We start from the raw sequence: 126,349 nt of genomic DNA on the forward strand, positions 1-126,349 counted from the left end.
CGCCATGTCTTCTGTCTCTCCTCCTCCGCTCAGTTCATTCAGGTTATTTTCACAGTTTTCCTGGGTTTGGCCAGTATGAGGCTCATGTATAGACATTTGTCGCCTGCGTTCCGTGTCGTTCAGCATCGAGCACCAATATTTGAATCCTTTACATCTGCAGGACAGAAGTGGAATCACCACACAATATGAAGGCTTCCCCACCCCCAGGCAATAGCACCATGGGGATGGTTGAGAGGAAAAAGTTTTGTTCTGTTCCAAGCCACTTCCACCACAAAACCGCATGTGGAAAATCCTGAAAGATGCGAATGGAAAATGCACGATTAAGGGAAAATGATCAATTCTTCTTGTGCTGTGTCGGGAATGTCAGTCGTATTTACTTTGAAAGGCGACTCCACATCCGGAATGTGCGTCCAACACCCGCCGAGTGCGCTCCTGCCATCAGTGGCGGCCTCTGCGATCCCCCCAGAGATTCTCACCCAGTAGGAAGGTAAATGTGGATGTTGCTTTTTACCTGGACCCATTCCCTGTGCCACACGCTCTGCGCTGCGGCGAATGTAAAGGGCCAAGGCTATGAAATATGTTTTCCACTGAAGTTCTCTGGCCATGCTTCATATAGGAACCGCACAAACCCCTCAATTCCCGTGTTACCTGGAGTAGGACTCGGAACAGCAGAAGGCACTCAGGGCGAGCCTGCAGGTGCTGATAGAGGCATCTACTGGAGGAGGACGCTGCGGCCACCACTACAAGGCGCAGAACAGGGATGGATCCAGCGCAGTAGACAGAAATTGTTTGGAAGTTTATTGTAGCCCAATTGGATTGGGTCCATCAATGGTGTCCCCAGCGTCATCTTCCTGTGGACAGTTAAAGGGGTGCTCTCATTTCAGCAAATGGCATTTGTCATGTAGAGAAAGTTAATACAGGGCACTTCCTAATGTATTATTAACCATATTGCCTCCTTTGGTGGCTGGATTCATTTTTCCATAACATTATACACTGTTTCCTTGGTTACGACTAGGGATGAGCGAATCGACTACGGATGAAACATCCGAATTCGATTTGCATAAAACTTTGTTTCAATACTGTACGGAGCGAGCGCTCTATACAGTATTAGAATGTCTTGGCTCCAACGAGTCAAAGTTATTACTATGCGAAGCCTCGCGAGACTTAGCATAATAATTTCAGAATTAATTTAAACTGTAAAAAAAAAAAGACATTTCCCGAACTCTGGTTCAGTTCCAAGTGGTACATGTTTTTTTACAGTAGAAATCAATTTAGCGAGACTTCGCATAGTAATAACTTCGGCTCATTGGAGCCAAGACATTTACAGTATTGAAAAGTCGATTCGCTCATCCCTAGTTACGACCACCCTGCAATCCAGCAGTGCTGGTCGTGCTTGCACACTCTAGAAAGTTCTTGAGTTCCCGCGGTCCCAGCCAGCAGAGGCCGGCACTTTTATGCTATGATATGCCTGCCCCCCCCCCACCTATTTTTATAACAGAGCAAGCAAGGACGCACCGCGCATGCGCAGTTATCCTCCATTTGCATCTGTGGGACTGGCGAAAATAACGGAGCAATCGTTCGGCTATTTCCGACAGCCCCATAGAAGTTAGTGGAGCTGTAGCTGCGCATGTGCGATGCGCTCTTCATCTATTTCAGTGAGACTATTGCTCGGCTATTTTCATCGCTCCCATATGAAGGGGGGGGGGGGGAATCCTGGTGTGGCCAGCTTCATAAATATCAGTCAGATGCCGTACCAATGGACAGCCTGCTACCAGAATACCCCTGTAATGGGGAAATGTGTGGCCCTTGTGGAGTCTCGTGTTGTATAGAATTGCTCCAGGAGTAGTCTCCTTTCTGGAGATCTCGGTCCCCGCTTCATGGGTTACAGGCTGCTGCGGCAGAAGTCTTTATTCCGCATGGAAGTTTAAGTTGCTGCAGATCTGATGTTTGGAAATGCCAATACTGTGTACAGTGACTACCGGAAGAACACCACCCCCAATATGATGGCAGAAAATCAGGGGGACCGCTCCTCAAGCTAGGGTCTTCCAGGCACCATGTTGGCTGCACCTTTTGACTTGGTTTTGTTTGTTCTGTATAGTGACACCTTGCACGGCGCTGGCCGGGGTATGGCAAGGTGATTTGAGTTTGGTATGTCACCCTATATTATTGGATGGTGTCCAGAATTGCTTATATAAAACCGCACAAAGGATTCATCTGTGTGCACAGGAGACCCCCTGCAGCGCGGACACAGTGCACGGAAGCTGGGATTGTGAATCGGCTCATAGGGCTGAGCTGATAGGCGTAATGCAGGGCAAAGCTGGGGCCAGGTTATCGGATCCTTGAACCCCATGGTACCAAGAGATAATCCCGAGATCACAGCAGCTCCCAGGAGATGGGTCAGCCGGGGCTCTGGTTACAGGGAATCTCTGGCCCCCATTTGGCCTGTGCTGTCGTGCAGTCAGACTTGGTTTGACTATGTTTATTTTATATGCAGATTAGGGTGCAAAGTGCCCAGCAGGGGGAGCCCCAGCCCACCCATTCACAGAGCCCAGTACCTCCTAGGTGCCCGCAACGTCACCAACGCCCTCTGCTGGCGACGTCGCCTCTCCGCTGTCTGCCTTGGCCGGCTCCTCGCAGTATATAGGAAGGCCATCAGCCTCACTACTTACTGCGCATGCTAAAAGTCCACAAAGGAAAACCAAAGGTGTGCTTTAAACCAAGTCTGACTGTACTTCAGCATGGTAGCCCTACGTATACAGGGCAAATGGTGGCGAGAGAGTCCCTAGATGTAATGTTAGGTTCGGACCTTAGGTGAGCGTTACTGAGGCAGGGGGGCTGCCGGAAAAGGACTGCAAACTGAAACCTGCCCAAATAATTCTACTCTATTTCATTGATGGAGGTGATGAGCAGCAGCCGTGTCCGTGTGTCGGAAATAACAGGCGAGGAAACGAACATCCACACGCCAACATAAGAGTGTAAGCTCTTATGGTCAGTGGGGTCCTCTCTCTCTCCTGTAGAGTGTAAGCTCTTATGGTCAGTGGGGTCCTCTCTCTCCTGTAGAGTGTAAGCTCTTATGGTCAGCGGGGTCCTCTCTCTCTCTCTCTCTCTCTCTCTCTCCCACAGAGAGGTCACTTGGCTCTCTCTCTCTTTGTAGAGTGTAAGCTCTTGTGGTTGGCAAGGTCCTCGCTCCTGTAGAGTGTAAGCTCTCAGCAAGGTCCAGGCACAATACTCTTTCACATAGAGCAGTGGACGGTCATTTCTGCTCCATTATTTTACAACCGCATCAGCAGCCAGAGTAATCAAGCCTCTGTGGAGGCAGAGCGAGCGCGGCCTCGCACCCGGTCTGCCCTCTGCCGTACCTCCCTTTGGACTCTTTACATTTTGTTTCTCTGCCAGTGAAGCGGACATGGCAGCGTCCGTGGTGCCTGATGGGTGGATTTGTGGCGTTCAGTACGTGATATGACGGCTCCTGGACGTCTGATTTCCCTACAGCTCGATCTGGTGTTGTGTTTTTCGGATCATGTGCGGAGAGTACACCGCTAATGGCGACTCATTCCAGCATAGCGTATACCGAATAATGTGACCCATTCTTATAAATGATTTATTGAGGCAAAAACATAATTTACAGCAAAGTGAATTTATGAGCTCAGATTACATTTCATATTAGCAGCATTTCATGTCAAGTCTGTAAGTCCATAAACACGTGATTCCTGGTGAGAGGTAAGTGGTAATGCCGTCCGGGCACTCCGCAATGACCTGTAGGTAGGTTTCTTGTGTGAGGCAAGGTGCTGTGTCCGTTCTTCAGGACTGGAAGCCTCCCAGATTCTGTATCCTAACCAGGCTGGAGCCGGCGGGCAGCCATGACGGATGGGCTGTCCTTTCAGGAGGCGGCTCCGCTCAGTGCAATGCCCAAGGTGTGATCCTTCATATTCTCCAGGCTCGGGGGGGCCCCTCTTTTTAAAGGCGCTGAAACAAGAAAAAGCAATGGTGATCCATCAATGTAGAAGCTTGCAGAACATCTCGGATTTATCAAAGGCTTAAAGGGGTTACCCCATGACTAATGGAAAAATGAAAATCAGACATATTGTATGTGACAAACTCTAACAAAGTCAGAACCAGCCCTGGACCTCGCATGGATCCGGAGATCTCCCCATTCATTACTCTGCTAGATTTATATCAAGCTGACAGCTCAGGGGGCGTGTCCATACTGCTGCAGCTGGGGGGGGGCGTGTCCCTACTGCTGCAGCTCTCACCCTATTATATAGAATGCAGTTGAATGACTAAACTGAGCATTTACAACCCCTTTAATCTACAGTATTTGTAGGTGTGGTTAGTCGGGAGGGGCGGGCCCTTCTACAGCACTTCCAATATCATTTAGGCGCGCTATCTCCGCACATGCTCCGACCTGCTGCTCTATTCTTTGGGGGAGTGGGACCCCTACAATCAGATTCTTCTCCCTTTTTTTGCAGATAAGGGGATACATCTGTATTATGGGGAAATCCCCCTTAAAGGAAGATTTCATTAGTAAATTACCTACTTCTTAACATTAAAACATAAAAAAATAAACACCAAATGTTTTCTTTAAATTGCAATTTTTATTTTCCATGTCAATATCTATTAAAGAAAAATGCAGCCGTTTCTGCGCTGTCCATGTCATCTCCTTATTACAGGCATGACTAGAATGACAGATATCACCTATATATAGATAACACTGGATCCACCAGTCTCATTACCGCTGCACAGGGCACAGAGCCTACCCCTCCTTTCCATTGTGTCTGCTCTGAAGCAGTTCTCTAGAACAGTCTGGCAAGATGGCCGCCCCCATAGCCAAGTTCAGGGAATAGATTAACTAAAAATAATCTACAACCATAAAACAGATTAGGAAAACGTATGTGTGTTGCCATCTGGTTCTAACTGGTTGAAAACCACATTCCCTTTAAGACCTTCCTGCATTTTATCGCTGAGCCCTCCGGCCTGGCCGCAAGGTGGGGTCATTGTGAAGAGGGTTCACTTTGTTAATGATAAATAGATTTGCGCTATCGTCAACTCAGTTTACTGCCTGAAAAGAAAAACGCTTAAAAAAAAACCATTTTATTAAATATATTCACTTAAAAATGTGGCTAGAGATACTTAAATCAGGCTGAGTGCAGGGGGTGGTTATTAGTTTGCTCGGCCTTTTCCTCGCCTCCTCCTGTCCCCCTCAGATACTGATGTCCCAGGTGGGGGATATGCGGAGAGAGAAAAAACTATTAGTGTATTTTGAAAATACGTATGTATCGCCACATCTCATTGACCATACGTGGAGCTGTCTTGGAGATGGTGCTATTATCTCTGTGTCTCTCTCCACTTGTATCGCCAGCACCTCCAGACAGACCCTCATTCACCGTCACATGTATAGCTTGTAACTATTGCGTCTGCTTGACGCGTTTCTATGCCCCTGAGCGGGCATGTCATCAGGAGCAGAAGACAAAGTACAAGAGATCCATAGATGCTGCACGTCCATAAACCTGGCGGTAAGCAGCGCTCAGAGACGGAAACTAATGGTGTGTAAGCCTGTGGCGCTGTAGGGGCTCCTTTTATAGGCAGAGCCACGCCCACTGGGTGGAGCTCTAGCAGCGGGGAACCAGCGGAATGGTGCGGAGTATTAAGGCCTCCGATTCCCGTGTCTTCTGAATATCCCGGTATGCCTCAGTGGGACATTGCTAACACAGTCCAGGAAATGATTAGGCAGCATTTTATATCACACACATGTAGAGAAACCTGCAGAAGGTGCACCACACTGACAACACTGGCTAATCCCTCAGGTTAAAAACTGAGACTTTAGCCAATGTATTCCAGCCAGGAACACAACGGAGCCCTATTGCACCACCGTCAAGCTATCTCGGTGCGGCATGGGTCCTACCACTAGACTACCTATGGTGTGCAAACACGGTCTGAATGGTGCCAAGCTCCCACATACCACCATAGTGAGATCACTCATGCAGTGGGAGAAGGGATAGGGCTGCGAGCCCCACTTATAACAGGCCATGTGACGCAGGATACTAGAGCACTACAATGTTACCGACATATACATATAAAGAAAAATCACTAAAATAAAGTGGCCTAAATGGGAGGAAATGCTCAAAACCCTAAACACTGTAGCGTGTTTATAACCGGGGGAGTGATTCCTCCGCATGTGATCTATTGCTAGCGACAATCCCCAGCAAAAAGTGCATACAATGGAGGAAGTGGACCACATGCACCACACCAATTTGCAGCCATTATGGATTATTAACCCCTTATGGCCCGGGCTCATTTTCACCTTAAGGACCAGGCCATTTTTTTACAAATCTGACCAGTGTCACTTTGTGTGAATAACTTTAAAACGCTTTTACTTATCCAGGCCGTTCTGAGACTGTTTTTTCAAAATGCAATTTTATTATTATTAAATACCAAATTTACCTAAAAATTAGCAAATTTCCAAGTTTATATTTCTCTACTTAAATAATGTGAATACCTCAAAAAATAATTAATTTCCATTCCCCATATGTCTACCTTATGTTTGGATGATTTGGGGAATGCCATTTTATTTTTTGGGGACGTTACATGGCTTAGAAGTTTAGAAGCAAATCTTCCAAAACTTTTCCAAAAGGACCAGTTCAGGTCTGAAGTCACTTTGTGAGGCTTACATAATAGAAACCACCCAAAATGACCCCATTTTGGAAACTACACCCCTCAAAGTATTCAAAACAGATTTTACAAACTTTGTTAACCCTTTAGGTGTTCCACAAGAGTTAATGGCAAATGGAGACGAAATTTCAGAATTTAAATTTTTTCGCAAATTTTCATTTTTAATCAATTTTTTCCAGTAACAAAGCAAGGGTTAACAGCCAAACAAAACTCAATATTTATTGGCCTGATTATGTAGTTTATAGAAACACCCCATATGTGGTTGTAAACTACTGTACGGGCACACGGCAGGGTGTAGAAGGAAAGGAACTGGTTTTTAGACACCATGTCCCATTTGAAGCCCCCATGATCAGTGCGCCAGACAATTGGCTCCTAAACTAAAAAATTTAGGCACCAAATTTAATTTTTTAGTCGCCAAATATAAAATGCATATAATTTGAAAAAAAGGACTTTGAGAAGATGAGAGGCAGGTCACAGTAGTGGGGGCGCACTGCATCACCAATTAATCTTAATTAAAAAGGACCTTTCGTGGGTCCAAAGAATATGAACTTAGTAGCAGGCTGCATAGAGCGGCGCCCAGGGATCTGAGTGCACTTACTATTATTCCTGGGCGCCGCTCCGTTCACCCGCTGTGGCCCCCCGGTATTTTCAACATTCAGAGCAAGGAGGAGGAGACGCCAGTGTCTCTCCGTCTCCCTGACAGCAGCGCTGTCCAATCACAGCACAAAGCTCAGAGCTAGGGAGAAAAAAAAAAGAACTCCCTTGCTCTGTGCTGTGATTGGACAGCGCTGCTGTCAGGGAGACGGAGAGACACTGGCGTCTCCTCCTCCTTGCTCTGAATGTTGAAAATACCGGGGGGCCACAGCGGGTGAACGGAGCGGCGCCCAGGAATAATAGTAAGTGCACTTAGATCCCTGGGCGCCGCTCTATGCAGCCTGCTACTAAGTTCATATTCTTTGGACCCATAAAAGGTCCTCTTTAACTCCTTTATACAATTGTCTGCAGCGGTATCACATACCCAGCACACGGCCTCAATAACAGGGCATGCGATCTGTGGCACCTGAGGGGTTAATTGCCGCGTATCGCATGCCCTGTTATTGAGGCCGGGTCTGTGATACCGCTGCCTATACTTATGTTTTACATTCATTGGTGGCGCAGTGGCGACAGCTCCCCCCCTCCTATCTCCCCATTGGTGGTAGTGGCGGACGCGTCACAGTGGAGAGGGAGAGACTCCTTCCTTCTCCACTGTGCTACTGAAGAGAACTTAGGCTGCGCAGGATCACTGCGGTACAGTCGCAAGTGGCGACAAGACTAAAAAGTCTTGTCACCATCTGCTAATTTTAAGGCGCATTGGTGACCGTTTTGGTCGCCATCTAGAGCCCTGATGATGCACCCCTAGAGTAGAAACTCCAAAAAAGTGACTCAATTTTGGAAACTACGGGATAAGGTGGCAGTTTTGTACTATTTTAGGGTACATATGATTTTTGGTTGCTCTATATTACACTTTTTGTGAGGCAAATTAACAAAAAAATATAGAAATTCTGAAATTTCTTCTCCATTTGCCATTAACTCTTGTGGAACACCTAAAGGGTTAACAAAGTTTGTAGAAATCAGTTTTAAATACCTTGAGGGGTGTAGTTTCTTAAATGGGGTCACTTTTTGGAGTTTCTACTCTAGGGGTGCATCGGGGGGGGGCTTCAAATGGGACATGGTGTCAAAAAACTAGTCCAGCAAAAACTGCCTTCCAAAAACCATATGGCATTCCTTTCCTTCTGCGCCCTGCCGTGTGCCCATACAGCAGTTTGTGACCACATATGGGGCATTTATGTAAACTACAGAATCAGAGTAATAAATAGAGTTTTGTTTGGCTGTTAACCCTTGCTTTGTTAAAGGAAAAAATTTATTAAAATTTGCCAAAAAATAGCTGTTTTGGCACAGTTTTTTCTTTTTATTATTTACAATGTTCATCTGACAGGTTAGATCGTGTGCCATTTTTATAGAACAGGTTCTTACGGACGCGGCAATACCTAATATGTATACTTTATTTATTTAGGTTTTACACAATAATATTATTTTAGAAAAAAATAAATTCATGTTTTAGTGTCTCCATAGTCTGCGAGCCATAGTTTTTTCAGTTTTTAGGCGATTGTCTCAGGTTGGGTATCATTTTTGCGGGATGAGATGACTGTTAGATTGGCACCATATGACATTTTGATCGCTTGCCATTATACTTTTTGTGATGTAAGGTAACTGTAAAAAAAAAATTGAATATAAAAACGGTGTCAAAAAAGCCATTTTTTCACACCATTTTTATATAAAACATTTTTTTTTTTACAGTGTTTACCTGAGCGGTTAGGTCATGTGGTATTTTTATAGAGTAGGTTCTTATGGACGTGGTATACCTTTTTTTTATTATTATTTATTTAGGTTTTACACAATAATATAATTTAAACAAACAAACATGTTTTAGGGTCCCAATAGTCCGAGAGCCATATTTTTTTATTTTTTTGGGGCGATTGTCTTATGTAGGGTATCATTTTTTGCGGGATGAGGCGACTGTTAGATTGGCACCATTGTGGGGGGCATACGCCTTTTTGATCGCTTGGTGTTGCACTTTTAGTGACGTAATGTGACAAAACAAATGGGTTTAGCTGTTTTTATTTTATTTTTTTGACAGTGTTCACCTGAGGGGTTATGTCATATGATATATTTTTTAGAGCCGGTCGTTGTGGACGTGGCGGTACCTACTTTCACACCTGCGTTAGGCGCAGATCCGTCTGGTATCTGCACAGACAGATCCGCACCTATAAATGCAAACGCTGGTATCCGTTCAGTACGGATCCGTCTGCACAACTTTGACTTAGACTTTTTTTTTTTACTATGTATAAGGGATCCGTCCTGACCTGCATTGAAAGTCAAGGGGGACGGATCCATTTACAATTGCACCATATTTGTGTCAATGTAAACGGATCCGTCCCCATTGACTTACATTGTAAGTCAGGACGGATCCGTTTGGCTCTGCACCGCCAGGCGGACACCAAAATGCTGCAGGCGGCCTCCAGAGTGGAATGGAGGCAGAACGGAGCCAAACTGATGCATTCTGAACAGATCCGCATCCATTCAGAATGCATTGGGGCTAAACTGATCCGTTTGGGGCCGCTTGTGAGAGCCTTGAAACTGATCTCACAGGCGGACCCAGAAACAGCAGTTTGAGGGCTTAGTGAGAACGCAGAGTGCACCTGTCTTTGTTTTATAATATGTATACTTTCTTACATTTTTTTAAGTTGAACAAAATATCATTTTTGAAACCAATAAAAATAAAATCATGTTAGTGTCTCCATAGTCAGTCATAGTTTTTTGGGCGATTGTCTTAGGCTACTTTCACACTAGCGTTCGATCGGATCCGTTCTGAACGGATCCGATCATAATAATGCAGACGGAGGCTCCGTTCAGAACGGATCCGTCTGCATTATTTTGGCATATAAAAGCTAAGTGTGAAAATAGCCTCGGACGGATCCGTCCAGACTTTCAATGTAAAGTCAATGGGGGACGGATCCGCTTGAAGATTGAGCCATATTGTGGCATCTTCAAACGGATCCGTCCCCATTGACTTACATTGTAAGTCTGGACGGATCCGCACGGCCAGGCGGACACCCGAACGCTGCAAGCAGCGTTCAGCTGTCCGCCTGTCCGTGCGGAGGCTGAACGCCGCCAGACTGATGCAGTCTGAGCGGATCCGCATCCATTCAGACTGCATCAGGGCTGGACGGAAGCGTTCGGGTCCGCTCGTGAGCCCCTTCAAACGGAGCTCACGAGCGGACAGCCGAACGCTAGTGTGAAAGTAGCCTTAGGTAGGGTATCATTTTTTGGGGATGAGATGACTGTTAGATTGGCACAATTTTGGGGGGGCATACAACTTTTTCATCGCTTGCTATTACACTTTTTGTGATGTAAGGTGACAAAAAATGTTTTGGACACAGTTTTTATTATTTCTTTACGGTGTTCGCCTCAGGGTTGAGGTCATGTGGTATTTTTATAGAGCAGGTTCTTATGGACGCGGCGATACCTAATATGTCTACTTTTTTATGTTTAACGTAAAAAAGCATTTTTGAAAAAAAAAAAAATCATGAGAGCCATAGTTCTTTTTGTTTTGTTTTTTTCGTTTTTTTTGGGGGGGCCATTGCCTCATGTAGGGACTCATTTTTTGCGTGATAAGGTGACTGGTACTATTTTGGCATACATACGACTTTTTTGATCGCTTATTACCTTTTTTGGGAAGTAAGGTGGGCAAAATTTCAATTTTACCTTTTTTTTTTTTTTTTTTTGTTTATGGCGTTCACCGTGCGGGGAAAGTAACATTACTGTTTTATAGATCAGGTCATTACAGACTCAGTGATATCAAACATGTAGGGAATTGCACATTTATCACAGATTAAAAAAATGTGTTTTGTTTTGTTCCTTTTTACCCAGACCCACTTGGTTATTGAAGATCCAGTGGGTCTAATGTCTGTATAATACAATACAGTACACTATCTACTGTACTTAGTCTGATCAGCACCATGGACTGCCGGAAGCCTGGGAAGGCGTCCGGTTGTCATGGTAACCAGAGCAGCGGGTGATGGGGAGGGAGGGGGCCCCCTCCCTCTGTGATCCTGTCAAGAATTGGGGGCTGAAAAGGCACAGCAGCCCCCGGAGAGAGGGAGGGAGCTTCCCTCCCTGTTAACCTCTTCCCTACAGCGGTCCCTACAGACTGCGGCATGGAAGGGATTAAACGGCTGACATCTGTGATGATGTCAGCCGTTTCAAGCAATGTGCTGACACTCTGCTTGCTAACCCCTCGGCCATCCTGAAAATGAGGGAGGGCGGGCGGGCGGGCGGATCATGGCATGCGCCTAAGGACCCCCCGCGGCATTGACCCAGGGTGCCTGCTGATTGATCTCGCCGCGCAGCAGTGATCGGAACTGCACAGGATGTACCTGTATGCCCTGTGTCCTTAAGTACCAGAACATCAGGGCGTACAGGTACACCCTGTGTCCCCAACAGGTTAAAGTTGCAACACAAAGCAACAAATGAGGAAATAAAGACGGCAAAAGAAGTCGCTCGTCCAGTAGTCGATCAGATACCACGGATACCATAGGTCACTAGTTGTTGAATTAATTACAGCAATAAAAGTGACTAACATCACTGATTGGGTATTACACATACAAAGCAGAGGGACTATTAGCAAATCTCTCTTTTTTATACATACAATTTCTTTTGGAAACCCAGTCCACACATCCACCCAATAATGTATCCCACTGCATGGTAGTATAGTGGTCTGTGGGCTCATTAACATGCTGATGTCAGGTCTCCTATTCACCAAACACTACACAGACGCAGAGGCGAGGGCTAAACACGCATAAGATAGAAAGTCATTGAGCCCAACACATCCATTGTGCAATAACAGGACATCAATATCTCCCCCTCTCGGCGAACCTCTCACATGCTCCATTCCCAGGAATTTGATACAATCCTTCATTCCAGGATGGAATTCCAATACATGTGGCGCCATGCGGGGTATCGTCCTGCTTGCCAATACTTTGTAAGTGTTCTCCTATGCGTCTCCTACACTCTTTGTCCCACATCTTGCTTGCGACACAGACATGTGGCCACATGAACCACCCCTACCGTTCTACAGTTATGAATTTCCGTCCAGTGGTCGTGCTTGTAACTGTTTCCTTTTTCAATTGCCTTACAGGCAACACAATTGTCACATTTAAACGTGCCTGATGGTTTTGTTTGTCAACCAGGTTGATTTGACTGGAGAACTTTACACACTATGTACTAGTCTATCCTTTAGGTTATTCCCTCTTCTGTACGTGATCAGAGGATGACCCCCCACTAAGTGTCCCACAGTGGTCCTCCAAGATTCTACGGACTTCCCTATGTGCAAGATTATTTGGGTCCGCAAATCCGGAGATGCGTAGTGGTGCGGAACGGAAGCACTACGGAGTGCTTCCGTGGGGTTTAGTCCCGTTCCGCAAAAAAGATAGAACATGTCTTGTCTTATCTTATCTTTTTGTGGAACGGCCGGATCGCGGACCCATTCAAGTGAATGGGTCTGCAATCTGCAGCGGCTGCCCCACGGACTGTGCTCATGTATTGCGGCCCATATTTTGCCTTACAACTGCATGTTGGTAGGAGTTTTTGAGACAAGTATCAGGGTATCCCCTCGGAAGCAATCTTTTCCGCAAGTCATTTGCTGCCCGTTTGAAATCTACCCACTCCGAACAATTATGGCGGACCCTTAAATACTGACCCTTTGCTATTCAACTAATAGTCCCTCTGCTTTGTATGTGTAATACCCAATCAGTGATTATTGCTGTAATTAATTCAACAACTAGTGACCTATGGTATCCGTGGTATCTGATGGACGAGCGACTTCTTTTGCCGTCTTTATGTCGTCATTTGGTGCAACTTTAATAATCCATAACGGCTACAAGTTGGTCTGGCCAGATTTGGGCTACATTGATTTGTGGCACAATGATTGTACCAAATTGTTACGTACATTTTTTCCAGGTTTCTCTACATGTGTGTGATATAAAATGCTGCCTAATCATTTCCTGGACTGTGTTAGCAATGTCCCACTGAGGCATACCGGGATATTCAGAAGACACTGGAATCGGAGGCCTTAATACTCCGCACCATTCCGCTGGTTCCCCGCTGCTAGAGCTCCACCCAGTGGGCGTGGCTCTGCCTATAAAAGGAGCCCCTACAGCGCCACAGGCTTACACACCATTAGTTTCCGTCTCTGAGCGCTGCTTACCGCCAGGTTTATGGACGTGCAGCATCTATGAATCTCTTGTACTTTGTCTTCTGCTCCGGAGGACATGCCCGTAACTGCTCAGGGGCCATAGAAACGCGTCGAGCAGACGCAATAGTTACAAGCTATACATGTGAATGAGGGTCTGTCTGGAGGTGCCGGGGATACAAGTGGAGAGAGACACAGAGATAATAGCACCATCTCCAAGACAGCTCCACATATGGTCAATGAGATGTGGCGATACATACGTATTTTCAACATAGACTAATAGTTTTTTCTCTCTCCGCATATCCCCACCTGGGACATCAGTATCTGAGGGGGACAGGAGGAGGCGAGGAGAAGGCCGAGCAAACTAATAACCACCCCCTGCACTCAGCCTGATTTAAGTATCTCTAACCACATTTTTAAGTGAATATATTTAAGGCTACTTTCACACTTGCGGCAGGACGGATCCGACAGGCGGTTCACCCTGTCGGATCCATCCTTCTGCTGTTTCGCCGTGCCACCACTCCGTCCCCATTGACTATAATGGGGACGGAGGTGGCGCTCAGGCACAGTATGGCGAAAGGCCGCCAGACTAAAAGTCCTACATGTCCGACTTTTTAGTCTGGCGGCCTCTGACCGCGAACTGCCGAACTGTGCTGAAGCGCCGCCCCGTCCCCATTATAGTCAATGGGGGCGGAGCGGTGGCACGGCGAAACAGCAGAAGGACGGATCCGACAGGGTGAACAGCCTGTCGGATCCGTCCTGCCACAAGTGTTAAAGTACCCTAAGAAAATGTTTTTTTAAGCGTTTTTCTCTTCAGGCAGTAAACTTCAATGTGAGGAGCTGTGCCCACTATGGGGTCAGATGTATCCATATACGACGCCGATCACTGTGTATACTTCCCTCCTCACATTACCCGATTCAGCACCTTGGCGCCATTCTCAAAGTATGGAGGCCCCGGGGGCAGTACATTACGACTGCAGGTCCATCTACCCCCCTCCTCAGTAATATTCTGAGCAGCCGAGGGGGTTTGGACAGTGTCCATATATTGGCCGATGTTCACAACACGTTTTCGGCTATCAGAGTATATACTGCGTGGTATATGTTTTTATTAGTATATACCTTTCCGTGGACAGGTCACGCTTACATCTGCCATATATGATGGGAAATGCAGACCCTTCGCTCTTTTCTGTGGTATCGTACCCTGTGAGCGCGTACACACTGACTGATATCGTATATGGGTGCGCATAGTGACATCTGTCTCCATGATGGACATTGGGACACATTACCCACCATTATAGGTGGAGCTGTAAATACCAGCTGTCACCAGGGACAATACACACCATCAGATAGCACTACTGCCCCCACCATCCACCTATATTTCTCTATGATCTTTTCTCCATTGACCAATCACTGAGCCTCAGTACGGCCAGAATCCCCCGACACCCCCAGTACCCACTGCTAACCTCAGGTCTTCTTAAAGGAAATTAAACCCGACTTGGTATATTTGCTCTGCCAAACAGAATCTGACAGGATATAAAATAAGGAATGTCCTATCTGTGTACAGTACGCCGAGACCTCAGCATCACGGGCTGGGGAGAGCCAAGGCATACAGCCCACCTAGAGAGACGCCCCCACCCCAGTACACACAATACTACTACTGGGACGAGATCCAGGAATGTGGCCTGATCTGTACTCAGATGAATGTGCTTCCCTGGCTAGAATGAGCACTTCACTAAGAAACCAGGGTCAGAAAGACCTTTTCACTCGGTCACCGCACTGCTGGGAGTAAAAGGGAAGTGGTTGTGTCTGCACCGCACTCACACCGGGCGCTGGAAACAATGGCAAGAGATGGAGTTTACCCACAACCCATTAACTCATCACAGCCGGCACCACCGCCCATCTAATACAGTGATGCACAAGGCACCTGAACCCAGCCTCTATTATACTCCAGAGCTGCACTCACTATTCTGCTGGTGCAGTCACTGTGTACATACATTACTTATCCTGTACAGATCCTGAGTTACATCCTGCATTGTACTCCAGAGCTGCACTCACTATTCTGCTGGTGCAGTCACTGTGTACATACATTACTTCTCCTGTACTGATCCTGAGTTACATCCTGTATTATACTCCAGAGCTGCACTCACTATTCTGCTGGTGCAGTCACTGTGTACATACATTGCTTATCCTGTACTAATCCTGAGTTACATCCTGTAATATACTCCAGAGCTGCACTCACTATTCTGCTGGTGCAGTCACTGTGTACATACATTACTTATCCTGTACTAATCCTGAGTCACATCCTGTATTATACTCCAGAGCTAAAATCTGAGCGGTTCCTGCTTGTTCAGTGTCTGCAGTTATTGCTCTGGTGATTTGCATTCTAGGCTCTGTACAGTCTGAGGTATTAAAAATGAACTGCCCCCCTGAATTTTAGGGGCTTGGAAAAGCTGTTAGAGGGGTGTCGAGTACAGCTCTGCAGCAGACTACAAGCTGTTATTAGATAATCCACAACTTGATCCTATTGGATAAGCTCACTGTCGGCACTACTGGCAGAGCAGAGCTCCCTATACACGTCAGACGGCCGATCCCACCCAAAAATTTAACCACTTCATTACTGGAGTGTTCATCCCCCTTCCTTACCAGACCAGCTGTAGCAATGGTCTAATTGCAAATAATGGGTTAATTTATGGAGCATGAAATATGTGGGAGTGCGTTACACCTGTCTGGTATCCGAACGGGTGGCCTTCACTCCCATGTATTGTCACTTTTTATTTAGTAGTTTTGTGTGTTTTTTTGGTTCATGATTTTTCTCCTGTTTGTAGTTTTTACAATTTTTGGGGTATTTATATATATTTTTTTTTATCTTTCACTTTGTGATGTCGGAGTACACGTCCCTTTGTGCGCTATAGATGGCAATATGGTCTTCATTTATCACTTGTTGCAGGTTCACGGTTTGTATGTGCACTGCTTTATATGGGGTCACATATTATATGAATTATATCTACATTTTATTGCTCTTATTGAGTTTCTACATATACTAAAATATGGTTTTTTTCATCACATTTGCTAAATCATGGAGTTCATATTGACTGATGTCGTTTTTATACGATTATTGGGTAGATCTGTATTAATTACAGGCCTTCGTGTTGTAGGATGTGCCTAATTTATATACCAGCTATTAGATTTATCTTATTTATATACAACAGCTATTTTAGATTATTCCGGTGTGGGGAATGCGCTCCGTTGCCGATTTACATCAAAACGCGGCCCGATGCATGCTCTGGATGACCTCATCTGGATGCGCTCCATCGCACCCCTGCGCAGGCGTAGTGGTAGCATGGGGATGCGCTGAAAGATGATGTTCATCATTCATGACGGAGCCGTGCCACACATGAGGTTGGTCAGGTGAGTTCTCCAATTAGTGCCCGCCTCCTTTCCCTTTATATACCCCCTTTTTTAATTGTATACTCCCCTCCTGACGAAGCCTGAGGGGTAAAACACGCGTCGAGGTGTTTGTGCGTGGGCTGATACCTCAGTATATCGCACATCATGTCTGTGGGTCGGTTGCTATAGCTGCAGATGGGCTGTTCCCTTGAGTAGTTTATCTTACTGTATGTACTCCGCATGGCCCCAGTGCTACTGCTCCGGTGAAGCCTAGGACTTTTCATGTATTCAGCAAATATAGATCTAGCTAGAAGTGTAGTATCTGCAGCTCTGGGCAATACGCATGTACTCGGCTTCAGGTATTACAAAGCCTTGATATGGATTCAGCTGGGAGCCAAGTGGAGCATTTATAACTTTGTGCAATATCTATGCTCCCAGCCCTGGGCATCATGAAGTCCCTATATGTCCTCCGCCTTATAGTTTTACTCTAATCTACTACCTTGGGCTTCCATCTGTTGTCCTGTGGAGAGCCTGAATTATCTAGCTTGATCAACAAAAACATTTTTAGGGGGTGTATTTTTTCACCCCCACTGGTGGAGTACAACTGTTAGGACTCTATGGTATCTTTTTGGTTTTACTAAGTAGCGAGATAAGAGTTTGGGGTTTGCTTCCCATTATTACATCTGTGAGAAGTGCTGTGTCTGATCCATGTACCCTCATTATTGTATTAGTCAAAAACAATATATCATTTAAAGATTATTATACATTTTATAGTCAGTCCCATTCAGAGGCAGACTGACCGGTCGGGCACTTTGGATGTGGTCTGAGGATCGGGATCGGGGCCCGTGCAGATAACATAATGTGCACCCGGCGGCTGGCGCAGCATCGCGATATTACCTATAGTATTCCCAGCGCAGGCGGGTGCAATAACATCACACGCCTGTGTCGGGACGCAGCACGGTGACGTGCGCCGCGCGCCTGCCTGTCTGCAAGTGAGCTCCAGGAGTCTAGGACACAGGTAAGTATTTTTTTTGGGTGCCAAGCCAACTTTGGGGGACACAGAAGGTGAGGATACATATTACTGAAGGGACAATGGGGGCAAATTACTACTAGGGGACAGTGTGGGGGACAATTAGGGCTGGGGGGCAGTGTGGGGGATGTGGCTATTGGGTAGGAAGTATAGGGGCATTTCTATTACAAGGACCTACTAGGGGACATGTCACTGGATGTAAGAGGCATGTGGTGCTGTATTCTCCTATATGGAAAGTGAGAGCCGCGCGCTCCATGTTCTCCGATACTAGGCGGTGCAGTATCTGTAAAAGGCAAATCCCGGTATCAAATAGATATTGGTGCAAAAGTATTGATTGGGTATCGTTAATTCGATACCCAGTGAAACCCTAATATATCTCATATATATATATATATATATATATATATATATATATATATATATATATATATATATATATATATATATATATATATATAAAAATGAGTTTCTGTCTGTTCTTTATTCGCGATTTTCACCAAAGCGGGCACACGGGCACATCAGGTGTCCGAGGAGGTTTTAGACCGGGTCTCGGCTCTCAAGCACAAACCGTTCCTGAGATATTCCCAAAATATGACCTGCATTAGCCAATACAAGCCTGCAAGTCTCTCTCTTCATATCCCAACTGCCATACCCACGGTCACATGACCCTTATCAGCCAATAGAAGCTTAGTCTCCACATACACACACAGAACTCCTTCTCGGATTCATTTTTTGCGAGTGTCGCAGTGCGACACCATAGCCTATCATTATAAAAGTTGTTGCGTGACACGTCATCGTGTAGCCCTAGCCTTAAAGGGGCAGGGAACAGTGGAGGTCACAGATAAGGGGACAGTCCCCTATGATGGTCAGTTTTAAGGGTCAGGTGCTGTATAGGTCACTGTTAATGGAGTAGGGTGCTTCTAAACTCATTGTTAAAGGGGCAGACTGCTGCGAAGGTCAAAGTTAAAGGGACGAGCGGCTGTGGAGATCCCATTTCAAGGAGGTGGGGCACTGCGGGGGGTCAGTGTTAAGGGGTGGGGGCTGTGGAGTTTACTGTGAAGGGGTGGGGTGCTGAAGAGGTCACTGTTATGGGGGATACTGTCTATAGCTTTTAATGACACACAAACATTAGATGAAGTATAACGGTGCAAAGCCGCGTCCTAGAATATATATATATATATATCTCTCTATAAGTGACTCCACTGACACTACAGGATAAGTAATGTATGTACACAGTGACTGCACCAGCAGAATAGTGAGTGCAGCTCTGGGGTATAATACAGGATGTAACTCAGGATCAGTACAGGATAAGTAATGTATGTACACAGTGACTGCACCAGCAGAATAGTGAGTGCAGCTCTGGGGTATAATACAGGATGTAACTCAGGATCAGTACAGGATAAGTAATGTATGTACACAGTGACTGCACCAGCAGAATAGTGAGTGCAGCTCTGGGGTATAATACAGGATGTAACTCAGGATCAGTACAGGATAAGTAATGTATGTACACAGTGACTGTACCAGCAGAATAGTGAGTGCAGCTCTGGAGTATAATACAGGATGTAACTCAGGATCAGTACAGGATAAGTAATGTATGTACACAGTGACTGCACCAGCAGAATAGTGAGTGCAGCTCTGGAGTATAATACAGGATGTAACTCAGGGTCAGTACAGGATAAGTAATGTATGTACACAGTGACTGCACCAGCAGAATAGTGAGTGCAGCTCTGGAGTATAATACAGGATGTAACTCAGGATCAGTACAGGATAAGTAATGTATGTACACAGTGACTGCACCAGCAGAATAGTGAGTGCAGCTCTGGAGTATAATACAGGATGTAACTCGGGATCAGTACAGGATAAGTAATGTATGTACACAGTGACCGCACCAGCAGAATAGTGAATGCAGCTCTGGAGTATAATACAGGATGTAACTCAGGATCAGTACAGGATAAGTAATGTATGTACACAGTGACTCCACCAGCAGAATAGTGAGTGCAGTTCTGGAGTATAATACAGGATGTAACTCAGGATCAGTACAGGATAAGTAATGTATGTACACAGTGACTTCACCAGCAGAATAGTGAGTGCAGCTCTGGAGTATAATACAGGATGTAACTCAGGATCAGTACAGGATAAGTAAGGCTACTTTCACACTTGCGTTCGGAGCGGAACCGTCTGCATTATATTTCACTAAAAAAGTCTAAGTACAATTTGTATTCAGACGGATCCGTCCAGACTTTATATTGAAAGTCAATGGGGGACGGATCCATTTGAAAACTGCACCATATTGTGTCACCTTCGAACGGATCCGCCCCCATGGACTTCCATTGTAACTCTGGACGGATCCGTTTGCCTCCGCACGGCCAGGCGGACACCCGAACGCTGCAAGCAGTCTTCAGGTGTCTGCCTGCGGAGCGGAGGACAGACTGTGCCAGACTGATGCATTCTGGACGAATCCGTTCGGGCCGCTTGTGAGAGCCTTCAAACGGAGCTCACAAGAGGAGCCCCGAACGCTAACAAGACCCTCATACACATTATTATTGTCTCCTTGGTGTTGGGCAGACACCTGCATACGGGGGGGCCCTTGGAACTCATGAGGGGGCCCCTGTTATCTCAGGGATGACTTACAGTTGGTGTCGGAGCGAAGAGAGCTGGACAAGAAGCTGCTGTTCCCCCTAATGGAGGCGGACAATGCGGACAGCCGGGCACTCTGGACATCTGCCTTTAATTTCTCCTCCTGACATAGAAATAAGAAGAAATGTTATTACTTACAGGAGCCACGCCAGGGTCTGCCGAACATGTAAAACTGGTGTCAGCCAGCTCTTATAGGAAGAGACGTGGCTCTACAAGGCTGCTGCCCTCTGTACCCAGCGGACTGATCGGAGCGGCACAGTCTGACCGCTTTAGGTTAATTAGATCAAGGCGATCCGGTCCCCGGAGCTGAGAGTTTCACCTTGGAACACACTTCATGTAATTATTTCACAGCAGCCACAAGCAATACCTAGGTGTGCTGCTGACAGTGTACACACGTGACGGTACAGCCCCGTGTCAGCGTTAGTAACCCGTTATGTGGGTGAGAACCACGGCTGCCTGTCTGAGGTGTAACACAAAGATAAAGCAGTGAGGGCCTTTACTGAGCCATTCTGTGCAGTCAGGGACTACAAGACGGCGGCACCATGTCCGGCTGAACTGGGGTGCTCTCTATATACATACAAGATGCCGGGCTCAGAAAAGCGACTTGTGATGGCTCTGTAGTTGTACCCATTGTTCCTGGTAAGCAGCCTGTGCAAGAGGGATGACTGGGGTGGGGCGGTGCAGTCTGTATGAGAGGGGTGATCATGGTGGGGGGGGGGGGGGGGGCAGTCTGTATGAGAGGGGTGATCATGGTGGGGGGGCAGTCTGTATGAGAGGGGTGATCATGGTGGGGGGGGGGGCAGTCTGTATGAGAGGGGTGATCATGGTGGGGGGGGGGGCAGTCTGTATGAGAGGGGTGATCATGGTGGGGGGGGGCAGTCTGTATGAGAGGGGTGATCATGGTGGGGGGGGGGGCAGTCTGTATGAGAGGGGTGATCATGGTGGGGGGGGGGCAGTCTGTATGAGAGGGGTGATCATGGTGGGGGGGGGGCAGTCTGTATGAGAGGGGTGATCATGGTGGGGGGGGGCAGTCTGTATGAGAGGGGTGATCATGGTGGGGGGGGCAGTCTGTATGAGAGGGGTGATCATGGTGGGGGGGGGCAGTCTGTATGAGAGGGGTGATCATGGGGGGGGGGGGCAGTCTGTATGAGAGGGGTGATTATAGGGAGGTGCAGTCTGGTACTCCAAGAAGATTGACTCAGGGCACAGCCGGGATAGCACCAGATGCCCACCGGACCCCGCTGACTAGAATGGGATGCTGCGAGGATCCAAGCATTCTTCAGCATATCAACAAGGGTTTGGCTGGGAAAAAAATTGCCGCACCCAGTGGTGGCACCCCATTATAGTCAATAGGGTCCAGCAAGTAGCGACACTGTCCGGCTATGTTGGCTCTAGAAGACTCCGGCTGCTCAGATCTCCGTGACCCATGTGTGCCCTTCCTACATTACCATAAGCAGAGGTGGACGTGCATTCACAGCATCGATCCACATACGTATATATCTCGCTGTTTGAACCTTGCTGTCACTTTTCTGCGCCTGCGGAGGGCACCGCTCAGTATTAAACTCAGCGCGCTTTGTGATGTCCCTAAAATGAGTGTCAAAAAAGCTCCAACACATTTTGGATAATGGTTATCCTTCGCCAGGGATATAGACTGGCTCCCCTAGTATGCTTTATATAGGATTCTCCTCCCCTCCCATTATTAACCCTTAGTTCTCTCTCTCGTCATTCTGATGCTTGTCTCCTTCATTCAAATGCAAATAGTTCAAGCTCTGAATTTAACCCTATTGGTGCTAATGTGTTCATGTTAAAAATCCAACGCCTCTCCACTTTATTTTTTATAAAGTCTCCACTTTTATCTCCCTTTACTATTTCTATTCCACTAAATTGAGTTCCACACTTAAACCCCCATGTTTTTCCTTATAATGTCAGGATAATGGATGGCCATCATAGATTATATGGATATTATAAATACGTTCCCGCACTCTCTTACGTCCTATGTATATCTTCTTCCATGGACAGGTAAATGAATGAATGACACCTCGACCATTACATGTGATATAATCTCCTATATCATGTACAAGTCAGCCACCTGTATCTTTTGTATAGTTCTTCCAGATTTCTTAGTAATTTTTAATCGTTTACATACCTCGCATATCCCACACGGAAAAAAACCTTTTAATGGTTGCATTATTTTTCCCCGATTGTCCACCCGTGTATTTATACATGTATTTGTTGGTGCCACCATCTTCCCGCCTTCCTATATATAAATTTGGGGGCCTTGGGGATATAATCACCTATTTTGTCATCTTTCAAAATATCCCAATGTTTTTTTTTATAATGTTTTTAAACATTTTAGTTTGACAATTATATTGTGTAATAATAGGCGGTATTTCCGATTGTTCCCATCATTCTTCTCTCCATTTCCAGGTCCCTTGTTCTTAATTAAATCCTCTCTTTCAGATCCAGCTCTTGGTGTTTTTCTTCTATTAACCCATCACTACTGTAACCTTTGGATTCAAATTTATGTTGTAATTCCTCTGCCTCTTCCTCAATAATTTTTATTTAATTCATAAAAAAATTGCACCAATTCCCTTCCCCCCCCCCCCCCCAAAAATAATAATAAATAAAAACCACATCTATGAAAAGTTTCCAGAGGACGAGAGTCGCCCGGAGCTCGCCATTGGGGTGGATCACGTCATGTTCCTATCGCCCCACATATAGATTTGTGAATCTCGTCCCCATAGCAGGACCTCACTGAAGATATAAAGTATCCTCAAGGATAAAATAATTTTCTTTAGGATAAATACACTCCCCTATGAAATCTAGTTGATCTCTAGGCAGTTCTCTTTTTTTTTCTAAGAGTTATTTTGCAGCTTCACATCCGTTCTCATTTTCTATTATAGTATAACGTGATTTACATCAAGCGCGCCAATAATGTAGTGCGATCTCCATCTGTAAAATATGTTTGGTGTCTCAAATGAGTTGGCAACATCTGGGCACAAGGCAGTCAGTGGTAATCCACATATCCCGATAAATTGCTGGTTAGACATTCAGTGCCCGATACAACCGCTCTACCAGGCGGTTCCATTGTGCTTTTAGGATTATGGTAGAAGGTCGCAATTCTCGGGTGTCTAATCTCTACAAATTCCGCCTCCTTTTTTTATTCAATATACCTTGTTGTTTTTTTTACCCCTTTGAATTAATCTTTTTAATTCTTTTTTTATATAGTTCTGTGGGGTCTTTCTTCAATATTCTAGATGTTTTTTTGGCCCCCCCAATAATTTGTAAGCCTCCTTACAATAATTTTCTTTATCCCCAATTACGATGCCTCCACCTTTGTCCGCTGGACATATAATGATATTATTCGCCGTCACAGCTTCCCTCTCCACTCCTGATATATTACTCATAGATACTTCCCGTATTTCTTTTACTACTCCTGTATGGGGCGATATCTAATCAGTATGTTTGTAATCCTTATGAATATCATCTTTATGAGGGATGAGCGAATCTACTTTGGATGAAACATGCAAAGTCTATTCACATAAAACGTCGTTCTAATACTGCACGGAGCTCCTTGGAACCGAACTCCAGTTCGGGAAATGAAATTATGAAACAAATCACAGAAAAAAAAGATACAGAACATCCTGCACGATATGATAGTAACTATGCGGAGGAGCATGGCTCCATTTATAAAAAGTCACAGAAAATAATGCACTATAGTAATAGAAGCAAGCGTCACGGCATAGGTAGGTTTGGCATAGGACCTGCCTGAACGGAGACCACCTTGGCACTGGGTAGGTGGGCACAGTGTTTTGATCAAAATGTATTGGGTAAGAGTCTCAGATTTGATCATTACAGTGAGGGCTTAGTCCACATGTTACGCTTGCATCTATTACTATAGTGCGTTATTCTCTGTGACTTTATAGAAGTTATTATGAAGCAATAACTTCGGCTCATCTGAGCCAATACATTCTAATACTGTACGCTGCTCCTGCTCCGTACAGTATTAGAACAAAGTTTTATGCGAATCAACTTTGGATGTTTCAGCCAAAGTCTATGCGCTGATTCCTAGGCGTCATTGCGGCGGCTCTCCCAGGCTACGCTAACGCCAATAGGCGTCATCTCGCGTGAGCCGAGATTTCCTGTGAACGTGCACTCACAGGAACGGGAGGTAAGCGAGTGGATCTCCAGCCTGCCAGCGGCGATCGCTCACTGGCAGGCTGGAGATGTGATTTTTTTTTTAACCCCTAACAGGTATATTAGACGCTGTTTTGATAACAGCGTCTAATATACCTGCTACCTGGTCCTCTGGTGGTCCCTTTTGTTTGGATCGACCACCAGAGGACACAGGCAGCTCAGTAAAGTAGCACCAACCACCACTACACTACACCCCCCCCCCCCCCTGTTACTTATTAACCCTTTATGAACCATTGATCACCCCCCTGTAAGGCTCCATTCAGAGGTCCGTATGATTTTTTCGGATCTGCAAAACGCATACGGACGTCTGAATGGAGCCTTACAGGGGGGTGATCAATGACAGAGGAGTGATCACCCATATAGACTCCATGATCACCTCCATCATTGATCACCCCCCTGTAAGGCTCCATTCAGACGTCCGTATGATTATTACGGATCCACGCATCTATGGATCGGATCCGCAGAACACATACGGACATCTGAATGGAGTCTTACAGGGGGGTGATCAATGACAAGGGAGTGATCACGCATATAGACTTCCTGATCACCCCCCTGTCATTGATCACCCCCCTGTAAGGCTCCATTCAGACGCCCGTATGTGTTTTACGGATCCACGCATCGGATCCGTAAAACGCATACGGACGTCTGAATGGAGCCTTACAGGGGGGTGATCAGGGAGTCTATATGGGATGATCACCCCCTGTAAGGCTCCATTCAGACGTCTGCATGTGTTTTACGGATCCACGCATCCATGGATCGGATCCGCAAATGCATACGGACGTCTGAATGGAGCCTTACAGGGGGGTGATCACCCCATATACACTCCTTGATCACCCCCATGTAAGGCTCCATTCAGATGTCCGTATGTGTTTTGCGGTTCCGATCTATGTATCCGTGGATCTGTAAAAAACATATGGACGTCTGAATGGAGCCTTTCAGAGGGGTGATCACCCCATATACACTCCCTGATCACCCCCCTGTAAGGCTCCATTCAGAATTTTTTTGGGCCCAAGTTAGCGGAAATATATATATATATTTTTTTTTTCTTACAAAGTCTCATATTCTACTAACTTGTGTCAAAAAATAAAATCTCACATGAACTCGCCATACCCCTCACGGAATCCAAATGCGTAACATTTTTTAGACATTTATATTCCAGACTTCTTCTCACTCTTTAGGGCCTCTAAAATGCCAGGGCAGTATAAATACCCCACATGTGACCCCATTTCGGAAAGAAGACACCCCAAGGTATTCCGTGAGGGGCATATTGAGTCCATGAAAGATTGACATTTTTGTCCCAAGTTAGCGGAAAGGGAGACTTTGAGAGGAAAAAAAATATATATAAATTTCCACTAACTTGTGCCCAAAAAAAAAAATTCTATGAACTCGCCATGCCCCTCATTGATTACCTTGGGGTGTCTTCTTTCCAAAATGGGGTCACATGTGGGGTATTTATACTGCCCTGGCATTTTATGGGCCCGAAACCGTGAGAAGAAGTCTGGGATCCAAATGTCTAAAAATGCCCTCCTAAAAGGAATTTGGGCCCCTTTGCGCATCTAGGCTGCAAAAAAGTGTGACACATCTGGTATCGCCGTACTCAGGAGAAGTTGGGCAATGTGTTTTGGGGTGTCATTTTACATATACCCATGCTGGGTGAGAGAAATATCTTGGTCAAATGCCAACTTTGTATAAAAAAAAAAAAAAGGGAAAAGTTGTCTTTTGCAGAGATATTTCTCTCACCCAGCATGGGTATATGTAAAATGACACCCCAAAACACATTCCCCAACTTCTCCTGAGTACGGCGATACCAGATGTCACTTTTTTGCCGCCTAGGTGGGCAAAGGGGCACACATTCCAAAGAGCACCTTTCGGATTTCACAGGTCCTTTTTTACACATTTTGATTTCAAACTACTTACCACTCATTAGGGCCCCTAGAATGCCAGGGCAGTATAACTACCCCACAAGTGACCCCATTTTGGAAAGAAGACACCCCAAGGTATTCCGTGAGGGGCATGGCGAGTTCCTAGAATTTTTTATTTTTTGTCACAAGTTAGCGGAAAATGATGATTTTTTTATTTTTTATTTTTTCTTACAAAGTCTCTTATTATACTAACTTGTGACAAAAAATAAAAAATTCCAGGAACTCGCCATGCCCCTCACTGAATACCTTGGGGTGTCTTCTTTCCAAAATGGGGTCACTTGTGGGGTAATTATACTGCCCTGGCAATTTAGGGGCCCTAATGTGTGGTTAGTAGTTTGAAATCAAAATCTGTAAAAAATGGCCGGTGAAATCCTAAAGGTGCTCTTTGGAATGTGGGCCCCTTTGCCCACCTAGGCTGCAAAAAAGTGTCACACATGTGGTATCGCCGTACTCAGGAGAAGTTGGGCAATGTGTTTTGGGGTGTCATTTTACATATACCCATGCTGGGTGAGATAAATATCTTGGTCAAATGCCAACTTTGTATAAAAAAATGGGAAAAGTTGTCTTTTGCTAAGATATTTCTCTCACCCAGCATGGGTATATGTAAAATGACACCCCAAAACACATTCCCCAACTTCTCCTGAGTACGGCGATACCAGATGTGTGTCACTTTTTTGCCGCCTAGGTGGGCAAAGGGGCCCACATTCCAAAGAGCACCTTTAGTATTTCACAGGCCATTTTTTACACATTTTGATTTCAAACTACTAACCACACATTAGGGGCCCTAGAATGCCAGGGCAGTATAACTACCCCACAAGTGACCCCATTTTGGAAAGAAGACACCCCAAGGTATTCCGTGATGGGCATAGTGAGTTCATGGAAGTTTTTATTTGTTGTCACAAGTTAGTGGAATATGAGACTTTGTAAGAAAACAAATAAAATAAAATAAAATCATCATCTTCCGCTAACTTGTGACAAAAAATAAAAAGTTCTATGAACTCACTATGCCCATCAGTGAATACCTTAGGGTGTCTACTTTCCGAAATGGGGTCATTTGTGGGGTGTTTCTACTGTCTGGGCATTGTAGAACCTCAGGAAACATGACAGGTGCTCAGAAAATCAGAGCTGCTTCAAAAAGCGGAAATTCACATTTTTGTACCATAGTTTGTAAACGCTATAACTTTTACCCAAACCATTTTTTTTTTTTTTTGCCCAAACATTTTTTTTTAATCAAAGACATGTAGAACAATAAATTTAGCGAAAAATTTATATATGGATGTCGGTTTTTTTGCAAAATTTTACAACTGAAAGTGAAAAATTACATTTTTTTGCAAAAAAAATCGTTACATTTCGATTAATAACAAAAAAAGTAAAAATGTCAGCAGCAATGAAAACCGAAACTGCCTTTTTGCCCAAATACTTTTAAAATACTTTTTTTTTTATGATATTTATAACAGTGCCATCCACCCCATAACAGTGCCATCCACAGACTGACGTCACATGCCTGCGCCGCCTCCTTCATTCAGAAAGTAGGCCGGGCACATGACGTCAGTCGTGACGCTGCCGCTCGTCTGCCCGGCCGGCCAGCATTAAGATAACAGCCCTGTGAGTAGGATGTGGCTGTATTGAATGTTCTACTGCAGAGGGGGCCTCATGAATAGAATCCGTATTAATTGCACACATTTTATAACTACTGGAGCTGGGGGCCGGAGCACAGTGAACGTACCGGCCCCCAGCTCCTCCTCCCAGTCCCTCCCCGCTATTTTCTGCTGATATGTACCAATATCGGCCGAAATGGATTAGGCCCATTTTCGGCCGCCGGAATTTCGGTGCACCCCTACTTCTAACGAATACTAACATTGAAAAGAATGGCTGCAGAAACGTTTTAATTACTAGAAGGGTCCATTCACACGTCCGTTGTTTCTTTCCTGATCTGTTCCGTTTTTTGCGGAACAGATCTGGACCAGATCTGGACCCATTCATTTTCAATGGGTCCTGAAAAAAAGTCAGACATTGTGCTGTCCGATTTTTTTCAGGACCCATTGAAAATGAATGGGTCCAGATCTGTTCCGCAAAAAACGGAACAGATCAGGAAAGAAACAACGGACGTGTGAATGGACCCGAATTCTGTTAGGATGATGCGGAAGTATTGCCTTTTATGAATAACCAATCAAATCATTAGTTTCACTTTCCACCCCTTTGGCGGTGGCCAGCTTTGTCTGTGCTGATCTGTAGTGTTATAAAGATGTCCGCTTGTGTGGAATAAAGGAGAGAACCTGATTCAGCAGTGTGTCTGTGTCAGATCTCCGAAAACTTCAACTAGGACCCCGACAATCATCGAGGTGGGGGTTTTGCCCCAACAAAACTAAAGGACACTTCATAGATCTCCCGACAACTTGGATAATTCTGACCTGGACAGACAGATATAAAAGACTATCTTACATCATATCTGTGCCTCTCTGACCGGTGGTCTGGTTCGAGGGATTGTTGACTTTAGGGGGGTGAATAGTTATGCACATCGACTTTTTATGTTATTTTTTCCTATTTGTTGTTTGCTTCACAATAAAAAAATTTAAAAATCTTCACATTTCTGGCTATGTTCTGTAAATTACATGATACAAATCCACAAACCATCCATGTTAATTCCAGGTTGAGAGGCACCAAAATACGAAAAAAGTCATGGGGGGGGTGAATACTTTTGAAAGGCACTGTATATACATATATTTGGATTGATGCTGTGAAGGCACGTTTACCTCTGCTTATGGTATTGTAAGAAGTGTGGGGAATTGTCGCACAAAACCATATTATAGATATTAGTTTTGCCGTTTTTTGCAGTAGTGGCGGTACCGCAGCGTCAGGATAAAAGCGCCAGTGTAATATTTTTTAGCATGTATGAAACTAGTCTTATAGAACAGAGTGTGTATACATAGATGGCTGTACACGCGGAGGTGTTATCAGTGATGGTATTCTCTGTGTAAGGCCTCTTGCACACGACCGTATGTCCCGTAGCGGCATTGATAGTGCGCACAGCATCATAGATTACCATGATGCTGTGCACGTCGGGCCGCCCGCAGGACTATTGTCCCGCACTCATAAGATCATAAGGCAATTTTTGGGAATTCTGACTTGTCACTTGATGTGGTTATACATTTGGACCGTTATCCAGGCCGTTCTGAGATTGTACTTCATTCCAGTGGTAAATTTGAGTCGATACATTTAATCTTTACGTATATAATAACATTTTAAAAAATTCAAAATGTACCACTTTCAAAATATCACTTTCTCTGCTTTTCAATGGAGATGAAATTTCTAAATTTCACTTTTTTTGGGCAGATTTTCAATTTTAAATCAATTTATTTTTCTGTATTACCCTGATTCTGCAGTTTATAAAAACACCCCATATGTGGTCGTAGACTGCTGTATGGGCACACGGCGTAGGAGGGAAGATTCTGCTGGACTGGTTTTTAGGCACCAAGTCATATTTAAAGGGACCCTGATACACCCCTACAGTAGAAACTCCCCAAAAGTGACCCCATTTTGGAAACTACGGGATAAGTTCAGTTTTGTAATACCATCACTGATGACACCTCCCCGTGTACTAGTGACTGACAGCTGACTCTTTCCCACAAAACGTTTCATATTCATCTGCTCAGCTCCTCCTGTTCTATAAGACACATGCTAGAAAACGATATTACACTGGCACTTTTATCCTCTGTGAACCCATAGCTGATGCTGCGGTACCTCAGTAGTACCCCCACTACAGGCGGTACTGACCGGTATCTCTGTATACACACTTACAGCTGTATACATTATCTTTTCATAATATACATGAATCTGCTCAGGTCCTCATCCATATAAAATGAAAACCGTTTGTGTCAAGAACTGGATCTCTGTCTGGAAAGTGTGAGGGAACGGGCAAAACTGCTTGACATGTCATCAACATGGTGGCCATCTTAACCTCTTCAGGACACAGGGCCTTATGTACGCCCTGTGTATTTCTGATCACCACCGCGCAGCGGGCGGTGATCGGAAGCCGGTGCCTGCTCAAATCATTGCTCAAAAACTGTGCTAAATAAACCATTTTTTGTCACCTTACATCACAAAAAGTGTAATAGCAAGCGATCAAAAAGTCATACACACCCCAAAATAGTTCCAATCAAACAGTCATCTCATCCCGCAAAAATCATACCCTACCCAAGGTAATCACCCAAAAACTGAAAAAAACTATGGCTCTCAGACTATGGAAACACTAAAACATGATTTTTTTTTTTGCTTCAAAAATGAAATCATTGTGTAAAACTTATCTATACTTTTTTAAATTGATGTAATAGGTATCGCCGCGTCTGTAATAACATGCTCTTTAAAAATATCACATGACCTAACCCCTCATGTAAATACCGTAATTTAAGAAAACTGTAAAAAAAAAAAAAGCAATTTTTTGTCATCTTACATCACAAAAAGTGTAATATAGAGCAATCCAAAATCATATGTACTCTAAACTAGTACCAACAAAACTTCCACACTATCCCGTAGTTTCTAAAATGGGGTCACTTTTATGGAGTTTCTACCCTAGGGGGGCATCAGGGGGGCTTCAAATGGGACATGGTGTAAAAAAACAGTCCAGAAAAATCTGCCTTCCAAAAACGGTATGGCGTTCCTTTCCTTCTACGCCCTGCAGTGTGCCCGTACAGCAGTTTATGACCACATATGGGGTGTTTCTGTATCAGGGCCATAAATATTGAGTTTGGTTAAAAGTAAAAAAAATATATATATATTCAAATGGAAAATCTGGCCAAAAAATGTTAAATTCTTGTGGAACACCTAAAGGGTTAACAAAGTTTGTAAAAATCAGTTTTGAATACCTTGAGGGGTGTAGTTTATAGAATGGGGTCATTTTCGGGTGGTTTCTATTATGTAAGCCTCACAAAGTGACTTCAGACCTGAACTGGTCTCTAAAAATTGGGTTTTTTGAACATTTCTGAAAAATTACAAGATTTGCTTCTAAACTTCTAAGCCTTGTAACGTCCCCAAAAAATAAAATATCATTCCCAAAATGATCCAAACATGAAGTAGACATGGGGAATTTAAAGTAATAACTATTTATTATAGAATTAGAGAAATTTAAACTTGGAAATTTTTATTTTTTTACTCCATTTTACCAGTGTCATGAAGTACAATATGTGACGAAACAATCTCAGAACGGCCTGGAGAAGTCGGAGCGTTTTAAAGTTATCAGCACTTAAAGTGACACTGGTCAGATTTGCAAAAAAATGGCCTGGTCCTTAAGGTGAAATATGGCCGAGTCCTTAAAGGGACACTGACGGGGCCAATAGCCATAATTAGGCTGCTTTCACACTAGCGTTCGGGTGTCCGCTCGTGAGCTCCGTTTGAAGGGGCTCACGAGCGGACCCGAACGCAGCCGTCCAGCCCTGATGCAGTCTGAATGGAGCATCAGGGCTGCTTGCAGCGTTCGGGTGTCCGCCTGGCCGTGCGGATCCGTCCAGACTTACAATGTAAGTCAATGGGGACGGATCCGTTTGAAGATGCCACAATATGGCTCAATCTTCAAGCGGATCCGTCCCCCATTGACTTTACATTGAAAGTCTGGACGGATCCGCACTAGGCTGTTTTCACACTTAGCTTTTTTTTTGCCATTTTAATGCAGACGGATCCGTACTGAACAGAGCCTCCGTCTGCATTAATATGATCGTATCCGTTCAGAACGGATCCGATCGAACGCTAGTGTGAAAGTAGCCTTAGCTGTACATATCCCTGCACAGGTCTTCTAATGTGCATTATAAACATATAAGTATCCCCCCCCCCCCCCCCTTATGAATACAGTAAACTCACGTTTTATAACCTGAAGTAATCGCTGTTCTTTCTGCCCAAGGGGCAGGTTTCAGCTCCACTTGCGCCCGGCCAGCATCAGCCCAACCGCCGTTTTTGAAGCGCCGCCCAGCTCATCAATATTCACTTCGCTGGGCGGCTTCTGCAGTCCCCGACCTTCCGAGATCCGGTGCATGCCCAATAGAAAGCTATGGGTGCCGGGCGCATGCGCAGAAGCTGAAAGCGAGTCCGATGCCCATAGCTTTCTTATTGGGCATGCACCGGATCTCGGAAGGTCGGGGACTGCAGAAGCCGCCCAGCGAAGTGAATATTGATGAGCTGGGCGGCGCTTCAAAAACGGCGGTTGGGCTGATGCTGGCCGGGCGCAAGTGGAGCTGAAACCTGCCCCTTGGGCAGAAAGAACAGCGATTACTTCAGGTTATAAAACGTGAGTTTACTGTATTCATAAGGGGGGGGGGGGAGATACTTATATGTTTATAATGCACATTAGACGACCTGTGCAGGGATATGTACAGCTAATTATGGCTATTGGAACTGTCAGTGTCCCTTTAAGGAGTTAAAGACCACCATCTTGAATTCAGCACAAGTTTTTCCGATTGGAAGGAGTGTGACACATTAAACAGGTAGAAAACATCACCAAAAATACAATGGCGTGCTTCATTTCAACGTAACTTTGGTCTCACCCTAAACAGTTATTTTTTTCCCTACAGGCGCGGTGAAGGGTGGCGCGGAGACGGATGGCGCGGGCCCAAGCAGAACCAATTGAGATCGTCCTGATTTTCAGTGAATGAAGCACAGAAAGTTTTTACCAACGCCGCCCGTTACCCACAGCGCAGCTACCAAACTTCTCAGCAGGACAGGTGCACTGAGAGTAAAGGGGGACCTGATGAAGTGGAGTTAGTGCCCCACAGCTCATGTCTACAATTGTTATGGCCGTATCCTTTCGTGAGGCACCCTGTATTTCTAATTGAGTTTTATTAGAAAGTTGGTTCTCGTCGTTCACACTACGCGATGATCTCTTAGGCTATATTCACATGGGATGGATTTGCCCACAGCGTTCCACAGTACTAGCAAAGTGGACAAGATTTTAATGCATCACATCCACATGCAGCATGAATCGCCATAGGGCGAGAGCCGCAGCAGATAATGAGCTAGGTGCGGCCGGACACGTAAGCTGATTTATGACCAAATTAAAGTTGGATTGAAGTTCCTGAAAAGTGTGTTCATCGTGTCAACCAATATGGCCGCTGCAGGTACATCATAAAATGTATTAACTATAACAATACACTGGCACAGCGGCTGCAGCACCCACTTACCCTGTACTCCTGGATCCTGCGCTTGGAATCTTCCAGCTGTTGCTGCAGGGAGCCCACGATCTCTCGGTACTGAGCGTACCGCTCCTCCATCACTTCCCTCTGCAGGTGAGAGTCCTGTGTAAACAACAAGACACGAGATAAGATGTCGGCCAGGATAAGCGCTACCCCTACAGCGTCTGCCAATGACCTTAAAGGGACCCTGGCAGGAGCTTCATGCTGCCCAGCCACCAACCTATCAGTGGGTGAACGTGGCGGCACATGCAGAATGAAGCCCCTCGGCTGAGTGACATTCAACTCACTATTCATGGAATGTCAGAAATGTTTTTTTTCTAAACCAGATGGGACCTTTACGGGGTCTATTAATGACCTACCCTCAGGATGGGTCATCAGCATCTGATTGGTGGAGGTTCGGCTCCAGCTGTTTAAAGAGGACCAGTCGCCTCTCCTGACAGGTCTGTTCTAGTAACTACTTGCATCCCCCATGTAATGGTCTGACATTATCCAATCCGTGCTGCCATTGTCAGACTATGGAGGGACACGCACCAAACCGGTGCCACCTGGATGGACCTTCAATGCCAACTACTAGCAATTCATTCATACCTTCTAGTGGGAATAACAGAGTAATGGCACATCATAGAGTCAATAGATGCCTCAGAGTGTGAGGTTACAGGTCCTGTATTGGAGCTGCGGCCTCTTCACAGTAGGAACTGGAATTTTAGCTGAATCCCATCCACTGACATGGAACAGGCTTACAAGGGCCCAATGGACATGACATCAGAGGCCGTGGCTCTCATCTAAGGGCCTCAGCCTCTTAACAGCTGCTTGGCAGGGGCGCTGGGAGTCAGACCCACCACCCGTCAGATATTGATGGCCGACCCTGAAGACCCCTTTTAAGCACACTTGTAGAAATGTTCCCTGTCCAAGTGATAGAGGATATACTAGACTGGTAGGGGTTCAGCTCCTGGGACCCCACAAAATGCACAGGGTGGGTGGACAGGCTCGTGGCGTGTCACTCCATTCTCCATGGGACTGCCGGAGACTTGTATTTTTCTGGCAGTCCAATAGAGCAACCAAAAGCATGCGCAACCTGCTGCTCCATTCATTTCAGGAGGTCCTGTGGGGTATGGGGTCCCAGTGGTTGGACCTAATATGATCCCATAGTTCTCCTCTACCCCGACACATTTGAAGGGGTTAGCGCCTTTTCTTGTGCCCACCACTTTCCTCCCCCGTCTGCAGTACACAAGTGGGCATCACTGGTCCCCGGAGCAGATGAGGAGACCGAGCTGAAACATCAAACACAGGGGGAACCTCATGGAGGCCCATTACTGCATCCCCTCCCCCCAGAATTCGTCCATGTGGCCAAGTGAAAGATGAGAATTTATTGGAGGAATGTTCCCATCCTCGGGCACGGGGCAGACAGGGGTGATGTATGGCGCTGGCATGAAGCATCTTGGGATTCTTTGTCCTCAGATCTGATTCTTTGTGTTTTGGCCCCAATTCCCGTACAGTTAGAAGCAGGAGTGCGAGCTCGCTGTGGTAAAGCCGGCCCCGTCTTCTGTGATACACACAGCGTAACCATGACGGCACACCTGTTTCCTATTTCCATCACTCTGCGCACACACCACCATATGGGACAGCGTCCCCCCCCCGTAAGTGCACCGATAAAACGAATCCTTGTAAAGTGAAAAGCACAAGAGCTGCAAGGGAGGCCTCGCCATCGATCCCTCACCCAGGAGCCAATACTAAGCCCTGGTTAATGACCCTCCCCCACCGCCTGCGATTGTCTTCTCCGTAGTAAGGTCCACTACACAAATAGGAAAGAAACGTCAAAATGCGGCCGGTCTGGGAGGCAGCTAATCCCAGGGCCGGAGCGCGGGGCGGCTGAATGGAACAATGCACTTCTCAGAGCCGTGTCGCACGTTCCCATCACTATTCTCCCTCCACAGGACCCAATTGTGGCAGAAGGTCTGAGCGGCACTATAGCCCAGAGCTGACACTGCAGCCCAGAGAATGGCGCTCATTCATGCCAGCCCCATTCAGATCATTTTCTCAAGGTCGCTCCGTACAGTATTCCCTCCTTTGTTCCCTCACACCGGAATATTTCCTCAGATCAGTGAATACCAATGGCCTAGGGGTCTATTCATTACAACCGCACATTGTGCAGACTCTGCCGCTTCTCAGCTCTCGGGGTCTGGAGATTAAAGGTAACAGCCTCGTGTCCCCGTGGTCCACATTGGTTAGCACACACTAAAGCGCCAGGCCTGGTGACACACAATAATGGCCGCCTAGAACTGGGGAATGGTGCAATGTTTACACAAGGTGCATAGTACTAAGAAATCCTCCTGCAGTGTAAAGAAAGGAGGTTGTCATCTAAGTCCACTCTAGCCTATGCTGGATGCAGTATAGTGGACTTTTATATGTAATAAATCAAGTATTAATGAAACTATAGAAAAATGTTAGCCATGGCAATAATAAACCCCTCCCCATTCTTTACACTGCTGGCTACATCCACAAGAGGAGAAACTGAAATACAAATTGATAATTTAAAGGGGTTGTCTCATTTCAGCACGTGGGATTTATCCTGTAGATGCAGTTAATACCAGGCTCTGACTAATGTATTGTGATTCTCCATATTGCCTCCTTTGCTGGCCGGAGTTATTTTTCCATCACATTATACACTGCTCGTTTCCATGGTTACGACCATCCTGCACTCCATAAGTGGTGGTCATGCTTGCACATTATAGGAAAAAGTGGCAGCCTCTCTGGTGGCCGGGACTAGGAGCGCACATAAAACGGTGCTTTTTTTTTTCCTAGTGTGCAAGCACGACCACAGCTGTTGGATTACAGGGTGGTCGTAACTAGGGATGAGCGAATCGACTTCGGATGGAACATGCAAAGTCATTTCACATAATAATTCATTTGACTACTGTACGGAGCGAGCGCTGCGAACAGTATTAGAATGTATTGGCTCCTATGAGCCGGTTATTACTTCACAAAGTCTCTCGACACTTTGGGTAATAACTTCAAAAATGTATTCCTACTGTAAAAAAAAAACATTTCCCGAACTCTGGTTTCGGTTCCAGAGTACTACTTAAAACCGAACCAGAGTTCGGGAAATGTTTTTCGCTCCGTACGGTATACAAATGAATTATTACGCAAATCGACTTTGGATGGATCATCCGAAGTCTATTCACAACCATGGAACTGAGACGAGTATAATGTGATGGAAAAAGGAATCCAGCCAGCAAAGGAGGCAGCATGGAATCGCCATACATTAGTCAGGGCCTGGTATTAACTTTCTCTACATAATAAATGCATTTGCTGAAGTTAGGGGACCACTTTAAGGTAAATTCTACATCTAAAGCCATTAGAAAACAGGGGAAGGGTCACTTTAGAGGAGAACATAAAGGAATCGGACACAAGCGACCCCCCGCACTGTGAATACAGACATGTGCTGCCGATACCGGTGAGAACCCGTCCCACGGACATCATACGGTGCAAACCAAATCGTTTCCACTCACATTGAGATCCTTCATGTCGTCCAGGAGACTGAGCTTTTCTGGAACAGATTCCAGGTGATCCAGGGCCATGCGAGTACTCTGCAAGACGAAACACAAGAATTAGCAGGTGAGACTTCACAACCACTAGTGCCCCCAGTGTCTGCAGCGCCCCCTCTAGGACCTTGGTAGTAATTACTAGTAATGGATCCATCATGACCACAGCCGTCTGCACAACTGGGAAGTGATATCAAAGGGTAAAATTAAACTTCACTCATATGAGGATGACCCGGGGGGCACTGCAGATCTCATCGCTACACAGAACCTGCTCCATCCACCGACTATCAGGAGCCAAACAGATGCTGGCAAATGCAAACGGCCTGTAGGTGCAGCAATTCAATGAAAATCCAATTTGCCAGGATATGATTCAATTAAAGTGGCTTCTCTATAGAATGTAAAACAAACGCTCAGATGAAACGGAGTCAAGCGGCTTCATTTTATAGTGGAAACAAGACACACGTGAAATAAAATGTGCTATAAAGTTGTAAGGTGCTGCAGAGTCCCAGGCTCTCCTCCTCGTCAGTGAGGGGGAAGCGCCGCGGGGGCCCCACTGACTGGAAAACGGACTGGTTTTGGTGGCAATTACAGTCTAATACCAACTTGACTGCCAGTTCAGAGTTAGGACCACACTGCTCATAGCCTTACGCTGGACAGAATCTTCCCCGTTTAGTGTCTTGACACATGGAGAAGCAATGGCAGCATGGTGGCTCAGAGCTCAGCCCTGGTGCCTTGCAGCGCTGGGGTCCTAGATTCAAGTCTGACCAAGGACAACATCTGCACAGAGTTTGTATGTTCTCCCCGAGTTTGCGTGGTTTTCCTCCCACACTTCAAAGACATACTGACAGGGAACTTAGATTGCAAGCCCCATGAGAATGTCTGTACAGCACTGTGGAATATGTCAGTGATATAGAAGTGATGAGAATGTCTGTACAGCGCTGTGGAATATGTCAGTGATGAGAATGTCTGTACAGCGCTGCGGAATATGTCAGTGATGAGAATGTCTGTACAGCACTGTGGAATATGTCAGTGATATAGAAGTGATGAGAATGTCTGGACAGCGCTGTGGAATATGTCAGTGATATAGAAGGGATGAGAATGTCTGTACAGCACTGTGGAATATGTCAGTGATATAGAAGTGATGAGAATGTCTGTACAGCGCTGTGGAATATGTCAGTGATATATAAGTGATGAGAATGTCTGTACAGCGCTGCGGAATATGTCAGTGATATATAAGTGATGAGAATGTCTGGACAGCGCTGTGGAATATGTCAGTGATATAGAAGGGATGAGAATGTCTGTACAGCGCTGCGGATTATGTCAGCGATATAGAAGTGATGAGAATGTCTGTACAGCGCTGCGGAATATGTCAGTGATATATAAGTGATGAGAATGTCTGGACAGCGCTGTGGATTATGTCAGTGATATATAAGGGATGAGAATGTCTGTACAGCGCTGTGGATTATGTCAGCGATATAGAAGTGATGAGAATGTCTGTACAGCGCTGTGGATTATGTCAGCGATATAGAAGTGATGAGAATGTCTGTACAGCGCTGTGGATTATGTCAGCGATATAGAAGTGATGAGAATGTCTGTACAGCGCTGCGGAATATGTCAGTGATATATAAGTGATGAGAATGTCTGGACAGCGCTGTGGAATATGTCAGTGATATAGAAGGGATGAGAATGTCTGTACAGCGCTGTGGATTATGTCAGCGATATAGAAGTGCATAAAATAGAAGATCCTCATTTGAGATGACTGCACCAAGAGGAGGCAGTAAAGCTTTCATCGCCATCTTTACACTGTTCACCGCACATTATGTTGAGTATATGAAGTGGGGCGTAGGGGATGGAGCCGGTGGAAGCAGCCACTCCATGGTCCATCATCTCCACTCCTGCACAGGGGACTTGTAATGAGAAAGAACGTGCAAATGCCTCATTACTCTGCGTCCTGGAGCCTCGGCGTGTGACCCACATTACAGCAATCATAATCCACCGCCTTCTGCCACTTACAGCGTTATTATCCGAACAGTTATAGCCACAGCGAGAAAGGTCCAAACCGTGACAAATAATCACTCCGGGATAGTCTCAAAAGCTGCAGCAAGGTAGGACCCTACACAGATCCCAATCACTGCCGAGCAGCACGGGTCCCGTGAAGTGGGATTATACCCCACCGCTATTACCATGGGTTTGTATCCATGACACCTACTATTGCCTTCTACTCCTTTTCGGCTAAAAATATTTTTTTCAGTTGAGTTATAAGGAGCTGAAAGGGAAGGTTGACATCAGCAGCAGGTAAATCCGATCCAGTCTGTTCCAGCAGTTACTGTATCCAGCATTACGGATCCACATCCTCTGTAATGGTTTCCTGCCTAAATGTCACATTCTGTCACACAAATAACACAGCTGCATGTGGCGGTCTTCTAGCAGCAGAAGGCTGGCATTTACGCCGGAAACCCGCTAGATCCCATTATAGTGAATGGGGATCCGGCTAGCCCAGATACGATGGATTTACCTGCCGCAGATGTGAACCAATGTAAAAAAAAATATTTTTTTACCGAAAATGGGTAGAATGCAATAGTGTGAAAAGTTGCCCCAATGGTGTCCCTAGCCTTTATGGGGTCTGTCACCACATTTTGACACATTAAAGACTTCCTGGTGCCCTGTAGGGGACAAGCACAATATCACGGATATACTTTTTGGGTCCGTTTGTTCATTTTTATTGCTCCAGTAAAATGACTTTTGAGCCATGTGCATATTAGCTGAAAACAGCCCAAGGGTGGGGCCCCCAGGCCTTCCCACCTACATGGAGCCCCGCTCCTCTCTTTGGCATGTTCTCTTCACCTCCTCCAGCTTTCTACATTAAGTCCCTCACTGAAATCCTGTGCAAGCACCCTGCTCAGCACAAGCTAATTGCACACGTACAGTGCCGCTGCCCACAAGGTTATACTGAGTGGGCAGGGGCACTGCTGCTCACGCCAATGGACACGGTACCCCTCTGTGGGCACCAGCATCAATCAGAGCTCAGAGAGGATAGTCCAGACTGATGTACTGTGACAAACCCTCCATTCACTGACACTAAGCAGAGATCTTGAAAATGATAAACCGAAACAGAACTACTTATCATGAAATGTGAGCTTTATGTACCGGAATTCTTTTCACTCTACTGCATATATGGAGAAGACCGAAGAACTAAAGACTCTGGACAAACGTCACCAGGGGTCCAGTCAATGTTCTAACAATCCGTCAATGAGACAAAGCAGGTGACGTACAAAACTAAACAATCCTGCATCTCTGTAAAGCTGCACAGGAGTCTATGCTCAATCCATTGTTGTAATGGAAGCTTCCCTACAGCACTTCCAGGACCTTTCATATATAGAGATATCACACAATTATATCTGGGGAACATAGGGTTAAGTCAAGGACACTGACAGTACCCTCTTCAGAATTAGGGGGCAGGAGAAGTCTGCAAACAAATCAGCAGCTCTGGGAAGGTTCAGGTGTGGGGGCTATGATTTCATTGCTGGATTGAAAGGTTAAAATGAGGATTAATACCATTGGGTATATTTGCATCAGGGTCTCCTGTAGCCTCAAACCCACACCAAGCAGGTGGCACCATATGGAGCCTTGCCGTTTCCATTGCCCCTTAGTCCCTGCAGTCGTTTGCTGGATAAAGCTCCGGAGAGGTTGCACTCTCTCTTTGTTTTGTTAGGATTGCTTGCTTAATGAATTTTGCCGAAGGGGAGCTTAACTGGATTGCAGAATTCTTCTTCATAAACAAGTTGGATTGCGATCCTACACAACGCAGAGTGCCGTGTTCCTTCTTGGCAATTAAGATACCCCCAATTCAATTATTTCTCCCAAATTCTGTGATCTTGGAGACCGAAGCTCATCATCTCCCAAACTTATGTACAGATCTATGTGACCCTCTGTCTACAAATACAGGGGGGACCAGGATCCGACAGCTCTGATCTACCACCAATCTTGGGGTCAATAGCATTCACACCCAAGAAGCTTCACCTAGTCATTCCTCAATCACCTCGCTCTTCTCCATATCCTGGCAGCTGGGAAGTTCTCCACAGCTTTGGGAGCCGACGATGCGTCAGAGGGAGGAATAAGATGGAAACAGAACCCATGAGACGCCTTCTTCAGTGTCCACAAGTCCAATCCTTAGAGAGGAGATGGGAGATAAAGCATCCAATCACCAGGCTGTCACCGGTAACCGTGGAGGCTTTAATGATTCCCAGCCGCCACCACCGTCCTTTCTGCAGATTTTTGTCAAGCAGTTTGTTACTTCAGTTACAAAGTGTCAAAGTAACTTAACACTTAATCTGTCAGCTGCTTCCCGTCTGCCAATAAACCAGGAACAAAGAAATAAGAAATTGTACCCAGAAGGATGAGATTCCATTACAAGTGCTCAGGTGCCACCACCGTCCTCCCAGCCGGGGTCTCCAAGCCTCAGTCCAGAATGTACGTAGCTGGCTGTGCAGGGTCACCCAAGCGAGAGCATCTACACTATACAATGAAGGTTATAGGAAGAGGTAGATCTGGAGATGCAACCGGTGGAACATGGGCTCCAGAGAGGAACCTACTCAAATTAGAGCGCCTTCACACGCTGCAATTGCAGAAACCCATGCGCTTGCTCCCCATTCAAATGAATGGAACAGATTTTTAGACATGGAATTTTCCGCTATAAAATCTGGCTGGTGTGAAGGCGCCCTCAGTTGTGGCGCGGTCAGACAGTATTCTCAGCAATGCTCCGTCCGCAGTATGCAGCCCCTGCAAAGTGTAGCTCTGGAGGCTCAGACCCCTCAACGGTGCGAGATCTGACCATACTGTCAAAGGACGAACCATGCCCGAGGTCTGCACGACCCATAACGTGTCCTCAGCTTCCAGAACATCAGATATAAAGTACTAGTGCCGAATAGGACGCGTCCCATGAACACAAGCAGATTGTGAAAATATGAACGAATCTTATTTCTATGGAAATGAATTCACGCCACTAACATATAATTGCGGTGCGATCACAGTAACTGGCACAGATGGCAATGTGTGCTGGGTCTCACAGGAATGTGGGCACCAGGACTGGCAGAAGCTCACCAGACGGGTTACACCTTCAGCTTTCATCTTTCTCACATGTACAAACCGTTTTGTCTTGTTAAATCTGAATAAGGCCTCAAATCTGTGCCGAGTAATCACTAATCAATGAGGTTACGCTATTCTAAAGAGCCGTAAAAACAAAAAGCACAAGTCTGTACCAGTGACTGGGACCTGACAAGTGCTGGACTATCAAATATTCTGGATTAGCAGATTTTTCCTGGAGTAAAGAAGTTACATGGAGCCTGAAGCCGGCACAGGGCGCCGTGGACCGCGCAGATGTGTAATCCCGGAGAACGGCCTGGCCTCCTCCTCCTGACATTTACATCCATTAATGCAGGTTTGTACATTAGTCAAATTGAAGAATATCTGATAGCAAATCACCGGGGGGAAGCCGACAGAAAGACGAGACCTCAAAACTGCAGGAAAAAGGTAATAAAGACAAGAATAAGGGATGATCACTGACCCAGTAATGCTGGCCGACTAATCAAGAAAGACGCCAAAAATATCACAAGGAGCTTGGGCTCCACTATGGTGAAGGCGCGTCTTGTGTGACACTTTATTGGAATCCACTACTTGCATGACCTAAGAAATAATACAGAATGCCGCCATCTGCAAGATGATAATGCAGAATATACAGAATGCCGCCATCTGCAAGATGATAATGCAGAATATACAGAATGCCGCCATCCGCGGGGATGATCACGCAGAATATACAGAATGCCGCCATCCACAGGGATGATGATGCAGAATATACAGAATGCCGCCATCCACAGGGATGATAATGCAGAATATACAGAATGCCGCCATCCACGGGGATGATAATGCAGAATATACAGAATGCCGCCATCCACAGGGATGATAATGCAGAATATACAGAATGCCGCCATCCACAGGGATGATGATGCAGAATATACAGAATGCCGCCATCCACAGGGATGATGATGCAGAATATACAGAATGCCGTAATCTACTGGGATGATCATGCAGAATGCCGCCATATGCAGGGATGATAATGCAGAATATACAGAATGCCACCATATGCGGGGATGATAATACAGCATGTGGTGTCTGTTCTAACTGCTCTTCAACATTGCATTTCCCAGCATCAAATATTTTGAGACATTTCAGAGGATTTTCATACAACTCACCCGCTCCAGATCCACAACCCGATCCTGGGGGGGGGAAATAAAAATGTATTAGGAAATGTCACCCCGCCATCCGTCACCCATCTCATCACTGCTTTTACTTAAAGGGAATGTGTCAATAGAAGATGACCCATTGTTCAAATCAGTTTTTCATGTCAAACATATTTAAGAATTTTTGGTGATTCTTTACATTTTCCATGTCACTATCTATATTTAACCCCTTCAGGACTGCCGCTGTACATGTATGGTGGACGTAAGGGGTTTAAAAAAAAAATAATATAAAAAATTAAGCCCGCGATCGAGGCGGGAGCCATAGCTGCCAAGTTCCTGCCGTTTTAAACAGCGGACTCCTGGAGCTAATGTCTGCGATAACACAACTGACCGCGGCATCTGAGGCGGCTTTGAGCCAAAACGGCTTCCCCGTGCGGAGATCAGGGAACCCATTCATTCTCAGTAATAGCCTGGCTCTCTCCAGAGCTACAATTCATTGCAGTGTGAGGGTGAAGCGATCTTAAGATTGCATATTCAAGTTCCTTAAGGTGAAGGTTAAGAGTTTTAAAAAATATTTTTTTTTAAAAAACATAAAAAGTGAAATCTTCACCATAATAAAAATAAAGAACACAGTTGTCGCCAGGTCCCAAAACACCCGCACTATTGAAATAAACCTATTTATCCCATACAGTGAAAAATTAAGTCACACCCACCCAAAAATGGTATCAATAAAAAGTACAGATCGCACCGCAAAAAATGAGGCCTCACACAGACGGAAATATATAAAAAAAAAAAAAGCTTCCATGGCCAAAATATGGAGATGCAAAGGAGGTGATGTCACAGCTTATCTGCAACCTCTGCATAGGTCACAGATCAGGCCTAAAAGACTCTCCCATAGAAGTCAATGGGATCTCCTCAGACTACGGTGTCTGGGGCCCATGGGCTGCTCTCAAAAGACAGGAAGTCTTCACGTAGTTTAGGCCTAGTGGTCAGTGGGGAAACTGCAGGATGTCAGGGGGCTTTTCTAAATAGAGTGAGACAGAATATTAAAAACAAAAAAAATCTAGGATACACATAGACACACACCTAAAAGGGATTGTCCCACGAAAAATATTCTACAGTTTTCAAACCAGCACCTGGATCTGAACACTTTTTTAATTGCATATAATTAAACATTTTGTATGGCCACTGAGTTATTCAATAAAATGTATTTGTATAGAACCGCTTATTTTCTTATTGCTTTGTCCCGCTCACTGAGATGGCCGCACGTGCTCAGTTTCATCCTTCAACTGCCTCCTGAGCTGTGATAGGGAGAGTATGGACACGCCCCCTGAGCTGCAGCAGTATGGACACTCCCCCTGAGCTGCAGCGGTAAGGGCACGCCCCCTGAGCTGCAGCAGTAAGGACACGCCCGCATGGGTTTACTTCAGGGAGATCATGTCAAACTAATCTTATTGATTTTTTTGATTGGGTGACTAAAACAATAGATGGCGGAGGTGCAGTAGACATCGCTTATCTGGACTTCAGTAAGGCTTTTGATACTGTCCCACATAGAAGGCTTATCAATAAAGTGCAGTCATTGGGCTTGGACTCCCATATTGTTGAATGGATTAGGCAGTGGCTGAGGGACAGACAACAGAGGGTTGGAGTCAATGGAGTATATTCAGACCAAGGTCTTGTTACCAGTGGGGACCTCAGGGATCTGTTCTGGGACCCATGTTGTGTAATATCTTTATCAGCGACGTTGCAGAAGGCCTCGATGGTAAGGTGGGTCTTTTTGCTGATGACACAAAGATTTGTAACAGGGTTGATGTTCCTGGAGGGATTCACCAAATGGAAAAGGACTTAGGAAAACTAGAGGAATGGTCAAAAATCTGGCAACTAAAATGTAATAAGTGCGAGATAATGCACCTGGGGCGTAAAAACCCAAGAGCAGAATATACAACCAGTGATACAGTCCTAACCTCAGTGTCTGAGGAAAGGGGTTTAGGGGCCATTATTTCAGAAGACTTAAAGGTAGGCAGACCATGTCATAGAGCAGCAGGAGATGCTAGCAGAATGCTGGGTGTATAGGGAGAGGCATTACCAGTAGACAGGGGGGGGCGCTCATGCCGCTCTACAGAGCACTAGTGAGACCTCATCTGGAGTATTGTGCTCAGTACTGGAGACCATATCTCCAGAAGGATATAGATACTCTGGAGAGGGTTCAGAGAAGAGCTACTAAACTGGTCCATGGATTGCAGGATAAAACTTACCAGGAAAGATGAAAGGCCCTTAACATGTAGAGCTTGGAAGAAAGACGAGACAGAGGGGAGATGAGAGAAACTGCTAAATACATAAAGGGAATCAACAAGGGAAAAGAGGAGAGAAGATTTACAAGAAGAAAAACTGCTACAAGAGGACATCGTGTTACATTAGAGGGGCAAAGGGTTAACAGTAATATCAGGAAGTATTCCTTTACTGAGAGAGTAGTGGATGCAGGGAATAGCCTTCCTGCAGAAGTGGCAGCTGCAAATACAGTGGAGGAGGTTAAGCATGCATGGGATAGGCATAAGGCCATCCTCCATATAAGATAGGGCCGGGGCTATCCATAGTATTCAGTATATTGGGCAGACTAGATGGGCCACATGGGTCTTATCTGCCGACACATTCCAGGCTTCTATGAGCTGCAGCAGTAAGGACACGCCCCCCCCCTTGAGCTGCAGCAGTAAGGACACGCCCCCCCCCCCCCCCCTTGAGCTGCAGCAGTAAGGACACGCCCCCTGAACTGTCAGCTTGATATAAATCTAACAGAGCAACTCCGGATCCATGCGGGGTCCAGTGTCACATATAATATGATGTTTGATCTACGTTATACTTTTTACAGTATTCATGGCATAACCCCTTTCACATAAAAAGCTGCTTTAACCAGTAGTCATTTTCTGATGACACATTCCCTTTAACGCTTGTGGTACAATCAGCTACCTTTATCAGTCTCACATTAGACAAGGATTTCGTACACCCCTCCTCAACAGACACAGCCTATGAGGGGCGCAGTCAGCCCAGAGGGTGCAATGAGCTGCAGGGCAAACAGATCATCTTGGGGCTGGACGTCATTGTATCAGGAAGCAATAAGGCACCGAGTCTGCAGGTCAGGAGGACCATGAAGGCTGAGCGAAGGCAATGCTTCCAAAATCTCCCATGTATCTCATCTGAATTAAAGGGAACCTGTCACCGGGATTGTGTGTATAGAGCTGAGGACATGGGCTGCTCGATGGCCGCCAGCACAACCACAATACCCAGTCCCCATAGCTCTTACCCTGAGAGGAGTCCTGTGTGTGAGAGGAGTCAGGGACAGGACTCTTTCAGGTTAATTTGCATATGTATCAAATCATTTTTTTCTTACACAATAAAAGCACACAGAGCTATGGGGACTGGGTATTGCGGATGTGCTAGCGGCCATCTAGCAGCCCATGTCCTCAGCTCTATACTCAAAATACCGGTGACAGGTTCCCTTTAAGTTAAAATTGCTATTCAGAGCTGGAGTCCAGCACCCTGTAAATGACGCTCCAACACTGCAACAGTTTCATATCTTCGTTTTCAATTCTCCACTATGCTCAAGATCTCTGCTTGCTGTCAGTCGCATCACAAGACTAAAAACCCATCCTGTCCTAGTCCTGGCAAAGCTGAGAACTTCTTAGAGTGAAGGAAATCGTCTCAGCTAAGCTCAGCTTAGACTGAAGGCATTATCCTAGATGCCTCTAGTGGAGAATGCACTGACACATTGTAACAAACCCTCAGCTGTTTGAGAGTTATCCCGAGTGAAGACGTCGACAGCGCTGGCGTCATACAGAGGTACGTGGCCATCACTCACCTGCAGCATCCACATCTCCTCGTCTCGTCTGTGGGTCTTGTCCAGCAACTCTGTAAAACAACACAGCATAGTCAGCGCAGCACAGCTCTGCTACATCTATCTATGGACACAATTCTGGCCAAATACTGCCGGTCCTCAAAACTAAACCTTTGACATTAGATGACGCCTCATAACGAGGCTCACAGGGACCGGGCTTAGGGCCACAACCACCGTGTAATGGTCGGAGGCTGCAGCTGTCCATGTGCCAGCGCATCACCTCCATCTTCCTCTTCTCAGCCATAGACCTACCAAGCCATCTACAGGGGTCAGGTATCCTACAAACATCCAGGGGAAGGGGCTGGAAACCTGTGGGTGTTGCTGGGAGCTTCAAGAAATGAGCATTGTGCAGGCTGCCCGGGGACAGGACCCTTGGACTGTGACCTAGAAGGGAGGACATCATGGACTTCTTCACCTGTCCAGGGATCATCTAGAATAGAGATGCCCAACCTGTTTTCCTCTAGCTGTTGCAAAACTACAACTCCCAGCATTCATGGACAGCCTACTGCTATCCGCAGGGCATGGTGGGAGTTGTAGTTTTACAACAGCTGGAGGGCCGCAGGTTGAGCATGGCTGATCTAGAAGATGGCAGAGGAATGGTTGGAGGCTAATTATTCACACACCTTCCTGCCCCTGGGCTGATTAGACAGGGGCATTATCATAGGAGCAGGCAGAGGATGTTGGGGGTCGTTGTATTATACATTGAGCTTTGGAAGGGTCAGGATCTGCTGCTGAGGTCAGAACCTGGTGGCAGAGTAGAGGCTGGCGCTCGTCGGCCGCCCACCAATGGCTGAGGGGAACTGTTGTGGGTCGATTTGCTGGCGTCAGAGTAGCAGGTGACGGACGCCCCCAGATTGGTTTGGATTAAGCTCAGCCATTTTCTGTGGAGTCGTTTCCAGGCAATTAAGTTTGCTGGATTCGTGTCCCATCGTCCGCAGGCCACGCTCAGCAGTGGGACGAGTCGGCCACGTAAAGGCTGAGGCTTTGATGGCAGTAAACAGGCCGGGGGCGCACGCAGATATCACAGGGCCCCTCAGTGAGATTCGGAATATCCTGACCACGGATCCTGGAGGATAAATCTGGAGCCTCTTTACATTGTCTACGTTAACTTCACACCACCTATTTATTGGCGTTTTAACCCCTTAGTGACCCAAAATGTTTTTTGTTTTTTTTACATGTATGTTCCATTTTAAGCGTTTCGTATACGGAACCATTCATTTCAATGGGTCCACACAAAAAACTGAATGCCCTCCAAATGCATTTCGGTTTCTGATTTTCCGCTCAAAGATAGAACATGTCCTAGTATTGTCCCCATAACGGACAAGGATAGGACTGTTCTATCAGGGGCCAGCTGTTTCGTTGCGCAAAAAACTGAATGCACGTGGACGTCATCCGTATTTTTTGCAGACCGGTCAATACTGAAAAAGCCATAAGATTGTGTGCAAGAGGCCTAACCCGGCAAGGACCAGGCATTAGTGCCAGGATTCGGCTGGACATAACGTTTTGGCAGACGTACCGTACGTGAAAGTTGTGTTGAGTGCTCAGCAGATCTGCAAATTGTAATAAGCCTCGCGCTATTTGCCAAGTAATGTTTGTAGGGGGGCTCCGATTGTGTACGTACAGCCCCCGCCTCACCTTATAGACTGTGAGCTCTTGCTTCTATGTCAAGAAGTCTGGACATAATAAATGTGGCCCCTCACCTGACGGGGGCTCTGGAGGAACGCCCCTGAAGCTGGCTCCCATTAATGTGCAATATGCTGCAGGCGGCACAGGGTGGAAGGAGCATTGAGAAGAATTTACAGATTCGTTTCCTTGCAGGTTTAAGTCAAACAACAAAGCTCCATGTGTCGTTCCCCCCCCCCCCCCGGTCCGCCGCGGTTCCTGCTGCGATTTCCCCGTCCAGACCTAATCGGGGACGTTCTCCTTCCTATTCTGCTGTTCCCTGAGATTTATCTGCATTAAATTGGCTCCAGTAAAATGAGTTTGAGCAGCTTCTGCCGGCAGCGCAGGAAGCGGCGAGATATGGAACGGCTGTCAGGGAAATAATAAGCCCACAAACTGCAAGGCCCGGCACAAGTGTCCCAGCAAGATACGGGCACTGGGAGGCTTATCTGCGAGGAAGGCCGCGAGCAGGAGAGCGAAGAGCCCTTTACTTGTGGCAGGAAAGACGTTCCGACCATCACCATACAACCAATCAACCAGACAAAACGAGGAGCTACACGACATTAGTGCGAAGGCCGGCGCAGGCTTTATCTGTACGAGCAGTCTGGTACTCGGGGTGCTAAGAGGGTGGGGGGTCATAGATCCCAAATTACTCATTAATCTGCATCGAGGGGCACACTGTACAGTCAGAACCGGTCCAGTCAGTACATACAAGCCAACAAGGTGCTGACAGCTGGTACCAATCTCTTGGGGAGGACAGGGGTCACCATGGGTAACCCGACCGCTCTGTGGGTACGCACCGCCGTGCGTTCTGACACTTTTCCGTCATAGACAGCTGTAATGTAAGTAGCTTTTACATGGAGTTGGAGCAGATGGGCGCGCCCTCACCCCACACACCTCTCCTCGTTATTCCTTGGACTAGGACACCAGGAACAACTCCCAAGAGCCGTTATTTAGGAGGAGATGTTCTGACGCGGTATTCAGCCCCCATCAGTCTCCAGATCCTTGTGCTCACTTTTGACTCCAAGAACTGACTGTTCACTTGCCGCTTAATGTATGCCAACCGCTGACAGACACCAGTGGCCCTTATGGCGGACGGGTGTGCCCCTCTTCGGGAAACCTTATTTGATTCTGAAGCCATGAGGCTTCTCCAGTGTGAATATGGTTGATGCTACAAAACTAATGGTGCAGAAGATTTACCCAGGAGTTCTGCAAGTGCTCGCCGGTGCCGTGTCGTTACAGTGTGGCAGAAGAATTCGGGAAGGGTTTGGTAGAAGAGAGTGGAGGACGTACAGGATCAGAAGTGTCTGTAATGGTGGAGAACGTGGCTACGAGTCTTTTATAATAATGACCTGTAGATTATGGACCGGTCCAGATCTCTCAGGCCGGCAGCCATAGCGCCCTGTAGAAGGCTGCGAGGTGGAGACGCTCCCTCTGTCTGGGAATCCGACTACTTTTTCCACATGTGACCGCGCTCCAATATCATTCTCACACGGCTCTGTTCCCGCTGGCAGCCAAGGAAATGTAAATCCTGCCTTTGCTGCCGAGGCCCCTTCAGATGGAGGAAGCTGAACTTCAAGGGGAACGTTGGAAATCTTTTGGATTAACCGCGGGAAAGTTTATACAGGTGGTGAGAGAGTAGCAGGAAATTAAAGCAAAGCGCGGCTTCTGTTTGGTTTTGGCATCTTTGCCAGCGCTCACCTCCCTGCACAGACCCCAAATTCACACTAAAAAGAATCCAAATGGTTGTATTGTCAGCACAATATCTGCCCACTGAGGCCACTGGGACGGAATTAATGTGTTTGGGTTGGAAAGGTCAGTTTTTGTGGGGCCATTATTTATTGCCCTTGCAACCATTAAATTGCCCTTTGTGCGCCATGATTTATTCCATAGGAGGCCGTGGTTGTTCTTCTCGGTGGGCACACTATGTGCATGCCAAGTGGAGAGGCCATTATAAGACTGGGAGCGGTGGAGGACCTTGCCCGCTGCCATGTTCTTGGTGGCACAATGCACAGATATTACTTGAACTATGTTACCCCATTACCTGCCCCTCGCGCTACACGTCCTACATCGTCTTGGCACTGCACTTTCCAGGGTCATAGTCGTGTTTCATCAAGTGCATATTACACCCTGCCCGCTCGGGATTATATTCACAAGCCACTTTGAGGGCACAGAGGCCATAAACCGAAGACAGTGCAGGACAAGATGGCGTCCATTCAGTCTATGGTAGCCATGTCCTGGAGTCGATGTGAGCCATTCATTAGAACAGTTTTTTAAGTGCTGAAAGCGGTGAAAAAAGCTAAACTTTTTGATATACGTCACAAAACATTGCATACATGCAGCGATAAATTCCCCCTTGTGTGTTTCAGATGATCACCTGTTTCAAAGTCTCTGCTTGCTGCCAGTGAATAGGAACTGAGTGGAAAGTTGACGAGCTGTACAGAGATAGTCCTGCTAACACCCGACGTATCCAGTCTCTCGTGAACTAAAAACAGAAGCACAACTCAATCTCCTACCTGGAAACAAGAACATCCCCATTCACCGACAGCAAGCAGAGATGTTGAAAGTGGAGAAGAATTGGAAACAGGAGACTACATTTATGAACAGTTGTAAGAACACCACTTTCCAAAGCAAAAATGCACATTTCTCAGGACCGTCACATCTGCATCTCCCGAGAGCCCACGCGCAGGATCACGGCACAACATGTCCGACAGGAAACCATCAAACTGCACAGAGCAGCGGCGGTGGCTTCTCAGGTCACACTGACACATCAGATATTAGAGTAAGAGACAGAAAATAACAGAAAGAAAGCGCTTTCTAAAAGTTCTGTCTACTCAGCACGGAGAGAGACAAATCAGACCTGAAATCCAGCGGATATTTCCCGACACCATGAAATAACAGCAGGTTCCTGCCAAGTGACACTCACTACCGCCACATGGTGCGGGAAGACATCAGGTCCAGAGCGGCCGTACCGGGAGCAACTGGGCCACCGGTTTAATCTCTTCATGTCTCGCTACTGAATTCTGTACCAGTCACAGCAGAGCCCATAAGAAGAGAAGGTGGCACCAGTCCAGGGATGAGGACTGACTCATCAGCCACACAGAGAACTGCAGGTCAGGAGCTCGTAAAGCTGCACGTGTCAAGTCTCCTTCACCGCGCCGGCCGCCCATCACTCCTATTTATAGCATCTCTTCCCAGCACGCAAATTAGGGATAAAAAAAGGTCACAATTTTACCGTGACAAAACAAAAGACACAAGCCACGGCCACAGCGGTACTGGACTTACACCAGCCCAAGAGCTCAGATAACATCACACGTTCAGCCATAGGACTGCAGTGCCGCAGTCACTTCTAGAATACAGGGACATTCAGCCTCTAAGGCAGGACAAGCATCACAAAAATATGACAACCCCACACCCAACAGGGATCCCAAGAGGCCACCAATCCGGCCCATTCTCTAGTGCCGATCGCTGACTTTGCTTTATCTGCTCTTTGCTCCTCACTTCTTCGTGGACACAGTGTCAGGGCACCACGTGGGCACAAGTCTGCTACCTGTGTGGTTCAGAGGATTATTTCACCAGTGGCCCTGCATTAATAAGGGCTGATTATTGGAGTAATGGACTAGATCTAAAAAGAAATTGCTGTGGTCTCCAAGACATCAACATTCATGGAAGATGGTGAAACAAAGCAGCTACAATCACAAAACAAAACTCTGTATATTCCAAAGCCAACTCCCGAACAGCCTGCATCCTCCGTACATAGAGTGTCTGGAGAAGGATGGTGACGTCAGAAATCATACGCTCATGTCCTACAGCCCTAGGGAATAAAATATCCACCCTGGAGAGGAGCCATGAGTCAGGAGGCCGATAACCATCAGACATGGAGCCATGTTCTCTCCTTCCCCCAGAACTGAGGACATTGATTCAGTACAGAACAAGGAGCGGCGCCCGTCCCTCCATCAGGCAGGTACACCGGGGCCGTGTCAGCTGGAGAACATCCAATATTTGCACAATAGCATTACAGGGGTTTGGCACACAATGTTCGCAACACACGGATTTCACCTGAAGGAAATGTAAGCGCTGCTCATCACCGTAAAGTTCATGGAAAAGGAGGAAGGTGAAACCGGGCAGAACTGATCACGCAACTCGGACGAACGCAGGGAATCTGTGCTCAGCGCTGACCGCAGTAAACCGTCCGGTCCGGGCCATGTTACACCGATGACCGCTGTGACCTGTCCAGTCCGGACCATGTTACACCGATGACCGCTGTGACCTGTCCAGTCCGGACCATGTTACACCGATGACCGCTGTGACCTGTCCAGTCCGGACCATGTTACACCGATGACCGCTGTGACCTGTCCAGTCCGGACCATGTTACACCGATGACCGCTGTGACCCGTCCAGTCCGGGCCATGTTACACCGATGACCGCTGTGACCTGTCCAGTCCGGACCATGTTACACCGATGACCGCAGTAAACCGTCCAGTCCGGACCATGTTACACCGATGACCGCAGTAAACCGTCCAGTCCGGGCCATGTTACACCGATGACCGCAGTAAACCGTCCAGTCCGGGCCATGTTACACCGATGACCGCTGTGACCTGTCCAGTCCGGACCATGTTACACCGATGACCGCTGTGACCTGTCCAGTCCGGACCATGTTACACCGATGACCGCTGTGACCTGTCCAGTCCGGACCATGTTACACCGATGACCGCTGTGACCTGTCCAGTCCGGACCATGTTACACCGATGACCGCTGTGACCCGTCCAGTCCGGGCCATGTTACACCGATGACCTCTGTGACCTGTCCAGTCCGGACCATGTTACACCGATGACCGCTGTGACCTGTCCAGTCCGGACCATGTTACACCGATGACCGCAGTAAACCGTCCAGTCCGGACCATGTTACACCGATGACCGCAGTAAACCGTCCGGTCCGGGCCATGCTACACCGATGACCGCTGTGACCTGTCCAGTCCGGACCATGTTACACCGATGACCGCTGTGACCTGTCCAGTCCGGACCATGTTACACCGATGACCGCTGTGACCTGTCCAGTCCGGACCATGTTACACCGATGACCGCTGTGACCTGTCCAGTCCGGACCATGTTACACCGATGACCGCAGTGACCTGTCCAGTCCGGACCATGTTACACCGATGACCGCTGTGACCCGTCCAGTCCGGGCCATGTTACACCGATGACCTCTGTGACCTGTCCAGTCCGGACCATGTTACACCGATGACCGCTGTGACCTGTCCAGTCCGGACCATGTTACACCGATGACCGCAGTAAACCGTCCAGTCCGGACCATGTTACACCGATGACCGCAGTAAACCGTCCAGTCCGGGCCATGTTACACCGATGACCGCAGTAAACCGTCCAGTCCGGGCCATGTTACACCGATGACCGCTGTGACCTGTCCAGTCCGGGCCATGCTACACCGATGACCGCTGTGACCTGTCCAGTCCGGGCCATGTTACACCGATGACCTCAGTGACCTGTCCAGTCCGGACCATGTTACACCGATGACCGCTGTGACCTGTCCAGTCAGGGCCATGCTACACCGATGACCGCTGTGACCTGTCCAGTCCGGGCCATGCTACACCGATGACCGCTGTGACCTGTCCAGTCCGGGCCATGCTACACCGATGACCTCAGTGACCTGTCCAGTCCGGACCATGTTACACCGATGACCGCTGTGACCTGTCCAGGACGGACCATGTTACACCGATGACCGCAGTAAACCGTCCAGTCCGGGCCATGTTACACCGATGACCGCTGTGACCTGTCCAGGACGGACCATGTTACACCGATGACCGCAGTAAACCGTCCAGTCCGGGCCATGTTATACCGATGACCGCTGTGACCTGTCCAGTCCGGACCATGTTACACCGATGACCGCAGTAAACCGTCCAGTCCGGGCCATGTTATACCGATGACCGCTGTGACCTGTCCAGTCAGGGCCATGTTACACCGATGACCGCTGTGACCTGTCCAGTCCGGGCCATGTTACACCGATGACCACAGTGACCTGTCCAGTCAGGGCCATGCTACACCGATGACCGCAGTAAACCGTCCAGTCCGGGCCATGTTATACCGATGACCGCTGTGACCTGTCCAGTCCGGACCATGCTACACCGATGACCGCTGTGACCTGTCCAGTCCGGACCATGTTACACCGATGACCGCTGTGACCTGTCCAGTCCGGACCATGCTACACCGATGACCGCTGTGACCTGTCCAGTCCGGGCCATGTTACACCGATGACCGCTGTGACCTGTCCAGTCCGGACCATGTTACACCGATGACCGCTGTGACCTGTCCAGTCCGGACCATGTTACACCGATGACCGCTGTGACCCGTCCAGTCCGGGCCATGTTACACCGATGACCGCTGTGACCTGTCCAGTCCGGACCATGTTACACCGATGACCGCAGTAAACCGTCCAGTCCGGACCATGTTACACCGATGACCGCAGTAAACCGTCCAGTCCGGGCCATGTTACACCGATGACCGCAGTAAACCGTCCAGTCCGGGCCATGTTACACCGATGACCGCTGTGACCTGTCCAGTCCGGACCATGTTACACCGATGACCGCTGTGACCTGTCCAGTCCGGACCATGTTACACCGATGACCGCTGTGACCTGTCCAGTCCGGACCATGTTACACCGATGACCGCTGTGACCTGTCCAGTCCGGACCATGTTACACCGATGACCGCTGTGACCCGTCCAGTCCGGGCCATGTTACACCGATGACCTCTGTGACCTGTCCAGTCCGGACCATGTTACACCGATGACCGCTGTGACCTGTCCAGTCCGGACCATGTTACACCGATGACCGCAGTAAACCGTCCAGTCCGGACCATGTTACACCGATGACCGCAGTAAACCGTCCGGTCCGGGCCATGCTACACCGATGACCGCTGTGACCTGTCCAGTCCGGACCATGTTACACCGATGACCGCTGTGACCTGTCCAGTCCGGACCATGTTACACCGATGACCGCTGTGACCTGTCCAGTCCGGACCATGTTACACCGATGACCGCTGTGACCTGTCCAGTCCGGACCATGTTACACCGATGACCGCAGTGACCTGTCCAGTCCGGACCATGTTACACCGATGACCGCTGTGACCCGTCCAGTCCGGGCCATGTTACACCGATGACCTCTGTGACCTGTCCAGTCCGGACCATGTTACACCGATGACCGCTGTGACCTGTCCAGTCCGGACCATGTTACACCGATGACCGCAGTAAACCGTCCAGTCCGGACCATGTTACACCGATGACCGCAGTAAACCGTCCAGTCCGGGCCATGTTACACCGATGACCGCAGTAAACCGTCCAGTCCGGGCCATGTTACACCGATGACCGCTGTGACCTGTCCAGTCCGGGCCATGCTACACCGATGACCGCTGTGACCTGTCCAGTCCGGGCCATGTTACACCGATGACCTCAGTGACCTGTCCAGTCCGGACCATGTTACACCGATGACCGCTGTGACCTGTCCAGTCAGGGCCATGCTACACCGATGACCGCTGTGACCTGTCCAGTCCGGGCCATGCTACACCGATGACCGCTGTGACCTGTCCAGTCCGGGCCATGCTACACCGATGACCTCAGTGACCTGTCCAGTCCGGACCATGTTACACCGATGACCGCTGTGACCTGTCCAGGACGGACCATGTTACACCGATGACCGCAGTAAACCGTCCAGTCCGGGCCATGTTACACCGATGACCGCTGTGACCTGTCCAGGACGGACCATGTTACACCGATGACCGCAGTAAACCGTCCAGTCCGGGCCATGTTATACCGATGACCGCTGTGACCTGTCCAGTCCGGACCATGTTACACCGATGACCGCAGTAAACCGTCCAGTCCGGGCCATGTTATACCGATGACCGCTGTGACCTGTCCAGTCAGGGCCATGTTACACCGATGACCGCTGTGACCTGTCCAGTCCGGGCCATGTTACACCGATGACCACAGTGACCTGTCCAGTCAGGGCCATGCTACACCGATGACCGCAGTAAACCGTCCAGTCCGGGCCATGTTATACCGATGACCGCTGTGACCTGTCCAGTCCGGACCATGCTACACCGATGACCGCTGTGACCTGTCCAGTCCGGACCATGTTACACCGATGACCGCTGTGACCTGTCCAGTCCGGACCATGCTACACCGATGACCGCTGTGACCTGTCCAGTCCGGGCCATGTTACACCGATGACCGCTGTGACCTGTCCAGTCCGGACCATGTTACACCGATGACCGCTGTGACCTGTCCAGTCAGGACCATGCTACACCGATGACCGCTGTGACCTGTCCAGTCCGGGCCATGCTACACCGATGACCGCAGTAAACCGTCCGGTCCGGGCCATGTTACACCGATGACCGCCCCATGGCAGACCGGTGATGTCGGAGCAGAATCACGGAAGAGGCGATGACTACCACAGGGAGACACGGCCGCCGTCTCTGGTTTGTATTCTGCTGGCGTGTAAAACCCTTTATTTGACTTTCCTAAGGGCTCCTGATTGATTCCGTTCCCGCTGTAACATCCCTCCGGGGAGCAGTAAATCATTCTTACACCTTTATTCTCCTGCAGTAAATACGTTTCTACCTCCGGAGACTGAAATCTCATCACAGACACCGAGTGTCACAGAGTCGCTGCGGCTCCTGTCGTCACCACCTCATCCAGGGGCGTCCAGCTGCCAGGACGAGGATGGAGCCCACCAGAATCTTTTCTGCCCCCAAGACGTCCTCCACCAGCAGATTCTTTAAAGCCGAGAGACATGCTGTCCTATGGTGGCAGACACCCAGCTTCCCAGTGTCCAGCGGTAACAAACCCCCAAATTCTCCCAGTCTTCTAATAATCTGTCTCTACAGGCCACAACCATGCTCTTTATGGGAGCCGTCATCCATCTTTCTGCAGGCTCTGAACGGACATAAATAAATGCATAGTTATGCCGTTCCATAGCCCACCCGGCTCCTCTCTTACTGTGCATGAAACAGGTGGCTCAGGATGAGCAGCGCTCAGACAGGAGTGCTGCGGAGCACAGACAGTGCTCCCCGGTTCCAGGGCAGGTCACGCCTCTGCCAGGTTCTCGGTTACATCCTGCTGGTCTCAGTAACACCTTAGAGCTATGATTTATAGAACGGGGGAGTCTGGAGCCCGGATAATCTGGATCCCGAGACAGGACTTGAACGGCTGCCCATCACTACAGTTGGCAGCGCCTGGCATTAACTGGGAGTTCCCTGGAGCTAAACAAGCACAAGATAACAAATGAAGATCTGGCTCAAGATCCGACTTGTGGGATTAGTCACAGCAGAGGCTGGCAGGGCTGCTATATGTGGAGGTTAACCCTTCAGTGGCCATGCCAGGTGTACATTGCAGATTCATTATCTATATGGCTTCCCCTTTAATAATGTATATTCATGTCCCTCCATCGGCCATGAAGTACAGGGGAACACGTGTGGCCTGGCTGTAAGGTGATTATCGGGTGACAATGTCCAGACATGAGTCCACGTGACAGACTTGACCGAGGCCGTCGGGACCAATGAGAGCGGGTGACAGACTGACCGATGAGAGCGGGTGACAGACGGTCTCATCACCATTGAGCAGGAGATTGACCCAATCTATACAGAGGGGCTCCTTCCGCAGGGATCAGTCAGTAAATAAGGGACCACCATCTTGCTACGGAGACAATCTGTATATCAGAGTGTACAGAACCGCCGCAGCCACCTGCACGGACCGTATACAGATCCGCCGCAGCCACCTGCACGGACCGTATACAGATCCGCCGCAGCCACCTGCACGGACCGTATACAGATCCGCCGCAGCCACCTGCACGGACCGTATACAGATCCGCCGCAGCCACCTGTATGGACCGTATACAGATCCGCCGCAGCCACCTGTACGGACCGTATACAGATTAGCGGCAGTCATCTGTGTATGGACTGCTGTCACCGCTGTTAACCCCTCAATGACCGTCCAGGCTTGTTTTCCAGCATTCCATCTTGAATGGCTATACTCCGGACCTGACAGATCGCTGGGGATCTGCGACATTCACTTGGTTTTGTTCGCTGTCCGTCTCCTGTAAGTGAAGCCAAAGCAATGTATAATGAAGACGATAACTTCCCGCTCTCCAACCCTCCTGAAAATCCTAACTAATACTTTTCACAGCTGAGGAGTTGGTTTATTGTTTCCAGTCCGGCAGAAGCACAAACCTCCGCATCAGTCCGTCTGTCCTCAGAGTTTATACTAAGATTACAGAACCCGACGGACGACGTCGCAGCCACAATAATAACTACTCCCTGGTAGACGGTAACCTGATAATAGTCTGGCCGCCTCACCTCTATTTACTCACATTTTATTCAGCAATCCTATCCATACATAAATACATATAAAAATTGCAATAAAATCCAAGACATGAACTGACGGACCCCGATCCCTCATGCGGACCGCACGCATGTACAAACAACAAAAGAACAATGGCTGAAATCTGTAGACAGGGATTTACAGACGCAGCATCGGTTCAATAGTGGCTGTAAATCAATTATATTTCAATATCATAGGAGATCAGCCAATAGTTCTATCGTTATGTAGACGCCCAAAGCCTATGTTGTCTCCCACAGGTCCATGGGAGAGGTGCAGGACGGCCCAACACCCAGGACCAGGTCCATGGGAGAGGTGCAGGACAGCCCAACACCCAGGACCAGGTACATGGGAGAGGTGGAGGACGGCCCCAACACCCAGGACCAGGTACATGGGAGAGGTGGAGGACGGCCCCAACACCCAGGACCAGGTACATGGGAGAGGTGGAGGACGGCCCCAACACCCAGGACCAGGTACATGGGAGAGGTGCAGGACTGCCCCAACACCCAGGACCAGGTACATGGGAGAGGTGCAGGACGGCCCCAACACCCAGGACCAGGTACATGGGAGAGGTGGAGGACGGCCCCAACACCCAGGACCAGGTACATGGGAGAGGTGCAGGACTGCCCCAACACCCAGGACCAGGTACATGGGAGAGGTGCAGGACTGCCCCAACACCCAGGACCAGGTACATGGGAGAGGTGCAGGACGGCCCCAACACCCAGGACCAGGTACATGGGAGAGGTGCAGGACGGCCCCAACACCCAGGACCAGGTACATGGGAGAGGTGGAGGACGGCCCCAACACCCAGGACCTGTCCTCTGCTCACAGGTCCATGGGAGAGGTGCAGGACGGCCCCAACACCCAGGACCTGTCCTCTGCCCACAGGTACATGGAGAGGTGGAGGACAGCCCCAGTCAGCGCTGGTTCACTGTGCAGTTTATCTGGGATTTCACCGCCTGTCCTCAGACCGATCACAGCTCAGCGACACACGGGGGGCGGGTGATGTACGGGATGGGGCTGCAGTGTGCCAGTGTATCAGAAAACATTAAAAGGGGCTCTCTATCCTACTCCTATGGCACTGGTCTGGCGTGATCATTACCAGGCAGCTGCTCTCACAGTCATAAACTAGGCACACAAAGAATTAAAGGATTTCTCCACTTGGCATAACCCATTTTCATTAGACAAGGAACAGACAGAAAGAGCAATGAATTGTTTGCATCTGAAACCCGATGGCTGATCTCACAGAAACGTATAAGGTTCTGGTTCTCTGCAGAGATCGGGCTGGAGTCTCACCGGCGATGCTTCCTGGGGGAAACTGGCACACATCCAGAAAAAGAAAGCGGTCTCTCTAGTGCCATCTATAGGCAGATAGCTGCTACTCCTGCGGCCGGGGACCACATGAAGCTCCTGAGATCATTGTGTGCGGTCCCCAACCATCTATGTCCTGTGGCTGCTCCTGTGCATTTTCCATGTATTCCCCCATTAGATGGGATCCTGGAGGTGTAACCAGTCGTTCGTGGTGTATACTGCATGTACGCCTTTAGGAGGCCGTCAGTGCTCCTTCATCCAGCTCGGGGACAGAATTGTGGAGCAGACGGTCCCCTGGTAATGGGCGCTCCGCTTTCCTCTCCCACCCCGGGGACTGCTGGTCGCACACATTTGTCCTTGCACGTGTCACGTCCCTAACCAAGGTCCACAGGGCGGCTGCGGATCCAGAGGTCTCTGACATTTGTAGAATTGGTGCCGCCGGTAATGCCATTTCCTGGGATTACCGGCTCCTGATCTGCTTGTTTACAGAGTCAACATCAGTGACGGCCAAATCACTGGCTGAATACGAGGAGCGGCGAGAGCAGCGAACTGACAGCCGAGAGATAACCCTGTGAGACGGCAGAGGCCGAGCTCAGGGCCCGGACACACATCACGGCCATGCACCCCCATCATCTCCTTGGCCCAGGATCCTGTACACCAGTATATGGCCATGAGGCTCAGAGCAGTCATATAGAGCGGAGGCGTGGATCCTGCCATAGCGCTCATCACTTCAAGATGCTTTCTATCAGATCGGGGCCCGTGTCACAGGACGAGTCCTATCTGACAGTCTGGATGCAAGGGGTGTCCGGCCTAGTAACCAGTCTAGAAAGGGAACCCGTCACCATGAAAATCCAAAATAATCTGCAGGCAGCGCGTTCTAGAGCAGGAGGAGCTGAGCAGATTATATATAAAGAACCCGTCACCATGTAATCTGCAGGCAGCGAGTTATAGAGCAGGAGGAGCTGAGCAGATTATATATACAGAGAACCTGTCACCGTGTAATCTGCAGGCAGCGTGTTATAGAGCAGGAGGAGCTGAGCAGATTATATATACAGAGCACCTGTCACTGTGTAATCTGCAGGCAGTGTGTTATAGAGCAGGAGGAGCTGAGCAGATTATATATACAGAGAGCCTGTCACCGTGTAATCTGCAGGCAGTGTGTTATAGAGCAGGAGGAGCGGAGCAGATTATATATACAGAGAACCTGTCACCATGTAATCTGCAGGCAGCGTGTTATAGAGCAGGAGGAGCTGAGCAGATTTATATCTGATTATTTGTGAAAAGATTCAGCATAAATTATATTTGATTTATTTAAATTCCTGCTCATTCTGGGCTCTAAAGTCCAGGAGGCGGTCCTATCAGTGATTGACAGCTATCTCTGTATGACTGTGTATAATCTGCTCAGCTCCTCCTGCTCTATAACACACTGCCTGCAGATTACATGGTGACAGGTTCTCTGTATATATAATCTGCTCAGCTCCTCCTGCTCTATAACACACTGCCTGCAGATTACACAGTGACAGGTTCTCTGTATATATAATCTGCTCAGCTCCTCCTGCTCTATAACACGCTGCCTGCAGATTACATGGTGACAGGTTCTCTGTATATATAATCTGCTCAGCTCCTCCTGCTCTATAACACGCTGCCTGCAGATTACACGGTGACAGGTTCTCTGTATATATAATCTGCTCAGCTCCTCCTGCTCTATAACACGCTGCCTGCAGATTACACGGTGACAGGTTCTCTGTATATATAATCTGCTCAGCTCCTCCTGCTCTATAACACGCTGCCTGCAGATTACACGGTGACAGGATCTCTGTATATATAATCTGCTCAGCTCCTCCTGCTCTATAACACGCTGCCTGCAGATTACATGGTGACAGGTTCTCTGTATATATAATCTGCTCAGCTCCTCCTGCTCTATAACACGCTGCCTGCAGATTACATGGTGACAGGTTCTCTGTATATATAACCTGCTCAGCTCCTCCTGCTCTATAACACGCTGCCTGCAGATTACACGGTGACAGGTTCTCTGTATATATAATGTGCTCAGCTCCTCCTGCTCTATAACACGCTGCCTGCAGATTACATGGTGACAGGTTCTCTGTATATATAATCTGCTCAGCTCCTCCTGCTCTATAACACGCTGCCTGCAGATTACACGGTGACAGGTTCTCTGTATATATAATCTGCTCAGCTCCTCCTGCTCTATAACACGCTGCCTGCAGATTACACGGTGACAGGTTCTCTGTATATATAATCTGCTCAGCTCCTCCTGCTCTATAACACGCTGCCTGCAGATTACATGGTGACAGGTTCTCTGTATATATAATCTGCTCAGCTCCTCCTGCTCTATAACACGCTGCCTGCAGATTACACGGTGATGGGTTATCTTTATATATACTCTGCTCAGCTCCTCCTGCTGCCTACAGCTCAGACACCATGCTTATTGTGACAGGTCCCCTTTAAGAGCAGTACATTCTCAGCCAGCACCCACGGGTCAGGGGCTGACAGGGTGGAGAAATCTTTCGGTGTTTAGTCCGGTCTTTATCTCTGGACGACCAGTGCGGTGCGAGGGACAGAAGTGCGGGTCTTGCAGCAGCTCATTTAAGTCTGGGAAAGCTGGATGCAATAGCGGCCATCGTGGATGATATAATAGCCGAACAGAACAACTTTCCAGATGACCAGGCTGATATTTACTGGGGGCTTTGTCTGGTTTTCTCCTATGTTGGGAAGGGGTCTAGAGCATCTGCTCCTCAATTACCCCGTTCTCCGCCATCAGAAAGGGTCACAGGCAGCAGCTTAGGAGCCGTGGCCAAAGCCTTCAGCTCCCATGACCGCACAGCCGGGCAGAAACTGATGAGAAAACACAACATTTTTTTTTCTTATTTGACTTGATCAAAGGCTTTGTATGGTTTGGAAGGCGAGATAAAAAGAAATAATAAAAGCATGCATAAGATTGTGCCGAGAGCACAGAGGCGCTGCCAGTTGTAGCAGGAGCCACGGGACACATTCCATGACTTGCACGGTCACACACCACGCCAAGTAACCCAATTGGAACCTGCAGTGTTTGATGTCGGCTGGTACAGTTCTGCGCCAGAGCGACTGACTCATCAGAAAGGGGATTATCAGCCCAGTGAGCAAACACAAGGCCTGATCTTTGACTCTGGGTCCCGATCCTGCCTTGTGTGTGGGGCTGCTTCTTGGCGTTACACGTCTGCCCCCTGCAGAACTGGCACATGTATGAAGATGGGTTTACACACATGTGCTGAGCGCCTATCGCCAACACCATCAGGAACTCTGCAATGTTTTTATGTTCTCGCTCTGACTTGGACTCTAGTCACATCTGGAGCTGCATCTATGAAGCGGCTGTTCACCATGCCAACCATGATACAACTCTCACAGTTGAGGATCCACGAGAAGAGAGATGTGTATAGAATGAGAATAACAATACCATCCTGAACAATGGAGAGCGCACTGTATGCACCGAACCTGCAGGGGGCGGCAGCGAGACGTGAGGCAACTTAGGAAAATACAAGATCGTGAAAAGCATAAAACCGGACACCAATAATGACGGGTGATTACGCCGATCAGACGCCGAGAGTGAGAAGTGTGAAAGGGAATGAACACCTAAAGCAAGACGAGGGAGGGCAATAAATGAGTGGACTTTACATCTACACTGCAGCGATATCGGGGCCGTGCCTCATTTACAGGGTGTTCCCCGAATCGCAGACCGATCGCCTTGAATCGCGCTGGGTGGTCCAGGCAGATGCACTTGTCCGGAGAGTTATGTAATAACGCTGAGCTGTGCACCTGGCGCGTCAGATTTACAGGGCCTTGGAAAAGTTTTCACACCCCTTGAAATGTTCCACATTTTTTCCTGTTGCATCCACAAACGTTAATGTATTTGATTGGGATTTTATGTGATCGACCGACACAAAGCACAAGTCTCTCTGACGTCCGAAGAAGAGGACATTTTTAATGAATAAGAAACTGCATTTATTTTCGGCCCCTGAGTCAATACCTTGTAGGACATGTTTGCCCATTCTTCTTTGCTAAAGAGCTCGCGCTCAGTCAGGTTGGATGGAGAGCGTCTGAGCAGCAGTTTTCTTGCCCCAGATTCTCAATGGGGTTTATGTCTGGACGGTGACTGGGCCGTTCTAACACATTGTAGCTCTGGCTGGATGTTGAGGGTCGTAGTCCTCTCTCAGGTTTTCCTCCAGGATTGCCCTCCATCCATCTTTCCATCACCTCTCACCAGCTTCCTTGTCCTTGCTGAAGAAAAGCCTCCCCCAGCATGATGCTGCCACCGCCATGTCTGACGGTGAGGACGGTCTGTTCAGGGGGATGTGCAGGGTTAGTTTTCTACCACACATAGCGTTCTGCATTTAGGCCATAAAGTTCCTCCTTGGTCTCCTCTGACCAGAGCACCTCTTTCCACATGTTTGCTGTGTCCTCTACATGGCTGGCGGCAAACTGCAGACAGGACTTCTTATGGCTGCTTTCAGACATGGCTCTCTTCTTGCCTCTCTTCCATAACTCCACGACTAATAGTTGTCCTGTGGACAGATTCTCCCACCTGAGCTGTGGATCTCTGCAGCTCCTCCATGAGCCTCTTGGCCGCTTCTCTAATTACTGCTCTCCTCTCCTGGGCTGTCAGTTTAGGTGGACGGCCAGGTCTTGGCAGGTTTGCAGTTATGCCATAGTCCTTCCATTTCCGGATGATGGATTGAACAGTGCTCCATGATGTTCAGAGCTTATTTATTTATTTATTTTTATAACCTAACCCTACTTTACACTTCTCCACATCTTTCTCCCTGACCTGTCTGTTGTGTTCTGTGGTTTTCATGATGCTGTTTGATCACAAATGTTCTCTAACAAACCTCTGAGGCCTTCACAGAAGAGCTGGAGTTATACTAAGACATTACACACAGGTGGACTCTCTGTACTAATGAGGTGACTTCTGGAGGCAATTGGTCACTCTGGATTTTATTTAAGGGTATCAGTACGGGGGCTGAATACAAATGCACCTCACATTTTATAGATTTTATTAAGCATTGTGAAAAACCATGTATCATTTTCTTCACAGACTTGTACTTTGTGTTGGTCTATCACATAAAATCCCAATAAAATAAATGTAAGTTTGTGACTTGCTCTAAGCTGGTCCAAGAACTTATGAGATGAGGCTGGAATCCGCTGCACGGCGAATGTGCCTGTCCGGGCTGACCGATGCCGAGTAAAACCAGGTGCAGAAGACTTGTGCCCTGCAGTTATATTCCCCCAATACAATGTGGACAGGGCTCTACATGATGGGGGGTGGGGTCCTCACTATCTGCACCCGAACCTCATGTAAGCCCTCATGGAACCAACTCAGGGTGACGATAATTGCTGAGAGACATATATGCAACGTTTTCCATGACATAACAGAACAACGTATGTCAAAGAGCTAAGCAAAAAAAGGGCCCCAGGGATTATAGGCAGGAGGCGATAGCTAGTGATGTACTGCTGCTGGAATATGGGAGACCCATGTGGTCAGGTCTACAGCAGTCATTTACCCCGGGCCTGACCCTCAGCCCTGGGAGTACGAGGCACAGCGCAGCACTCAGTCTTGATGGCGGTATCTGCAGACTAAGCTCTCGGGACCAGCTTCAGATTTACATGTGTAAAGAGCAGCAGATGCGTTTTCAGCCACACGCAGAGCCAGTCACCTCCAAACCACAAGTCACCCCCCAGACTTTAGCAGTGCTGTCTTTCCTTGACCTTCACATCATGTTAGATTTGATGCTGCCGGTTACAACATCTTGAACGCCCAGCTTTGTGAGGCTCCCGACACTACAGCATTTATCCGGGGGCTGCGCTAAGCACGACCAAGGAATAGACCCTCAGCGAAATCCGCTGCCCCGTAATCTGCAGAGAGCAGCCACCATGATGAGAGCACACATCCATTTCACCTGAAGGGCGGTTTGTTACAGTGCGAGCAGATACACCGAAATTCTCCTACCTCATTCCCGGCCAAGATTCCCTCAGCCATAAAGTGCAGGTGATTGATTAGCCGAGGTGTCCTCTGTGCTTTATTGTTCACAAACCACTGGGCCCCTTATTGCATTATCTATACTGCGATCGGAACGCCTGGCCGTGCAGAAGAAATGCAGAAAATGATCCTCACATATCAAAAGTGACAGGTAGTGCAGATTGTGCATCCTCCCTGAGCCGGCGCACACCTCACCCCCATCCTGTGATATACGCCACATAAAGACAGACCTTGAGGAACAGGAATACCGGATCCATAAATCACTGACACCAGCTCCATATATATCTGCCAACATGTTAATTACAACATACCCGCCACCTAAGCACAACTTTACAGCATTAACTCTTCGTGCCCACAGTGCGCCAGACTGGCATAGTCATTCACCATCAGCTCACATAGCTCTGCCAACCAGCTGCAGGGCATGCGACGGCTCCAGCGGGTTATATCCCCCAAAACCTAAAGGGGTGTAAAGCAAAGTGGAGATTATGACCTCAGGAGCAGAATTTCTCTTTGCTTAAATTCTGATATGAAAAGCGTGGGATGAAAACATTGGGTCGCGCTTCAGAGCTGAACTTCACATAACGCACTTATCAAATATCAGACTTGTCTCATGTTAAGCAAGCATCGGCAGCTCAGTCATGTCAACAATGAACGCTCCTATTCTCTGAAAGCAAGCAGAGATTAAAAATAACAAGTACTTTAAACGTCTCCACAACTGGGACAAAGGGTAATCAAGTAAATCTCTTTGTGGTGCCCAGTGTACCCAGTTCCCTGTCTGAGTTGCCATACTACAGGGGTTAAAGACCCCCCACTCTCCAGATGTGATGCACATTCATGTGAAGAATACCCTCCACACCAGCGTCTTTCAGCATCACTTCGGGGTTCGGCGTCCCCGACATTTTTGTTGTAGCCGCGGACAAGGTGGAGATTCTGTGAAGGGCGAACATTGAAATCCAAGAAACAAGGGAAACCCAGACTTTCTGAAAAGCGTAGGGACCCAAACTGGGTGGAGAAGTTCCTCTCTCTGCCTTCTTTCCCCAAGAAAATGATCTCAAAACTGCGTGAGAACCTTCTACGGGATCACTCCGAGGCTAAACCTATATACCTTTTGGCATGGGAAAAAGAACTGGATCTCTCCTCCCAGAGAAGGTATTGACCGTGTATTATAAAGTGCATTCGGTTTTTCCAGCTGCGTTTGCTTACAGGAGAATTCTATAAACCTCTTAGAAAGAACGCCCCGACTGAGATGGGCTTGCTGGGGTCAGACCAGCGCTGGCGGTGTGGAGAGCGCGGCTTCCTAGAAGCACATTTGGTGGGATTGCCGTAAAACACTACTTTGTTGGCAAATAATCAATTCTGCCATTAATAAAGTGTGTTTTACGAATCTTCAACTGATTCCTGATGATCTCTTCCTTTGGCTTCCTAATGGAGGGTTCCCAGGCGCTAAGGATTTGCTCACCCACCTCCTTGCAGCAGCTGAACTCTTAATGCAGTTTAGTGGAGGAGCCTGGACCTTCCCACCTTCGGCACGTGGACAGAGTGCGGCAGATTTGTAGAATGGAAGAACTAGCGGGGTGGGAGAACCAAACTAGGGCTGCCTCCCCGCGAATCTGGTCTTCCTGGCCGTCATCCGAGTGTCGAACACAACCCCCGACAGTGGAGTGTCACTGATTACACTGATTGTCACCCTTTCCCTCCAAGTCTTAGGGTGAATCTTCTAGTGTGCACGGCGTCCTGTGTTTTCTCTCTTATTGTTGCCTTTTGGCCTATTCCGGTAATGAATGGAGCAGATATGAGCGGGGGTTACGCCGGGCTGCACTGGCGCCAGACTTGCTGTTGACAATCTGTTCTAGTTCTTCTTGCTTTTCAATAAAAACAGTGTTAAGTAAATGAAGTCCAAGAAACTACAGGGAAAAAGAGAGATCAGAAACAGGTCACTAACAGAGAAGCCAGAGGAGCTGGCCGTGGCCGACAGCGAGGGGAGAAGCCACTGCTGCAGAGACCACGGGAGAATTTAGTGACATCGCTTATAGCCACCACTACAGCCCGACGCAGTTCAGTGCCAGAGGTCCGAGTCACTGCTTAAACTGACCAATAATCCAATTCACTCCCAATCTTGTTTCTGCAAATGATATTCAAGATTTTCATGTTTGGGTTTTACCCGTCTATGTCCCTAAGAACGTCCCTCTGACCTCAGGCGGTTACAGCTGCCATACTGGTGTGTCCACAGGGGGCGCTCCTCCACTGGAGATAAACTGCACATGTGGGGACGTCTACACAGAGAGCCCTCATATAGGATCGGGTGCTGTGCCCCGGCCACTATTCGGATGGGCGCAGCATCGCTGTATAAGAAGCCATGTCTGAGTGGATAGACTGAGCAGCTAGATTAACCCTTCTGTCACCTCCCCACACGCACAATGCAGGGACGCAGCGGCAGAGATCACAGGAGGACACATAGGGAACATCAGGTCAGACGCTCCAGGACTCCCCCAAGTTTACAAACTCCGAGCACGTCCCGTCCCCAGCTTTCATACATGGGACACTGCTGGTGGATTTGGTTCACTGAGTCATTTCAGAAACCACAGCCCTCTCCAGAACGCCGTTAACCTCTTCCTCACCAGAAACTCGGCGATCAGCTCCAGCAGCGTGCAGCGGGCCCCTCTAGGCACTCAATGGGTTCAGCTAAACAGCCCTACAAGATTACAGGGATCAGATGTACTTATAGTGTTTAATGCAAGACAGACATGCCCTGGCATTGAGGTCTTCCAGGCCGTGCCCTTCCAAAACTCTGCACACCCCAGCAGCTGTGTCCAAAAACTCCTCATTATTGCAGTGGAAAACAGAACAGGAGGGTGCAGCGAGGGAGAAAGCCCGAGAACGCACATTGTTAATGAGTTTAAGAATTTCCAATGTAACCAGCTGGGAAACGGAGAGACGGCAAATTGTAGTTTGTCATGAACAGATTTCAGAACGCCCCAGGGCAAGATTTCAAATCATTGGATTCTATATACCCACAGAACCTCGCGCCTCTTAAAATTCTGGAGCCGCAAACCTCATCCTGTTGGGTTAACAGTTTGATGGCATGAAAAGCAAATGAGTGAGGTGTGGAAGTTTAGACACGGCTCGCACCTCAGGTGCAGGGGACAGTAAAGCACGTGAGCGTACACGGCCGGGCCGCTGCGGTGTCCTATAGAGGGGACAAGATCAAAGCAGTGAATTACACACAGACCCGCAGGCCTCTCCTGGGAAACAACCGTCAGGTGACGGCGGCCGTGGTGGATGACCAGATGACTGGAGGAACAAATCCTCTTTGGAATTTCACAAACCAGAGTCCACGCAGTGCTGGGAATGGAGCCGGCATTGTTCAGATCTGTAGGAATACGACGCAGTCAGAGAGGCACCGAATAAAGAAGGCAGAGCATATACTGGTAATTCAGGGGCAGGCTGTGCACGCGAGACTGCTGTTGACAGATCCCACCATCTCTGATGTTTGCAGACAAACCTGTCCACATGATAAGCAGCACTTAAATGGAAGACATCTTACAAGTCGCTGGTCATTCAGAGATCTGATAAAGCTGACGTCTAGGGACATATCAGAGGGCGATACTATAGCGCGGCAGGGACATCTGGAGACGTTTTACTGCATGTTATTCAGTGCCCCAATAGTCTCCCTGTTGTCAGCCATTTGCAGCTGGCGAGATGCGGACCGTACTGCTCTACGGATATCGCTCAGCTGGTCCAGCCATATGACCTCAGCAGAGACAGAAGCCAACGGCTCTGTACTGTTCACATATCTACAGAGATCATGATGAGAGGGCTGTGCGATGGTGAATATACAGGGGTGGTCACGCTGCACCTACGATGGGCAGATGTCCTCGCAGTCCCTTGGTCCCCCGCTGACGGCCGCAGATGGAACCAGGGAATCTGGTGTGGGCTGTGGAACTAACTGTGTGACGGCCATCCTGGAATTCTCCATATTCATTTGCTCATCATAAAAGTTCCAGGAACTTTCCCACACTATGAAAGAAGCCAGAGACAAACAATGGGACTTCTTCAGGGCATGATCACTCGGACTCTCCCAGCTGCCATGACATAAGAGGAGTCTTGCTTTCATCCACAAGATGGAGCAGTCACATGGTGTCCTGGAATCCGGCCGCCGGGGCCTTTGTGAGACGCTCCACACCTCCGTCAGAGCTGACCTCAAACTCCCCGATCAGCATTGAGCCGCCACACACCCCACCGAGCAGCAGCGCACAACACATGTGAGGTCACCTCCCAAACCGCGGGGGACCCCCGACTGCCGAGCTGCCGAAACTGAGACCGTCACGTGGAGAAAAAGACTCCAGAGGCATCTGACACCCCCTCGCTGAAGGGGGCATGTTGGCGACAACACAGTTGTCACCCAGCTTTCCTGAAACTCTGAAGAATGGATGAATATGAATCTATACTATATCAGGCTGACCAAAGATGTGGTATTCCATTCATGAACCAGGCAGCTCAGGATGGGCAGAAGTCAAGGTAATTATACAGGATACCACTCATTAACAGTGCTGTGACTGGGAAAAATGAAGTGTCACTCAAGAAAGAGGTGAGAAATAATCCACTAAGGCCCAATTCCTACAAAGCGAGGAGGTGACGCCATCACAGGGCAGAGAGAGCGGCAACCCATGCAGCTTCCGTCACCGTCTCCCGAGAATCGGCTTCTCGCTCCTTCATTAGCCCCATTATCTTTTCAGCTTTCCTTTATTTGGCCAGTAGGCTTTTTCAACAGACTGAGGAAACAATGGCCGGATAATCCTTAGAACTACTGGAGCGGACGGGTCTTACAGCTACTGCCGGCAGCGGCCCCCGATCACCCACAGAGACCATCACAACGCACTGATCGCCGCAGCATCAGACGTGACGACACAATTGTCTGCAAGAGGCACCAAGCACAGGCCTGAAGAACGCCTTCCAAAACCCACCTCACCTGCACCGAGAATGCCACCCATCCCTTCACTAGAGATCAGCGGTGACATCACTGAGAATGCCGCCTGTCCATTCACTAGAGATCAGCGGTGACATCACCGAGAATGCCGCCTGTCCCTTCACTAGAGATCAGCGGTGACATCACCGAGAATGCCGTCTATCCCTTCACTAGAGATCAGCGGTGACATCACTGAGAATGACGCCTATCCCTTCACTAGAGATCAGCGGTGCCATCACTAAGAACGCCGCCTATCCACGCTCTGGAGATTACATTCGCACCCCACCCCATTCTCTTAGCAATAAGGGTAAAATTCATTTACAGGTTTTCTGAAAGCCGCACATCACAAATGTAACAAGGGCAATGAAGCGTTGTTCTTGTGCTCACTACGCCATATGCGGAGGTTGGAGTCCGACGTCACCTCTCAGCACTATGAGGGGACACACAGGATGACTGCCAGCTTCCAGGCCAGCACCTTACATGACCCACAGAAAAGGGTTAGGAGCAGGACAGTCATGTGCATTGTATAAAGTACGACAGATCCTCACCCCAAGACTAAGCCCCCAGCAGAGCGCCCCCTACCTTTCTTGTCCCGGTGAGCCTCCTCCAGCTGTTGCTCCAGCTTGCTGATCTGTCGCCGCTGCTCCTCTTTCTCAGATTCTTTTTTCAGCTTAAGTTCCTTCAGCTGCTCTCGACACTGCTGCATCTGACTGCGGAGCTTGTCCTCCCGGTCTTCTCCGTCCTTTATCTCTTCACACAGCCAATGGAGTTTTGTCTAATGAAAATGAGACCCAGAATAATGATCCCGATACATCTCCACATGATGAGAGTCAAGGCCCCTGATCACCTCCAATCACCATTGTATAGATTATATACAGACTCGTTCTGCATTACTTATCCAAAGTTACATCCTGTATTATACTCCAGAGCTGCACTCACTATTCTGCTGGTGCAGTCACTGTGTACATACATTACTTATCCTGTACTGATCCTGAGTTACATCCTGTATATACTCCAGAGCTGCACTCACTATTCTGCTGGTGCAGTCACTGTGTACATACATTTCTTATCCTGTACTGATCCTGAGTTACATCCTGTATTATACTCCAGAGCTGCACTCACTATTCTGCTGGTGCAGTCACTGTGTACATACATTACTTATCCTGTATGATCCTGAGTTACATCCTGTATTATACTCCAGAGCTGCACTCACTATTCTGCTGGTGCAGTCACTGTGTACATACATTACTTATCCGGTACTGATCCTGAGTTACATCCTGTATATACTCCAGAGCTGCACTCACTATTCTGCTGGTGCAGTCACTGTGTACATACATTACTTATCCTGTATGATCCTGAGTTACATCCTGTATTATACTCCAGAGCTGCACTCACTATTCTGCTGGTGCAGTCACTGTGTACATACATTACTTATCCTGTACTGATCCTGAGTTACATCCTGTATTATACTCCAGAGCTGCATTCACCATTTTGTTAGCGACCACAGCTCTGGAGTATAATACAGGATGTAACTCAGGATCAGTACAGGATAAGAAATGTATGTACACAGTGACTGCACCAGCAGAATAGTGAGTGCAGCTCTGGAGTATAATACAGGATGTAACTCAGGATCAGTACAGGATAAGTAATGTATGTACACAGTGACTGCACCAGCAGAATAGTGAGTGCAGCTCTGGAGTATATACAGGATGTAACTCAGGATCAGTACAGGATAAGAAATGTATGTACACAGTGACTGTACCAGCAGAATAGTGAGTGCAGCTCTGGAGTATAATACAGGATGTAACTCAGGATCAGTACAGGATAAGTAATGTATGTACACAGTGACTCCACCAGCAGAATAGTGAGTGCAGCTCTGGAGTATAATACAGGATGTAACTCAGGATCAGTACAGGATAAGTAATGTATGTACACAGTGACTCCTCCAGCAGAATAGTGAGTGCAGCTCTGGAGTATAATACAGGATGTACCTCAGGATCAGTACAGGATAAGTAATGTATGTACACAGTGACTGCACCAGCAGAATAGTGAGCGCAGCTCTGGAGTATAATACAGGATGTAACTCAGGATCAGTACAGGGTAAGTAATGTATGTACACAGTGATTGCACCAGCAGAATAGTGAGTGCAGCTCTGGAGTATAATACAGGATGTACCTCAGGATCAGTACAGGATAAGTAATGTATGTACACAGTGACTGCACCAGCAGAATAGTGAGTGCAGCTCTGGAGTATAATACAGGATGTACCTCAGGATCAGTACAGGATAAGTAATGTATGTACACAGTGACTGCGCCAGCAGAATAGTGAGTGCAGCTCTGGAGTATAATACAGGATGTAACTCAGGATCAGTACAGGATAAGTAATGTGTGTACACAGTGACTGCACCAGCAGAATAGTGAGTGCAGCTCTGGAGTATAATACAGGATGTACCTCAGGATCAGTACAGGATAAGTAATGTATGTACACAGTGTATATACATCCTATATATAGTACACATACAGTACATAAAAGGTGTAAATGGCGATTAGAGGGGCCTCTTATGGTAATGCCAGTAAAAAGGTGGACAGCATTATTCATGTTGATGGAATTGTGGATCTTTTGTGTCCTACACTTGCAGTCGTCCACACATGACTTTATATATGTATTACTACTAACACACTGCACTCCAGCACCATCAGCGCTATAGTCATCTCACATCTCTGGTCATTCTCTGCCCGCTGCCCTGAGCCCAGACGGACTGGTCCGCACACTCCTGTGGTTTGCCCCTCTGACAGGTCAGCCGCATCATTTTCCATGACTAAGTACCACCCTGCCAGACACAATACAGCGGTGAAACTCAGCACATTACTGGCAGCCGCATGGAGCGTCTGCTGCACAAATTATTCTATTTTCCCTTCTCCCTGCAAAATCCTGATGTCTGGAAGGACTCGTGAGAACAGTGCACGGAGCTGCGGCTGCCAGGTGACCACGTTCCAGCATTAGTAATGGGGAAGGGGATATTTTCCTGCAGGTGTCCCTGGCCCTGCATAGCACAGACACATCTGCATTCCTGGCAATGGCCACTTGGCCCCATGTAGCACAATTATTTCTAATATTCAGGCACAGAGGCCACAGAGACTGCCAAGAGCACAGTACTCCTTCATACAGTACCGTGTCTGCATATTAGAAACTGGGGGAATTGGTGCATGCACCTTGAGGTCATGGGAGGTCACAACATGTCCTCAGTACCTCTATTCTAGAAGGGGATAGACCACTGTACTTATGCCCGTGTATTAGGAGGGGGCACAGGTCCAGGCGCTGACGTCTGTGTATTAGGAGGGGGCACAGGTCCGGGCGCTGACGTCTGTGTATTAGGAGGGGGCACAGGTCCGGGCGCTGACGTCTGTGTATTAGGAGGGGGCACAGGTCCGGGCGCTGACGTCTGTGTATTAGGAGGGGGCACAGGTCCGGGCGCTGACGTCTGTGTATTAGGAGGGGGCACAGGTCCGGGCGCTGACGTCTGTGTATTAGGAGGGGGTCTGATGTCCGGGCGCTGATGTCTGTGTATTAGAAGGGGTCTGATGTCCGGGCAGAGGTCCAGGCGCTGATGTCTGTGTATTAGGAGGGGTCTGATGTTCGGGCAGAGGTCCGGGCGCTGATGTCTGTATTAGGAGGGGGCAGAGGTCCGGGCAGAGGTCCAGGCGCTGATGTCTGTGTATTAGGAGGGGTCTGATGTCCGGGCGCTGATGTCTGTGTATTATGTGGACGGTTGGCAGTCATCAGTACAGGGGGGCTCAGCGCAGTGGGAATCTTGCCGGAGATTAGGCGTGTGCACAGTACTACATAAGAGTGTACGTTCTGTGTAAAGAACAATAATGGCAAGTCCACCCTGATAAATCCTAGGAAGCAGCGAGAGCCGGGATGGAGGAGGAGGGCAGAGCAGAGATTGTGTGATCCTGTCCAGCTGCTGCAGTCTGTGTGGCCGACCCTGTGCACAGCTGCTGGCTCCAGGCAGATGCGGCTCCGAGCAGGGACATTTCCCCATCATATCCAGAGGCCCAGAGAGACTTTATTAAACCGAGGAGACATTCCAGGGCAGCTCGTGCTGCCAGCATGCACACATTTCTATTCTGGTCTATTATTCAGGGAGCACAGGTGGTGAACGCACTGCAGACAGAAGCCACAAAGCCTTACCTTGGTCTCTGCTAGCCAGTAGTGGGGGTCACCCATCAGGTGGGCAGCGCTGGACATCGCCTGGAATAGAGGACACAGCTTTAGTGGGTGAGGAGTGCTAGGATCACACAGTCTCTCCCCAATAATTCATCCCCTCACATTTCTTATATTACAGGCGGACATAACCTATTACACACAGGACAATTCTATTACTGCACAAATAAATCTTTCCCCGCGCGGTCACTGCGGGAATCTGGTGGCTGAGGATACATCAGGCTATGGTGACGGCAGTGGTGCAGATCCTGCAGATGTCTGACCACTGTCTGTCCATACAACCCTCCATTATAATCCAGTCCAGTTCGTGTCATTGTTACAGGTTGGAAATACGGACAGAACATGATGCAGGAGGCGATGACCCGTCAGTAGCGAGTCCTGTTCTCTTCAGCCACACGCTGCTCAATTAGATGCTGGCCCTAAATCACAGAATCGATAGGCGACCCTCACCCTCCTAATAGGAGTAGCTGAGAGGTTGGGCATGCCAGATGAACTCTTCCCTGGCCATCACCCAAGGCACCTGGCAGCCGCTTACCCTCCTGCCAATGGCAATAAACCTGCATGACTCAGATGAGCAAACTGATCTGACGAATCATTTTTTCTCATTCGCCAGAGGGGCACTCGCACAGGTGAAGAAGCGCCCACCTTCTGTATGATTGGCAGAGTCGGGCGGGATGTCCAGCCCTGTCAATCTCCTCCCTGCACCGCTGCTGAAGCTAAAATTCTGATTCGGAAGCAGCTACTGCACATGGCGGCCCCCCACAGGTGAAGGCACCTGGATAATGAAGTGAATAGATTTGCTCATCTGATCTCAGCAATCATGTTTCTGGGGAGGCTGGGAAGACGGTTAGTGCAGAATATGGTCGGACGGAGGAAATGTTACACAGCGGCAGGGGCCCTCAGTGCAGATAATATGAAAGGCTTTATAGTTAATCACTATACTATGAAAAGTTCTGAAACTTTTTACACAGACTTTGTATTATTTTGACATCACCCTTTGAAAATCTGCTTGCGGTCAGTGAATGTATCCAAAGGTTGCCCTAGTCCTGCTTACAGACCTGCGCTGCTCATTTCAGCACTTTGACGCATCTACCTTAAAGGGGTAGTTTGGCTGTAACAAGTTATCTTCTAGCCACAGTGTAGGGACGGCCAACCGACTCGTATCGACTCATGTCGCTATTAGGATGAAAACTACAGGTCTATGGCTGAGTGAGATGATATAGGTTTAATGGAAAACTTTATAACAGCCAGACTGTCCCACTAAAGAACCGCACACCTGCGACAGGTAACCAGACGGATTTAGATCAGAACAATTATTCCATTTACTGACAGCATGCAGAGATCTTGAAAATGAAGAAGAACTGAAAAATGAAAGTTGCAGAACTGTTCACTATATAGGGATGAAGCTTTATGTACTGTAGACTGGACGCCAAACCTTTAAAGCGAGGGTCTGGTACCAGGTGGCATCCTGAACTGAGCAGAGAGAACAAGTGCTAATGACAAGGGTTTACTTTAAATTTCTCCATGGAGTTTCTGGACAAGGTCTGACAGGCAGAGTTGATTTCAGTCTCTATGGCACTCAGGATTGTTTCTTGCTCGGTCTCGACAGAATTCAGCTTCTCTTTCAGGTTTTGCATGACGTCCTCCACTTTCTTCAGTTGCCGATCCTGTAAGGGGAGACCGGGCCATTAGAACGGACAGTAAACATCTGTCCAGCAAACATCCAGCCAAGCGTACAACTGCTCCGCATCGAGCATCACACATCTCATCAATATCTGGTGCAAATCTGCAGCTCAGTGTAAAAGGTGAAGCGCCCCCTCCATACAGCGCATTGGATCATACAGCAGGACACAGAACGGACCAGAGCAGGAAATTAGCTGTCCTAGAGGCAGCGGCCATATACAGGCTGCTTTGTTCAAGGTATCATCAGCAGACAGCATGGCACCCTGTCTGCTATGTGTGTTATTACCCCCAAGCGTCTCCCTCTGCTAGGATCACAGACAAGAGGACAGAACGGAGCTTCTTGGGCACAGGCCAGTTCTTTCTTTACCCCCTGCCGAGCTCTCTGCCATTACTGCTGAGGCATCCCCAGCACACATGTCAGGCAGAGAGTCTCAGTGTTACAGACAGATGCTGTGATAAGGGAGTACCTGATCAAAGCAAAAATCTGCTCGTTGCACATGCTCCTCATATGTATGCAGACATGCCCAGAAAATTCCTGGCCCTGTCTCGGTTACACAACATTGCCTGGATGATCCTGCACATGCCGCACGGTGCACGTGAAAGTACCCAGGTAAAACGCAGCAGCAATGTTTACTATCATGTCACAGATACCCAGAAACTTTTGTAAATGGAGCAATAAACGCTCACCTCTGCAATGCCCTGCACTCCATCGCCATAGACGAGAGACAGTTTAAATAATGCAGAGGCGCCTCCAAGTGGTGACTGTAGGAACTGCAAACTGCTGTCTGCATGCCTCTGGATCAACTTGCAGGATGACAGGCCGAACTGGATGGACAAATGTCTTTTTTCGGCCTTATGTACTATGTTATTATGTTACAAAGTAATGCCAAATATCGTTCTCCATTATTAGCATTTCTACCATCATGGGGGATCGGATAGGCTTTATTATCATCATGACTCATCTACTGCCTAAAGCCTTTGCCAACCTGCCGGAGAATACATTACAGGGTGCTCAGGAAAGTGCTCTACAGACTGGTGAGACTGAAGGGGGCACAGTGTTACCCTCTGTCACAAGAAATAGTGCGACTCCATGGAGTCCGAGGGGCAGCCGGTGACCACCTACAGGCTGAGAAGCAGCAGTTATGGCAGTAGCATTACAGGCGCTCTTCAGTTTTACAGAAAATATTCTTATTGTTAATGAACGGTTCTGCAGATTTCTATTAAACTTAGTGTTACAGGCTGTTCACCTCAGCAGACGTGTCCGGTGAGCCCCATGCAGTCACTAACTTTGGGCACCTCTGGGTGACCTTAGCTTTACAAGCCCATATAGAATGCTTAACTGCCACTCATACACTGTCCGCACACCGGAGGGGAAGCTGGGACCCCCTGGATGTCCAACAACCGCTACCGCCAAGAGCGCCCGTTCGAAGGGAACATGGTCCTGCAGACTAAGAACCCAGCAACTTCCACCTGATTGAAATCACTGATCCCTCTCCTGACTCTTGTTTCTTGATGTTGCACTGGGCGGCGAGACGAGGACTACAATTACCCACCTTGCTCTGAAGCTGCCGCTCATTCTGATTCCTACGCACCGCCTCCTGCCGGTTGGCTGCCTAACCCTTTAATGAGTGTCTTTTGAATTGGACAAAGGAATTCCTCTTGTCACAGTCCCTTTGCGAATCAGCAGGTATTACTATTTCTGTGGTTTGGTTCCCTTGTCCACAATGGCACCAGTATAGACTGGAAGAGGAGGAGGGCGGTATTATAGGTTTTTACTGCACTATTTCTTACACCAGCGACTGTTATGTGTTGCACACTTTCACATAACGTGGGGGGGCTTTAATTCCCCTTGTGTAAATGTGGAAAACCTTTTTTTGATTTCATGAAGCACACGTCTGACATCACATGCCTACAGGAGGCCCACTCCTCACCTGTCCACACCTAAATACTTCCACCAATATTATCCTACCTTTTATATGGCCACCTACGATACTAAGACCACAGGAGCAATTGCTCTCATTCCATATTCCTGAATCTGTGACCAAAGGGTCGAGATCTCACACTTCTTGGTACAATCCACGACCTCAGGTTATGCAGAGTCAATTCCATCCCAGACCATTTGTTCACACCCTTGCTTCCCTTATGGACCCCTTGGACTACCAATACTTCATGTGGCGATTTAAATTTTGTAGTGAACATCACTTTAGATAAGTCTCATTCTTCTTCTGCAATAAACCTCAACTCAGAGACGGATGATTTCTGACACCACGCAGTCCTTGTCCCTAGCAGACACCGGGAGAGAACAGAATGGTTCCAACAAGGGGGACATCTTCATCACACCAGGACTGATATGAGCCCTTCTTTCCTACCTTTTATTCTCTAGACATATAGGGGGGGGCATTTACTATCAGATATATTCCTACATTAGTTGTATTTCTGGCGCAGATTGCAGTGCAAAGATTATTTGTGCCGAAATCTGCGACTTATTCCTTCTCACGTCAGGTCAAAAACATTGGGTGTGGTGTGTACGGGCAAGGGGGCAGACCAGCAGACCCGTCTCATTTACCATTGTCTAGGCGTAAAAAATGGTCTAAATTTAAGCCAGCAAGGAAGCCCCTACAGAATAGAGGACCAGCGCTGGGTACTTCGAAGCTGGCGCCTCTACATAACTCCAGCGGATCAACCGCCAGCTAAAGGGCTTATTAAGAGCGGCATCTAAAATGCCGGTCTTAATAAATGACCCCCATAGTGTGCGCCTTTTTGGATCATGACATGGTGTTTTCAGTATTTAACTTTACTACCAGAGGCTCCCTAGACACTGACCGTGCCATACACACTCAGACCCCAGGGAAGCTGGAGAGTTTCTGGAGAACAGCACCGAGGACTTATCCCCTCGCGGAGTCTGGCTTTCTCATAAAGAATTCATTAGAGGTAGATTTATGGTGTTTGCTTCGAAAAAGAAATGAGAACGAGGCCTCAGTCAGGTGAAATTGGAGGAGAAGTTGTCCAGATTGGTTTCCCCACCAACCGTGGCCCTCCATAGACCGTAATCATGCTTTTAAAGAAACTAAATTGTATGCACTGGACATGCCACCTCTAACCCTTACCATATTTAGGAGACCTTTCGACGTGTCCACCAGGTTCTAGACAACGGGTGGACTGGGAGATTAAAGTGTTATAGTCAGGTCCAAACTGACAGAAGGTGGGACAAGACAAATACATAGGGACAACAGCAGCAGGCGAGGCCAGCAATACTATAGTGCAGCATAAAATACTGCTGCCCCCGCTGCAGTATTCAGTCTCACTGTCCTGAAGACAGCGATACAGGTGAATTCAGGAGGGACCTGCGTCCACCGACCAGGTACATAAGTACCTGATGCCCCTAGCATTAATGCTGAGAACATGAGATCATTATATACCCAGCCAACAGCAGTAAGGAGGGCTCTGGTGGCCCCTGGGAAATGTTCATGTAGGGTCTATGGCCAGTCCGTCCCTGCTCTCTACAAGGACAGCGCTAGCAACTCGCAATCATTTACCGAGATATTTCTCACTTAACCTTTACCCTGCAGAGACGTAAGAGGACAGGCTCTGACATCGAGACAGACTTGGTCATCCAGACACTCAAAACTAGAATGGATAAAACGACTATATCTGAGAAACTTGCTGCAATTCGTAATGATACTGAGGACCTTTTCTCCAGGGTTTGGCAGCCATGGATATCCTCCTCCAACTCTTTACACTCAAACGACTATAAGCCCCTACAGAACAGAGGGAGGTCTGGATGACTGACCCCTGGCACCTTCTGTCTCTACCCTCCCTTATATAAGCACCTGTTTTACACTGTTGGGGACCAGTTAGAGTATTTCGGTTGTTTCCTGTAATATTTTTGGGGTTTGCTCTTACTCTGCACTGTTGCCTCCTGCCTGAGGCTTTCAATACCAAACGATGCCTTATAACGTAATGTTGTATATCTCGCCAATAAACGCATTTAAAACGTAATTATCAGTAAATGGATCCATCCTCTGTGAGGTGAAGACATCTAAAGCATAAATCTCTCTCCTGTCCTGAGTTTGTTACAATGTTTCAGTGGAGGGAAAATGTATCAGTCTAGAATCCATTCAGTTTTGCCTAGTCCACATACAATTGTGGCAAACCCTCAGCTGTGAGACGTATTAGATTTGGGTCTGTTTTCACAAAGAATGTCGTTAACTTCCTAGAGTATGCAGAGATCTTGGAAATGGAACTGACACAAAAACTAATGGAAAGTTGCAGAACATTTCATTATGACCCACGGCCGGATATATCACAACAATGACGCGACCGGAGAACCGAATGACTGCACCCAGTGATGCTACACAGAGTCGTGGTTTGTGCGATACATCTATTCTCTTCCTACCTGCTCCTCCGCATCCTGTGCCGCCAGCTGGTACTTGCACCTCAGGGCGGCGCTCTCCTCTCTGCCACGAAGCATTTCCTCAGAAAGTTTATCACACTCTATTTTCATCTTCTCCAGCCGCTGACGCTCAGACTTCACCAGAGATTTGCTGTCAATCAGCTCTGCCTAAAAGACAAGAATTCAGTGTGTACCACCTACAGGAGCACGCAGCAATCAGAACAGAGCTGCAAAATCAAAGCTGCTGTTTTATGGTAGCCTGTGTCTGCTAACCTGAGGACATGTAATATCCCTGCTGCTACCTGTTCATACAGAGATTTGGATTATCTCGGCACAGGAGTAATACGGTGTGACAAAACCATGTCGTACCAAATTTCAAAGCTTGTTTTCATACAATAATTTGTTTTCTCACATACCTTGCATTATTTTAGGAACATAAAATGTTGCAGTGCGATACAATGAATACACCGGACTAACCACACGGAAATATATACCGCATGCAGAGGATAGGGCCTCCCCCCTATATGTGCAGTACCTTTAGGGTGCGTATGTGAGACTCTAGCTCTTCCCTCTCCTGCCGGAAGTGTGCCAGCATCTCCTGGATGTTGCGCTCATGTTTGGCTTTGGCCGTCTGGGCCGCAGAGCGCAGATCCGTCAGTTCCCGCTGGTGCACATCTCTCTCCATCTTTAGCTGTCGTCCTGCTGAGCTCAGCTCTTCCCGGGCAAACTCTGCCTGTTTCTGGGCCTCACAAAGATTCCTCCTCAGCTCTTTGGTACTCCTCTCTTCCTGTGCCAGGCGGCTGCTGAGCTCAGCCCTCTCTGCACTCAGGTCGCTCACAGACTCCTGCAGTTCCAGGATTTTCTCATTGCTTTTCTCCTGGGCTCGACCAGCAGACAGAATCTCTTCCTGCAGCCTTTCCCGATCCTCCTGCAACTGCTGCTGGAGCTGAACTTGCCGCTGCAGCTCTCCTGTATACATACATCACATAGAGACATATTGTGATATATTACATTACAGAGAACAGATACACAAACTTATCTAGGAGATCTGTGTGTCCACTAGGATGGTCCAACTCTGGGCAAACACACTATATGGAGAGAAGTACTGGACCACACAACTTTATCATTCCATTCTAGTATTTTACGCAGGTCATGGTCACAGGTGTATAACATCCAGCCTCTAGCCATGCAGTCTACCATTACCACAGGTGTATAACATCCAGCCTCTAGCCGTGCAGTCTACCATTACCACAGTGTATAACATCCAGCCTCTAGCCGTGCAGTCTACCATTACCACAGTGTATAACATCCAGCCTCTAGCCATGCAGTCTACCATTACCACAGTGTATAACATCCAGCCTCTAGCCATGCAGTCTACCATTACCACAGTGTATAACATCCAGCCTCTAGCCATGCAGTCTACCATTACCACAGTGTATAACATCCAGCCTCTAGCCATGCAGTCTACCATTACCACAGTGTATAACATCCAGCCTCTAGCCATGCAGTCTACCATTACCACAGTGTATAACATCCAGCCTCTAGCCATGCAGTCTACCATTACCACAGTGTATAACATCCAGCCTCTATCCATGCAGTCTACCATTACCACAGTGTATAACATCCAGCCTCTAGCCATGCAGTCTACCATTACCACAGTGTATAACATCTAGCCTCAGCCATGCAGTCTACCATTACCACAGTGTATAACATCCAGCCTCTAGCCATGCAGTCTACCATTACCACAGTGTATAACATCCAGCCTCTAGCCATGCAGTCTACCATTACCACAGTGTATAACATCCAGCCTCTAGCCATGCAGTCTACCATTACCACAGTGTATAACATCCAGCCTCTAGCCATGCAGTCTACCATTACCACAGTGTATGACATCCAGCCTCTAGCCATGCAGTCTACCATTACCACAGTGTATAACATCCAGCCTCTAGCCATGCAGTCTACCATTACCACAGTGTATGACATCCAGTCTCTAGCCATGCAGTCTACCATTACCACAGTGTATGACATCCAGTCTCTAGCCATGCAGTCTACCATTACCACAGTGTATAACATCCAGCCTCTAGCCATGCAGTCTACCATTACCACAGTGTATAACATGCAGCCTCTAGCCATGCAGTCTACCATTACCACAGTGTATAACATCCAGCCTCTAGCCATGCAGTCTGCCATTACCACAGTGTATAACATGCAGCCTCTAGCCATGCAGTCTACCATTACCACAGTGTATGACATCCAGCCTCTAGCCATGCAGTCTACCATTACCACAGTGTATAACATCCAGCCCCTGGACATTAACCTTACAGATATCGGTGTCAGAATATATTGTTGTACTTAGTTCCCATGAAGGGAAATCTTAATTCTTCAGCAGACAAGACCGTGTGGACAATTGTATGCTTCCAGCTTTGTGGATACAGTTTGGGGAACGCCCTCTGACTGCGCCCCAGTGCACAAGCTCCATAAAGCCATGGTTGGAGTCTGTAAGAACTTGACTGGCCGCACAGAGCCCTGACCTCAACCCCATCTAACATCAGAACGGAGACTGTGAGCCGGGTCCTCTCCTCCATCAGTGTCTGTCCTCACTAATGCTCTTTTGGATCAACAGGCAAAAAATTCCCCAGACACCCTTGAAAATCTTGTAGAAAGCCTTCCCAGAAAAGCAAAAGGGGAACCACCTCCATATTAATGCCCATGGATGTAGAATGGGAGGTGGATTCTGTAGGTGGGCAATTCCTTCCTCCATATGGTATACTTATCACCTGAGCTGCTTCAGCTTTCTGTAAATAAATCCCCGTATAATAATGGTTTCTGCAATTCCTCATATTCTTTCTGTGTCAATTCTCCACCATTTCCAAGATCTGTGCCTTATCCTTGTTTACATCCAGAGGCTGAAGACTTGTCCTCATCTAGACTGAATAAAAGGAATACCCCACTGAAGGGTTTGATGGGCGTGGGTCCCCTGGGTATGCACCTGTGTAAAGGCCATAATATTCTGAAGTGGGAATACTCCTGTAAGTGTGCCCTTAGTAAGATGCCATACAATACTGTCCTTATTTGAACTGGTTTCTGGCTCTGAATGTAAACCTTATAGCAGGCTGCCAGAGGATGCCCGCACCACATGATATAGTGAAAAACCCGCCTGTCGCCACCTTTATACAGATAACGTTCCAGGCACAACACAAGGAGTGAGATGGGGTGTTACCCTGCAGCCGCCCGACCAGCTCCTGTGACTCGCGCACTTCTTTCTCCAGTCCCAGCTGTTGATCCTGGAGTTCGGTTAAGCGCATCTGCCGCAGGTGTAATTCCTCCTCCTGCTGCGCGCGTCGGCCCAGCACCTCTGCCAGCTCCTTGCGCAGGCTTTCTGCCTGCTGTATGGTGGCCTGAAGCTGACATTTGAATTCATCCTTCTCCTTAATCGCCTGTTAAGAGACAGATGAGATAATCACATCTCTACATAATACACAGCATACACTGAGAATATCATGTGAAGCGAGTGATAGCGGCAAAACCTATAAACTCTAAAGGCCTAACTGCACAGGCAATTATCAGGAACAAACCGTTCATTCCTGATAAGTCCCTCCTGTTAAAGATGCAGTAATAATCTTCTCGTTATGGGGTCAAACAGTCACCACAGCGATCACTCCCCCCATACAGTTCCATTGTTGGTGGGCAGCAGACCCCCATTTATACAGAACAATCTGCTGCTCAGAAATTATGATTTAGGCGTCAACCAAGCGTTTTCCCATTCCTGACAGCTGTTCAGTTATCGGCCCGGGTAAAGGGGATTTTGTGCTAAAGGAAGCCACATACTTAAGAAACCTAATGTTGGATGGCTATTCTACTGGACTCCAGCATAGCCATACATGCTTTGAGTGCATTTCAGTAGGGACTGGAAGGTCAGAGGTGACTGGCAGCCTCCCGATAAACGAGCAAAACGCTCATTTATCGGGTGGGACAATTAAACATGAGCCCACCGAAATGATTGTGTCTGGGCTGCAGATGGTGCGGTGTAAACCATGCTCTGCTGCCCAGAAACAGCGCAGCCGTATGAGGACTAGAGATAGTAGTAGCCGTTACACGTCCTATACTGTGCATGTAAATGGAGCACTTCACCTCCACTAACCAGCAGGCAGTGGTCGAGAAGGAAAGCGTCCTTCGCTTCAGTTGTGTGCCCAATAGTAACAAAATAGTTTATAAGGCTGAAAAAAGCCCTCCATCCATCCAGTTCAGCCTGATATCCGGGTGGTAGATCCAGAGAAAGGCAAACCCCCCCCCCCAGTAGGTTGAAGCAATTTTCCTAATTTTTGAGGAAAGTGAGTGTCCATGCATCACGCACCTGCATCTCCTAGGATGCATTGCAATTAGCTCTTGTTAACCCCTTTCTCCCTGTACAGTAAATAGTCCATCACATATAGCCCCAGATATACAAATTGCATGTAATGCCTCCACAATTTCCTTCTCCACTATCCAGAGAGATATAACGGCATATTTCTGTGGATTTAGAATTTTTGATCAATGAATGAACGGTGTCTGCAACGCTTTACCTGCTTCTCTATAAGATCACTATGCCGGAATCCAGAGGAAAAGGGAGCAGGGAAGCTACTGAGCATGCCTGGAGAAGGTGGGCCAGAAGGTTAAACAGCAGGGGGCGCTACCAGAGAGGTCAATGGATAGTAAGACTTTTCATGGGACAACCTCTGTAACTGATGGAGTATCAGTAGGATGAGCAGGGAAGATGGGCTCAGGCACACCCATATGATCAGCCATTAATTAAAGTTCCGAACAGCCCCTTTAAGGATAATAGGAGAGTGTATGACCACAAGTAGTCAGTATGTACCTACTGTGAGAGGACAACTTACCTGTGAGCAACGCTCAGATGACAAACTCTCAGACTCCTCTTTCTTGTGCAGCTCCCGTTCCAGTTTCTTACACTTCAGCTTCCAATGTTTGACAGTCTCTTGCGCTTTAGATTTCAGATCTTCCTTCTTCTTCTCGGCCTCCATACGTAGGGTCTCTTCCTGCCTCAACTCAGTGAGGCACCTTTCTGCCTCTTGGGTCACCTCCTCAAGTTGCTGCCCCAGTTCAGAATTCTGACCCTCCAGCTGTCTCCGCTCTTTCTCACACATCTCATAGCGGCCCTGGATGTCCTTCACCTGCTGCAGCATCCTCAGCTGCTGTCGCTCCCGCTTCTCCATGTCGGTGTTCAAGGCCTACAAGGTGAGCCAAAGAGAAATGCACAGATAGTAATTCCCTAACATATGGTTATTCTTTCATGTACAACCTTGAGGAAACTAATGGTAAAATCCTGAGTCAAATAATCGCCCAATAGTCTAGAAACCGAGCTCATGAAACCAAACTAGCCCATCAGCAAGACTAGCCTGACACTATTGAGGGCAGGGGTATTCCAATAATAATGCACAGGGGAAAAGTGCTAGGACTGACCACCGAGATCTCACCAAAACTAGAACGGGGGTCTTTTAGTTTCCTCGCTTTTGGACAAGAGTACAGCACTTGGCTTTACTGAAACAGGGGATGCTGGAGCCCCTAATAAAATCGGTGAGGGTCCCAGATATGAGATACTCCATTATAAACAGAATGCCCCTTTAACCTGCTGCTAAATCCTGTCATGGAGAGGAGAAGTCTTCTTAGTGACAACTTGTTTCCTAACTCCTCACACAGAATGAGAGATAACCATGCCGACACATTCTCGACTGGTTACCAGCTGGGTGAGAAGACGACATTACAGGGGCTGAATCCATGGATTCTGGAGCGCATCACTTTGCCGGCTTCTCCCGTCTGGAAGATTAAGAGGATAATCAGGAACAGACTCTATTTATCCGAATAATGGTGGGGACACGTTGTTTTTGTTCTAAAATAAGTTAAACCGCAGCATTTCCAATGTGATGTATTTCTGCTGTTACACTCCGTCTGCTTGAAGCAAAGCCCAATAATAAAGCCCGTTCTATAGGCTTGGCAGTGCAGCCGCCGCAATAACCTTGTGTTCCAGAGATTTAGAACCTCTTTAAGTGACGTCTAATTGCTTATGAGAGAGAGAGACGCTTGTGAGAAGTGGGAGATTGTGCAGCATTAACAGACAATGATGGCAGCGGTATATCTGACAGCAGGTGAGATGTTAGAGGCTGAACCTGGCAGGGGACAGGAGTGCTGCTCGTTATAGCTGACATGTAATCAAAAACTGCAACGACAAGCAGCTAGAAAGGAATACCTTGTCATGTGCAGGGTCATTGTGCCAGCTGCCACCTGAGCTGCCCAGTGCATCCTGCAGTAACCGTGTACATACAGGATATCATATTAGGGACCTTACAGGTGCTCCATGAGGGGGGGCTGTCCTAGGCCGGTTGCACATGTGAAGCGCGGGTTGGGGGGTAGCATTCTCCGCAGCAGATCCTGTCACGAGGACATCACAGCTCCTTGTATACATACCTCTAGCTGTTCAGCCAGCTGAACCTTCTCTCTGTCCCTCTGGTCAAGGCTGCGTTTTAGATCGTCAATTTCAGACAGCATTGCGCTTCGGTTCAGCTGAGTGCGCAGTTCAATCATCTGACGCTCAAGCTCCTGCTTCTCGCGCTCAGATCGCTCTACAGCTGGAAGGAAGCAGAAGATGGGTCACACGCTGAAGAATCAGATCACAGTTACAGAAGTAATCGTGGGTTCTTACTCCTGCAGCATGTGTGGGCTAACCCAACCTTAACGTCCATTATCGGCAGATTATATTCTTTACCGATTCTCTAAAATATCTAGAGATCGTTTGGTGAAGCGAGGACGCTACCTGCACAGATCCTCCTCTGCTCCTCAAGGTTTTCATGTTGACTTTGTAGGGACATTTGGGAAACCTGGTGCTGCAAGTGTCCTCGATCCTCCTCCAGTTTCAGAATCTGACTGCGCAGATCCTCCACCTACAATGCAAGTGATGAACACATTCAAATATCCTCAAAAAGATATCAAAACCTGGAAAAGATGCCATGGAGTCTACTCTTCATTATTAATAGTCTAAAAAGGGCTGGCCCTTGAACAATAATCATCTACCACAGGATTGGTGGTAGCCGTATGATCCATGGGGGACCCCACTGATCATGATGGAAGGGGATATGTGTGAATGACCCCCACTCCATTCAGTTCTATGGGATCGATGGAGATGGCCGAGCTCTGTATTAAGCAGACAGTGAATGGAGGGGTGGGCTGCACATAACCACTCCATATAGATTTCTGCGTCCCTGAATATTTGGCACCAGCGTTTCAACTTTCTTCACGCTTTTAAATGATTTTAACTGATCAAACATGTACTATTTCTCTTGTAATACTAAGAATCGAAATTTAGCCTAGCCTAAATGGCTGCTCCCAGTAGAGGGATGAGAAGTAGTCTTTTTCCCCTATGACGGTGAAGAATGCATTGGGGGAGATTCATCAAAGCTGGTGCAACCAGATTCCGCTTTACATGTTCTTAAGCAGAAATGGAGACCTTAGTGGAGCCTATAACCCGTAGTGCTGGAGTAGGGGTGTTTGACACCAGTATCTCTGAGGGAGGAGAACGCGTTGGACTGGATTGTGTCCAGAGCTTTATGTAGTGACGTCACCAAGCTTGCAGGTCGGCTTTTACTCTTTCGTTATTTCTACGTGTTGAGTGGAGTGTCACCGCGCGGCACACATCTACTGAATGGTCACCCAGCACAGATTCTTCCCGTGTTCTGGCCTCCTTTTACCATGTAATAGTGCATGATGGGTCTGCAAGGCTGAAGATTTCTACAATCTCCTACCACAGGACAGCGTATAAATGTAATCAAGCCTGCGGGTTGGATCCCAGCGAGCCGCCAAGCAGGGGAGAGCAGGTTAGTGACGATCATACCATCATACACTGGTTATCCCTATAGGTAATAGTCGGCCTGAGATTTCCTACCTATTCTTTACTCATACACTTACATAGGGTGGCGCTAGTGGTCAGGATACAGGCAGTGGGACGTTGTGCGCGCAGTACGCCACGAGGTAGTGCAATAATACTTGGTACACACCAGATTTCTAGCTTTATAGTTTGGCACCACGCCAGGCCCCCTGACTAAGGTTTCCCTGTGTCTGAGAATTAATTTAAAGGGGACCTCTCCCCGCTCCTGACGCCTATTTTAATAGCTCCATGCACTCCTCATGTAATAACAATCCTGAAGCCTCTATTCTCATGTCTGTATATTGTGCTGTTCCTGTGTTATTTCTACTACAAGTTATGAATGAATTGCTATTAGCCTTCAGTAAGGGTACAGAGGAGGGTAACCAGTTGGCGGTGTCCCTGCACAGTCTGAAAATGGCAGCACTGATTGGATAGATTCAGTCTGTGCAGGTACACCCCCCCCCCCCCCCAACTGGTTACCCCCCTCTGTACCCCCCTCTGAAGGCTAATAGCAATTAATTCATAACTTGTAGTAGAAATAACACAGGAACAGCACAACATACAGACATGAGAATAGAGGCTCCAGGATTGTTATTACATGGGGAATGCATGAACCTATTAACACAGGCCTGTCAGGAGCGGGCAGGGGTCCCCTTTAAGCTAAATTCTTATCAGTTTGATAAGGCTTCATGCTAAGGGTCCTTTTACATGTGTAACTATCAGGAACAAACCTTTCATTACTCCTTGTCCGCTTGTGTGAATGGCATTACTCCTCTGTATGGGGATCAGTGGTCAATACTACGATCATTCCTCCCCACACAGCTTCATTGTTTCTCACCAGCAAATCCCAGTTTACACAGGAGGATGTGATGCAACCATCAGGTCACCACACAAATTAATATTTTGCTTGACTGTGAGGTGATCAGCAGAACATTTGCACAGGACAATTACTGGGAAAGGGTGTACGCAATAATAATGAACTGGCCAGATCGCGTAAAAGCGCTTTAGATGAAAAGAAGCCAATGGACAGTGAACGGCTACAGAGGATAAGCGCTGGAAAATAATAAAACATGCCCCTAAGATGTCCATAGCCTATAAGTCAAAGAGACATATATACTCTAATCATCATCGCCATGTGGCTTAAACAATGTCATTTTATTACCAGCAATTCCCTATATAATCACAGGCTGATGGGAGTGCACATCACAAGACGTTACCATACGCAGAATACCCAAGCTGCTGTTTACCCATAGAATGGCTTTGCCATTGTTTTACAGATAATTCAGCGACTGTTCGCGTGTTAAGGTCTCCTCCACAGTCCGCACTCTGTCCAGCTTCCCTATACACATATATGTATATTCTATGGAGAAAGTGGAAGAAGCTTCTGCCAGAAACTTCTAGAAACAGCTCATCTCCCTGGAGAACAAAAGGATCAGGCTAAAATATTCATTTCACTCGATCTGTGTGTCTCTCGACCTCATCTGTCCGGGGAGAGTCAGGAGCTCTCCACATACTCTGGAGTGTCGGCCCAATCTGCCAACATAAGAGGACTGTGTGTGGCCAGCTTTACAGTAACATACGTCACACTATAACAGGCAGCACCTGGCAGAGCAGAGCTTCCCGGCTTCCTTCCGTCTGATCCAGCCTCCTCCGGTATCTCTCCAAATCCTCCTTCAACTTGAACAAGGGCAGAGAAGAAATGAATAATTACATGCAAACGAACCACAATGAGATCACACCGCCACGTACCAACCTCAACCTAAACCCCACACATGCTGCAGAATTCAATTAGATCACACCGCCATGTACCAACCTCAACCTCAACCCCACACATGCTGCAGGATTCAATGAGATCACACCGCCACGTACCAACCTCAACCTAAACCTGACACATGCTGCAGAATTCAATGAGATCACACCGCCATGTACCAACCTCAACCTAAACCCCACACATGCTGCAGAATTCAATGAGATCACACCGCCACGTACCAACCTCAACCTAAAGCCCACACATGCTGCAGGATTCAATGAGATCACACCGCCACGTACCAACCTGTATTCTAAACCCCACACATGCACCAGAATTCAATGAAATCACACCGCCATGTCCCAACCTCAACCTACACATGCTGCAGAATTCAATGAGATCACACCGCCACGTACCAACCTCAACCTAAAGCCCACACATGCTGCAGGATTCAATGAGATCACACCGCCACGTACCATCCTGTACTCTAAACCCCACACATGCTGCAGAATTCAATGAAATCACACCGCCACCTACCAACCTCAACCTAAAGCCCACACATGCTGCAGGATTCAATGAGATCACACCGCCACGTACCAACCTGTATTCTAAACCCCACACATGCACCAGAATTCAATGAAATCACACCGCCATGTCCCAACCTCAACCTACACATGCTGCAGAATTCAATGAGATCACACCGCCACGTACCAACCTCAACCTAAAGCCCACACATGCTGCAGGATTCAATGAGATCACACCGCCACGTACCATCCTGTACTCTAAACCCCACACATGCTGCAGAATTCAATGAAATCACACCGCCACCTACCAACCTCAACCTACACATGCTGCAGAATTCAATGAGATCACATCGCCATGTACCAACCTCAACCTACACCCCACACATGCTGCAGGATTCAATGAGATCACACCGCCACGTACCATCCTGTACTCTAAACCCCACACATGCTGCAGAATTCAATGAAATCACACCGCCACCTACCAACCTCAACCCCACACATGCTGCAGAATTTAATGAGATCACACCGCCACGTACCAACCTCAACCTAAACCTAAACCCCACACATGCTGCAGAATTCAATGAGATCACACCGCCATGTACCAACCTCAACCTACACATGCTGCAGAATTCAATGAGATCACACCGCCACGTACCAACCTCAACCCCACACATGCTGCAGAATTCAATGAGATCACACCGCCACATACCGTACACTAAACCCGCTGCAGAATTATTGGCTGCACTGGAAAGAGGTCAGATGAACAAGCTTTGTGATCCTGGGTCTTTATGTTCCCCTCACAAGTGTCTACTTTTTGTGTGGAAATCATCATTATGGAAGATGGGTATTTGGCACCGTACCTGGCTCTTGTCACTCTCCAGCTTCCCAAGCTTGTCCCTCAGTGATGCCTCCACCTCATCAGACTTGGATTCCCGCTTTTTCAGTTCCTGTAGTAAGACAAGGGACAGCAGTAAGTAGTCACATACACATACAGGGTCAGCCTGCCTCACACACGTTTAAAGAAAAGGTGTCCCAGTTTCATGTCACTAACCCTGTGTGTCCTGCATGCAAAAACAAGGGGCCATCAGCGGCAACAAGAGATATTCCAGATTACAATAAACTGACGCAGGCCGAAATACTCTCCCACAGAGCAATGCAACAAAGGGCAATGGCTTATAGGAAATCAGCCAAGATAGAAGCTCTCGAGAAAGTGGCGTGTGAAGCAGAGGCCATAGCGGCTACAGATTACTGCTTGTGTGCTGCGCGGTCACCTGCTGTCACCAGGCCATTACAATAGTAGACTAGCGCTGTGCCATTGGCCAATGGCGTATACCAGGCATCCTCAAACTGCAGCCCTCCAGCTGTTGCAAAACTACAACTCCCAACAGCTATCAGCCTACAGCAGGGCATTGTGGGAGTTGTAGTTTTACACAGCTGGAGGGCCGCAGTTTGAGATCGCCTGGCGTATACTGATATATACGGCTCTGTGTAGTATATTATAACTGTATTTTATTATATTGTACCAATCATATTTTATTCTGGGTTAGGCTTTGTTCCGCTCATGAAGCTTTGTCAGAAAGATCCTACGTGTACTCAAGTGATAGCCTGCAGAATTGTGACTGCAGCTCTGCAGGGGCCTGGTCTGTAAACAGCATAGGTGTAACTGCAGTTCTGGATGGGACTAGAGTATAAAATATGAGTGAGTGCAGATCTGTAGGGGACTGGAGAATATCTCAGACCAGTTACAGAACATGACATTAGATAAAAATGTACATTTTCTGCAACCTATGAGTGTTTTAACACTACAACTCCCAGCATGTTTCATAACCCTGCAAAATATGTAAATCAATGCTTTATATTCTAAGAAAGAAGAGGAATGAAGGGACAGTAAAAAATTGAAGGAAAAGTGAAATTCATCTGCCACCCTACAGAACATAATGAATCCCGCAGCATAGGGTTCTGCCACCCACCACGTGCCTACCATCCCTCATCTGCTCTTTTTTGAAAATCCCTTACAAGTGGCTGCGCCATTCTCCTAGCGACTCCAGGATCCTGATTGCCCTAAACGGTTTTAAATCACGAGGAACAGTGTGAACGGTAATGGAGCGTCCCCGGGGCATCTTTAAACCTTTAATAACAACAATCTCTTTCTCTTCCCTTTTAAGTGTGCATATTTCCATTAGAAAAGCCAGGCGGTGGATGAGAATATTAACACGCTCAGGCTGCGCCAGACAAGAGCACCACAGACAGATGAAAAGGGGGAAGATTTGACAGAATACAATCAAATTGCCGGATGAAAGCGTCACCCTCCTGCAGACGCGCTTTTGTCGTTCCTGGTTGGTGCTGAGTGATCAGAACAAGAGAAGAGTCTTGTGAGAGGCGACACGGCGATTGTGACCCCAATAATAGAGGGGTACGGAGGACAGCGGCAGGAAATAGAGGACAGCATTAAAGCTCCTCATCAGAGGCTGGCCCCGTACACATAAGACACTGGTTGTTTGAGGGCCACACTCACTGAAGAGATCTGCCGACAGCTCACACAATAACTGCACATATCATTTCTATCAATTGCTGCTCATGGATTTCTCACTAAGTAATGCCCCAGTAACAAGAAACATTTGGGCTATAGGTTGTGGAACGAGCCACGGCATGAACATGTGCAGAACGGCTAGTGGCTTGTGATCGGTGTACAGCTACCGAGCCTACGCTGAACATGTGCAGGCGTCCTTATACTTTTTCTTTATCCTTTTTTTATTTTATTTTTTTTACTTGAAACTTCATTTTTTTTTCCCCCCACTTTTGGACTTACACTTTTGGGAGTCTGATCCCCTTTACACTGCATTCCAATACTTCTGTATTGGAATGCGTTGGCTGTAAGTGCATTACACAGTGCAGCTTCCTGCCTGTTAGATCCAGGGGGCTGGATCTCACAGGCTCTCCACCGGAAGGCAGCCCCGATGCCTAAGGATGGCATCAGGCTGCCTTCCATGCCATCAGGTCCCCATCAAGGCAGCACGGGGACCCGATAGCAGCACCGATCCCTGCCCGACATCGCACGAGCCATGGTCAGTGCTGACCACGGCACATGAAGGGTTAATGCACCGGCATCGGTGATTTCACCGTTGCCGAAGCATGCAGCAGGGGTTCGGCTATCAGTGACTGCCGGACCCCTTCCTCTGATTGGGCAGACGCGGCTCCTGCACCCGCCCGATCCCCATGAAGTACATGTATGTCATGGGTCTTTACATCCAGCAAAGAAATTATGTACATGTAGGTCATGGGTACTTAAGGGGGTTAATGGCGGCATAAAAAGTATATTTTGTCAGCAGCACATCTCATTTAAACAGGAGATGTGATACCAACAATTATGTAAAAGAACAATTGTCAGGCAAATATCCGCCATGTGAACATCCTTAATCCAGTGCCGGCTGATTTGCTATATAATCAGTTGCCGCTCACTACACAGGTAGGAATCTGCCAATGTTCAACCACCCAAAGTCCCAAATCTGTAATGAGCAAAGGAACACCTTATTAATCAATGGAACCGATTGAGGTAAACAACAGTTACACAGCAGGAGTCATTACTGATCATCATTACGTGTATGGGCAGCTGAAGAACGATGGGGGTGATGATACAATTTATCCAGAATAGTAGCAGTAAACCTGCAGATTATTTGTGATCAATACTAAAGAGGCAGTAAAGAAACAAACCTGGCGGGGTCTACACGCTCCCATATGGAGCTGCGCCTGCATTCAGCTGTTATTTCATCCATGTGTTCTCAGTTTCAGTTGCAAATACTGAACCATATACAGACGACAATCATGGGGCCCATATTTTTTGCATGCTCTACTGACATCAGCCTATCCTATGAACCGTGCAGAGTATTGAATATAGAATGTGAACATGAGAGAAGCCCCACAGAATACCATGTGCAAGAAGAATGGAGATGTGAATACACGAGACTGACAAAGCCTCACCCCCTGCAGATGAGTGGACACGTGGCCCAGGTGATCCTGTCGTCTCTCGGCCTGTTGCCGCTCTGTTCTCAACTCCTGCTCCAGTTGCTGCAGCCGCCGCTCCACTCGCTCGGAGACCTAACGATACAACCAGCAATATATTTTTTTACTTTTTTACCTTACAGCAGAATACTCCTGCAGGACTGAAGGGGAGTACTCGCTGCTGTCACCAGACAGTCAGTAATCTGTGAATGGTACTGCAGACTGTCACAAGCAGGACAAATTTATGAAGCTCCCAGGATACTGATTATCAAAAAGTGATACCAAGATGGACACTACAAAAGGGAGCTGCCATCTCAGATTGATCTGGCACAGGGAACTACAAACCTGGTCCTACAACCAGCTCCAAAACGTACAATACATCCACAATTTGATGGGCCAGACCTGTGATAATAAACATGGATGACCAACCAATCCATATATGAAAGTCAATGGAGGGGACCAAAGTAAATGGATAATATCAACTTAGGGACAACATGCGGTATTACAGCCGACGTCTCCAATAAGCCATCAGAATAAACCAGCACAACTTCCTATGGCAGCACTGTGGTGACAGGAGTGTGCTGGGAGCCATGACTGAGGAGCGCTCCAATACTCGCACCTCTCTGTAATAAGCTGCTTTTGTCAGATAAAAGCAATAACATAGGGAAACACAGGAAGGCACAAGTGTCAATCACAGAGGCGACAGGCGACCACACACCAGGGGCAATGGATTAATGTCCGCTGCTCCCGTTACCGCCTCTCCTGTCACAAAGGACACAAGTCATCAATGCACTGACACTCACAGATTCCTGGTGCTGGGCTTGATCAAGGCGGACATTTAATTCCTGGAGGGCTTTCTTGGTTTCAGCTTCAGTTCTGCAAGAAGATCAAGATCAAGCAATTTACGAAAGTATATGAGAATGTCACAGAAGTTTAATTATACATGTATCACCGACAAAGGCCAAGGGTTTCAAAGGTCATACTCCTTCAAATCACCTACGGAACTGAAGTGCCAGACTATCAGGTAAAGTCCTGCTAATCTGTCACATGACTATTTTTGGAAAGGTTTTATGCTGGATTAAAGGGATTCTGTCACCTGGATTTTATCTATGGAGATTTTCACATCATCACATCAGTCTTCACGATTTAATCTAAAATATACTAGTCTTACCCCCATCTGTCTTGTTATTTAGGGTAAAAAAATAAATAAAAAAATTGCTTTTATTAATATGCAAATGACCTCTATAAGGAGCCCAAGGGGCTGTCCCTCTGTCCGTTGGAGCCCAGCCACGCCCATTATCTCAGAGCCCAGCACCGCCCCTCTGTTAATTATTCACTTCTCTTCTAGTGCGCCGTAGTCTCGCGCATGCGCCCTGGTTACACTTGATCGGGTCCGCGCGGTGTCCTGGCAGCAGTCTCACCGAAGCAAGCGCACACAGCCGTCTGAGCAATTGCATATTAATAAAAGTGATTTTTACCCTAAATAAGACAGATGGGGGGGTAAGACTAGTATATTTTAAACTAACTCGTGGAGACTGATATGATGATATGAAAATCTCTATAGCTAAAATCCAGGTGACAGAATCCCTTTAAGGCTACTTTCATATTTGCGGCACTGTATTCTGTCGGAGATCTCCGGATGCTACCAGAATCCCTGTCAGCCCTACTAACTATGACGGAGTTCGGCGCAGATCAGGCTGCAACAGGCAAATATGTGAGGCCAAAGACTGACTGCAGTGGATAAATGAATGATGAACCGCATGTGTTCACCGCAGGACCAGCGGGAAGCGGAGCAATGGGGAAGTAAAAGGTACAGGTGGCATAAACTTCATAACGGAACTGCAGGTGATAAATCCATAGCGTCTACATTAGAAGAAAAATGGATGAGATTTAAAAAAAAAATAAATAGGTCATCCACACTCTACAGAAAATTTCAGCAACAAAACGGGCACACGACTTGACCTATGGTGAGAATTTTAAATCAGTGTCACTTGAACTGAACAACAAACTCTGCAACAAACCCCTCATGGTGGGAATTTTACGCTGCAGAAGTCTGGTAGATGAGCTCCGAATTTTCTATTGCAAAAAATCTGACAGAAGAGTTGCTAAACATGGTCGTACCCTCAAAAGTGTGAATAATTATTATTTTTTCCTTCATTTTATACATGTCTTGATTTTAAAAAGAAATCTTTGAAAACCGTCTCAGAACACCAAGAATGTTTCAGTGTACAGATGGGCACCTGTTTCTATGGGCGAGTTCTCTGCTCAGGTCACCATTGATCCTCAATTGGTCACTGCTCAGATCCCGCAGAGACTGGTGCAAAGAATGAAGCTGCAAAACACATCCCCAATTATTAGTCCCCATCACATAGTAAATCAGGATGTGTCAGAAGACCCCCCAATCTCTGCTCAGCTCACCTGATCAGGATCACCAGGCTCATCAACAAAGCGCACACTAGCCGAGCGAGACCGCCGCCGTCTATTCAACCCCACATCACTGTAGTCTTTGAGGGGAGAGGTCGGGTGAAGGCGTCGATTTCCAGTAACTGCAAAACAAAAACCCATGACGTATTTCATATAAAATACAGACTGCCTACGCGATTTATCTTGTACTAAAGTCTCACAAACCCAAGGGCTGACCTGTTGTAGCGTCCAGGTCACTTGCACACAAGCTGGACAGAGAGGCGCTCCGAAATCCAGACAGGCGGGACAGGCGTTTGCTTCTCAGCTGTTCGATGGACTGCTCCAGGGTTTCTTTGAGCTGGAGAGGACAGAAGATCTAATTATCAATGAAATGTGTGTACAGATTTGCAGCCCCATAGATTACATGGATGTCCATGGAAACCCCCCTATGCTGCAGTGGAAATACATAGTAAGGGTGGCCAGTAGGACGAGGCTGCTGAATCCTTCAAGGGGGTTTCTAATTTTATCTAAATACATTTGTGTTAATAAATAGTTACAGTTTTAAACATTTTACATGTCAATTGCTCAACACTTCAACATGGCTGCTTGCTGTAAGTGAACAGGGTCATTCCAATAATGCTCACAGCTGAGGGTCTGTTACAACAGTAGTCAGTCTAGAAAACGCCCTCTAAGCTGAACCCTCTGCCCACAGATGTAACAAACCCTCAGCTGTGAGAGGTAGAACCTCTGGATGTAATGACGAATGTTCATATTAAGATACTGTAAGCAGGGGTCTTAAACTGGAGCACAACTTGTGTTCAAAAGTCACAGTTATGGCCAAGACCCCACTTGTGCAGCTTTAGGTGGGGTTTGCACCGTGCTCAGAACTTTTCAAAAACGTAGTGGGTGGCGCTGGTGGAGAATGACGGCACGGGGACAGATCAGTGCGGCCTGGCACATTTATTAGTTTTTAACCAGAAAATAGAAAAAAAAATCATACCCAAATCCTCTGTTATGGCACCCAGACAGCCAGAGATGCACCACAATAATTTAGAGGCATGGCCCATTTGGTACCAGAGTAACCGAGATTAAGACTGGCATATCTCAATAAATGTCCCCCTCTTGTTCGGAGGAAAGTTGCAGAACTCGATAGCAGCATTTTGACAGCGATCAGAGAGAATCTTTTTATGGGGGAGGAATCTGGATTTATTCTACCGTCATGGGAACAATGTTTCATAGAAAAGAACCCACAAATAGAAAAGTGAATGCTTTGTGCCATTTCATGCAGCGCTGGAGGTCACCCTCATAATGACTTGTTCCCCCTGAAACGTGTCGAGTGGTTTGCATCAGGGAACATCTTCTGAACCTCTCCCCCTGGCGCCCCTGTTCCCACACTGCAGACTGATGCTGCTCCCAAAATCACATCACCTGCCTCCTCGTCTGACAGCCACTTCCCACGCAGCCAATTATCACAGCTAATTACAGACTGTGCGACTAGATGGGGAGTTTTCATCATGTATCAGGCCCCTTTTATTGCTCTCAGGAGGTCAAGCGTGTGAACAGCATCCAAACCCCAATAAGACAGGCTGGTGATCGCACACAGGCTGAACAAAGGAAGATGGTAGAACAGCCGTGACTGACACTAGCACCGACTCCTCCACCGTTATCTATTACACCGACATTTACTGCTGTACCGCAGCAAATCCAGCTTAGGGCGCTGGAGAGGGGAGAATGCGTCCTGCAACCTGGAGAAGACATTATATCACCCCTATGGAGTGATATATACCTCCTGTAACCTGCAGAAGACATTATATCACCCCTACAGAGTTATATATACCTCCTGTAACCTGCAGAACACATTATATCCCCCCTATGGAGTATTATATACCTCCTGTAACCTGGAGAAGACATTATATCACCCTATATAGAGTAATATATACCTCCTGCAAGGCGGATAAGACATTATATCACCCCATATAAAGTAATATATACCTCCTGTAACCTGCAGAAGACATTATATCACCCCTATGGAGTAATATATACCTCCTGTAACCTGGAGAAGACATTATATCACCCCTATGGAGTAATATATACCTCCTGTAATCAGCAGAACACATTATATCACCCCATATAGAGTAATGTATGCTTCCTGCAGAAGACAGACTATCACACCTGTAAGTAACATGGCTCCTGTAATTTATAGATGACAACAATGAGTCTTGGCAGCTGACAACTTACACTGGTGATAGCTTCAGTCTGATCAGAGTTGTACTCCCTGTACTGTCCAAGCATCTCGTCAACTTGCTTCAGATTCCGGCTGGTGTCCTTAAAAGAGAAGAAAAGATAAAACTTCCCCCCCCCAAAAAAATCAGGAAGCGGCAAATAACAAAAACCATAGGAACTGGGATGGCGAGACAGGGGATAGATGGGAAAACCAAGTGCATTCCTATAGTGACACTACATATAAGGCTGATGATAAGAGCACGGTCTCTTCTGAGTAAACCAGTTCCCTCTGAGCTCTGCTAAAGACACAGGACTGACAGCTGCAGTAGAATACAGACTGCCATAAACAGCCCCCCTTTGAGCTGATGGATCTGCAGAATTATATACAGTCCTGTATGATGGAAGTCATGTCTGCAAATAGAGATGATGGGCCAGATTTATCACGACTGACCGCTCACTTCACTTTCACATATGGCTAAAGTCAGTTTTAGTCAAGACAGATTTATGATCGGCCCTTTAAGACTGTAATAAATGTGGTTTGACGGTAGCAGTTTATCCGTCAGTAAGCAGCTTTACAAAAGTCGCACATCTTTACAAAAAAGTCACAAGTTTTTATGAAAAAGTCGCATGTTCTATTAAATAGTCTCATAAGATAAGCATGGTCCTCACTGGAGTGAAATTGCAACTTTTTAAATAGTCCCAATAGTAAATCTGTCTAGAGATTAATTTACATAAGAAAACACGCCCACTTTCAGGAAACTGGCGAGCATAGCGCAGAGCAGAAAAAAGTCGCAAATTTGTGCGCAGTTTTAGCGTTTGGGACTTTTTGGGGACTTTTTCACTCCATTATTCTGACCTGAGCTAATGATAAATCTGGCCTGATGTCTGCAGTTCCCTCACACAGTGTGCACTCACTAGGAGACCCTCATGTCTCTATTGTGTCTAGTACAACTGGTGGCCTTTGATTAGAAAATCCAGGGACCACTAATGGGGACAGCATGAATTATCAGGGGCGGTCAGAGGATGTAGAGGACAAAGTGAAGCACCTGCAATGTGTCGGCCAGCTTATGGATCTTCTCAGAGACATCCCCCACTCCTCGTGGCCGTGTGTGCAAGTGAGACGCCCGGAGGGGACCCCTCCTGTTTGCACGGGACCGTAGGTGGGACTCAGAGTCGCTAGAGGAATCTGCCATGTGTCCGACCGACTACTGCAAGAGAGAAGAAAACCATTTATAACGTGTGACCGTGGAGACACGACGGCACTTCTCATGAAAATGATTAACACCGGACGGTATCCGCACGTTTTAATATTTCACAGACGAGCTTACGTCATTAATAATGGTCAATTATGGAGAAATGCATTTTCTAACACTTTCTAAAGATCACGTTTCTTTACAATCCATGATGTACGATTTGTACTTGTTGCACTTTATATTGATGGAGGAGTTTTTATAAACACGATCCCCATTTTGAATTCATTTGCCGTTATACAATAATCATTAATCGGGACTGAAATGACGATATATACAGTATTTGGCACTTTAAGTATTGCTTGAAAAAAGTATGCGGACTGAAACGTGGCCTGGCTGAATAAAGGACACGTTTTCTCTACTCTATGGATGGTCTGAGACACTGTCCCTGTGTTCGGCTCACAGACGATTGTCTACACTGATACAATGCAACAGACTCTCAGCTGGAAGAAATATTAAGGCAGGATTTAAACCTCTAAATAAAATAAGCGTCCTTGCTCACGGATGACAAGCAGAGACAATTCTGGTCCCCATCCCCTTTGCGATGATCGGCCATGTATACAGCGGCCTGTGCCTGTAATTTATCAGCATACGGAGCAGCGGGTGACAGCCATAGTTATAAATGCTTGCGGTACGGCGCCCCACTCCTATAGCGGCTCTCTGCTTTATGACGCAAATAAGTACTCGCCAGAAATAGCCGATGTCCGTGTAAATTCCCTGCCGGAGAACACACAGCCTTCAAGCCAATTAAGGGATATTTCAGGTCTGTCCCTCCATCGTCTCCAGTGACATGAGTGCGAGAAAGATTTAACGAGGACTCGTTTATTGGGATGAAATAACTGTTACTTGGGCATCGTCACAGGTTTATCCCGCCGCACTGGGCGGCAGCAGGCAGTGAAATTTCCGGCTGATTGGATTTTGAATGAGCACCTCTTTGCTGGCAGCGGGAGAAGCCTGCCCCATGCTCTCACTGCAGAGCGGCGGCCCACGTGAAGCCGCTAATTGTGGGACTAATTGCAGCAATGTCAGTGTAAAGCTGCCGAGTGCCGGATAATTACTGTTTAGCAGAAACAGCAATAAAATAGCCGCGTGATCACTCACCCCACAAACACCCCACTTGGCCCTTTGTTTTACAGCACGCCCGCACGCTGCCAGCATTTCAACTGCTGGAGGATACAGCAATCATGGCAATAATTGCCGCTTCTAAGGATGTGAATGCAGACAGCGGGCGGGGGGTCCCTACCTGAATACCCCTTATACCCACCACAGAGAATTACCCTCTAAGGACCGGCGTCACCATGGGGGAGACAAATAACCTAACAGGGATTTAGAGGTCTGAGCCTGTAAACCCGACACCCGCCTCTCAGAGACACCATTATGTCCGGGCCAGGAAGACCGTAGATTGCTACAGACCCCGGGATCCGCCGCTCTGCAGCAATAAAACTTTAAGGTTTCGCAGAGAAAAGCAACAGTTTCGCAAAAATCAAGTTCCCCATCCATCAGTGATTGTGGCCGCGGAGATTCCCAATGCGCGTTTCTGGGAATGGTTAACGTTATTTATGGCCCCTAGCGTGGATCAGCTAATAAAGACTCATATTCACTACCACTTCGTCTACCCCCTCGGTTCCGTTTCACCATCTTCGATTCCCCGGTTTATTTTATGCTGAATACGGACATGGTCACAAGAGCCACTGCATCCAATGACTCATGTCACTGCTGAAGCCAGTCATTGGCCACAGCAGCTCATGTGACTCAAGTCCAGCTGGAAGCAAATAATTCAGGGACCAGAAGAACGGGATTCAAGGAGCAGGGAAATATGAATCTTTCCTTAGCTGATCCATATTAGGGGCCTGTGAAGTGCAGTGTGACCACGCAGCTGCTTGGTAAGTAGCCAATTTCAGATAATGCACATAAGCTGGAGTCAATGATCACACCATAGCCAACACTGCCATAACAGCCAGCTGGTGAAGCATTCATGGGCAGCAGTACCAGCAGCGGACCTCTGCTGTACACAGACTGCTGGGCCCCACTTTCTATAGAGGAGCCCATCTAATATGTGGGACTAGCCAACAGATGATGAGCCCCACCATTCACTCCACCACTGGAGAGGCACATGGCACTGATGAGAGGGGATGGCAGCAGACTGCGATTGGCACTGAGCACATACAGGATGACATGACGCCCACACAGCGCTCCCTGCACTATAACTGGCTTCATGTTCTAACCACCAGGGACACAACCATCTCCATCCCTCGGGATCTCATCACATACATAATGTGCAAACAGTGGGAGAAAGTGAAGTCACAGGGACGCAGGTATAGGCCTTTCATAGGATGCAGCAGTTCCTGGAAAAAGGGCTGATAACAGAATTATTAATCACAAATCTATAAGCTGATGGACATAAATCCAACTGAGAAATCCCCGAGTGAAGAGAATGTGGCCGACACACAACGTGACACGGGTACAAACCCCGTCATATATACATAAAGAGATGGATCCATAAGTACATTACCTGCACTGATCCTGAGTTACATCCTGTATTATACTCCAGAGCTGCACTCACTATTCTGCTGGTGCAGTCACTGTGTACATACATTACTTATCCTGTACTGATCCTCAGTTACATCCTGTATTATACTCCAGAGCTGCACTCACTATTCTGCTGGTGCAGTCACTGTGTACATCCATTACTTATCCTGTACTGATCCTGAGGTACATCCTGTATTATACTCCAGAGCTGCACTCACTATTCTGCTGGTGCAGTCACTGTGTACATACATTACTTATCCTGTACTGATCCTCAGTTACATCCTGTATTATACTCCAGAGCTGCACTCACTATTCTGCTGGTGCAGTCACTGTGTACATACATTACTTATCCTGTACTGATCCTGAGTTACATCCTGTATTATACTCCAGAGCTGCATTCACTATTCTGCTGGTGCAGTCACTGTGTACATACATTACTTATCCTGTACTGATCCTCAGTTACATCCTGTAATATACTCCAGAGCTGCACTCACTATTCTGCTGGTGCAGTCACTGTGTACATACATTACTTATCCTGTACTGATCCTCAGTTACATCCTGTATTATACTCCAGAGCTGAGTGATCCAGGTAGATGCAGAGCAATGTTCTGAAAGGTTAGTGGTGTAATAATCTGCAGGATCTCTCTCTGTACATCTGTCAGGAGGTGGAGTGATGTCCTGCAGATCCGTGTACAAGGCACAGCGGTGTATTATGGACACTACAATCCTCAGCAGTAGCTTCCACTCTGCGTCTGATGTAGAGGTGACAGTCGCCCACTCCTGAGATACATAAGATGATGTAATCCACGGGCGGCAGCTGTGACATCTCTATTAGAGTGCCTGTCACCTGTACAGCACTCGTCCTCCCCTCCCTGTCCCTGGAACAGGACACCACTCAGTACTGGGGGGTCCTGGGTGCTGACAGGCAGGAAGCCATCAGATAACACAGGGCAGGATGCAGCGGGGGAATCACACACTGCGGCGGCTCCGGGGGACAGCGCAATGGCTTGTTTTACTCTCAATGCTGAGAAACTGCTCCCATTAATAGCAGCATAACTATCAGTCAGTGCCCTGCAGAGAGCCAGACAGCGCTGCACTGCCCCCTAGACATTGTCAACTGGTACTACACCTGTACATCACACAGGGACCAGATGTGAGGGCGGCACAGACAGAAAACTACCTCGTACAGGGACCGGATTACCAAATATTCCAGATTATCGGACAGTCAGAAGGGTTTTACCAGATTCCCAGGCTGCACCGCACACACCACGTGACCAGCGTACGTCAGTGTAGGGCTGCACGATATGGGAATTTTGTGCGATTGCGATTAGGGTCCTAAAAATTGCGATAACGGTATGCGATTGTGCTAGAGGTCTATTTGCTTGGATTTTCAAGGCAAAAATCACACACATTACTGGTAATGCTGAAATGTAGTTATGCTCAATTACTGAAATGCACAGTGTTTTTCAAAATAAAACATCTTTTACTAAAGTAAATAACATATTTGCATTTCTGCAAAAGTACAAAATACAAAACTTGCCATTTTCTTAATAGCGCTGCACAGAACAGATAGAAGAACATGTGATCATTACAATAAGATTTTCCGAACACAGGAACTGTAAAAGAACACCATAGTCAGCAGCAGCAGTAATATAAGGTAATATACTGCCCATAAGACGCACCTAGGTTTTTAAGGGCTCTTTCACATCTGCGTTCTTTTCTTCCGGCATAGAGTTCCGTCGTCGGGGCTCTATGCCGGAAGAATACTGATCAGGATTATCCTAATGCATTCTGAATGGACAGTCCGTCCTTCAGGATGCATCAGGATGTCTTCCGTTCCGGAACGGAACGTTTTTTGGCCGCAGCAAATAGCGCAGCATGCTGCGCTTTTTGCTCCGGCCAAAAATCCGGAACACTTGCCGCAAGGCCGGATCCGGAATGAATGCCCATTGAAAGGCATTGATCCGGCCTTAAGCTAAACGTCGTTTCGGCGCATTGCCGGATGCGACGTTTAGCTTTTTCTGAATGGTTACCATGGCTGCCGGGACGCTAAAGTCCTGGCAGCCATGGTAAAGTGTAGTGGGGAGCGGGGGAGTAGTATACTTACCATCCGTGCGGCTCCCGGGGCGCTCCAGAGTGACGTCAGGGCGCCCCACGCGCATGGATGACGTGAACGCATGGATCACATGATCCATGCGCATGGGGCGCTCTGATGTCATTCTGGAGCGCCCCGGGAGCCGCACGGGCGGTAAGTATACTGCTCCCCCGCTCCCCGCTCCTACTATGGCAACCAGGACTTTAATAGCGTCCTGGCTGCCATAGTAACACTGAAAGCATTTTGAAGACGGATCCGTCTTCAAATGCTTTCAGTACACTTGCGTTTTTCCGGATCCGGCGTGTAATTCCGGCAAGTGGAGTACACGCCGGATCCGGACAACGCAAGTGTGAAAGAGGCCTAAGGAAGAAAATAAGAAGAAAAATATTTGGAACCAAAAAGGTGTGCTTTTGGTGGGTTTTAAACGAATGGTGATCTCTGGATGACATACCCGTTATAGGGGGGGGGGGGGGGGGATCTCTGGATGACGTACCGTTATGGGGGGGGGGGGGGGGGATCTCTGGATGACGTACCCGTTATTGGGGGGGGGGGGGGGGAGAATCTCTGGACGACACTGCTATGGGGGGGGGGGGGGAATCTCTGGACGACACTGCTATGGTGGTGGGGGGGGAATCTGTGGACGACACTGCTATGGTGGTGGGGGGGGGAATCTGTGGACGACACTGCTATGGGAGGGGGGGGGGAATCTGTGGACGACACTGCTATGGGGGGGGATCTGTGGACGACACTGCTATGGGGGGGATCTGTGGACGACACTGCTATGGGGGGGATCTGTGGACGACACTGCTATGGGGGGGATCTGTGGACGACACTGCTATGGGGGGGATCTGTGGACGACACTGCTATGGGGGGGGATCTGTGGACGACACTGCTATGGGGGGGATCTGTGGACGACACTGCTATGGGGGGGATCTGTGGACGACACTGCTATGGGGGGGATCTGTGGACGACACTGCTATGGGGGGGATCTGTGGACGACACTGCTATGGGGGGGATCTGTGGACGACACTGCTATGGGGGGGATCTGTGGACGACACTGCTATGGGGGGGATCTGTGGACGACACTGCTATGGGGGGGATCTGTGGACGACACTGCTATGGGGGGGATCTGTGGACGACACTGCTATGGGGGGGATCTGTGGACGACACTGCTATGGGGGGGATCTGTGGACGACACTGCTATGGGGGGGATCTGTGGACGACACTGCTATGGGGGGGATCTGTGGACGACACCTGCTATGGGGGGGATCTGTGGACGACACTGCTATGGGGGGATCTGTGGACGACACTGCTATGGGGGGGATCTGTGGACGACACTGCTATGGGGGGATCTGTGGACGACACTGCTATTTGGGGGGATCTGTGGACGACACTGCTATGGGGGGGATCTGTGGACGACACTGCTATGGGGGGGATCTGTGGCCGACACTGCTATGGGGGGGATCTGTGGACGACACTGCTATGGGGGGGATCTGTGGACGACACTGCTATGGGGGGGATCTGTGGACGACACTGCTATGGGGGGGATCTGTGGACGACACTGCTATGGGGGGGATCTGTGGACGACACTGCTATGGGGGGGATCTGTGGACGACACTGCTATGGGGGGGATCTGTGGACGACACTGCTATGGGGGGGATCTGTGGACGGACACTGCTATGGGGGGGATCTGTGGACGACACTGCTATGGGGGGGATCTGTGGACGACACTGCTATGGGGGGATCTGTGGACGACACTGCTATGGGGGGGGATCTGTGGACGACACTGCTATGGGGGGGATCTGTGGACGACACTGCTATGGGGGGGATCTGTGGACGACACTGCTATGGGGGGATCTGTGGACGACACTGCTATGGGGGGGATCTGTGGACGACACTGCTATGGGGGGGATCTGTGGACGACACTGCTATGGGGGGGATCTGTGGACGACACTGCTATGGGGGGATCTGTGGACGACACTGCTATGGGGGGGATCTGTGGACGACACTGCTATGGGGGGGATCTGTGGACGACACTGCTATGGGGGGGATCTGTGGACGACACTGCTATGGGGGGGATCTGTGGACGACACTGCTATGGGGGGGATCTGTGGACGACACTGCTATGGGGGGGATCTGTGGACGACACTGCTATGGGGGGGATCTGTGGACGACACTGCTATGGGGGGGATCTGTGGACGACACTGCTATGGGGGGGATCTGTGGACGACTGCTTATGGGGGGATTTCTGTGGGACACTGCTATGGGGGGATCTGTGGACGACACTGCTATGGGGGGGATCTGTGGACGACAACTGCTATGGGGGGGATCTGTGGACGACACTGCTATGGGGGGGATCTGTGGACGACACTGCTATGGGGGGGATCTGTGGACGACACTGCTATGGGGGGGATCTGTGGACGACACTGCTATGGGGGGGATCTGTGGACGACACTGCTATGGGGGGGATCTGTGGACGACACTGCTATGGGGGGGATCTGTGGACGACACTGCTATGGGGGGGATCTGTGGACGACACTGCTATGGGGGGGATCTGTGGACGACACTGCTATGGGGGGGATCTGTGGACGACACTGCTATGGGGGGGATCTGTGGACGACACTGCTATGGGGGGATCTGTGGACGACACTGCTATGGGGGGGATCTGTGGACGACACTGCTATGGGGGGATCTGTGGACGACACTGCTATGGGGGGGATCTGTGGACGACACTGCTATGGGGGGGGATCTGTGGACGACACTGCTATGGGGGGGATCTGTGGACGACACTGCTATGGGGGGGATCTGTGGACGACACTGCTATGGGGGGGATCTGTGGACGACACTGCTATGGGGGGGATCTGTGGACGACACTGCTATGGGGGGGATCTGTGGACGACACTGCTATGGGGGGGATCTGTGGACGACACTGCTATGGGGGGGATCTGTGGACGACACTGCTATGGGGGGGATCTGTGGACGACACTGCTATGGGGGGGATCTGTGGACGACACTGCTATGGGGGGGATCTGTGGACGACACTGCTATGGGGGGGATCTGTGGACGACACTGCTATGGGGGGGATCTGTGGACGACACTGCTATGGGGGGGATCTGTGGACGACACTGCTATGGGGGGGATCTGTGGACGACACTGCTATGGGGGGGATCTGTGGACGACACTGCTATGGGGGGGATCTGTGGACGACACTGCTATGGGGGGGATCTGTGGACGACACTGCTATGGGGGGGATCTGTGGACGACACTGCTGGGGGGGGATCTGTGGACGACACTGCTGGGGGGGGGGATCTGTGGACGACACTGCTGGGGGGGGGGATCTGTGGACGACACTGCTGGGGGGGGGGGATCTGTGGACGACACTGCTGGGGGGGGGGGATCTGTGGACGACACTGCTGGGGGGGGGGAATCTGTGGACGACACTGCTGGGGGGGGGGAATCTGTGGACGACACTGCTGGGGGGGGGGGAATCTGTGGACGACACTGCTTGGGGGGGGGAATCTGTGGACGACACTGTTGGGGGGGGGAATCTGTGGACGACACTGCTGGGGGGGGGAATCTGTGGACGACACTGCTGGGGGGGGGGAATCTGTGGACGACACTGCTGGGGGGGGGAATCTGTGGACGACACTGCTGGGGGGGGAATCTGTGGACGACACTGCTGGGGGGGGGGAATCTGTGGACGACACTGCTGGGGGGGGGGGATCTGTGGACGACATGCTGGGGGGGGGGATCTGTGGACGACACTGCTGGGGGGGGGGGGGATCTGTGGACGACACTGCTGGGGGGGGGGATCTGTGGACGACACTGCTGGGGGGGGGGGGATCTGTGGACGACACTGCTGGGGGGGGGATCTGTGGACGACACTGCTGGGGGGGGGATCTGTGGACGACACTGCTGGGGGGGGATCTGTGGACGACACTGCTGGGGGGGGGATCTGTGGACGACACTGCTGGGGGGGGGATCTGTGGATGACACTGCTGGGGGGGGGGATCTGTGGACGACACTGCTGGGGGGGGGGATCTGTGGACGACACTGCTGGGGGGGGGATCTGTGGACGACACTGCTGGGGGGGGGATCTGTGGACGACACTGCTGGGGGGGGGGATCTGTGGACGACACTGCTGGGGGGGGGGGGATCTGTGGACGACACTGCTGGGGGGGGGGGATCTGTGGACGACACTGCTGGGGGGGGGGGATCTGTGGACGACACTGCTGGGGGGGGGGGATCTGTGGACGACACTGCTGGGGGGGGGATCTGTGGACGACACTGCTGGGGGGGGGGGGATCTGTGGACGACACTGCTATGGGGGGGGGATCTGTGGACAACACTGCTATAGGGGGGGATCTGTGGACAACACTGCTATGGGGGGGGATCTGTGGACAACACTGCTATGGGGGGGGGGGGATCTGTGGACAACACTGCTATGGGGGGGGGGGGAGAATCTGTGGATGACACAAATATAGCATCTTATGCCATGTGCCATCCACAGATCCCCCCCATAACAGTGTCCCTGCAGTGTGACTGACCCCCAATACAGGGGCTGGTATCTGGATTAGGAATGACAGCGGGGACCGATGCAGTCCCTGTATTATAATGCACCGGCCCCGCCCACTGTTGATTAATCTTATCTAACCTGTAGGCATTGTTAAAATATAATAATCATGTGTAATCCAGCTGCATTACTAACAACTAAGTTCCGTAGCAGGGAGGAGGGAGGGCGACGCGTCACTCACTACCTCACGCGCCCACTTAATTCATAAAGTGGGCTGCGCAGGTGCATGACGTAGTGAGTGACGCCTCCTCCCTCCTCTCTGCTACGGAACTTAGTTGTACGTAATACAGCTGGATTACACATGATTATTATATTTTAACAATGCCTACAGGTTAGATAAGATTATACAACAGTGAGTGGGGCCGGTGCATTATTAGAATACAGGGACGCCACAGGTCCCCGCTGTCATTCCTAATCAAGATGGCGGCCCCCAGCCCCTTCTCCCTCTGTTGATACACCCGCCCACCTTGCAGCATCGCGGCGGCCGTGTATCATTTTAGGCCGATTATCACGATACAATTGCTTTGGCGATATATGGTGCAGGCATAGTTTATACTGTGGATAAATCCGAGTGACTGAGCTGTAATACCGGACACAACCATGGGAAGAGAATGCAGAGTACCGGACTTTAGACAAGACACTGATCATCAGATGACGGAGCTTCGCTGGGGCCTATGAAGGTTCGGCGAGACTCCCTCCACCAGGTACTACAGCTTCATAGTACAACACCCCAGGGGCGCCACACACCTCCGCACAGCTTCCCGGACAGGACTACAACCATTACAGCTCCGCTAACATTGTACTGCACACTCAGTACAAGCTGCGATCATTCTGGGTCTACTGCGAGTCCCTTGGGGGAACCTACAACAGAGCATTGCATTCTGGGAGTTTAGCAAGGGGTGGCGTCTTTACAGTAACCATTATAGATTTAAAAGGGGTATTCCGGCATCCACAGGATAGGGGATAACTATCAGAACAGTGGGGGGTCCTACACCTTGCTGCTCCCCTAAAATGACTGGAGAGGCCGATCACACATGTGCGCAGCTGCTCCATTCATTTTTATGGTACTTTAAAAAATAACCGGAGTACAGAAATTTGAAATTAATGGAGCAGTGGCGCGCATGTGCAACTGGCCACTCCGGTCATTTTAGGGGAGCAGCAAGGGGCCTGCAGGGGGTATGGGGGCCCCCCATTCTCAGGATCGTGGGGCTCCCAGCGGTATAACCCTCAACGATCTTATAGCTATGGATAACTGGTACCTACTGGAATACCCCTTTAAGTGGCATTTAGCAGAATTGTGACTGCAGCTCTGGATGTGACTGGAGTAATATATGGGTCACAACCACAGAACAGGGACGATCTTTCCCTTATGTCTGTGCCTCCTCCATTTCTGGTTTTGGCTCACAATCACTGATGGAAATCCCTGACCAAACACTGAAGTGTGAACTAGGCCTAAATGTACAAAATGCACCATTTCATACCGGAAAAGAAGATCCAAAGCCATTGTAAACCGTACACCCTGCAACGCGTTTCGATCAGTCTTTTATGGCCTGAAGAAGATGTGAACCTGTGCATGGCCTGTGCATCGTTTACAATAAGTCTGGATTTTTGGGGATTTGGTAGTCTTTTTCTGTGTGGAATGCTGCATTAGTCCAGCAGTCCTCGCGGACGACCCGCTTCATGCCTGGCGGCAGCTGAACCTTGCCTCTCTTCAGCGTTGCGCCTGAACGGTGCAGTTACATGGCGAGCGCCTTCTTAGCCCCCCCTGCCCCTTCTTTACAGTTGCGGTTTATGTCTAATTACAGTAAATATACAGACTGCGGGAATCTGAAGATCTATGCTGCAGGGAGCAGGCTGACATCTGTCACAGCGGCGCCACCTCCTGGTAGACTAGTAGCACCTGTCAGCAATGCATCCTCCCCCACCCCCATCTATGAACAGGGGGCTCCAGCAGTCCGGTGCATTACTGCGCACACAGAGAACGTGGGGTCAGACTCTCCATGTAAGAAAAGGCTGTAGCTGCATCCCCCCGCTGTACACGGCTGGGGCCCCTGCCCAACATTCACACCCTTCAGGGTGACACGTCGGCCATGTAATAACGTGGTAATTGTGCCACTGACGCAGAACAGTCGCAGCGCCCCTCAATAAAGAGCCACTGTCTGCATACTATGCACTCTTAAAGGGCCAGTACACAACACTGCTAAAACCCATAGGACCCACCGATGACTGGAAGGAGAATTCCTGCACATTTTATCCCTTCTGACCGCTGCTCTGGAGGCACAGTACAACAAAACACACAGCAAACCCCAGACTACATCCAGTGGTCAGGAAATGCTAGGAGTTGTAGTTTCACAGCAGTTGGAGAGCCACAGATTACAGGCCACTGATTTGGCGTGCAGGAGGAAACCGGTGACAATAAGATGTGGCTGGAGACCGAGCGCAGGCCGCTCCTCCAGAGCAGAGATCACACTACTTCCTTCCTCTCACGGCCGAAGTTCCTCTTTATTTGATGCAACAAAACCACCAGAACCTGCGCTGAGCAGAAGGGGAAATTCAGGGCGACGGGTTCAGCAGGGGAGGGGAGGCCATGACCAGCACAGAGAGCGCACCCAGCTACCATCTACCACCATAACAGAGAGACGGCAGCAGGGGCGCTAAGACTTCTACAAACACTGAATGTGTACATCTTAGGCTACATTCCCCCCCCATACACACAGTCACCTCAGTGTGTGTCCCCCTCCCATACACACACACAGTCACCTCAGTGTGTGTCCCCCTCCCATACACACACACAGTCACCTCAGTGTGTGTCCCCCTCCCATACACACACACAGTCACCTCAGTGTGTCCCCCTCCCATACACACACACACAGTCACCTCAGTGTGTGTCCCCCTCCCATACACACACACAGTCACCTCAGTGTGTGTCCCCCTCCCATACACACACACAGTCACCTCAGTGTGTGTCCCCCTCCCATACACACACACAGTCACCTCAGTGGTGTCCCCCTCCCATACACCACACAGTCACCTCAGTGTGTCCCCCTCCCATACACACACACAGTCACCTCAGTGTGTCCCCCTTTCATACACACACACAGTCACCTCAGTGTGTCCCCCTTTCATACACACACACAGTCACCTCAGTGTGTCCCCCTTTCATACACACACACAGTCACCTCAGTGTGTGTCCCCCCTCCCATACACACACACACAGTCACCTCAGTGTGTGTCCCCCTCCCATACACACACACAGTCACCTCAGTGTGTGTCCCCCTCCCATACACACACACAGTCACCTCAGTGTGTGTCCCCCTCCCATACACACACACAGTCACCTCAGTGTGTCCCCCTCCCATACACACACACAGTCACCTCAGTGTGTCCCCCTCCCATACACACACACAGTCACCTCAGTGTGTCCCCCTCCCATACACACACACAGTCACCTCAGTGTGTCCCCCTCCCATACACACACACAGTCACCTCAGTGTGTCCCCCTCCCATACACACACACAGTCACCTCAGTGTGTCCCCCTCCCATACACACACACAGTCACCTCAGTGTGTCCCCCTCCCATACACACACACAGTCACCTCAGTGTGTCCCCCTCCCATACACACACACAGTCACCTCAGTGTGTCCCCCTCCCATACAACACCACCAGGTCACACACAGTCACCTCAGTGTGTCCCCCTCCCATACACACAGTCACTCAGTGTGTCCCCCTCCCATACACACACACAGTCACCTCAGTGTGTCCCCCTCCCATACACACACACACAGTCACCTCAGTGTGTCCCCCTCCCATACACACACACAGTCACCTCAGTGTGTCCCCCTCCCATACACAGTCACCTCAGTGTGTCCCCCTCCCATACACAGTCACCTCAGTGTGTCCCCCTCCCATACACAGTCACCTCAGTGTGTCCCCCTCCCATACACAGTCACCTCAGTGTGTCCCCCTCCATACACAGTCACCTCAGTGTGTCCCCCTCCATACACACACACACACAGTCACCTCAGTGTGTCCCCCTCCCATACACATACACACACACAGTCACCTCAGTGTGTCCCCCTCCCATACACACACACAGTCACCTCAGTGTGTCCCCCTCCCATACACACACACAGTCACCTCAGTGTGTCCCCCTCCCATACACACACACAGTCACCTCAGTGTGTCCCCCTCCCATACACACACACACAGTCACCTCAGTGTGTCCCCCTCCCATACACACACAGTCACCTCAGTGTGTCCCCCTCCCATACACACAGTCACCTCAGTGTGTCCCCCTCCCATACACACACACAGTCACCTCAGTGTGTCCCCCTCCATACACACACACAGTCACCTCAGTGTGTCCCCCTCCCATACACACACACAGTCACCTCAGTGTGTCCCCCTCCATACACACACACAGTCACCTCAGTGTGTCCCCCTCCCATACACACACACAGTCACCTCAGTGTGTCCCCCTCCCATACACACACACAGTCACCTCAGTGTGTCCCCCTCCCATACACACACACACACAGTTACCTGTGTTCCCCGCCCCATACACACACTGACCACCAGTCCCCTCAGAGCCGTCTCCTCACCTTTCCTTCCATCCCCTGTAACTGTCACTGCCGCTGCAGCTATGGCAACTTGAACCTGCCGCCCAAAGCAGGAAGAGGAATGCAGCCGTGCCGGGGCGCAGCCGCTAGGGCTGCAGGGAAGTGTAGTACGTAACGGGGGCTCTACACAGGGCCGAGCGGAAACAGAAACTACATTTCCCAGCATGCACGGCAAACATCGTTTGTGAGAACAATGTGGGTGGAGCCAGGATACAAGGCGGCAGGATTGGCGGCGAGATAAGAGAACCACGCCCACCGGCTGACAGTTTAATAAATTACCCCCTGATAATCTGCAAAACACATATAGAGGAGGACAGAGGGGTCTGCAGAGAGAGAGAGGGGTCTGCAGGGAGGGCGAGAGGGGTCTGCAGGGAGGGCGGGAGGGGTCTGCAGAGAGAGAGAGAGGGGTCTGCAGGGAGGGCGAGAGGGGTCTGCAGGGAGGGCGAGAGGGGTCTGCAGGGAGGGCGGGAGGGGTCTGCAGAGAGAGAGAGGGGTCTGCCCTCTCGGTGGGTTTCCTCGGTGGGACGCGCACCCATCTGATATTAATGGCATATGCCAAGAACATGCCACAAATGTTCTGAAAAGGAATAACCTTTTAACAAAAAATAAATAAATAAAAAAGCTATAAGAAGGATTACTTAACCTGGTTGTTGAAATCCTTTTCTGGTCATTTATTAGACGTTCTCCGTTCCTATAGACCCGTATCCCCCTTTGATTGCAGACATTAAGCTGCTGTCTAAAGTACTTGCTAATGTAGCTCCTCGCCTCATTCCCTTTCTGTTGGTGTCCCACAAGGCTCTGTCCCAGGACCCTGGCTCTTCTTTGTCTACACCAGGCATGCTCAACCTGCGGCCCTCCAGCTGTTGCAAAACTATAACTCCCAGCATGCCCGAACAGCCTACAGCTATTAGCCTACAGCAGGGCATTGTGGGAGTTGTAGTTTTACAACAGCTGGAGGGCCGCAGGTTAAGCATCCCTGGTCTACTCCCTCGGCCTGGGACAGCTCATAGAGGCCCATGGCTTTCAGTATCACTCCTACGCTGACGACACACAGATCTACCTCTCTGGTCCAGACATCTCCACCCTACTATACAGAATCCCACAATGTCTATCTTCTATATCTTCCTCCTTCGCCTTTCGCTTTCTAAAACTTAACATGGATAAAACAGAATTCCTCATCTTTCCCCCATCTTGCTCAACCCCCCAACAGACCTATCTATCATAATCAATGGCTGCACACTCTCCCCGGTCAACCAAGTCCGCTGCCTCGGAGTGACTCCTTCCAACCGCACATCCAAGCCCTTTCCACCGCCTGCAACTCAAAAACATCTCCCGCATCCGCGCTTTCCTTAACTTTGAATCTGCGAAAATGCTTGTACATGCCCTCATCATCTCCCGCCTAGACTACTGCAACATTCTCCTCTGTGGCCTTCCATCTAGCACTCTCGCACCCCTCCAATCTATCCTCAACTCTGCTGCCCGACGAATCCACCTCTCACCCTGTTACTCCTCGGCCTCTCCCCTTCACTGGCTCCCCATTGCCCAGCGAGTTCACTTCAAAGTACTAACAAATACATACAAGGCCGTCCATAACCTGTCCCCCCTCCCTACATCTCTGAGCTCCCGATACACCCCGACACGCACTCTCCGATCCTCATGAGACCTCCTCCTCTCCTCTTCCCACAATCTCCTCCAGGATTTCTCCCGTGCATCCCCCACACTCTGGAACTCGCTGCCCCAACATATCAGACTCTCAACGACAGGGGAATCCTTCAAAAGAAACCTGAAACCCACCTCTTCAGACAAGCCTCCAACCAGTGACCCTGCTGCCTCTATACCGCCATGACCCGCTTCACCCGCACCTACTGTGTCCTTCTCCCATACCATGTAGATTGTAAGCCTCGCGGGCAGCGCCCTCTCTCCTTCTGTACCAGTCTGTAACTCGTCTTGTTTATGCTTAGTGCAATAGTCTGTATTATGTATGTGACCGCTTATCATATGTACAGCGCTATGGAATGAATGGTGCTATAACAATAAATAATAATGGACAAGGTGACCCCATCCACGCTGACGGCTTTATGACTTTACAAATCCCTTCAGTGGGCGACGGAGCTGTTCTCTGATGCTGCCGAGGCGTTTGGTAGCGGAGGTATTTGTGGTGCACTTGGAGATAGATTTCTATCTTGGGTCAAAGTGCTCTATCCCAATCTGAAAGCACGGTCACGGCTAATGCGTTTCCGTTAGAGGAACGAGGCAGAGCTGCCCACTGCCATAGAACTGTTAAGGCTCGTTCACACCACCGTATGTCTTTTTCAGTGTTTTGCGGGCCGTTTTTAACGGATCAGTTTTTGGTTTCAGTAGTGTTTCCGATTCCATTCTGTTTTTCCGTATGGCATATACAGTAATTACATAGAAAAAATTGGGCGGGTCATAAAATTTTCAATAGTTGGTTCCGCAAAAACGGAACAGATACGGAATACATTCTGTATGTGTTCTGTTTTTTTTTTGCGGACCTATTGACTTGAATGGAGCCACGGAACAGGATTTGTGGGCAATAATAGGGCATGTGCTATCTTTGAATGGAAATACATACAGAGTGCATTCAATTTTCAAAAAAAAAGTTTGTGTGAACGAGCCCTTAGTAGCATCTATTAGAGGTCTCCAGATATTAAAAGGGTTAACCAACCCTTATAATGACCCCCCAATTCCCAGACCCCTCATATAGATTATATTTACCACTAGTCGCTCCTGATCCCCACACGGCCGCCGCTGCGTTTCCCCATCACGTGGATCAAAACATGCTGGGGCAGCCAATAGCAGCTGTGATGGGGACGAGCCTCCCCGTTGCTGGAGATGGAGCGGCGGCCGTGCAGGGATCAGGATCAAGTAAGTATAACCTATATGAGGTACCCGAGTATTGGGGAGGTCATTATAGGGGTTGGATATGGGGGAAGTGGAAAGTAAGGTAGCCATGTATGCAGATGACACCTTACTGTTTTGGGGGACACGGCCCCTTCACTTAGTGCGGTGATGTCTCTGAGGACTTCGGTAACCCATCTGGATTGACTATTGTAATAAAGCGCCATTGATGCTGGCTGGCAGTCAGTCTTCTCCTACGTTGTCTGGTGGCATTCAGATACCTCTGTGACCCACTTCACGTATCTGGGTATTGGGGTCTCCCCATCAGTGGCTGACTTTGAGTGGTTGGTCTTTGGGGATAAAGTATCTGCTTGGTGCAAGTTACTTTTGTCAGTAGTAGGTAGAACTTCTAGATGTTCTCCATAATGCCCTTTATGGAAACCATTAGATCGATTTCATAAAGTCAACGCACTCTTCTGAGACTTCACATGGAAGGAAGGACAGGCGAGACTCAAACTGGACACATACAGAGGGGCCCAATCTGTGGTTATATTATTTGGCGGAGTCCACATTTCCAACACTGAGTGACCCATCATGTCCTGATGTGACTGGAATGATTCCCCGACTTGGAGAGAGCTGGAGGACATCTGCTCCCCACCCTTAAATTGCTGCCTATGGTAGGGGGAAAGATTAAACGGCTGCAGGGGGTTGGCAGGTACAAGGTGTTCACTCCTCTGTGGAGGAAGGATAACTTTCCAGACTTAAAGGGGTTATCCAACATCTCTAACAGCCCCCCCTCCCCAATGTTCCGGGCCCCTTACATGTAATATACTGGCGCCGATCCTGGTCCCTGCACCGCCGCTGCTGCTTCTCCCTGTACACGGATAAAAACATCTGGTGTCAGGGGCGAGCAGCCAATGGCAGGCGAGGACTAGCCCAACTAGGGTCACCCACGATGCTAGGGAGTCTCGTCCCTGTACCGTGAGAAGCAGCAGCGGCCGTGCGGGAACCAGGAGCGGAGCAGGGTAAGTATATTACCTGTGAGGGGCGGGGGCTGCTGGAGATGTTGGATAACCCCTTTAAGTCCCTGGAAGGTTTTGGGATGTGGGAAGCAAAGGGGATAAGTAGACTGGGGCATGTAGTGGAACATGGGGTCCTTAAGACGTTTTCATAGCTCCAGGAGGCGTTTCGGCATGCATTTAACACTTAAAGTACTCCTCTACTTCGTCATGAGGGTGCATTCCTATCGGTGGTATCTGGGGGAGAGAGGTATGTTCTCTTTAGTCTACAGACTATTATACGCTTCTCACTGGACATTCGCTATCAAGAACGGAGAGGTGGGAGGCAGATGGAGGAACCGCGGTCAGATCTATTGGAGGCGATGCCCCACACCTCTGGGGCTCATCACGTAAGTTATCACAATTGTACACAATACATCGTGTTTACAAAACTCCCAGATTTCTTCCTAAAATTGGGATCCGACCCAATTCTCAATGTCCTAGATGTTTGAATGAGGAGGTGGCTATGGGGCATATGCTGCGGCGCTGCCCGGCGCTTGCTGCATACTGGGAGCATGTCCTTCAGATTATCGGTGCATGTTTTCAGACTTCCATCCCCAGGGACCCCTAGCTACGCATTTTGGGATAGATTAAGGACATTCAGTTGGGAGAGAAGGAGAAAAGGTCTGTGTGTTACTCTGGATTCAGGCTCGTCCCCGACTCTAAGTGGTTGTGAACCGTAAGAGGGTCTGACATCTGGATGACAGACATGGTGGTGTCCATGGGTACCAGACTCGCGTCTTGCTCCTGGGGTGCTGGGCTATGCGGATATTGGGGCTCCTCAGGTGGCAGTGAGCTGGGTTACAACTATGGGGGTCATTTATCAAGCAGAAATACGCTTGCATTAGGCAATCGGCAACTTTCCCCCGCTCACCCCAGGCCCGTCCCATTCATCATTTTCTATGCCTGGTGTAGAAAAGGGTCTAAATGTCAGCCGGCTCGGACGCCTTGTTGGTGTGCACTATGTACGCGAGACACTGTCGTCCATCCCTTTCTGGCTACTGCTGGGCTTATCTACAAACTAAATAAAAAGGATTTATCCCCAAAAAATGTGAAAAATAGAACATGAGTAAAGTGAACCTTTTTTCTCTACTAACATCACTGACCGATTCATTAAAGGGGTTCTCCGGCATTTCCACTAATCTGTGGCTCGGTGTAACCTCTGCTCTCGCACGGGCCGCGGACACTTCCGCCAAGGTCCTGACAGGACGCGGCTTCTTAGTCTAGGGCAGCAGTCCCCAACCGCCAGGCCCTGGAAGATTGTTTGCCGGGCCCATCGCCGTCATCGCAATTCCGCCACAGTAATAGCAAATGACATGTCTGCAGCACGAGCGCTTCACTTACCGCTGCAGACTCACAGCACAGTCAGTCCCGCCCCCATCAGCACCGCGGTGGAGGTGCGGAGCGCTCCGCAACTCAGTCACTCACTCCAGGCAGCTCCGCCTCCTCCGCCACAGGAGCCGATGTGCCCGCCCCCAGTCTTCTCAGTGTCAGCACAGCTTCGGCTGCAGATTAGAAGTGTCATTGGGGCAACTAAGAGAGCGGCAAGGAGGAGGAGGAGGAGGAGGGCTGGCAGCAGCCACAGCTCCATCCAGAGTACATTATAATGAATGCCTCTCTCGGCCTCTCTCTGCCTGCTCTGCCTCTGCCTCGCTCTGCCTCTTTTTTCACAGGTGCCCAGCACAAAGTGTGTTTGACCCTCAAAATGGTGCATTATATTAATCGCACATCAGTCAGCACCGACCAGCACAGCCCCACCCGGTCCCTGGGAAAATGGTCTTGCATGAAACTGGTCCTTGGTGCAAAAAAAAGGTTGGGGACCACTGGTCTAGGGGGTCCTGCAGTGATGTGTTTATTACACTGTAAACTAAGGGGGTCATTTATCAAATTGGTTTAAAGTAGAACTGGCTTAGTTGTCCATGGCAACCAATCAGATTCCACCTTTCGTTTTGGACAGCTCCTTTGGAAAATGAAAGGAGGAATCTGATTGGTTGCTATGGCAAACTAAGATAGTTCAACTTTACACCAATTTGATACTTGACCCCCTTAGTTTATAGTGGAATAAACACATCACTGCAGGACCCCCTAGACTATAATGTGGTCTGGCCGCTTTCCGACGTCTGCGGCGGTTTTTGTCTGGCCGGCAGCTGGTAGGCCGCCGGAAGAGACTCCCGGAGATCACAGCATAGATATGAACCCGGCCTTACTCACATATGATCCTAGTCTATAAATATATATATATATATATATATATATATATCTTGTATATGTGGAATAAGTGTTTATTACATGTCTAAGGGTTCTTTCACACTAGCATTAAAGTTTTCCGGTATCGAGTTCCGTCACAGGGGCTCAATACTGGGAAAAAAAACAAAAAACGCTTCAGTTTTATCCTAATGCATTCTGAATGGAGAGAATTCCGTTCAGGATGTCTTCAGTTCAGCCCCCCTTACGGTATTTTCTCCGGCCAAAATTCCGGAACACTTGCCGGAATGCCGGACCTGTTGAAATGTATTAATGCCGGATCCGGTACCAAGTGTTCCAGAAAAAAACAGATCCGGTTTCCCGTTCTTCGCATGCGCAGACCTTTAAAAATGTGAAAAAAATAAAATAAATACCGGATCCGTTTTTCTGGACGACACCGGAGAGACTGATCCAGTATTTTAATGCATTTGTTAGACGGAGCCACATCCAGAAACAAATGCTAGCCGTTTGCATACGGATTTCTGGATCCGGCACCAGAACTGCCTGCCGGAATCCTCTAACACAAGGGTGAGCCTGAGGGCTCCGAAAGGTCTCTACACATAAGAAGGTGCAGTCGCTGGCATCCTTGTCAGCATACCCAGGCTGCTGCCTACACATCTTCTGCTAGTCCTCCCGGCCTGCTCCTTAGGGTGGGAGGTCTTGGCTTCTTAAAGGGCCAACATGTGCACATCCAAATGTGCCCCCAGCCAATGGTTTGCCATATTTATTCCCTCCCCCTATAGTCATTAGTTAATAACAAAGGTGTTATTCTCTATCTGACTTACATGTTCCAAGCTCCAACCTGGAAACTAACTCTGACTCCTTGGTTCCTTCTCTGACCTTAGCCTGTTGGATTGCCCTTCTGCTGCCTGCTCTGACTCCATTATGTAGAGGCCTGGTTGGTTACCTGCAGCGAAGTCCAGATCCCTCTATAGAGGTTTAATGGTGAATGCCAGGACAACACCCTTAGGTTTAGCCCAAAGCCAAACCAATTAGTTAGCAGAATGGTCCCACACCCACTGCCCATAACAAAGGCAGAGGGGTCTGGAGGGAACAGAGGGGTCTGAAGGGCAACAGAGTATTCTGGAGAGAGACAGAGGAGTCATCGGCCATGTCCTTTCTTCCGTCTTGTCTGTTTCATTTGACAGTTTAGAAGGCAGAAACCATAGATATTCCGTCATGATGGATGGTCGGCGGGTGGTGGGCACGCGGTCATTTACAATGATTGGTTCTGATGGATCATTCAGATGTTACAAGATCCAATCAGCATTGTGTACTGCAAACATATGACAACGCGAGATGTTCCACCATGTGCCAAGTGAGGTCCCTTCAAAATAACTGGGGATAAATAAATACTTGATCAAACAGAACAGGAAATGGCGCGGTCTGTTCTACGTAAATGTAGCAGCCGGGCACAATGGGCATCACCTACTGAATACATGAGTCTGCATCCATTGCAGGTGACTTATTGAAGTTTCCAGACTGAAGTCCATTGAGATTCCATTACCAGCTCCCAAGCACAAGGAAAGGCATAATGTATGGAAAATGGAGCCAGTTGTAATGTTACACTAAAGGGTTAATGACTTACCACCTGCCATCGTGTAATCTGCAAACCATATAAATCAAGTCCGAGCAGTAACTACAGTCCCATCACTTACTCCCGACTCCAACGGTACGGCCTCATTCACACAGTCAGTGTTCGGTCAGTGATTTCCATCAGCGATTGTGGGCCAAAACCAGGTGCAGATCTTTCCCTTAGGCTACATGCACACGACCATGCCGGCGGCTCGGATGCGGACCCAAACAACGTCCGTGTGCATGAGGCCTTGTACTGCGTGTCTGTGTAGCCTACACCCCTGGTTTTGGCTCACAATCACTGATGTGTGAATGAGGCTTAAGTCCCAGGGGATCGAGCCATGTGTTGCAGGTGAATGACGTTGCAAGATTCCCACCATGGGTGGGTCAAGCCCCTTTATTTACACACCTTCCAGAGGGTGTAACTTCTCAAAGTTAGTGATGAGCGAAGTGAGCTTTAGATGCTACATCCGAAATGGCTTCGTTCAAAAGTTAGTTATTCGCAAAGTTGCGCGTTACTTTGTTGAGTAAAATCGGTAGTTGATTTTTGGAAAACCAGACTTGTACCTCAGGATGGAGATGATCTCTGTACAGTATTATTAAGTTTTGAAGCTCACTTCGCTCAACTCTACTCAAAGTATTATTATTATCCTCCCTATACAGGGAGTGCAGAATTATTAGGCAAATGAGTATTTTGACCACATCATCCTCTTTCTGCATGTTGTCTTACTCCAAGCTGTATAGGCTCGAAAGCCTACTACCAATTAAGCATATTAGGTGATGTGCATCTCTGTAATGAGAAGGGGTGTGGTCTAATGACATCAACACCCTATATCAGGTGTGCATAATTATTAGGCAACTTCCTTTCCTTTGGCAAAATGGGTCAAAAGAAGGACTTGACAGGCTCAGAAAAGTCACAAATAGTGAGATATCTTGCAGAGGGATGCAGCACTCTTAAAATTGCAAAGCTTCTGAAGCGTGATCATCGAACAATCAAGCGTTTCATTCAAAATAGTCAACAGGGTCGCAAGAAGCGTGTGGAAAAACCAAGGCGCAAAATAACTGCCCATGAACTGAGAAAAGTCAAGCGTGTAGCTGCCAAGATGCCACTTGCCACCAGTTTGGCCATATTTCAGAGCTGCAACATCACTGGAGTGCCCAAAAGCACAAGGTGTGCAATACTCAGAGACATGGCCAAGGTAAGAAAGGCTGAAAGACGACCACCACTGAGCAAGACACACAAGCTGAAACGTCAAGACTGGGCCAAGAAATATCTCAAGACTGATTTTTCTAAGGTTTTATGGACTGATTGTCACGGCTGGAGGTGGGGGAAACCCCCAGCCGTGCGGTGCCAGGAGATGGTAGGGTTACCACTTGGCCAAACAACACAGAATTAGGGAGCAGGTCACCTCCTGTTGCGTCCCTAACTCTGACCCTGTCTCCTACCTGCATGGGCCGACCTTGATGGTAGGAGGGCCCATACTCAGGAACCTCGGATCCCTGCTGACCCTCCGCAGATCCCTGACCTAGGAGCTGGGTGAGACGACCTACTCCTCCTTGGCACGGAGGAGCAGGAGTCTCAATGGCCAAGCAACAAGGGGAAACAGAAAACACCTTATGGCAGTGACAGGCAAATGCAATCAACACAACACTCACCTGCCACAGAACAACACAACCAGGAACCCATGTGCAGTTGCTGTTTGTTCAGGACACCAACAATGACAGCACACACAGACATCACACAGGGACCCGGACCATAAGCTGCAATGATACAGAAACCCCACACACACCTAGATAACACCGAATAACAAAGTTTTATGACCAGAAGGGAGGCCCCCACTGGTAGATGGTAATATACAGGAGGCTGCTCCAGCCATGCCTGGCTGAAAGCAACCTACTGAGCCAAGCCAGAGACAGAGGCTTTATAGGCCTAAGTGGCCACACCCACCGGTCAGAACACACCCAGTGACATCACACACACTGGGAAGAGAATTAACCCTTCCAGCACCACAGGAAAGGGAAAACACCAACTTAAAGGGGAAGTACACACAATACATAACACACACCAACACACTCACCTGTTACCGCCAGCAACGGCATGCGTGGCAACCATGTTCTGGGGAACAGCCAGCAGGCCGAAACCCTGCCACCACATGCACACAGCAACAGACGTTGCCGCGGACAACCGCAGGTGAAGGAAGGTGTCTCCGTGCATACAACACATGACCTAGTGCACCACAAACAGACAAAGGGAGTGCACATAAAACACGTTGCCAAGGGCAACCGCACGCATGCCTGTTATCCGCGGCAACCGCACCTGAGGCAAACCACTAAGTGCCCCCAGCTGCGGTTGACACAACACCAAAACCGCGGGTAACTGCATGCGGCTCCCAAGGAGTCACGACCATGACCAAGGGTCGTGACACTGATGAAATGAGAGTGAGTCTTGATGGGCCAGATGGATGGGCCCGTGGCTGGATTGGTAAAGGGCAGAGAGCTCCAGTCCGACTCAGACGCCAGCAAGGTGGAGGTGGAGTACTGGTTTGGGCTGGTATCATCAAAGATGAGCTTGTGGGGCCTTTTTGGGTTGAGGATGGAGTCAAGC

At 48.4% G+C, this 126,349-nt stretch overlaps 1 protein-coding gene across 2 annotated transcripts; it reads right to left on the reverse strand.

Moving 5' to 3' along the window:
• Positions 1-3,593: 3,593 nt before the first annotated feature.
• CEP128 (centrosomal protein 128) lies at positions 3,594-116,098 on the reverse strand. Of its 2 annotated transcripts, XM_044271615.1 has the most exons (25): positions 115,991-116,098; positions 101,987-102,148; positions 100,956-101,042; positions 98,955-99,075; positions 98,733-98,860; positions 98,555-98,646; positions 97,118-97,190; positions 96,294-96,410; positions 93,176-93,262; positions 91,647-91,721; positions 88,938-89,064; positions 88,592-88,752; positions 87,007-87,357; positions 85,350-85,566; positions 82,665-83,098; positions 82,133-82,297; positions 77,565-77,720; positions 76,021-76,080; positions 72,409-72,601; positions 47,439-47,488; positions 43,598-43,621; positions 37,317-37,394; positions 33,796-33,909; positions 20,508-20,616; positions 3,594-3,966 (listed from the first exon to the last, which is right to left on the reverse strand). In XM_044271615.1, the coding sequence occupies exons 2-25, from the start codon at positions 102,131-102,133 to the stop codon at positions 3,881-3,883; spliced, it is 3,252 nt and encodes a 1,083-aa protein (XP_044127550.1). In that variant the 5' UTR covers positions 102,134-102,148; positions 115,991-116,098; the 3' UTR covers positions 3,594-3,880. The 2 variants fall into 2 exon arrangements, with proteins under 2 accessions (XP_044127550.1, XP_044127551.1); XM_044271616.1 differs by lacking the exon at positions 43,598-43,621.
• Between the last annotated feature and the right edge of the window lie 10,251 nt (positions 116,099-126,349).

Source organism: Bufo gargarizans, chromosome 11 (genome assembly GCF_014858855.1).
Source record: "Bufo gargarizans isolate SCDJY-AF-19 chromosome 11, ASM1485885v1, whole genome shotgun sequence".
Classification (NCBI taxonomy): domain Eukaryota; kingdom Metazoa; phylum Chordata; class Amphibia; order Anura; family Bufonidae; genus Bufo; species Bufo gargarizans.

Excerpts from the sequence above, each read along its gene's own strand:
- CEP128 (XM_044271615.1), bottom strand. The coding sequence starts at position 102,133 with ATGGCAGATTCCTCTAGCGACTCTGAGTCCCACCTACGGTCCCGTGCA. Across the intron at positions 96,411-97,117 it reads AAGCCCAGCACCAGGAATCT|GTCTCCGAGCGAGTGGAGCG; the intron begins GTGAGTGTCAGT and ends TTGTATCGTTAG. Across the intron at positions 33,910-37,316 it reads ACGACATGAAGGATCTCAAT|GACTCTCACCTGCAGAGGGA; the intron begins GTGAGTGGAAAC and ends TTGTTTACACAG.